Below are 144,179 nucleotides of genomic sequence, written 5' to 3'. Positions count from 1 at the left end.
AGCGCCGATCATATTATGTAGAATATAGGGCATTTATAATGTGGTCACAGAGCCTCTTTAAGTGTGACTGCTTTGCCCAGCATAGTTTGTAGTAAACTCCTCTGCCACTCTCACAAGCAGGAAACCCAGGGTAAGAAAGAGCTGTAGAGAAAAAAAAGTCAAATTTCCAGTAAAAAAAAACAACAAAAGTTTTTTTGTTTTTCTGTTTTTGCCTGGAGTTATTTGTTAATTTAATAGTATGGCTTCTGCCTATAAAAACTTTTGCAAGAAGATAACTGTTTCATCTTTTTACAAGGTGAATTATTTTTTTCCCGATTTTAATATATAAAAAAAAATAACGACATAATTTACCAGACAGAAAGGCAATGTTAGTCTTAGGTTAGTCTAGCATATTATAACATAGTGTTATTTAAAATGCTTGCATTTTCCAGCTTCCTTTTCTATACACAATGAGTGTGATTTTAACCTTGGAATTATAATCATACGTTGGCTAAATTACAGGTAGCTATTTTATAAATCTACCTTTAGAGCTTCTTCTTTTGTGAAGTAAAGACTATAATTTCGTTTGCTACTTTCATACGTTACTCTCTTTTTCATGAATAGCATTTTCTTCACCTTTGACCATGAATTTTTCCTAAATGTGACATTAAATTATGCATTCTTCCTGTCTCATGACAAGGATGCTTGCTCCTTTAACTACAGAGGGGATGAATCCCAAGTATCACATCCTACCAAGCCCAATGCTGGGAAGAGCTTCAGGACTAGCAAACCTGCAGTGTTGTAAAGCTTGGAATATCAATGAGACATTACAAGCTTTACCAGTTGCTTTCAAAAGAAATCAGCATTAGTCACCTGCACAGTGTAGGAGAGTCCAGCATGAAAATGAGAAGGAAGTAAGTGGTGGCTGTTCTGTGATAGGTTTGACTGTTGGGCAATGTAGGTACTCAAAGGGCACTATAATGTACTATTTAACTGGTCTAAGTATGGTACTCTCTGTGTACTATTTGGCTCCTTGTGGGTACAGTCTAGTGCTGTGTAGGTACTGTAAGGCTCTATATAGACAAGGCATGGCACTAACTAGAAACTATGTGAGCACTACATTGAGGGTACTGTTTGGCCCTCAGTGGGCAAAGTAAGACTCTGAACACTATGTGGGCAATGTAGGCATTAAATGGACATTATAATTCACTATATACCTGAGCAAAGTATGGCATGCTCTGTGCACTAATTTGCTCTAACACAATATGGTGCTTTGTGGGAACACTAGTGATCTATGTAATACATTTTGGCCACTTTCTGGGCAATGTTTGTCGCTATGTGAGCACTGTTTAGCACTATGTGGGGACAGTTTCACTGTATGAAAGCACAGTATGGCACTCTCTAGGCACTTTTTGACACTAGATGAGCATTATATGGCTCTATGGACAAAGAATATCTCTATTTGGGGTCTGTTTGCATTGTGTGGCCAATCTAGGCCAAGAATTGTACTGTGGACAATGTGGTCTACACTATGTATTTAAGTAATGTCTGTCACTAACTGGGCACAGTACATACTATTTGTGTATTGTATGCCCTAAGTGGGTGCTGTATGACACTGTGAGAGAACATTGTGATACTCTCTAGTCAATGTGTTCAATGTCTGTCCAGGAACAGTATTGTACTATAGCAGTATATTTATATATCAATAAGAGTGTTGAACCAAAGCGCCACTTTCCTCCCTCAGAAACTTAGATGCTAAGTGGAGGTTATGGTGAGATAGTGTGAGGGAGCACAGTGGTAAAGCAGCAGTGCCAAATGTCATAACACAGTTGTGAAAGAATTCTCTCTCTCTCTCTCTCTCTCTCTCTCTCTCTATATATATATATATATATATATATATATATATATATATATATATATATATACTGTATATATGTATATACTGAGTTGGGGTAGAAGTTATACAAAGATACGTGAAAAAAGTAAAATTAGTTGTTCTTTGCCGCAAAATTAAAAAGTTGTTTGTATTATGCATTTGATAAATTACTTAAAGACAGACTTCTGATCCTTACATCTTTTCCATCCAGGCCCAGTTTTAGCTAATGAAAGAACTCATGCAAAAAAAACTGTTAAACATTCAACATTGGTAAATGTTAAATAAATACTATTCATATATAAATCAACTTTAATTAACATATAAATGTGATTTACAAACAAATATATAACAATAATATAAGTGAAGAATATAATTTTTCATTATAGTCAGTGGTTAACCCTGCAGCCGTGAAGTAGAACAATGCTTTACATTCGCCGCTACTATTTCGACCTAGCAATCTACTGTGGTCACAGCAGTCATACGCCCACCAATCGGACATTGATCAGTGTTTGTGCCATGACAACCCCTCGTATTACAATCTTATTAACAAAAGTATAAATTAGCACTTACCGTTGGCACAGTGATTATTGTAGGCCTTGGTATGTGAGTGTGGATGGATACTAAGTCAGTGTCCAGTTCAGATCTCGATACCTTGGGGTCATCATGTGAAGTTGTCTTTAAGGTACAATTCTTTATACCATTTTTCTCTAAATGACAACATTGACTCATAATGTCGTCTGGAACACATCCCATCTTTGTGTTTTGTCCACCAGATACATTTGCACATGGCTGCTTAATGACAACAGCACCCACGTCTGACTTTTGCACCTCAAGTGCATTGTTGCCAGCTGGGTCAAACGGAACATTCTCCCTTTCATGTCCAAAACAGGTAAGAAACCCTGAACAGGGAAATGCATGCATTTTGTTTGCAAGATACCGTATCTTCACCTGAATGTGTCTGCAAGTGTCGCTGCTCACTGTACGTTAGGGGGTGGGGTATCACCATTTCATCTTCTCTCCATGTACAACAACTTCTTTCATGTTAGCATCCCGGACTAGAATTATAAGATTCCAAATGCAAGAAGAAAGCTGAGAAAGATCTACTGACTTTCTGTAATCCCAAGATCCTGAAACAAACAGCTGCTTTGTTTCTCCTTATTCACTTGCTCCAACCAAAACAGTGCTACCATTGAGGTAACTAGAGAGAAAAATACTGAGAATTCGTTTCATCGTGCTCCAAGCTCTTAGCAGCTACTAAAATATCCAGCAAAGCAGCTTGAAAATTATCTATGACTACAATTGTAGGTCAGGAAACAAGTAACTGCATATGGAGTTACCTGGCTCCATGCGAATGGGAAGTGTAGCCTGATCGTTCTAAGCATACTAGTATCCAAGTGTGTATCAGTGACATCATAACAAAAGAATAACCTTCTCCTGTTACCCCCTTAAAATATGCATGAGCAAAAATATATTGAAAATGATGTTGGTAATGAAGATCAAGATTACACGTTAAGGATCTGTCAAGGGCCTGAATTAGTAACCCATAAACTACTGGGCACAGTTATGTTTCTGCAAAGCGATAAATGGAGAGAGTATATAATAAAAATACTGTTACTGAATTTTTAGCGAAGGCTTCAACTTATTACGATGGCTCAGTGGTTAGCACTGTTGTCTTGCAGCACTGGAGTCCTGGGCTCATACAGAAACCAATGGCAACATCTGCATGGAGTTTACGTCTTCTCCCTGGGTTGTCCGGATTCCACCCACACACCCAAAACATACAGATAGGTTGATGAATACCTATATAGAACCAGACCTAACGATAAACGTTATAGTAAATGTCCACACATATCAAGGAAAAACAGACAATAAATACCTATAACTGTATGTGAAGACAATACTATTTTTTGCAAGTTACTTACTGTACTTGGTGTCATTATTTTTCCCTTTTGGGAGATTTGATTTGTCTTCACATACAGTTATAGGTATTTACATACAGATAGGTTAACTGGCTTCATATGAAATTGACCCTAGTGTGTATGTGAGAAAGAGTAAATTATATTGTGAGCCCCATTGGGGGTAGAGACTAATATGAATGGTGACAATCTCTGTAGAGTGCTATGGAATATGTTGACACTATATAAACAAGACATAAATAAAATATATAAAAAAAGATAGAGGTTAGTAAAGAGAAAGATCCAAAAGTATATGGATTGTATAACCAGTAGTTACTTCCAGTAAGACTGAATCATAACTGGGAGTCAATCATAATGGTCAACTAATGTAGGAAAGGTAAAGAGGTCAGTTCTCTATGCTTTTAACTTCCATATTATTTCACAAGATAAAGACAGAGATGTAAGACATGGTTACTGCAATTGGGTTGCAAAATAGTGAGTTACTTCATAAAGGACATGTGTCACTATGCATATTAGTTTACAAAGCCAAGCATAACACTTACACCTTGGTTTTATTCCCATCCCAATATGTAGAATTGTACTTACACATTTCTAGGGAAACTTTTAAAATAAAGTACTTCGCAAACTACAGTACATCCACTGCAATAACTAAATATACATAGTTTAATGTTATTATATACTTTTACAGGGTTTATTTTTAATAATGTTGTTGCAACTCCCTTAGTACATTCTGCAGAATGTAGTACATCAGGTTTCGTAAACAACTAGTTGATTTCCTGTGCCCATCTACATCATCCAGCCATGAAATTCTATTTACTATACTATACACTGCCTCTTCATTCTACACAGGCTTCTGTTTGTATTCTTCAACAAGAACAATTATTGTTAATAAGTCTTATTGCTATAATATATCGTGTTATATGCCAACTAGAATTATTTGAATATACATGTGAGATTTCTTAAAGGGTAACTAAACTTTTAGAAAACTTCGAACATGTTATAGTGACATATCGGAAGTGTTGATCTATGGGGGTCTGAGAGCTGAGACCCCCACCGATTGCTAAAATGAAGCAGCAGAAGCGCTCGGGTGAGCGCTGAGCCGCTTGGTTTCTGATCAGCTTTTCTGAGAAAGTCGATGTAACGGTGTACGGGCTCAATAGAAAATGTATGGTCAGTACACCAAATGCTCGGCTTTCTGAAAAAAAGCAGATCAGAAATGAAGCGGCTCAGCGCTCACATGAGCACTTCTGCCGCTTCATTTTAGCAATCGGTGGGGATCTCAGTGCTCAGACCCCCACTGATCAAAACTTCTGACATGTCACTATGACATGTCAGGAGTTTTCTGAAAGTTTAGTTACCCTTTAATATATGACAATTTTATGACAATCTTGTTGGTATTGCTTTGTATTCCTAATTGCTGAAAAAAAAAAAGACAGCTCCATCTACCAGTTACACCAATTTGCCCTGGTGGCCAGTAAAATATGATTATGGCACCTTGTAAGAAGACTGTGGCCTATATAGCAGTTATTGAGCACTTTCTAATTCTGAATTCTAAGTGACTTTGGAAACATACATTAATATGTGGCAGTGTTCATTGTTTGTGTTAGTGTTTTTATTTTGCCATGTACATATATATATATATACCGGTAGATATGTGTGTGTGTGTGTGTGTGTGTGTGTGTGTGCGTGTGTGTGCGTGTGCGTGTGCGTGTGTGTGTGTGTGTGTGTGTGTTCTCATCTCTGTGGACGCCTAGTGGCTTAACAGGCTACATTGCTAAATTGTTTTACAGCCTACAGTGAAACTGAATTTTATGACTTCATTATAACTAGTAGGCACAGGAATAAAGAAGGACTGCTATTGATTATTTTACTGCTTCAGATAAGCTACAAAAGGAAGAGTGTTAATAGCAGACAGAACAGAGAAGCCGAAGAGTTATCTGTGGAAGTTTGGTGATGTTACTGCCCACCTCAAACTCCAGACTCTTTTGACTTAAAGCGGTTGTCCGAGATTTAATGACTTTGTGTTAATGCTTGTAATTTATAAATGTAAATACATTTGTAATATACTTACATTTTCCAAAGTGGCCCCGTTTCTAGATCCTGCCGTGGGGAACTTGACGGGTGACGTCACTGTCTGCACTGGCTCTGGCCGCTTTGTTGATCTTGAATTCTTTGCTGGGTATACGACACGTCACTTGTGACGTGGTGTATATCGGCTTGTTCTGCTTCACAGCCCGTAACGCGCATTCGCTTTCACTGCGGTTGTTGCGGTCCCTGCTGTTCTCGAGATAACAGCAGTGACAGCGCATGCGCGTTACAACAGAACACGCCGATATACACCACGTCACAAGTGACGTGCCGTATACCCGGAGAAGAATTCAAGATCAACAAAGCGGCCAGAGCAGAGAGTGACGTCACCCGTCAAGTTCCCCACGGCAGGATCTGGAAACGGGGTTACTTTGGAAAATGTAAGTATATTACAAATGTATTTACATTTATAAATTACAAGCATTAACACAAAGTCATTAAATCTCGGACAACCCCTTTAAGCATCCCTCTCCTTCTGTGAAGAGGGAATGGAAGGGCAACTACATTGACAATGGTCTCCAGGAAGTATATAAAGAATAATACAAAATAAATGAATATAAAGTGATTGAACTGAAGCAAAAAAATAAATAATTAAAAATCTCCATGCACTTGGTACTTTTAAAAGTAGTCACTTTAAATTATTCTTGTGTTAAAAGTCCACTACAATTACCACAATTGTCTGATAGCTAGTCAAGAGATGCCAACAGATGAAGTGGATAGATGTGGAGAATTTTGGTTCACAATCAAAGGTCTTGGTTTAAAAAGATATTCATATGAATGTGCTACCCCAGACAATCAGATTAATTCCCAATATCCACAGTTTTAAACGTGCCCTGAAAACACATCTATTTAGACAGGCCTATAACATTCCCTGATATGACTCCTTTCCATGGCCCCCCTTTTAGATTAGTCATCAGAATAAGATTCCCTCACACTCCTTCTCTTCATGTCCGTCATACACGGATACTGGCTGGTGACCGACTCATGCAGCTTTATGTGTACCACCCATGTGTATAAAAGATGGCTGGACCACTGTACAGAACAAGCACTGTTAGGGTATGTTCACATGGCAACGCAAAATATGTCTGAAATTACGGAGCTGTTTTCAGGCGAAAACAGCTCCTGAATTTCAGACGTTTTTACAAGTGCACGCGTTTGTCGCGGCGTTAATCACAGATGTAATTGGAGCTGTTTTTCAATGGAGTCAATGAAAAACAGCTCCAATTACGTTCTAAGAAGTGTCCTGCACTTCTTTGACGCTGGCGTAATTTTACGCACCATCTTTTGACAGCGACGCATAAAATTACAGCTCGTCTGCACAGAAAATCGTAAGACCCATTGCAAGCAATGGGCAGATGTTTGCCGATGTATTGGAGCCGTCTTTTCAGGCGTAATTCGAGGCATAAAACGCCTCCATTACGGCTGAAAATAGGTCGTGTGCACATACCCTTACACTTTGTGTCTCCCTTATTTCCTCATAGATTGTAAGCTCTTGCGAGCAGGGTCCTCACTTCTCTGGTTTGAATTGTAAATTAGCCTTGTCACTATGTAATGTCTGATATTGTTTGTTTCATTTTCCCTCTAAATTGTAAAGTGCTGCGTAATATGTTGGCGCTATATAAATAAAGATTATTATTATTATTATTATTATTATTATTATTATATGTTCCTTTACCCCTTGGAGATGCAGCCAATTTTCATTTTTGTATTTTTCTTCCGCCTTCCAAAAGCCATATCTTTTTTATTTTTTCATTGACATAGCTGTATGAGGGATTGTTTTTTGTCGGGCTAGTTGTAGTTTTTCATGACATTATTTAATGTGCCAACTAAGGTACCGGGAAATGGAAAAAAATATTATTTGTGTGGTGAAATGGCCAAAAACAGCTTTTCGACCTTGGTTTTTTGGCTTTCGTATTTACATTGTACATTGTGGGTGAAAAACGACATGTTAACTTTATTCTACAGGTCGATAGCCATAATTTTTTCCGTTGATTTAGCGGTGTGATGTCTTATTTCTTGTGGGGAAAGCTGTAGTTTTTATTGGTACAATTTTGGGGTGCAGGCAACTTTTTGATCACATTTTGTTAGGAGATAAGGTAACCCCAAAACAGTAATTTGGGCATTTTTTTTTTTTTTTACAGCGTTCACTGAGCGGTCTAAATTTTATGTGCTGGGTAGAAGGGGCACCCTGAGAGGATAGGGCTCTGGGTAATAGCCCAGTTTGCCCCCCCCCCCCCACTAACGACAGACCTGCCATGAATGCCTAGAGAACACACACTTTCCCCTGGAAACATTTAAAGTCAAATTATACATATTGGGCTCCCATTTGTCCCCTTTTGACAATGCCACATCTAATATGGATGTAATCTCTGCTTTCTTCAGTTTTCACAGATTTCTGTTAGGTTCTGTTTGTGTAGTGAGTATTTTGGAGAAGAACCATAAGCTATTTGTCATAAATAGTGCTAAATATTGTGCTCAAAGTAAATCTATATACACAGAGGCGTAACTTGAAGATTCTGGGCCCCAATGCAAAATCTATAAAAGGTCCCCCCCATACTATGTATCATTTATAATACTGGTGTCTTCTCCGAGGGGCTTTTGGGCCCGCTCAGGCTCAAGGGCCCGGGTTCGACTGCTACCTCTGCACCCCCTATAGCTTCGCCCCTGCATATACAGTACCAGTTAATGGCAGGATGCATTAGAATAAAAATGGGGAACTTTGTTCTAGAATATTACAATGACAATGTAAATTAAATAAGTACACATATTAGGTATCACACATGAAAAGTTTGAGAGGATTATTTGTTGGTATGAATTTGTTTGGTTAAATTTATTACATTGAATTAATAAGAAAAAGTTGGTTAAAGTATAAAATAAAAACAAAAAATTCACCCTTAGGGCACCTTCACACTTGCAAATGAAAATACGGATTAAATATTAATGCGGAATATAAATCGGTTTTCTTAAGATTTGTTGTGTTTTTTTCTGTATTGTATCCGTTTTTATTCTGTAGTTAAAGAAGCTTTGTCACCAGATTATAAGTGCCTCCTATCTCCTACATAATCTGATCGGCGCTGTAATGTAGATAACAGCAGTGGTTTTTATTTTGAAAAACAATCATTTTTGAGCAAGTTATGAGCAATTTTAGATTTATGCTAATCAGATTCTTAATGCCAAACTGGGTGTGTTTCTACTTTTTACCAACTGGGCGTTGTACAGAGGAGTGTATGACGCTGACCAATCTGTTACCAATCAGCGTCATACAATTCTCATTGTTCCAGTACATTGTTACAGTGTGATTGTGCAGTGAAAGACGCTGGGCTGGAACAATAAGAAGTGTATGACGCTGATTGGCCACTGATTGGTCAGAGTCATACAGTCCTCTGTACATTGCCCAGTTGGTAAATAATAAAACACGCCCAGTTGGTCATTAAGAACTAATTAGCATAAATCTAAAATTGTTCATAACTTGCTCAAAAATGATCGTTGTTCAAAAATAAAAACCACTGCTGTGATCTACATTAAGGCGCCGATCAGATTATGTAGGAGATAGGGCACTTATAATCTGGTGACAGAGCCTCTTTAAGTTATCAATTTTTCCGTACATATTTGTTCAGTTTTTTTGTTAAAGTATTAATAATTTTCTTTGTTTTTGCAATTCAAAAAAATGGAACAAATATGTACTGGGGGAGAGAATTCTAGCTGGGGTGGTGGAGTATTTAAACTAGGGCTGAGGAGGGAGGTCAATGTAGAAAAAAAAAGGGGTAGCCAGGTTAGAGAGGGGTCAGACTATATTGGTGGGGGGAGAAACAGAATGTGGGGAGAGGACTAGACAACAAGATAAGGAGATCCTTTCGTTACAAAACATCAGTGTAAATAAAAAGGCCCAATTAATGTCAAATCACATTTCTGATAATAAAAGTGAAAAACTGGCAGGCAAGTTAAAGTGTATGTTCACAAATGCCAGAAGTCTAGCAAGCAAAATGGGGGAGCTGGAGGCCTTGATACTGGAAGAAAATATAGATATAGTTGGTGTTGCTGAAACATGGCTGGACTCTTCACATGACTGGGCTGTAAATCTACAGGGTTTTACACTTTTTCGGAAAGACAGGACAAATAGGAAAGGTGGTGGTGTATGTCTGTATGTGAGAAATGATATGAAGGCGAGTCTGAAAGAGACAATAGTGGGTGAATACTGTGAGGAATACAAAAAAAATGGGACATAGAATGTAATTAAAACCACAGAAAAGGCCATACTCACAGATTAGGTGGTGGGTAAAATACCCGTTCCAAACAGGACGCAACCAGGTCAGAGAATGCTGTTGATGGGAAGTGCCCAGGTGTGTTTAAATAATGATAGCCACTCCCACTTACCTTGAGGGGAGTGGTGTGTTGGGCATGGAAGTAAATGTGTAATAATAATAAATAAATAATAAAGTACTGTGTATAGTGCACATGTGAGGTATAGGGGACATGACTAAGTGTAGTGTGTAGAAATCAGGCCTGTGAGTGAAACAAAAACGTGAGTGTAGTGTGTAAAACATGGAGGCATAGTGTTTGGATAGTGAGGCACAGCATATATCGCCGAATAGCAGCCTATTTATAACGCCCATATTGTAAGAGAGCGGGCTGCCCTGCATGCAGTGCCAAACATCCGCACACCAGGCTATCCCAGCATCATAAGACCCGAGCGCGTCCTGAAAAAAAGTATGTACAATGTAAGTAACCATGAGAAAACATGGGGTATTAGTTGTTGTTTTGGCCAAAAAAACGCAAGCTCGCAATCCACGTCACGGATCCCCACACTTGCGAGTCCCTACCTAGAACTTTTCGTTCCAAAATCTAAGATATACAAAAAAAATGGGACATAGAATGTAATTAAAACCACAGAAAAGGCCATACTCACAGATTAGGTGGTGGGTAAAATACCCGTTCCAAACAGGACGCAACCAGGTCAGAGAATGCTGTTGATGGGAAGTGCCCAGGTGTGTTTAAATAATGATAGCCACTCCCACTTACCTTGAGGGGAGTGGTGTGTTGGGCATGGAAGTAAATGTGTAATAATAATAAATAAATAATAAAGTACTGTGTATAGTGCACATGTGAGGTATAGGGGACATCACTAAGTGTAGTGTGTAGAAATCAGGGTTGTGAGTGAAACAAAAACGTGAGTGTAGTGTGTAAAACATGGAGGCATAGTGTTTGGATAGTGAGGCACAGCATATATCGCCGAATAGCAGCCTATTTATAACGCCCATATTGTAAGAGAGCGGGCTGCCCTGCATGCAGTGCCAAACATCCGCACACCAGGTTATCCCAAAACAACAACTAATACCCCATGTTTTCTCATGGTTACTTACATTGTACATACTTTTTTTCAGGACACGCCCGGGTCTTATGATGCTGGGATAGCCTGGTTTGCGGATGTTTGGCACTGAGTGTAAGCTTATTAAAGGAATAAAATGTGCCATTTTGGAGAAACTATCCAATACGACCCAGTTCGTAGTACATCAGGAAGAAGGAGGAAGGTCAGTGATGAAGTCCATAGCAATGTGTTGCTAGGGAGCAACAGGCACCAGCAGAGGTTGTAGCAGACCAGCAGGTTTACAATGAGAGGACTTGTTTAGGGTACAATTAGCACAGTAGGAAACAAAGTCCTAGACATCCCTAGGTAGCGAGGGCCACCAATAATGACGAGCAATAAAGTCCCAAGTCTTGCGGTCACCAGAATGCCCAGTCAGTCTGGAATTATGCCTCGAGTGGAGAATTCTTTTCCTGCCAGCAGAACAGACAAAAATATTTCCAGGAGGAATGTCCTTGCTCTGCAGAGGATTTAGGGAATAATCCTAGAAAGATCAATAATATGTTGTGGTTTCTCTTCTGAGTCGTCAATTTCAAATGATCAAGACAAGGTATCGGCCTTAATGCTTTTGTCCACAGGGTGGAAATGAAGAAGAAAACGAAATCTGGTGAAGAACAGCGACCATCTAGCTTGATGACTATTCAGTCGCTGTGCAGATATGTAAGATTTTTGTGGTTAGTGTAGATGATAATGTGGTGAGCAGAACCTTCAAGCAGATGTCTCCATTCCTCCAAGGCTCACAAGGAGAGAAGAGTTTGGAGAAAAAATCTGCAAGATACTGCCATATCCTTGGAATTTTTGGGAAATAGGAGTGCTCCAGTACCAATGGAAGAGGCATCAACCTCCACGGAAAACTGCTGAGTAACATCTGGATGACGAAGAACAGAAGCAGACGTGAAAGCGCTCTTGAGGTTGGAGAATGCTGATTCTGCCTCAGGAGTCCAGTCCTTAGCATTCACGCTCTTTCTGGTAAGAGCTGAGATAGGAGCAGTAGGAAAGTAGAAATTTGGGATGAACGGACGATAGAAATTAGCGATTGCCAGAAATCTTTGTATCGCTCGGAGACCCTGCGGACATAGCTACTCCAAGACGGCCTTCACCTTTTTGGGGTCCATTTGAAGACTATGATTGGAGAATATAGCCCAGAAAGGGCAAGGGCTTCTTTTCAAATACACACTTCTCCAGTTTTGCGTATAATTTATTCCCCCTTAGCCGCAACAAGACTTGGCGTACATGTTTCCGATGTGTCATCAGATCGGGTGAATAGATCAAGATGTCATCCAGATATACCACCACACAGACATACAGAAGATCATGAAAGACGTCGTTCACAAACTCCTGGAGCGCTGCTGGAGCCTTACACAGTCCAAACGGCATGACAAGAAACTCGTAGTGACCGTCCTGGGTGTTGAATGCGGTTTTCCATTCGTCACCCTTGCGTATACGAATCAAGTTATAGGCCCCCGCGTAGATCCAACTTAGTGAACACTTTAGCTCCACGAATACTGTCGAAGAGCTCAGAGATAAGCGGCAAGGGGTACTTTTTTTTACCATGACTTGGTTCAATCCACAGTAATCAATGCGTGGTTGGAGTGACCCATCCTTTTTCTCCATGAAAAATAATCCAACTCCGGCTGGTGAAGTAGACTTCCTGATGAAACCTCAAACCAGGTTCTCCTTGACATATTTCGACATAGCCTGGGTTTGAGGCAAAAAAAGTGGGTAGACCCATCCACAGGGGAGTGAGACTTCAGGAAACAACTCTATAGGACTGTCATAAGGACGATGAGGAGGAAGGACCTCTGCCTCCTTCTTACTGAAGACATCAGCATAGCAGGCATACTGTGGAGGCAGTCCAGAAAGTGACTGAGGCAGTAAAGAAAGAAGGGGACGAACCTGAGGCAAGCAGCAGTGCAGACATTGAGGTCCCACTGGAGAACCTCTCCGGAATTCCAATCAAGGACTTGAGCATGTTGGTGAAGCCATGGCAATCATAGCAACATGGAGTTGATAGCTTTCTATGTCTTATCCAACGCTATCAGCTCTGAATGAAGAACTCCTATTTGTAGTCTCAGAGGTTTGGTGATAGACAGGACAGGGTCAGGCAGAGGCTGTCCATCTACAGAGGAAATGTGGCCAAGTGAAGACTTGATAGAATTTGCAGTCACTCTGGAATCCAAGTAAGCATGCACACCGTGCAATCCTTCACTTGTGATTATTGATACAGGAATAGGCAGTCTGTTAGAGAACTTCGCAGCAGGGGTATATTCACCAAGAGTTGTCTCTACAATCAACCCTAGGTGCTGGAGATTTCCCAGTTTCTGAGGACATTGACGCACAAAATAGCCTTTGTGGCCACAATACAGACACAGACCTGAAGAGTGTCTGCGCTGTTTCTCCACATCGTACAATTTGAGTCTGTCCACCTGCATGGGCTCCTCAGGTGGAACAACTGAAGAATGCAGTAGGGGTCTCTGGAACTTGGGTGCCAGTGCTACCAAGGCCTTATTATTCTAAGCCAGCTCCGCCACTAGCGTACGGAAGGAGATGGCGTACTACCCTACAGTTGACTCCCATTTTTGAGGGTCAGCAGAAAGGCAGCTGCAGAGGATGTTCGACCCGGTTCCTCGACCACTGTACGGAAAGTCTCTAGAAGCAGTGTTAGGTCAGAGAATTCCGGGCCTTCTCGTTCCAAGATGGGTTCGCCCATTCCAGGACTTTGCCAGCGAGGAGAGAAACAACAAAAGCAACCTTGGTCTCATCAGAGGGGAAGAGATGAGCATGTAACTTAAAATGAATAGTACACTGATTAATGAAACCTCTACAGGTCCTAGGATCCCTGTCGTAGCGAGGAGGTAGAGGCAATGAGACTGCAGACCCAGGACAGGCAGGAGGGATAGCAGGGAGTGGAGCAGCAGTAACAGCCAGAGGAGGGACAGAAGGACGATCTAAACAGTCAATTACGGAGTTCACCGTCTGTAGTAGTTGATCCTGGCGTGCTTAGAGGTCACGCATGTCTGCTTACATCATTTGGGCCGTACTCTTAGGTTGGCGAGCGGGATCCATGGCCTGAGCGTTCTGTCATGGTTTCGGGGTATGTGGACCCTCCGCCGTAGCGGAAGCTGACCAAACAACAGTCAATGGAAAGTCTAAGCACAAGAGTACCTGTATGAAACTCCAGACAGACACGAGATGTAGCAGATGCCTTGGTGCAGATGATTTGTGGCACCGATGATGCTTGGAATGGCAGCTGATGCTTGGTGTGGCAGATAACACTAGACGTGGCAGAGGACACAGGACGTGGCACATGACACTAGACTTTAGCTCAGTAACAAACAGTTACTGGATACAGGATACGGGTAGCAGGATACAGGAACACTGGGAACAGGATACAACTAAGGGACTATTTGCTTAACGAACATGGGAAGACTACAAAAATGCTTAGGCAAGGAGTGGAAGGGCAGAGCCCTTTTTATAGTCCAGGATGATCTGGAAATTGGCTAGGGAACTTTTTACATGTGCGCGCGCTGGCCCTTTACGGCCAGCGACAAGTGCGCGGCCCTAGTGGACACTGCAGAGCAGTACAGCCACGAGTGCTGGCGTCTCCGGAGAGGGAGATGCTGGCAAGAAGGCAGAGGTCTGCGGTCGTTGAGAGGTGAGGGAAGGCAGCGGTCCGCGACTGCGACCGTTACAGGATCCAATATACGGTAGTGTAAATAAACCCTTGGGCCTCTTTTACACATCAGTATTTTTGTCAGTATTTTGCAGCAGTATTTGTAAATCAAAAGTAGGAGTGTGTCCAAAACATGGAAGAGATTCAAATTTTCCTATTATACTTTTTCTTAGTAGTTTTCACTCCTAGTTTTGGCTTACAAATACTGAAGCAAAATACTGACTAAAATACTGCCGTGTGATAGTGGCCTTATGTTGAGTTTAGACGCTTTAGATTTTGCTACAGATTTGCCATGGATTGCATAGTGTAAAATGTGCAGTGAATATGCCACACAATATCCACTGTAAAGAATTGTACTGTAAATTTGTCGTGGATTTTCAGTGGGGCGTCCACGCTGAAAATCCACAATAAATTTGCTACGTATGATGATAGAATGTATTGTTCTTAAAGATGAATTAATGGTACATTTAGTTTCAAGTAGTGATCATTGACATGATATAGTTCTTAGCACATGCCTTTGCATTTTATACTCTGGCAGATTTTTAGCAAAATTTTTCTGACATGTAAAAAAACAACTAAGCGTGGTATTTATCAAGAACTCTATGCCAGTTTTCTGGTATTGAAAAGTTGAAATTTGCAACTTTTGTATTTTTATGTCTCCTCTGGCACTTTTCAAAGAAGTGGCCGGGGTTTAGTAGGGGATGTGTGGCCACTCGCGGCCCGACAAATTCATTCAATTTTACACCAGAAACTGGCATAAATTTCTGATGGAGACCTACCCAGCTCATAGCTGGCGTGGATTTCTCTTTCTGGTTCACGGACAGCCAGAGATGGACCCTAATTTAATAAGAGACACGCACCTCTTAATAGATAGGTGCATTTTAATCCAGTGCGCCTGAAACTCCAGTCAAAAAATTAGTCAGTAACCAAAGCACAGTGCTATAAAAGCAGTGGGTGACTTCAGCTTTTTTTGCGTTATTTAGTGTTGCATTTTGTCATTTAGTTCAGAAGTTGGGAGATTTATACAGGAGTTTTGATTCACACATATTCCAACAGATCATGAATCTCCAAAACATTCTTGTCAATTAGCAGAATAAATGTATTGTGCTTCCATTTTATTCTATCTTTTGTTTACAAGCCAGTTCTAGAGTATCATCAAATATCCTGTTCTGAGCGTACTGAAGTATTTTACATCCCAGCCTTTCCTTTAAGCTCTTCTAACTTGTCACCACAGTAAAGTTATGATGTTCCTCTTTTTTTACGAATGTAAAACACATTTCTTATCCTTTAACCAAATTCGTATGGAGAACAAAAACGCTGAGAACAAAGGTTACAACTCTAACTAGTCTGGACTTTGTGGAGGGCTGGGACTGTTTCATTTTAGAAAACATTTTTCCTGGTTTCATAGTAAAATAAAACAATAGTTGCGTCTAGAGAAAAATCTGGCTAACCTTTCATTGGTGGATCGCAACTGCACATCAAATAAAATTTACTTTGCCTATCTCACTCAACATTTGTTAGACATATGGGGGTGGCCACATTAACAAGTAACTGTTGCTAAAAGTCCTGACATGTATTCCTCTCTTGACAGCTCAGCACTATCAACATAGCATGGAGATACTAATCCATGGATCTCAGGCCAGCTTACGGACCCCCCAACATGTTCTGGAATTTCTAAATGACAGATCATAAGTAGCAAACCTTCACTTTTCTTCTTTACTTCACATCACACACAGTCAGTCAGTCAGCGGCTTCCAGAGTGTGTGGCGTCTGATGTACTATCACATTTGAGTGATGTTAGATTGTGGTTTCTGCAGCTGTGTTTTTTTACTTCAGTGCTATGGTAGATGAGTAGCAAGTTGCCACTGTTGTAGGGCACTATGACTGACTCTGTTATAGGGGAATGGTTGGTAGCTGGCACTGTTATAGATACACATTGGCTGTCTGGCTCTATGGGAGGATGACACGGTTATTGATCATTATGACTGGGATTGTTAGGAAGTCACAGGGGATCTAAAAAAGGATCAGTAGGAAACAGAGCACATCATATATAACTGTCCCTTTTTCCATCTACATAAAGAAGTATATGTGATTACAGGAGTGGTACACAAACTGAAGTTTAAAAAAAAGCAATAGATCCACTGCTATTCCATATGCTATCTTGTTGTCCAAGGTGGAGTTTCACTTTAATCTGTAAAACAACAAGAAAAGCTGTCTTTTGAATGATATATATAAGTATCTGTAAAAAAAATTGTGTTAATATTTCTGTTAATATATGAAAAATTGTATTGAAAATTTAAAATGGTCTTCTAGGGGGATGGTCCTCTCAAAAAAGAAAAAAAAAAAAAAAGACGGTTTGCATAGTATATATGATGGTACTGAATATATGTCTTTTTAAAGTGATGGTCTTTTGGAGAGGTTTCACTATATGTATCCCACCTCCATGGGTGTGGTAGAAGTAAACAAATACTGTTGCGGAGTTCAGTGATCAGAGTCTGAAATTTTACAGTGAGGATGTCACACAGTTATTTAAGCCATATTTATTTATTCCCGGAGAACCTCTTTAACTGCTTTTATCCACTGCCAAATCCGACTTTCCCATTAAATGTGAAATACTAGTATCTATTAGTAGACTAGAGTCCCAGACACTGTGCTCAAGCATGCAGTGTTATTTCTTCCTGGGACCAACTCAATAGGAAATATGTGCTTGGCAGACAGCATACAATAAGGGTTAGACATAAATCATACCAATGGCTGCATTATCATTATGATTAGTCACTTGCACAAAAAACAAATACATTGAACGCCATATGCAGATTGAAAATAGCTTCTATTTGGCAATCATATGCAATCATATGCTATGTATATTAACCCCTTAATGACCGGGCCTGTTTGTCACTTAATGGCCAAGCCAGATTTTGAAAATCTGGTATGCATGACTTTATCAGAGAATAACTCCGTAAAGGTTTTGCATTTCCAAGTAATTCTGACATTGCTTTTTTGTAAAATATTGCACTATATATCAGTGGTAAAAATAGGCCGATATGGTTTGCATTTTTTTTTTATAAAAAAAACCCACAAAATATAAAAAAAACTTTTAAAAAAAACAAAATGTCCTTTTCATATTCTAAGTATAATATTTCACAAATATATGTATATACTGTACTAATGTGTGTTGAAATTTATATTTCCATTTGTCTACTTTATTTTAACAACAATGTATTTAAAAAAATATGTAATTTTAAACATATTACAGGGCGTACAAATTTTATTTAAATTCTGAAAATTTGGAGAATTGTAAAGTACATTTTGTTTTCATGCACCAAGCAGAGTTTGCAGGGGCTCAGAGGTTCCAGAACATGAGAAACCACACAAAAATGCCCTAATTTAAAAAAACTAGACCCCTCAAGTTTTTCAACAGGGGGCGTAGTAAGCATTTTAAAGGGAATGTGTCGCTAGAAATATATATATATTTTTTCAGTTAAACAGTTAGTATATAGGTGATTAAACATTGTTTTAATTTTTTCACAAGTCAGGAAATATTATAAATTAGATTCTAATTTATAACATTTCCATGTGCTGGTCACTAGAGGGAGCAATTCCCAAAATTGCAGCATTGCAGTGTGGGAAAGCAACCTCATTGCTTTATGCTGCAAATTTGGTGTAGACACACACGCTCTAGTGTACTCACACAATCCCCCCTCCCTTATCCTGGCTAGTGGCAGGAGAAGGAGGTGGTTGAATCTTCTAATCCTCCTACACTGTGCATTCGCTCAGAAAATGGCGGCACACAGTGTAGGAGGATTAGATACAGTGGTAATTAGACAGTTTAACACGAACATAATACACACATCACATACACAAACATCACTTAGCTGCTCCTGCCGCCGCTGCTGCCGCCGCTCCTGCTCCTCGCGTCTTCCCTGCCTGGAACATATGTCCGGAAGCCGCGACCGGAAGTAGTCATCTTACTGTCCGGCCGCGGCTTCCGGTCCACATGAAAATGGCGCCGGATTTCGCACTGCTGAAGACCTTCCTTTTGGTCTGTGTGGGAGCGGCGCATGCGCCGTTCCCACACAGACGGCGTACGCTATAGTGAATGGATCGGCTCCCGTTCGCATTCTCTATGGGGATGTATGTGCCGTATTCCATCTCTGTATGTGTCGTTAATCGACACATACATAGATGAAAAAAAAAATGGCAGCCCCCATAGTGAAGTAAAAGTAAGAAAAAAGAAAAAAGTACAACACAAAAACACAAAGAAATAAAATTTATTTTAATAACATACTAAAAGCAAATTGATATAAAAAATTTTTTTTTTCGCAACACCTTCCCTTTAAGCCCACAGTTTTTTTGCAGGAATTAATGCCAAGACGGTGTAAAAAATCATTTATTTATTTATTTTCACAAATGCATACTTTATACGACATATTTTTCATACACAGTACATGAAGATGGGGAAATGCACCCCAGTATTTACTGCGCTGCTTCTACGGTTTTAAAAAATACCCCTACTTAGGACATAATTCATTGATTGGCAACATGGTGGGGTCCAAAATTAAAGGAACCCCTCTATGCTTTTCAGGACATAATTTTAGCTTGAATGACTTATAGACCCCACTCCTCGTCTGCAAGGGATTTGAGCTGGAAGAACCATGTAACAACCTCAGTAATGACCCCATTTTGAAAACTACATTCCCTAAGGTTTTCATCTAGGGGTGTAGTAAGATTTTTTTTTTTGGTGGGGGGTCTTTCCCTAATAGTGTTCATAGAGGTGTATAGTGAGAACTTTCTTTTTTCTGGAGTTTTTCTTGTATTCCCTATGTGGGCTATAGGGTAATACAAAGTTAAGTGAAAAAAAAAATCAATGAATTGGATAATAAAATGGTAAATAAAATGTCATAAAGTGCATAAAAGGGCTGAAAAAAAATATTAAATCGAGTTATTAATTTAGAGATGTATGGTACACACAGAAACATTCCCTAATGCACAGTCCTGGTTTCTCAGGGAAGGTGTCACATTGGTAACTACTTTCCCTCCGTATTCCGTTCCTAGAACATACGCAACATCTCCTTTGAGGTCGGATTTTTTTGCAGTAGGGGCACTTCAGATGGGAAATGTGTCATGGGACAATGCTGCTGGCTTGACTCGATGATGACACCACCCACCCCCCCCCCCCCGTCCCCTGGGCCTGATCTTCAAATAAACATTTTTTAATAACTTTTTCTTGATAATCAAGATAGGATTGCTGATTCCCTGCCTTTCTAAAAATGACAAATTATTTATATAGGGACACTTGGATGAGGTGAACTGCAAGTTTTTTTATACCATATACAGGATTTCCAAACAGCATTGTAGGGCTTCAGCATCTGGTCTGCAAGGTCCACCCCACCCAGAAATGTATTATAGTCGTGTATGCAAATAGGCTTACGGACAGTACTACTTGTGCCGCATACAGGAATGTCGCTGCTGCTGTCTGGGTGAATTAATGTGAGCATGAGAACATCTCGCTTGTCATGAAACATGACAAGCAACAAGTCCTCATTACAAAGTCCCCTGATTTCCCCAGCTTTTGATGTTTGGCTGACCAGGGACCTTGGCAGGCCTTTTTGATTGCAGCGTATGGTGCCACAGGCACCTGAAGAGGGTTACTCTAGAATAGAAATTATCAACAAATAAATTGTACCCCTTATCCAAAAGAGGGTGCAAAAGGTCCCAACTGCCGTTGAGTGAAGGGTGCATTGTGGAGGGACAATTTGGGAGTCTTTCCCTTCATACACTCTAAATTTTTGTGAAGCCAGAGTCACTCTCACACAATTTATACATTTTTAACCCTAATCGGGCCCTCTTGTTTGGCAAATATTGCCTGAATTGTAGTCGGCCTTTCAAAAGGACCAAATAATAGACAAAGAGGCAGCACTTCCAAAATAAAACTGGCTTTATTCACCCGTGCAACGTTTCAGTCCAGCAGGACCTTTCTCAAGCATGAGAAAGTTCCTGCTAGACTGAAACGTTGCATGGGTGAATAAAGCCATTCCAAGGGACTGTGGACCAGGTCCTTTTGAGGCGTGCAAACACACTCGGTCTAGTGCTGTGGATTCTGTCCATTTTTTTGAAAAGGTGGGATGGGCAAAGGGTATTGTCACAGTGTCAAATGAAGAAAGCGTAGTATAGTTTCAAAGTGCTGCCTTGCAGTGGCGTAGCTATAGCGGTCGCAATTACGACCGGGCCCCGAAGCCAGGAGGGCCCTCCGCCCCCCATACCACATTAATAAAAAGTTACTATAGTAACTTGGGCCGTGGGCCCCTGTTACTATAGTAACTGACAGTACTTACCCGCTTGGTTCCGGAGCGCAGCAGAGGTCCTGACGTCACAGCGCTGTGCGCAGCGCATGACGTCACAACGCTATGCGTCGCGCACAACATCCCGACCCTGGATAGTCAGGACAGGACATCCGCTGCGGCTGAAGAGGAGGGAAAGATTAATATCCCTGTCTGCTGAAGCTGATAGGTCGGGGTCCGACTCCCGGGACGCCGCCAATCAGCTGTTTTGAAGGGGCCGCAGCGCTCATATGAGAGCTGCTTCCCCTTCATTCCGGTCACTTGCTCACACTGTGAATCCGTGTCGGCGACTCACAGTGTGAGCAAGTGAGGGAAATGAAGGGGAAGCAGCTCTTGTACGAGCGCTCTGGCCCCCTCAAAACTTCTGATTGGCGGGGGTCCCGGGAGTCGGACGCCAACCCATCAGCTATTGATGGCCTATACGGAGGATAGGCCATCAATGTTTAGGGACTGGACAACCCCTTTAAGCCTATGATGTAGCAGGCTTAGAGGGCCCATGGGACAGGATCACAGATTGTGTGATGCTGTCTGCTGGGCCCTGTATCTAAGCCAATCACATGGTAGGCTTAGATAAAGGGCCCATGTGTGATCCTGTCTGATGGGCCCTGAATATAAGCCTACCACACGGTAGACTTATATACAGGGCCCCAGCAGACAGTAATCTTATACTGTATAAGATTACTGTCTGCTGGGGCCGTGTATCTAAGCATCTTACCTAACCACATGGTAAGCTTAGATACAGGGCCCATATGTGATACTGTCTGTTGGACCCTGTATCTAAGCCTACCACATGGTAGGCTTAGATACAAGGCTCCAGCAGACAGTAATCTTATACTGTATAAGATTACTGTCTGCTGGACCCTGTATCTAAGCCCACCTTGTAGTAGGCTTAGTTAGATACAGGTTCCAACAGACAGTATCACACATGGGCCCTGTATCTAAGCCTACCACATGTGTTACTAATCTTTATTTTTGTTTTATTACAGGTTCGGTCGGTGGACTATGTCAGATTCGAGGACTAATTCGATGACGTCTTTTCTTTATTATCAATAAAATGGTTAATGAGGGTTGTGTGTTTCTTTTTTATTTCAATAAAATACTTTTTCTATGTCTTTCTGTTTTTTTTTAAACTTTATTACTACCGCTCTAGTAATGGCCGCTGGCTGATTGACAGTGTCCATTACTAAGGCGGAGCTTAGTGTTAGCCGGTGCAGAGGCCAACACTAACCCCCATTATTACCCTGGTACCCACAGCCACCAGGGTTGCCGGGAAGAGCCGGGTATGATCCAGTACTTGACCATCTGTAATGATGGTCGGACACTGGGGCGGCTGCGGGCTTGTATTATCAGGCTGGGAAAGGCCAGAAACAGTGCCGCAAACCCCCCCCCCGTTAATGCTAGCCTGCTGCTGCTTTATTGTATCTGGCAGGTTATGAAAAACCCACGTCATTTTTAAAACAAATAAAAAATTATTGGAAAGAACGATGATACAACACAGCAGCAGCAGGCAGAATTACCAGGATGGGTAGGGCCACTGTTTTTGGCCTTCCCCAGCATAATACTACCAGCCTGCGGCCGCCCCAGTGCCTAAGTATCATTACAGATTGTCGGGTACTGGTTCGTACCCGGCTCTTCCCAGTACCCCTGCTGGCGGTGGGTACCGGGGTAATAATGGGGGTTAGTGACAGCCTCTGCACCGGCATAACATTAAGCCGCGCCTTAGTAATGGACACTGTCAATCAGCTGGCAGCTATTACTAAGGTAGTAATAATAAAGTTTAAAAAAATACAAGGACGAAAAATATTTTATTTAAATTTTTAAAAAAAACACAACCCTCATTAACCATTTTATTGAGAATAAAAAAAAGCTGTCATTGAAGTAGTCCTCGAGTAGTCCAACGACTGAACCTGTAAAATAACACAAACAAACACATAAAGAAGCAAAATAATTATTATTCTTACCTTTCCTGGGTCCAGCGCTGGAGCCACAATGTCAGCGAGCTGGGTCCTATATCTAATCCAATCATGTGTGATACTGTCTGCTGAACCACTGTATCTAATCCTATCCATAGTTTATAGGGTCGTAGTGCTATAGATATGCGGTCTCCTATACGCACATACAGTGAAGGAAATAAGTATTTGATCCCTTGCTGATTTTGTAAGTTTGCCCACTGTCAAAGACATGAACAGTCTAGAATTTTTAGGATAGGTTAATTTTACCAGTGAGAGATAGATTATATATTTTAAAAAAAACAGAAAATCACATAGTCAAAATTATATATATTTATTTGCATTGTGCACAGAGAAATAAGTATTTGATCCCCTACCAACCATTAAGAGTTCAGCCTCCTCCAGATCAGTTACACGCTCCAAATCAACTTGGTGCCTGCATTAAAGACAGCTGTCTTAAATGGTCACCTGTATAAAAGACTCCTGTCCACAGACTCAATTAATCCGTCTGACTCTAACCTCTACAACATGGGCAAGACCAAAGAGCTTTCTAAGGATGTCAGGGACAAGATCATAAACCTGCACAAGGCTGGAATGGGCTACAAAACCATAAGTAAGACGCTGGGTGAGAAGGAGACAACTGTTGGTGCAACATTAAGAAAATGGAAGACATACAAAATGACTATCAATCGACATCGATTCGGGGCTCCATGCAAAATCTCACCTCGTGGGGTATCCTTGATCCTGAGGAAGGTGAGAGCTCAGCCGAAAACTACACGGGGGGAACTTGTTAATGATCTCAAGGCAGCTGGGACCACAGTCACCAAGAAAACCATTGGTAACACTTTACGCTGTAATGGATTAAAATCCTGCAGTGCCCGCAAGGTCCCCCTGCTCAAGAAGGCACATGTACAGGCCCGTCTGAAGTTTGCAAATGAACATCTGGATGATTCTGAGAGTGATTGGGAGAAGGTGCTGTGGTCAGATGAGACAAAAATTGAGCTCTTTGGCATTAACTCTACTCGCCGTGTTTGGAGGAAGAGAAATGCTGCCAATGACACAAAGAACACCGTCCCCACTGTCAAGCATGGAGGTGGAAACATTATGTTTTGGGGGTGTTTCTCTGCTAAGGGCACAGGACTACTTCACCGCATCAATGGTAGAATGGATGGATCCATGATCAAATACTTATTTCTCTGTGCACGATGCAAATAAATATATATTATGGACAATGTGATTTTCTGTTTTTTTTTAATATAATCTATCTCTCACTGGTAAAATTAACCTAGCCTAAAAATTCTAGACTGTTCATGTATTTGACAGTGGGCAAACTTACAAAATCAGTAAAGGATCAAATACTTATTTCCTTCACTGTATACACACACACACACATTTTCTTGGGGGGACACATATGTATTGGGGATATTTCCCCTGATGTTTTAAGACCTTAGTGATGCCCCTGGCTGCTAGTGCTGCATTTTTGGGTCACTTAGGAGACCCAGCTATGCAACTGAAAGCTGCGGGCTGTCAGCCATGAGAAGTTTGCGGGGGGGGGGGGCCCAGTAAGAACTTTTGCATCGGGGCCCATGAGCCTTTAGCTATGCCCCTGCTGCCTTGTCATTACTTCCCTGTACATAGAGGTGTCGTACAGGACATCAGATGTCCAATAGGACCTAATCGTGGGTTTCTTTACCAAAGCCATGTTCAAAAGGAGGCCCCAAAATTTTTAAATGTCTGCCACATCTACTGGGCACCACACCCAATTTTTTATCATAATAAGATGTGAGGTGACTGGCGATAAATTGAGCAGCATATAAATTGGTCTGCTCAACCATCAGGAGTAATAATTCCTCTGAGAATATTTTTTAAAAAAGTCCTCCTCCGTAAATCCATCGATTAAATTCTGGAACACACGGGGTGTATGACTCCGTGGGCACCCAATCGGGGTCAATGTCACTAGTGCTAGGCGGACAATCGTGCCTGCAGCGCCTTGGCTGTGGCTCTTCATTCATAGTGCTCGTGGATAATGACAAAATTTAAAATCGCTCATCAGTCTCATTTGCACTTTCTGTATTCGAGCAGATACAGAATAGCCCACTTCTGCCATATACATACGCTGAGCCATTTTCTTACTAATCTTACTATAAACCTAACACTGGCCCTAATTAAATATTTCTAATTAATTGCCCCCTAACTAATGCTTACACCTAACTAACGCTACCTAATGCCCTACGCCTAACGCTATGTAACACTAATCGACCCTACCTAATGCTAACTATATACTACACAATTTTTTTTATATTTTTTTTAATATAAACGCTAAAACGTCCCTACCACACTAGCCCCATAAACCTAAGGATGATAAATGTTCCCTAACACTAGCCCTAACTAAATATTTCTAACTAATTACTCCACTAACTAACGCCCAACAACTAACACTACTACTGTTATTAATTTGAATTGAATTCACTAGGCAATGGGTAGCCAATGAAGAGAAAGGGATTGACAGAGGTGAAAGGGAGAGTTGATGGTGGATTAGAGGGGTGCCAGAGTGTTACATGGGAGGCAACAGAGAAGGATATTACAGATGTATAAGCGGAAGATGATGAAGGCATGTACTAAGATTTTTGTTGACTCAAAATTGAGACAGAGCAGATTCGAGAAATGTTTTAGGTGGAGGCGCCCTTAGGTAGTAAGGGCTTGGATGCACGGCTTGAAAGATTGCTTGGTGGGAACAGTTTGGGGTAGGTCCTTTTCTGCTCTAGCATGACTGTGCCCCAGTGCACAAAGTAAGGTCCATAAAGGCATCGCTGGGTGAATTTGGTTTTAAAGAACTTGACTGGCCCGCACAGAGCCCTGACCTCAATCTAAACGAAAACCTTTGAGCTGAACTAGAACGGAGATTGCGAGCCAGGCCCTCACATCCAACATAAGTGTCTGGCTTCACAAATGCTCAACTAGATGAATAGGCAAAATTCCCACAGACACACTCAAAAAATCTTGTGGAAGCGCCTTCCCAGAAGAGTGGAAGCTGTTTTAGTTGTAAAGGGGGGACCAACTCCATATCAATGCCTAAGGATTAAGAATGGGAGGTCATAAAAGCTTGTGTAGGTGTCCCAATACATTTTTAGATATAGTGTAGAAAACAACAATTAGTCTAGGGCTACATGCCAACTTTTGATGTGCAACTCCCAGTCACACCAAAAGTCATGCAATAACTTTGATGTGGCTTTGTCATGCATCTTTTTTATCTTTTATTTTTTCATGGCTGTTCTCTCAAGATTTCTTTCTGTGTTAGAAATGTTAAAGTTATCATACATTTTACAGGGCAGCATAGTATGGAGACAGGTCTGCTGAACTATTAGCCAAAACGCCACATTAAAAAAATATTGTGTCATTCGGCTAATAGTAGATATCAAAGAATACAACAGACTCATATTTATAAATCTACTGTGTTCATGGAGGGAGTGCTAGTCCTAGAATGAAAGTGTTCTGCTTTGGACTATTCTTTTTAGTTAAAATGGCAATAAGCTGATGATGTGACGTCCCGGTGCTGGGACCCTCAGTGATTAGCTCTAATCTGTGGGGAACCCAGCAGCAAATGTTCAATTTCTCTGCAACATCACCACAGGGAAAATTTAGCATTACACATTTCCCATTCAAATCAATGGATTGTCTGTGTATAGGACAAATGTGTTGGGTCTCCTCCTGAATGAGAGATGCTCTCCCCTTTAGCTAATAGAGACCAATAGGGGTTGTTTTTTTACAGTATCCACCTCCTCATGAAAAAAAAACTTGAAATTACACCTGCTTTCCAAATGTATTCTTTTTCAAACAAATATTCACCACGAGATCCTGTTGTGTTCCTTTTAAAAGTCAGTTTAGGTCTATTTTGTAAAATAGGAAGTAGCACATTAACAACCTTTACAATGTAACAAAGTCATTTTGAAATCTTTCTAACACACACATTTTCGCTATTAATTTCAGTAAGGGGTACCAGATCACTGTAGCCTTTACTTTTTTTTACCTCACCAATACATTTGTCCTATTTTCTCTTCTAGCCACTGTCTTTGCTTCTTCACTACATCTAATTCCAAATAAAAATGGAGATACAGTATGGGCCCATTGCAGGCTATGTCCTCTGCATTTGGGATCCGAGTAATACATCCATTATTGTATGATGGCTATAAATAGCTTTAAATGGTAGAAGTATTTAAAAATTACTATGTATTTTAACGCCTGGAAAATGTAATTGAACATCGTAACTTCAAAAAAATTGTAGTGTGTAAAGACATTACCACTTCATAATAAGCCATGTAGACAGTATGTTGCTTACAGATTCTTCTGGTATTAGGTACTGGTTTTCAAGTCTTGAATAATTCATTATGAAATATATCAAATTATTTATTGTTTTTAGCCCAAATTGTTATGTCTTTGGGTAGATTTTAATTTTATTTTTCTACTAGTAAAATTATAACCACAATCATGGCTACATCTCATTAAGGATAATTCTGAAGGAGACTGTAAAGGATTTGCCAGACACAGCTTCTGTGTCTACGCCCGTGGGCAATCAGTCTGCACCTGCTCCTATGTCTGTGAGACTGACTCCATCTTCCACCACTCAGGATGGCAGGCTTAGGAGTGGGAGAGCCTATCACAGCCTGGCCAGATGGCGCTAGCTCCTGCCCACTGTCTATTTATACCTGCCTTTCCTGTTCCTCCTTTGCCTGTGATTCTGCTCTGCTTGTTTCCTGGCCTTGCTGCTACTGCTTGTACTACTCATCCTCTGCTTGTTATAGACCTTGGCTTTCTGACCACTCTCCTGCTCAGCGTTTTGTACCTCGTTCACTCCAGATTTGACTCGGCTCGTTCACTACTCTTGTTGCTCACGGTGTCCCCGTGGGCAGCTGCCCAGTTTCCTTAGCTTCTGTGTACCCTTGTCTGTTTGTCTGTCTTGCACTTACTGAGCGTAGGGACCGTCGCCCAGTTGTACCCCGTCACCTAGGACGGGTCGTTGCAAGTAGGCAGGGACTAAGTGGCGGGTAGATTAGGGCTCACCTGTCTGTCTCCCCACCCTGTCATTACAGAGACTTAATATTTTTAAATAGCTTAGAAGTGTAAAGGAAAAATACATTTCCTAATGAATAACTCAGGCCAAGGTCTTCAATATAAATAAACAGAGACCATTACATTTTGACCAACATACCATATAAAGCTTATTACCTAGTGGTAACTAGGATATATTTAGAGCATTACCTTGAGTTAACCATATCCAGTCTTTGTTGGGTCCAAATGGTACACAAAGCCCATCTTTGGTCAGTGATGTGAACAGCATTCACTCCTGATGCCTGATAGTATGTAAGGTGCCTATTCTCCGGTGCTTAGTTGTGGATACACAGCCCAGTTCACACTAGCCACTGGTGTTTACTAGGCTCACTCCACTGCATTCACTAGTGTATAGTGTCCAATGACTGTATGCAGTTCACCTTTCTTAGAGCCTAGATTGTATACCAGCCCAGTGGCCATTAATTGTGTCAAATATGTCTGTCCTGAAAATTGTAATATCCCCCAGGTCTCAAAAAAAGACAAATACAAGTAAAATACCAGTGTGGTTTGCTTCTACATTTAATTTAAGAATAGTAGAATTTTCCAGTCCAGATCTTGTTTTCTATCGCCATATTAGCTAATGTAGGTTTCAGAGATCTGCCTTTTGGCTTTTCGCTGTATACTTTGGAATCAGTTCTTTTATAAGTTGCACATAGTCCGATTTCTCTATGCAAGCTATACATGCTTCTCCCCATCGGTCTAGTATCTTCTTCAGATCTGCTACCTTTATCTTAGCCAGGTCCACAGAATTTAAATCTAGCTCCTTCTCTGCAACATAATAGAAAAGTGTATGAAAACTTACATTAGGATTCACGGCATCTAAGATTTTATATGAAAAATCACCATTCAAATACTTCTAAACCTTAATTAGTTAGTTGGTCTATCGAATATATATATATATATATATATATATATATATATATATATATATATATATATATATATACACACACACTGTATATATAGATATATATATACACACTACCGTTCAAACGTTTGGGGTCACCCAGACAATTTTGTGTTTTCCATGAAAACTCACACTTAGGCAACTGACATTGACAAGTTAGAAATATTGATTTTTATTTGAAATAATAATTTTCTCCTTCAAACTTTGCTTTCGTCAAAGAATGCTCCATTTGCAGCAATTACAGCATTGCAGACCTTTGGCATTCTAGCTGTTAATTTGCTGAGGTAATTGGGAGAAATTTCACCCCATGCTTCCAGAAGCCCCTCCCACATGTTGGATTGGCTTGATGGGCACTTCTTGCGTACCATACGGTCAAGCTGCTCCCACAACAGCTCTATGGGGTTGAGATCTGGTGACTGCGCTGGCCACTCCATTACAGATAGAATACCAGCTGCCTGCTTCTTCCCTAAATAGTTCTTGCATAATTTGGAGGTGTGCTTTGGGTCATTGTCCTGTTGTAGGATGAAATTGGCTCCAATCATGCGCTGTCCACAGGGTATGGCATGGCGTTGCAAAATGGAGTGATAGCCTTCCTTACTCAAAATTCCTTTTACCTTGTACAAATCTCCCACTTTACCAGCACCAAAGCAACCCCAGACCATCACATTACCTCCACCATGCTTGACAGATGGCGTCAGGCACTCTTCCAGCATCTTTTCAGTTGTTCTGCGTCTCACAGATGTTCTTCTGTGTGATCCAAACACCTCAAACTTTGATTCGTCTGTCCATAACACTTTTTTCCAATCTTCCTCTGTCCAATGTCTGTGTGCTTTTGCCCATATTAATCTTTTCCTTTTATTAACCAGTTTCAGATATGGCTTTTTCTTTGCCACTCTGCACTGAAGGCCAGCATCCCGGAGTCGCCTCTTCACTGTAGACGTTGACACTGGCGTTTTGCGGGTACTATTTAATGAAGCTGCCAATTGAGGACCTGTGAGGCATCTATTTCTCAAACTAGAGACTCTAATGTACTTGTCTTGTTGCTCAGTTGTGCAGCGAGGCCTCCCACTTCTCTTTCTACTCTGGATAGAGCCTGTTTGTGCTGTCCTCTGAAGGGAGTAGTACACACTGTTGTAGGAAATCTTCAGTTTCTTGGCAATTTCTCGCATGGAATAGCCTTTATTTCTAAGAACAAGAATAGACTGTCGAGTTTCACATGAAAGCTCTCTTTTTCTAGCCATTTGGAGAGTTTAATCGAACCCACAAATGTAATGCTCCAGATTCTCAACTAGCTCAAAGGAAGGTCAGTTTTATAGCTTCTCTAAACAGCAAAACTGTTTACAGCGGTGCTAACATAATTGCACAAGGGTTTTCAAGTGTTTTCTAATCATCCATTAGCCTTCTAACACAGTTAGCAAACACAATGTACCATTAGAACACTGGAGTGATGGTTGCTGGAAATGGGCCTCTATATATGGGTGTATGTGCAGCATAGGTTCCCACCTTACAGAGGTCGCCTTGTCGTGGCGGGTGGGCTAACACTTTTTCATCAAAATGTGCACTAAGAACCTCCCTATTTGTAGGTAGATTTAGCTTTAGTGCATATCTATTTATATTTAGTGGTTTAGGTGGCATTAGTGTTGCAGGGTGCTGTCGCCATTTTTTATATCTGCTGTATATCTGCAGTCATAGGTGTTCTTGCACCTGCGTATTTTGTATCATTTAGTTGGAATGTGCTGTTCAATTTTTGTTGTGTTTATGGGATTCATAAATGTGGGGTTAGTGACTGCCTCCACTTGTTGTTCTTGCACTCCTCCCATTCTGCCCTGGGTGATTTTAATCAGTTCAATGCTGGATCCTACCATCCCCAGGTATATATGTAGGCTTAGTCCCAGTTCTGGGTGTATGTGCAGCGTAGGTTCCCACGTTACAGAGGTCGCCTTGTCGTGGCAGGTGGGCTAACACTTTTTGATCAAAATGTGCACTAAGAACCTCCCTATTTGTAGGTAGATTTAGCTTTAGTGCATATCTATTTATATTTAGTGGTTTAGGTGGCATTAGTGTTGCAGGGTGCTGTCGCCATTTTTTATATCTGCTGTATATCTGCAGTCATAGGTGTTCTTGCACCTGCGTATTTTGTATCATTTAGTTGGAATGTGCTGTTCAATTTTTGTTGTGTTTATGGGATTCATATATGTGGGGTTAGTGACTGCCTCCACTTGTTGTTCTTGCACTCCTCCCATTCTGCCCTGGGTGATTTTAATCAGTTCAATGCTGGATCCTACCATCCCCAGGTATATATGTAGGCTTAGTCCCAGTTCTGGGTGTATGTGCAGCGTAGGTTCCCACCTTACAGAGGTCGCCTTGTCGTGGCAGGTGGGCTAACACTTTTTGATCAAAATGTGCACTAAGAACCTCCCTATTTGTAGGTAGATTTAGCTTTAGTGCATATCTATTTATATTTAGTGGTTTAGGTGGCATTAGTGTTGCAGGGTGCTGTCGCCATTTTTTATATCTGCTGTATATCTGCAGTCATAGGTGTTCTTGCACCTGCGTATTTTGTATCATTTAGTTGGAATGTGCTGTTCAATTTTTGTTGTGTTTATGGGATTCATATATGTGGGGTTAGTGACTGCCTCCACTTGTTGTTCTTGCACTCCTCCCATTCTGCCCTGGGTGATTTTAATCAGTTCAATGCTGGATCCTACCATCCCCAGGTATATATGTAGGCTTAGTCCCAGTTCTGGGTGTATGTGCAGCGTAGGTTCCCACCTTACAGAGGTCGCCTTGTCGTGGCAGGTGGGCTAACACTTTTTGATCAAAATGTGCACTAAGAACCTCCCTATTTGTAGGTAGATTTAGCTGTAGTGCATATCTATTTATATTTAGTGGTTTAGGTGGCATTAGTGTCGCAGGGTGCTGTCGCCATTTTTTATATCTGCTGTATATCTGCAGTCATAGGTGTTCTTGCACCTGCGTATTTTGTATCATTTAGTTGGAATGTGCTGTTCAATTTTTGTTGTGTTTATGGGATTCATATATGTGGGGTTAGTGACTGCCTCCACTTGTTGTTCTTGCACTCCTCCCATTCTGCCCTGGGTGATTTTAATCAGTTCAATGCTGGATCCTACCATCCCCAGGTATATATGTAGGCTTAGTCCCAGTTCTGGGTGTATGTGCAGCGTAGGTTCCCACCTTACAGAGGTCGCCTTGTCGTGGCAGGTGGGCTAACACTTTTTGATCAAAATGTGCACTAAGAACCTCCCTATTTGTAGGTAGATTTAGCTTTAGTGCATATCTATTTATATTTAGTGGCTTAGGTGGCATTAGTGTTGCAGGGTGCTGTCGCCATTTTTTATATCTGCTATATATATATATATATATATATATATATATATATATATATACACTGTATATATAGATATATATACACACTACCGTTCAAAAGTTTGGGGTCACCCAGACAATTTTGTGTTTTCCATGAAAACTCACACTTAGGCAACTGACATTGACAAGGTTAGAAATATTGATTTTTATTTGAAATAATAATTTTCTCCTTCAAACTTTGCTTTCGTCAAAGAATGCTCCATTTGCAGCAATTACAGCATTGCAGACCTTTGGCATTCTAGCTGTTAATTTGCTGAGGTAATTTGGAGAAATTTCACCCCATGCTTCCAGAAGCCCCTCCCACATGTTGGATTGGCTTGATGGGCACTTCTTGCGTACCATACGGTCAAGCTGCTCCCACAACAGCTCTATGGGGTTGAGATCTGGTGACTGCGCTGGCCACTCCATTACAGATAGAATACCAGCTGCCTGCTTCTTCCCTAAATAGTTCTTGCATAATTTGGAGGTGTGCTTTGGGTCATTGTCCTGTTGTAGGATGAAATTGGCTCCAATCATGCGCTGTCCACAGGGTATGGCATGGCGTTGCAAAATGGAGTGATAGCCTTCCTTACTCAAAATTCCTTTTACCTTGTACAAATCTCCCACTTTACCAGCACCAAAGCAACCCCAGACCATCACATTACCTCCACCATGCTTGACAGATGGCGTCAGGCACTCTTCCAGCATCTTTTCAGTTGTTCTGCGTCTCACAAATGTTCTTCTGTGTGATCCAAACACCTCAAACTTTGATTCGTCTGTCCATAACACTTTTTTCCAATCTTCCTCTGTCCAATGTCTGTGTGCTTTTGCCCATATTAATCTTTTCCTTTTATTAACCAGTTTCAGATATGGCTTTTTCTTTGCCACTATGCACTGAAGGCCAGCATCCCGGAGTCGCTTCTTCACTGTAGACGTTGACACTGGCGTTTTGCGGGTACTATTTAATGAAGCTGCCAATTGAGGACCTGTGAGGCATCTATTTCTCAAACTAGAGACTCTAATGTACTTGTCTTGTTGCTCAATTGTGCAGTGAGGCCTCCCACTTCTCTTTCTACTCTGGTTAAAGCCTGTGTGTGCTGTCCTCTGAAGGGAGTAGTACACACTGTTGTAGGAAATCTTCAGTTTCTTGGCAATTTCTCGCATGGAATAGCCTTTATTTCTAAGAACAAGAATAGACTGTCGAGTTTCACATGAAAGCTCTCTTTTTCTAGCCATTTGGAGAGTTTAATCGAACCCACAAATGTAATGCTCCAGATTCTCAACTAGCTCAAAGGAAGGTCAGTTTTATAGCTTCTCTAAACAGCAAAACTGTTTACAGCGGTGCTAACATAATTGCACAAGGGTTTTCAAGTGTTTTCTAATCATCCATTAGCCTTCTAACACAATGTACCATTAGAACACTGGAGTGATGGTTGCTGGAAATGGGCCTCTATACACCTATGTAGATATTGCATTAAAAACCAGACGTTTGCAGCTAGAATAGTCATTTACCACATTAACAATGTATAGAGTGTATTTCTGATTAATTTAATGTTTTCTTCATTGAAAAAAACTGTGCTTTTCTTTCAAATATAAGGAAATTTCTAAGTGACTCTAAACTTTTGAACGGTAGTGTGTATATATATATATATATATATATATCAGTATAACGGAGTATGAGTACACATATATCACTGTGATATGCAGAGACATGCAAAGCATCAACAATGAAGTCTGTACTCAACTATATTAGCTTTATATTTTTTTAAATTGCAAGCCCACAAATCAAGCACATAGGTTGCTTCTGCTATGTGTTTAGCTACACTCTTAAATGCGTTCCATATGTTAAGTATAAAATTGGTATAGAAATATTGCAGTACTGCTAAAGTGATGCTATTTAATAATATGTCTGGCATGCAATCCGATTCCAGCTTTCATGTTTATAGAGCAGGTTAGAATATTAAAGAGGACCACCCCATTAGATATGTGGCTCCCACTCTGGTAGACCAGGTCCATCTTCATATTACATGGTTGCTGATTGCTGAGGTTTCCGAGCTGAACGCCAGGACAGCTGTTGTTACAGCACTGGTCTTCATTAGACAATTCCTTTAAAGTAATCTGCTTAGTGCTATGGGCAACTGCACGCTTTTTGTCTATGCTAGTTTTTAGGCTTGATGTTGCTCCTGTTAGCCTCACAATGTACAAGGTCACCACCACAGTGGTAAAAAAAAACATTTAAATCTCATTTACTCACCTAAAATTCCCTACTGCTGTTCTGGGACTTTTGACCATCATCAACAGGAAAGTACGGGAGGGTAAGTGGTCATGGTATTTGTCCTACCATCACTTATATAGTAAAGAAGGTGACTGCTCTGATCTGGCCTCCCAACTTTTGCATCCCCATTCGCTTTACACTTTTAAGCCCTGCTGGATTCACCAAAACATCCAGGGAACACCCACGTCTATATAAGCTCCACCACCTTGAAATGCTGCCTCCAGAACTTATTGTGGAGCTGCCTAGATAACTCTGCAGAGATTATTCATTAGAAAGTTAGGCCAGATTCACGCACAGCGTAAATATTACAAATCCGCAGCAAATGCTGTGATGAAATCTGCATGTGGTACATGTAGATTTTCTTGCACATATAGCCGTGGATTTCACTCATTGCATTGCAATTAAAGAAATTTGTGCTGAAAATCCGAGGCATTTCCGCAACAGATAGGGCATGCTGCGGATATAAAAATCTGCAGTATGTCTAGAATCCACTGCTGATTTTTTTACGCTGTAAATGAATGGGGTTTTTTAAAACCCCATTCACGTACATTGTACTGTACTTTGCTGCGGAATTTAAGTGGGAATTCCGCAACCGAAATTCCACAACACATACGCAATGTTTGAATCCAGCTTTAGGGTATGTATGGAATATATTTTGAGTTGTAGAAATTTCTGAGAAAAATCCGCTACATCTGAACCCAGATTTTATTTTTGCAGCAGGTGTATGGATATCTGCAAACCCCATTTAGATGAATGGGACAGTGGCAAAACTGTCTGCAATAAATCTACCGCTATGTGAACATACCCTAAAGGTAAGGCCAGAAAGGTGGCTATATTCCGCCTTGGATTTCACTGTAAGGGGGGATTCACACGAACGTGTATTGGCTCCGTGCGGGCCGCGTGGTTTTCACGCGCCACGCACAGACCAATACAAGTCTATGGGGCAGTACAGACAGTCCGTGCTTTTTGCGCAGCATTTGTCAGCTGCGCAAAAAGCGCGACATGCTCAATATCTCCGCGTATTTCGCGCATCACGCACCCATTGAAGTCAATGGGTGCGTGAAAACCACGCAGGTCGCACGGAAGCACTTCCGTGCGAACCGACTGAAACAGCGCACCAGCTGTCAAAAGGATGAATGTAAACAGAAAAGCACCACGTGCTTTTATGTTTCCAAACATCCAAATGGAGTGTCTTTGAGATGAGCGAACCCGGACAACCGAACCGAACTTCACGGGGTTCGGCCGAACTCGTTTTGGCCGAACCCGGCAAAAAAAATTCTGGTACGCGACGTCAGGAGAAAGTCACTGTCCAGGGTGCTGAAAGAGTTAAACTGTTTCAGCACCATGGACAGTGACTTCCGATCCCAATATACATGAACCTGTAAAAAAAAACGAAGTTCTGACTTACCGATAACTCCCGGCTTCTTCCTCCAGTCTGACCTCCCGGGATGACAATTCAGTCCAAGTGACAGCTCCAGCCAATCACAGGCCAAGCACAGGCTGCAGCGGTCACATGGACTGCCGCGTCATCCAGGGAGGTGGGGCCCGATGTCAAGAGAGGCGCGTCACCAAGGACGCGTCACCAAGGCAACGGCCAGGAGGGAAGTTCTCGGTAAGTACGAACTTTTTCTTTTTTTTTAACAGGTTTCTCGATATTGTGTTTGCCATTCACTGTCGAGGGTGCTGAAAGAGTTACTGCCGATCAGTTAGCTCTTTCAGCACCTTGGACAGTGACGGGCGTCGACTAGCCTCATCTCTATGATGGCGGCTGCGCGAAAATCACGCAGCCGCGCATCATACACGGATGACACACGCAGCTGTCAAGTGGTTTTTGCGCGCGCAAAACGCCGCGTTGTTTGCACGCGCAAAGACGCAACGTTCGTCTGAATCTGCCCTAATTCTGCAACGAATCCACAGCAAAATCCAAATTTTTTAAGCCCTCTGCACACGTAATACAAAGCAGATTTGTTGCAGATTTTCCATCCTGAATTGTGGGCGGAAAATCCGCAGTGGAAGACTGTTGCACGCAAGTGGATGACATTTACAAAAAATCTCATTCACATGTTGCTGAATATTTTCTGAAAAGAAATTATGCTGGAGGTTTTCTAATCTGCAGAATGCTCATTCTGTTTTGGATGTTTGCTGCGTATTTTACCCTTTTCAATGTAGAAGGAGTGAAATCCACAGCAAAATTAGCACATAATACAAGAGTATTTTGCTGAAGAAATGCTGTGGAAAATCTGCATCAAATCCGATACATGTGTGAGTACACTTTCAATGCAAATAACGGCAACTGGACCAGAGGATGTTAATTAATGTTGGTCCTGGACACCCTTGTGGTGCAGGAGCACTGTGATCGCCGGATTCCAGTAGCACAACAGTGTCCAGGTCTGACAGTAGCTAACATGCTCTGGCCTGGATGCTGTCATCAGGACCTGAACCAATCATGTCCCGATGAGGGCACACGGATAAGAGACTGTTAATAAATAAAATAAAATGTAAAAACATAAATAAATAAAAATTAATACAATAAGAACAAAATAATAAAACAATTAAAAACTTTACAAAAAATGAAATAAGCCCTGCTCTTTGAAAAAGCATATTTCTCTACAAACCCACATGCACAAAATTAGATATCCTGCGTGACAAACGCATTTTGCATGAGAATCAGATGTTCAGGCATTCAAACGTCACGCTCCTGTCATGCAGAATATAAGTTACTCTAAATATATAATTTCCCCCAGCCATCAATTTTTGCCTGTTCTACCTATCTGCTTTTTGCCCCTTTATAAAAAATAAAAAAATCTGAATCTGGTTGATTTAAGGGAAAAAAAATTGGGAGTGAAATTTTGTTCTGGGTATCAAAACCCAAAACAACCTTTGGTCCTGAAAGTGATAAAAAAAACATTCCAGTCCCAAAAAAAAAAATCCCAAACATGTTAATCCAATTCTAAGCGCCACAGGGACCCCAAGTATTAAAAATGTAAATTCTTAGTTATCACCATAGAAAAAAGTACAGCCGGACCTCAGTGTAATATAGACAACTCCAATGTGTGCTTACCTGTTCCAAAAAATTTAGTTTTCTTCACATGCAGCCGCCGAGTCAGGGTCTGCCCATGTATACACGCGTCTCGTAGGCACTGATGTAGCACCCACGTCTCCAAGGCTTTTTAAAGTTCTGCTTATCCGATGATCAGCCAATCAACAAAAATCCATCCACAGCTATTTGATTGGTTGATTTCTACATCCAGGTCATTTGAGCGCGCCAAGGACAAGCACTACAGTTCTGGGTTCTAAGCGTTTAAGGTAAAAATCGGCACCTCGTACCTCACACCTCCCTGATCAACTGGCTACATGAATAAATGTAGCAGAAGAGGAAGTGTTGGGCTGCTACACTACACCTCCACGGTATGGGCACCCCCCCCCCCCCCACTATATTCAGTTATTCCTACTTCACCCCCCATTAGAATTATAGTTTACAGTGAGAAGAAGCTTTATGATGCAATCTTCTCCCCCACCACAGCAGATATGAAATATTGTCGTGAGCCCTGCTGGGACAGCACCTTCATGAATTCTGGATTCTCAGGTAAAATGCTGGTTGGAATCCAATGCGTCCTCTTTGACATACAAACTATTCCACATTTTAAATGACATTTGAACAGATTACTGCGGTTGTCCATAGTGACTCTTTAAATCTATATTTATAAAGTAATAATACACTCTATACAGTGGCTCACATGGTACATACCATATTTCAGTTCACAAATCTGAAGATCGATCTTTTTTAGCTTGTCACAGATTTTGTATGTCGGAACGTGTGCACTCATAGGACGAGTAACCTCACTCACAATTTTTGTAGCTGAGTCACTTGTGGCCCCTAAATAATAACACTTACAAAACAGAGTGTTTATATTAAAAATATGAGTATTTACATAATCAAAATTCTAAACATATATATGAAATAATATGTTAACATAAATGTTTTAAAGAGCCAATAAACTCCTTACCAAGCGGAATATTCTGCCCACAAGGATGGGGATGAACAATCTTCAATACGATCATACATCCCCATGCATTGCATCATGTCTGCAGCATGATGTGCTGCCAACTAGCAACCATTTTTTTTACCAATGAAAGATCCGATCTGCAGATGAACAAGCGTTTGCATGTTCATCAACCGATAGTTGCCCTATTTTTGCAGGGCAATGATCGGGAATGAGCGTTCGTGGTTAGTGTATATCGGCACTATATGATTATAGTTATAATATTATGGCAGTATTACACACCATTTCACTCCTTTCAGAAAAATCTCAGGGAGGCCCCATATGTTTACCCAGAATTTGATCCAGCTCTGAAGATAAGGTAAGAAAGACTTTATTGATCCCAAGAGGAAATTAAAAATGCTTTATAAAAACCAACAACACATAAACATAATAATTTAACAAATACTTAAAAAGACATAAAAATACACAATAAAATACTACAGATAACTCAGTTCTTAACCGTATTAAAGAGGCTCTGTCACCAAATTATAAGTGCCCTATCTCCTACATAAGAAGATTGGCGCTATAATGTAGGTGACAGTAATGCTTTTTATTTAGAAAAACGATCTATTTTAAACCACTTTCTTAGCGATTTGTAGCTTTATGCTAATGAGTTTCTTAATGCCCAAGTGGGCGTGTTTTTACTTTCGACCAAGTGGGCGTTGTACAGAGTGTATGACGCTAACCAATCAGTGACCAGTCAGCGTCATACACTCCTCTCCATTCATTTACACAGCAGCATCGCGTTCTTACTAGAACACGATGTGCAGCCACATATACACACACATTAACGTTAATCAAGTGTCCTGATAATGTATATACATGACCTCCAGCCTGGACGTCATGTGTAGTCAGAATCCTGACACTTCTGAATCTTTTCTGTGAGATTCCAGCAAGCCACGCGTAATCTTGCGAGATTATGAGGTAAACGAGATATCGTTTCCGTTGCTGGAAATCTCTCAGAAAAGATTCAGAAGTGTCAGGATTCTGAATACACATGACGTCCAGGCTGGAGGTCATGTATATTCATTATCAGGACACTTGATTAACGTTAATGTCTGTGTATGTGGCTGCACATCGCGTTCTAGTAAGAACGCGATGCTGCTGTGTAAATGAATGGAGAGGAGTGCATGATGCTGATTGGTCAGCGTCATACACTCCTCTGTACAACGCCCACTTGGTCGAAAGTAAAAACACGCCCACTTGGGCATTAAGAAACTCATTAGCATAAACCAAAATAGCTAATAAAGTGGTAAAAATAGATCGTTTTTTAAATAAAAAGCATTACTGTCACCTACATTATAGCGCCGATCTCCTTATATAGGAGATAGGGCACTTATAATGTGGTGACAGAGCCTCTTTAAATAACGAGATAGCGATTGGCAAAAAAGACCTTTTATATCTATCCTTAGAGCACTTAACCTGGATGAAGCGCTTGCTAAACGAACTACGTTGCAAATTTACTAAATTGAAAAAAGCCAATGTTGAGGACACGCAACAATCCGGTTTAATTTTTTTCAACATTCTTTTATCCGCCACTGCTCTCACAGGAACAAGCACACAGCCAACAACACTACTTGCCTTCTGAATTAATTTAATTTAACTTGTTAACGTCCATTGCCCTGGCATTACCGTTCCAATACACGACAGCAAATAGAATAGAACTCCTGACAACAGATTCATAGAACATCTGTAACATCGTTGTACAGACATTAAAAGACCTTAGTTGTTGCAAAAAGTAAAGACGACTTGAACCCTTTTTATACAACATATCACAACTTAAATCTATTCTATTGTCAAGGTATACTTCCAAGTATATATATTTGTCAACAAGTGACACATCCTGCCCACTAACAGTCAGAGGATCAATTTCCTGCCTCCTCTTACTAAAGTCAATCTCTCGCATTTTACCAATGTTTAATACTAAATAGTTCTCCTTAGACCAGCTACAGAACCTGTCCACTAACTCCCTATACTCAAGAGCATCCCTATTAGCAATACACTCCACCACCGCGGAATCATCTGAGTACTTTTGCAAGTGACAAATAGTAGAGATATACTGAAAGTAAGTGGTGTATATCGCAAAGAGGAATGGTGCCAAAACCGTACCCTGAGTAGCATCTACTTTGCTTTGCACCGACCCCGACATACACGAACCTAGCTGGACGCACTGTGGTCTGGAAGACAAGTAATCAAACACCCAGTTCACCATCCGGCAATCGAACCTCCACCTCATGAGCTTACCTCTCAACAAGCCTGGTTGGATCGTGTTAAAAACACTGGAAAAGTCACAGAAGGTAATCCTAACAGAATTTTCCTGCCCCTCCAAATATGAAAGGGGTGATGTGAGAATTTTGCCTCAAGCAGTGCCCTTCCCAGATTACAAAAAGACAGCATTTTGGTAGACATGATGTCTATCCCATTACTAAGCCCTGAGCTGAGCAGCAAAATCAATCAGTAATAGCGCACTGCTATCATAGCTGGATGCAAAAACCATTGCTAGGCTTCTCAAACGCAATTTCCTGACATAGTTAGGTCCAGAATAATTTAGACAGTGACATATGTTTTGGCATTTTAGTTGTTTACCAAAACATATTGAATATACAGTTATATAATCAATATGGGCTTAAAATGCAGACTCAGCTTTAATTTTAGGGTATTCACATCCTAGTTTGAGGAAGGGTTTAGGAATTACAGCTCTTTAATATGTAGCTGCCTCTTTTTCAAGGGACCAAAGGTAATTGGTCAATTATCTCAAAAGCTATTTAATGGGCTGCATGGGCTATTCCCTCATTAATCCATCATCAATTAAGCAGGTAAAATGTTTGGAGTTGAATCCAGGTGTGGCATTTGCATTTGGAAGCTGATGCTGTGAACCCACAACATGAGGTCAAAGGAGCTCTCAATGCAAGTGAAACGGACCATCGTTATGCTGAAAAAAAAATGCAGAAATCCATCAGAGTGGCCAAATCAACAGTTTGGTACATTTGAAAAAAAAAAAAAAAGAGCACACTGGTGATCTCGTGAACCCCAAAAGGACTGGACGTCCACAGAAGACAACAGTGGTGGATGATCGCAGAATCCTTTCCATTGTGAAGAAAAACCCCTTCACAACATCTACCCAAGTGAAGAACACTCTTCTGGAGTAGGTGTATCAGTATCTAAGTCTACCATAAAGAGAAGATTTCATAAGAGCAAATACAGAGGGTTCACCACAAGGTGCCAACCATTAATCAGCCTCAAAAACAGAAAGGCCACATTAGACTTTGCCAAACAACATCTAAAGAAGCCACCCAGTTCTGGAACAGCATTCTTTGGACAGATGAAACTAAGATCAACCTGTACCAGAATGATGGGAGGAAGAAAGTATGAAGAAGGCTTGAAACGGCTCACGATCCCAAGAACACCACATCCTCTGTAAAACATGGTGGAGGCATTGTGATGGCATGGGCATGCATGGCTGCTAATGGCACTGGGTCACTAGTGTTTATTGATGATGTGACTGAAGACAGAATCAGCCGGATGAATTCTGAAGTTTTCAGGGATATACTTTCTGTTGAGATTCAACCAAATGCAGCAAGGTTGATTGGACATCGCTTCACAGTACAGATGGACAATGACCCAAAACATACTGCGAAAGCAACCCAGGAGCTTTTTAAGGCAAAGAAGTGGAATATTCTTAAATGGCCAAGTTAACCATGACATTGCGCTCCATGACATCGGGCGCGTTCATGAGCTGTGATAACTGCGGTTTCCGACAGCAGACTATCACAGCTCAGTGTGCAGGGACCGATCGCGGTGGTCCCCGCCGATTAACCCCTCAGAAGCCGCGTTCAATAGCGATCGCGGCTTCTTAGGGGTTAAACCGCCATCGACAGCCCGCTACATGATAGTGGGTGGCGATGGCTACTATGGCAACCAGAGTCCTAACAATGGACTCCGGCTATGCCATCTACGGAAGCCTAGTGGGTCCTGACAGAGTCCTGACTATGCTTGCTGTCAGCGAATAGCTGACAGCTCTAATTCACTGTACTACGCATGTAGTGCAGTGTATTAGAATAGCGATCAGGGCCTCCTGCCCTCAAGTTCCCTAGTGGGACAAAAAAAAGTAAAAAAGTAAAAAAAAAGTTGTGTAAAAATAAGAAAATAAAAGTTTTTAAAAGTAATAAAAGTAAAAATCCACCTTCTTCCCTTATGAGTCCTTTATTATTAAAATAAATAAATAAACAAACTATACATAATTGGTATCGCTGCGTCCATAACGGCCTGAACTACAAAATATTTTGTTATTTATCCTGCATGGTGAACACCATTAAAGAAAATAATAATAAACCATACCACTTCACCTCCCAAAATATGGAATAAAGAGTGATCAAAAAGTCGCATGTACCTCAAAATGGTTCTGATCGAAGCTACAATTTGTTACGCAAAGTCATCACAATGCGTTCTTGATGGAAAAATAAAAAAAGTTATGGCTCTTAGAATATGGCAACTCCAAAAGTAAATGATTTTTTATAAAAAGTATTTTATTGTGCAAACACCGTAAGACATAAAAAAAAAACCCCCTATAAACATATGGTATCGCAGTAATCGCATCGCCATGCAGAATAAAGTGAATATGTCATTTATAATGCACGGTCAACGCTGTAAAAAACAAGGGATAAAAAACGATAAGTAGAATAAAAACTGATCAAAAAGTCGCATGCACCCCATGAAAACTATAATGAATTCCTCAAGGGGTCTAGTTTCGAAAATGGGGTCAATTTTAAGGGTCTTCCTCTGTACTGGTACCCCAGAAACCAATCCAGCAAAATCTACATGCCAAATAGCGCTCCTGCCTTTCTGAGCTATGCCATTTGTCCAACCAGCAGTTTATGACCACATATGGGGTATTGCCGTTATCGGGAGAAATTGCTTTACAAATGTTGGGGTGCTTTTATCTGAAACATTTTATTTTCAATTGCACAGTCTAATTCCACAAAATGCAGCAAAAAACCTGTGGGTTCTAAATGCCCACTATACCCCTCGATAAGTTCCTTGAGGGGGTGCAGTTTGCCAAATAGGGTCACTTTTGGGGGCTTTCCACTGTTTTGGCACCACACAACCTCTTCAAACCGGACATGGTGCCTAATAAAAAGGAGGCCTCAAATTTCCCTAGGTACTCCTTTGCTTCTGAGGCCGGTGCTTCAGTCCATTACCACACTAGGGCCATATGTGAGATATTTCTAAAAACTGCAGAATCTGGGCAATAAATATTGAGTTGCGTTTTTCTGGTAAAACCTTCTGTTTTACAGAAAAAAATGGAATAAAAATAATTTTCTGACAAAAAATTAAATTTGTAAATTTCACCTCTACTTTGCTTTAAATTCCTGTGAAACACCTAAGGGGTTGATAAACTTTACTTTATAAATGCTGTTTTGAATACTTTGAGGGGTCTAGTTTCTAAAATGGGGTATTTTATGGGGGTTTCCAATATATAGGCCCCTCAATACCACTTCAGAACTGAACTGGTACCTAAACAAAGAGGCTTTTAAAATTTTATTCAAAATATGAGAAATTGCTGCTTATGTTCTAAGCCTTGTAACGTCCTAGAAAAATAAAAGAATGTCATATGGACATAGACATATGGGAAATGTGAACTAGTCACATTTTTTGGGTGGTATAACCCTCTGTGTTATAAGCAGATGCATTTGAATTCAGAAAAATGCGATTATTATTTATTTTTTTATTTTTTTTTAAATCTCAAAATTTTGCAATTTTTCACAAATAGACACTGAATATATAGATCAAATTTTACCACTAACATAAAGCCCAATGTCTCACGAGAAAACAATCTTAGAATCGCTTGGATAGGTGTGAGAATTCTGAAGTTATTACCACATAAAGTGAAATATGTCAGATTAAGGCCTTAAGGCTCGAACTAGGCTGCATCCTTAAGGGGTTAATCACCAGATCTCAACCCGATCGTGCATGCATTTCACTTCCTTAAGACAACTTAATGCAGAAAGACCCACAAACAAGCAACACAAAGGAGGAAACCCAGCGTTTGGCGATGTCCATGGGTTCCAGACTTCAGGCAGTCATTACCTACAAAGGATTCTCTACAAAGTATTGGAAAAAAAGATTTTATTTATGGTAATGTTAATTTGTCAAATTACTTTTGAGCCTCTGAAATGAAGAGGCTGTGTAGAATAATGGTTGCAATTCCTAAACGTTTCACAGGATATTTTTGTTCAACCCCTTGAATTAAACCTGAAAGTCTACACTTCAATTGCATCTCAGTTGTTTCATTTCAAATCCAATGTGGTGGCAGCAGAGCCCAAATCATGAAGATTGTGTCACTGTCCAAATAATTCTGGACCTAACTGTACATCTCATGTACAGCGTTACGCCTATCCCTTTTACATTTTTTTGGGGAGCTATCATTTCACTTTCCATCCTAGGAAGCAGATAGAATCATCCTTGCCAAGTATTCAAGAGGAAGTTCACCTTTGCACAACCTGTTATTAAATTTAAAAACCAAAAATGTTTGGTTGATTTTGGGATTTTCCCTGCTAGAAGCGCCACCTTAAATACCTTCCACCAAAACGAATACACTGTGTAGAGCAGGGCATGATGGAGCGGTGCATGACTTCTATCTCTGGTGTACCTTGAATCTCTAAATTGTGCATCAACCCCCCGGCCCTGCACTAGGCATAAAGATAAACAATCATCTAACCCATTAGTTCAATGCTCGAATACTTCATAAAGGCCCTTTTACACTGGTCAATTATCGGTCAGACAAGAGAACATAGAACACTCGTTGCCGAGTGGCTGAGCTAACTCCATACACAGTGGGTGACGGATGTGTTACGCAGCCGACAACTCACTGCAATGGGTGGAATCAAAGATCACTTTGAGCTCTCGTTGATCGGCGCTCATTGCACCTGCCAAAATTGACCAGTGTAATAGGGCCTTTATACTTTAAAATAAGACAAATGATAAGATATGGCAAGTGATAAGTTGTAAGGTTCTGTTAATAAGAAGCGGAAGTTCAAGTAAAACAGCATGGAGGCTTATATTGATAAAGACTGTTCTGTGTAGAACTAAATACGATAAGCACAGCACTAGAAATAGAAACCAGACACTTTACAATGTGCCAATAAAAACAGTAAGCTATAAATGAAACATAATAAAAATACAAGTCTAATTTTGTACTTATTTAAAAAATAGGTTTATCTTTATAGAAATGTATGGAAACGTTCTGAATAATGCAATTATTTTTTTCGTAAGCAAATATTTTTTGGGGTATTATGTCATTTTATTTAGATTATATAACTTATTTTTTTCAAATTTTACATAAAATATAAGGCAAAAGTACACAAGGTGAACGTGTAAACCAATTTCAACAAAAGCCAGTGGGTAACTGTCTATTATAATATGTGCTTTAACCCATTATCAGCGCTGTGTACTCTCTGAGGTAAAAGGTAGGAGCGCTCTAAGTAAATAATTTTTATTATGTTTATAGAGCAAATATATAATTAGCAGCTTTGGAAACATGGACTTCGTCTGAATATAGTATAAAACAAACACAGGAATTTAACTTTTATAAACAAATTTGTTCTTTTAATAACAATTAACACTTTTCATACACCTGAAAAGTTATGAAAATGTTTAGTTCTAGAATTCAGAAGGGAAGAAAATTATAAAATAATTTACCATTAGAAGCAATGGCATCTAGCTAGCACATGCTTTCACTTTCTGATCAGTGGGGGTCTGACTGCCAGGAGCCCTACCAAACAAACTCTAACAATAAGGGCACATTCAGACGTGGCAGAATTGCTGTTGAATTCTGCTGCGGACTAGCCGCAGTGGAACTCTGCAGCAGCAGTTTTTTTAGATTTGTTTCTATACATTTTTAGGAAACTTAGTTCAGACGTTGCAGAAAATAACTCTGCAGCATGCTCATTACATTGCGGAGAAGAAGCGGAATTTCACTGCAGATTTCAGCCTTTGCAATGCAAAAACTGAAATCAGTGGCAAGTCCGCTGTGATATCTGCAACGTCTGAATTACCTGTCAAATATGCAAATGTTGCTGCAGATTCGTTGCGTAATTGCCCCGAATCTGCACCAACATTTGCAGCGGAAAAATTCTGCCACATCTGAATGTGTCCTAAAGGAGTTGAACCGCTTTTTAAGTGCTGTAACTCTTAAACAGTTTTTCCAAGCATAATGTCACTCCCAGCCATCCACTGTGTAGGAAACGGCAACTTAGTCCCATTCACTTGCCCCTTCGTACAAGTGACTGCCTGAGGTGTCAAGGTTGGACCACAACTGATCATGAAGTGATAACATACTCTACTGTTATTCCATAATTTCTTATGATGGGAATAGCACTTTAATGCATATTAACCCCTTTAAGACAGTATTGGGCAAAGGTACTTTTTTGGCAATAATTATAACCTTGAGTCTGTGTGGGTAGGTCCATATAAGCTATTCTACAATTTTTTTTCCCAGTTCTCTTTCGAAAACTTTTCAAACTCTGTGATGCTACATGGCTACCATCAGTGAACAACATGTTCTAGGGAATCTGTCCAGGATTCTGTCCTTCTTCCAAAGAGTGCCACACCTGTCCACAGTTTTTGTGTGGTATTGTATCTCAGTCCCGTTCACTTCAGTGAGGATGAGCTGTGATAGCAGACACAACCCATGGACAGGTGTGTTACTGTTTCTGGAAAAAAAGCAGTCATGATTTTCTAATCCTGGACAACCCGTTTAAATAGACCACTATCAAAAATAATACAAAGAAAATCTAGTTCAGTTGCCGAAGAAACCATTCAGGTTCTTGCTTTTACTTTCCAAAGGTTATCGAAAATATGAGAGCTGTATTCTGATTGGTTGCTATGAGAAGTGGCAACATTTTTATACACTAGTTTAGATAAATCTCCCCAGTAAGAGAAAGAAATCCAAATAAATGAGAAAAGAAAACAGGACACACTACAAGACAGTCAACAGGGAAAAAAGAAAAATAATTGCACAATTAATTATGTTCTAAAATATTGCCACATGGCTATTACGATTAGCAGCATGACTGCTGCTAATCAATAATTTCTGTTATCTCTGTGTTTGAGCTTATATACACTTCAAGCCTGAATTACTCAGGTGCTGGTTATATTGTTTCTGGCATGTGCTAAACTCTTTCTAGATTCTAGTTAGTGACTTTGTTCTTGTCTATGTGTTTGTTTGTACTGTGGGACCTGTTGTTCCTCTGAGAAATCTAGTTTTTGTATAGTGGTTTTATGTTTATCCTGGGATCGGAAGTTCCACTGTTTGTCTGCTTTTACTGTGCATTTGGTCTGCTACCAAGCTGTTGTCTTGCCCTACTGTGGGATAGTATCCAGATAAGGTCAGTGAGTGCTGTTAATTCTTGTCCACTGTCTATTCATCTGCTAAATTCTTACATGCTATTCATCTGCCATCCACTCCATTTATGCATCGTCTACATCTTCTACTACCTTCTACTCATCCACTGATGAATTATTTGTGCCGTTTGTTATCTGTTAGTAATGATTCGTGCTTCACCCATGTGATAGCAATTGTCTAGTATTGCGGTCTTAAGCACCACCAGCGGCGTAACAATGCCTTATAAATATATGAAATGGATGGTTTCTAGAATTTGAAAGCTCTATTACATTCAGTGCAACATATAATCCATAAAAATATTAGGTACCATAATATTTAAGGTCATAGAATGTACTGATAATATTTGAATAATGTTTATTACCATTATTTATTAACATGAAAAATATACTTCCTTGTTACAGTATGAGGTAGTGCTGTTATAACTACATTGTGACGTGATTGTACCTTCTTTATGGGTAGATCTTGGAAAGCATTTTCTTTCCATTACCATATCTTTACAAGGCAGGATACCAGTTTGCATATTCCATGATCAATGTGTTTTGTACATGAGTTTTGTCACTGGGCCAAGCATGCTTTGAACTACAGCCTTTCAGATAGATGTGTTCAAATACAAACATGTTGATTCTTACCAGGCGGTTTTCTTTTCCTGTAGAATCTCTGCATGTGTTGATTAATTCTCTCTCTATGTCAGCTGGAGTAAAGTCAATATTTCTCTCTAGCAAAGTCTGGTAAAATCTGTGCAGATATTCCTTACAGACTGAAGATAGAAAAAAAGAAAGATATTTTACATTCACGAAATATATTAATGATAATCACATTCTATTATCCATGTCCTCATGTATCATTGTTTATTTCTCTATTACTAAAAGGGAATGTGTCACAAATTTTTTTTTTTAAATAGTTTTTTGGGTGTATTTTTTTTTCTTCCACGAAGTGGAAAGTATTAAAAATTAAATGATAAATTGACATGTTTTCCTATGTTGGCCACCAGAGGGAGCACTTCCAAGAATTACAGCAAGGTGAATCAGGCAGAAGCAACCTGACTCACAGCTGCTATAAATGTTGGAGGGAGACTCACCACCCCTCCCTATTTTTGGCAACAAGCCAGGAAAAGGTGTCTTCAAATTGCTAAGCAGTGTCCAGCTCCCATTTTTGAAGAGATTGTACAGCGTAGCTGGCAGAAGCTATAATACACACCAAAAGGCTGAGAATGATGAAAGTCAAGAGAGAAACCCTGTGGTGAATGACTTATCAGTTGACAGGTTCACTCAGCGTGTATTTTTTTTATTTTTTTTTGTAATTCTTTATTTTAAGAAAATTTTTCCACAGAAATTGCAAAAGGAATAAAGAAAGGAAAAAATAAACGGGAAGGGGGGTAGACACAAACAAAAATTCGTCATAACAGGATACAATTTCGCAATAATCCACAAGCATATGGATTAACAGGTGGTATGCATATACATAAAACATTGTTGTCATAACATATGAAAAATCCGGTTCTTCGCCTAAATCGGGCACACCAAGAACAAAAACAACCTGCATGAAGGCTGGTATTGAATTACTACCACTAGTAATCATGGTGCCTACTAATCAGGAAATAAAGGAGAGAGAAGGGGCAGGAATAAAATAGACGAGGTGAAAAAATAAAAGGAAAAAAGAAGAGCGATAATCCAGACAGGCGAGCAAAGGCTAATACAGATGACTGTGACCTATCCAAAGTTTTTCCCTCGCAGCCTCCAGGTCCTCGGTCACATCCCAGACCTAGGGGTTCAGGGCACAAAATGCAGGCGAATTACGAAAATCCCGCCACTTCTGCCAGATCTGAGAGTGAGATTCGTAACATTGGTGAACGAGAGCTATCGACTCCTCCATATCATGAATATGTGATATTTCCCTAACCCATTCTGAAACTGTGGGGACAGTGCTACTTTTCCAGTGTCGTGGAATCACCGTTCTGGCTGCAACCAGCATGTAGCCCAACAACGTACGGGACAAAACCTTAGTGGTACCCGGAATGATGGATAGGAGCAATACGGTTGGACAATCATCCAAAGTGATATCAAGGATGGTCTTGATCAGAGAGAGTATAGAGTCCCAGAATGGGCGAACGAGCTGACACTCCCACCATATATGGGTCATCGTTCCCCTCGCCTGTCCACTCAGCGTGTATTTTACGCGGTTTTTAGTGCATTTTATGTGCAAAAAAACGCTTGATTAAGCTTCCTATTTATATCAATAGTAAAGCGCGCTGTTAGTACATACAAATTAGCTTTTTTACGCAAGCGTTGTTAAAAAAGAGGCGTCGGATCAATTCTTTGGTGCGTAAAACGCTCCAAATGTTCCCATTGCACAAAACATGTGAAAAACGCCTGCATTTTAAAAAGGGGGAAGACAGAAGTCTGCTTTAGGTGCGTTCTTTTATTTTTCATATTACTAACTTAATTGTTTTGTTTTTTTTGCTGGTTCCGCTGGACCGTTTGGACTAAGTTGAGCTACGTTTTTTTTATAAAATGGTTTTGTGTGGGGGAGTTTTTATTTCAATAAAAAATATTTTGTAAGGGTGTATTCACACAGTGCGGTTTTGACACGGCCGAAAACCGTAATTGAAAAAATTGCCGTAAAAACGCAATCATTTTTCAATGTGCTTCTCAGCCAAGTGGGATAAATGCGGCAATCCACACGCCTTTTTTGTCCGTGGTTTTCGGTGCGGTTTTTGCCCACGTCCATTAAATCTAATGCAAGGACCACGGGCAAACAACGCCACGAAAAACGCTTGGAAACGAGCACCACAGGTTTTTTCTGCTTCCCATTAATTTCAATAGGTGAAAGCTGCACTAAGAAAGGACACGCTGCTTTTTTTTCCCGCAAGCGGCCAAATCCACCTGGGTAGAAGCCTGTGCATCACATTGAAATCTATGCGGGGCAATTTCGGGTGTTTTATGGCGCTGATTCCGACGCTGTTTCCGCATCAAAAATCTGTGTGTGAAAAGTGAGTTATGTCTCTGTTTTTTCATAATTTATTAGCAAATTAGTAATGGCAGTTGTCTGTTGATGACATCCATTACTAAGGCGGGGCTTAGTGCTAGCCAATAAAAAGACTAGCACTAACCCCCCATTATTACCCCAGTACCTACTGCCTCCAGTGGTATCGGGTAGAGCCGGGTACAATCCGGTAACCGACCATCTGTAGCAATGGTTGGGAACCGGGGCGACAGCAGGCTTGTATTACTAGGCTGGGAAGAGCCAAAAACAGTGGCCATTCCCACCCTGGTAATGCTAGCCTGCTGCTGCTATGTTATATCTGACTGGTTATGAAAATGAGGGAGACCCCACGTCATTTTCTTCAATTATTTACTGATTTAAAAAAACAAAAACACGTGGCCTACCCCCCATTTTTCATAACCAGCCAGACACAATAAAGCAGCCTAGCATTACAAGGGTGGGAAGAGTCACGGTTTTTCCCTTCCCAGCCTCATACCACCAGCCTGTGGCCGCCCCAGTGCCTAACTGCCACTACAGATGGGTACTGGATTGTATCCAGCTCTTCCTGATACCCCTGGTGGCGGTGGGTACTGGCGTAATAATGGGGGTGTTACTGCTAGCTTTTTTACTCGCTAATACTAAGCCCCGCCTTAGTAATGGACGTTATCAAACAGACAACTGCCATTACTAAGGCGCTAATAAAGTATTAAAAAAAAAAAGAGACATAAGAAAATAATTTTTTTATTGAAATAAAAACTCCCAAGACCCTCGTTAACCATTTTATTTATTTAAAGAACAAAAACGTAGATCATCGCAGTAGTTCAATGAATCTACTATGTAGTGCAATAGGTCCAGCGGAACCTTCAAAACAAAAAAGAAATAAAGTTAGTAATATGAAAAATAAAATACTTATACTCACCTACAGCAGACATCTGTCTTCTCCCCTGTGCCGTAAAAAAAACTAGCGGTCAATGAACTGGGACGGGAACTAGAGATACAGCAGAAATATGAATAGATATTAATAATTCTGGCGCATCATGGCGCTCCCCCCCCCCCACAAACCTCCCCAAACATGCAGCCCCTCCAAAAAAACAACACACCACCCACCAACGCACCGCCACACACACTTACCCCTCCAGACACACGTACCCCCCCACACACACACGTACCCCCCCACACACACATACCCCACCACACACACATACCCCACCACACACACATACCCCACCACACAGAGACGGCCTTAGGGGTATGGGACCAGTGCCCTTGCGCAGGGCGCATCACTCCATCACTCCCGGCGACTCAGCAGTCACCTTTCCGCCCGGGCGCTTCTTCACTCAGTGCCGTCGCTACCGCTGTAGCAGCCATAGCGGCTGCTAGTGGCAGCGATGGCATCTCCCTGCTCTGCTATCTACTAGCGCCACTGTAGCTCCCTGAAGGAGCGGAATCCCTGTGTGGCTGGGGATTCCGCTCCTGGAGCTCTCCGCTTCGTTTCTCTGTCCATATATGGTCAGTGACATCAGGGGAAACTCCTGAAGCGGAATCCCCGTCCACAGCGTTGCAGACGCTGTGACCAGGGATTCCACTCCAGGAGAAGCCAATGACGTTGGCAATGCTGTGGAAGGGGATTCCGCTTCAGGAGTTTCCCCTGATGTCACTGTCCATATATGGACAGAGAAATCAAGCCGAGCGCTCCAGCAGCGGAATCCCCAGCCACACGGTGATTCCGCCTCTTCAGGGAGCTACAGTGGCGCTATATACAGGAAGGGGGGTTCTGTCTACAAGGGGGCTGTGTGGCACTCCCTACCAGGGGGCTGTGTGGCACTCCCTACCAGGGGGCTGTGTGGCACTCCCTACCAGGGGGCTGTGTGGCACTCCCTACCAGGGGGCTGTGTGGCACTCCCTACCCGGGGGCTGTGTGGCACTCCCTACCTGGGGGCTGTGTGGCACTCCCTACCTGGGGGCTGTGTGGCACTCCCTACCTGGGGGCTGTGTGGCACCCTACAGGGGGCTGTGTGGCGCTCCCTACAGGGGGCTGCATGACGCTATCTACAAGGGGGCTGCGTAGCGCTATCTACAAGGGGGCTGAGCAGCGCTATCTACCAGGAGGCTGCGTGGCGCTATCTACCAGGAGGCTGTGTGGCGCTCTCTACAAGGGGGCTGTGTGGCGCTATCTACAAGGGGGCTGTGTGGCGCTATCTACAAGGGGGCTGTGTGGCGCTATCTACAAGGGGGCTGTGTGGCGCTATCTAGAAGGGGGCTGTGTGGCGCCATCTACAAGGGGGCTGTGTGGCGCTACCTACAAAGGGCTGTGTGACACTACCTACAGGGGGAATCTGTGAGTGGTGGGCTAATGGTAATTTTACTGTGAGTGGGGGGCTGATGGTCATTTTACTGTGAGTGGCAGGCTGATGGTCTTCAAGTGGTTTCCGCCTGACCTCCAATTGAAATTAATAGGAGGCAGAAAATACCTGCGGTGCTCGTTTGGAGCTTTTTTGCCTGCCTCTTTTGAATTAGCTTCAACGGCTTAAGAAGAAAAACGCAAAAAAAAAAAAGGTCAAACAATGCTATCAATACAAAATCTGCTTCAAAATTCCAGAAGGAAATTTGAGACAGATTTTTTTTGACTTACAAAAAAACTAGTATGAACATACCCTACGAGTGTAGTGCTTGTTTTTAGCCGTTTTCGGTCTGTCATGACACAAAACTATTTTTGGTAGGGGTGCCCTGAGGAAAGGTTGGGAAACTCTGTACTAGGTTACAGGATCACGCCGGCCTACGCAAGGATCCAGTCGTGGAGCAGCTCAGTTCGTCATGGGAACGGGGCCTAGGTGAGTACAATTTTGGATTTTGTTTGGGGGCACTGTCTACAAGGGGGAGGTGGGGGACTGTATGGTACGATCTACAAGGAGGAGGTGGGGGATTATGCCACTGTCTACAGGGAGGCTGTATGGTAAAATCTACAGGGGGCACTATACTGTGTGGGTGCCAGTAAGCGACATCATACTGTGTAGGGGTACTACAACGGGCATAATACTGTGGACACAGTTAGAGGACAAAATACTGTGTCCTTGAAGGGGTTGTAATATATTATATTATTAAATATTATTATTATACTGTATATGGGCACCAAAGGGGCATTATAATTTTTTTATGGGGCATTTTTGTTTTTAATGATGGGGGTGGGGCGCCAAAAGATTATTTTGTGCGGGGCGCCATCTATCCTAAGGCCGCCACACACACATACCCCCAGCCTAGAACTATACTATATATCAAGATATATATATATATATATATATATATATATATATATATATATATATATATATATATATATATGTGTGTGTGTGTGATAGATAGATAGATAGATAGATAGATAGATAGATAGATAGATAGATAGGGAAAAAAATGTTGTATTATTACTATTCTCCCTCTCCTGACAGCCTGCAAGGTGAGGGAGAAGTTACAGCAGGTCTGAGGGGGGCCCGCGACAAGGGGGGGGTGCAGCCCCCCACCACAAACATGCAAAAAAGACACACTTTCACACCTTACCTGCAGTGCGGCCGGTCTCCAAAATGGAGCTAGCTTTCCCCCTATAAACCAGCTTCTTTGCTGGTCGCTCTGAACTGCGCATTCACAGTACAAATATGTTCCTGCCACAGTTCCTCTAGATGGCAGAAGCAGAGGACATGCGAACAGGAGCCGTTCGTATGTCCTATGGCCTGTAGCTGCGATATTTTATCTGTGTATGTGTCGTGAAGAGACACATACACAGATAAAATTAAAAAAATGGCAGCCCCCAGTGAAGTAATAAAGTCTAAATTATTTATTTTTTGTCCAAAAGTTTTTTTTAAAGTAAATATATTATTTTATTGAATAAAAACACATAAATTAAATAAAAAATAAATAAAATCACCCTTGCACAACGGAGACAAACAGAAACCATTTGCACTGGATCCATCACCATTGAAATCAATCGTGATGGAAACGGAAACCTATGGTTTCCATTTCTGTCTGTCAGAGCTCCGTTCCGACAGAAAGCTCAGAGGGAACGGAGCCCTAGCGCAGATGTGAACGAAGCCTTAGAGTATGTGCACACGCAAAATAAAAAAACGTCTGAAAATAAGCCGTGTGAACATACCCTCAGGTTGACACAAGTTCAGCTTGACACTTGCAAGGTGCAACAATGGTGTGCAAACTTATTCCATGTCCAAATGGCAATTTTGCCGGTAATAAATAAATAATAATAAATTAACAAATGCAAAAAATTGCAAACCACAATGCAACCAGTGTCTGAATTTTTTCTTACAATGCTTTAAACCCTTGGGTACTGTCACAAAATGCTGAGCGTTCAGGAGCTGAAACCGCATTATACATGGTGCCGGCAGTTATATAAAGCTAACGCCCGCTATCTCCGATCCCTGCTATTTAACCCCCTCAAATTTTGCAGTCTACAGCGTCAGTAGCACTTGAACGGTTAGACAGAGGAAGGGGACTCCCTCTGTTCCCCTATCAGTCCTTCTGTGCCAGAATTGCAGGGTGCCAAATTGTTTGTCATGGCAGTCGTTGGCTTATTGAAGTACTCCAAGTCTGTCTTCTGTGTCCTACTGTTAAGCCTTGCCAGAGGTAGGGCTTAATAGTAGAGCACAGAAATAGGCAACATACTGCAAGACATGCAGTGTGTTCAATGAGTGATCTGACGATCGTGTACAAAAAAAATTAAAAAAAAATGGTTAAGAAAAAAAAAAAAAAGATTACGCTATTGTTTCTGTGAAAAAATTGAAACCTAGTGGAACGAAAACAAACCAGACCAACTGAAGAGAAAAAATACCATTGAAATCAATAGTAATGCAAACAGTAGCTATAGCTTCCATTTGGCTTTCCGTTCATCTGTTCCTCTGACGGAAAGGTTGACCGGAACAGATGATCGGAAGAAAGCGCTGATGTAAACAGGCCCATAGCCATGCAAGGAAAGAACTTTTGAGTGTGAGTTTCATTTTAATTGCTTTTATCTGAATAATTTGAGAAAGTGATTTCATGTTTTAAAAACAATGTGGACTTTTTTGTTCAAGAAATTCCATATGGCCTTTTAATCTATAGATAATTATTTGGAGGTACATAATATCTTTAAATTAAACTCATTTTGACATCTGAATTTCCTCACTGAACCGGTCACATCTTTTTTGAAAACTACGAAGTGGTTTGGAGTCTTGAGATTAGTTCAGACCAAGAGGCGATGTCACAGGGGCATGTTAGAACCCCATTTAAAATGTGGAAGTCTTAAGTTTGTGTAGGTGTGTTCCCTGCTATGCAGGAATCGCTCCATAATACATCATAGATGTAACTTTCCCACAGCTGTAAACTCTGAAGCAATTCCCATGTGATCAGCAAACTATTTTCCGATTTCCACTGTGTCACTGATTCATGCCGACTGATGTGCAAACCATTTTCACATGACAATGTGACACCACAAAAAAAAATATTTTTAAGACTTGCCTAGGAAACTATGTGGTAATCCGTGATACACATTAGATTGTAGATATACCTTTTGCAGAAAAGAGCTGGAATTGAGAGTTTAATGGACATCTGCACGAAGCAGAGCAACATATCTGTTTTACCAGCTTTGAAAACGGAGTCAAGAAACCTCTGTAAAGATCTACCCTTTATTCCATTGAGACTATTATTGTAATGATGCCGTTTATTCTACAATAAGCAATTCTACTCACAATTTTTACAGACCAGACAATGCCAGCTCTCCACTGAGTGAAGGAAATGGGTTAAACGAAATTCCGACATAAGATGATCCTTTCTACCTGTGTGAGATTATGATGTGGCTCAACTAGTTTTGTATTAAGCCTCAAGTGCTATTTTGACTATTAATGTTCTAGATAATGTGTTGCATAACGACACAATATGATTGTGAACAACGCTAAAATCAAGCAATCAGCTGTTACAGCCGCCTTAGGGCACCTGTGGATAAGTGATCAGTATGAAAAACTGCCCCATGCCTGTACAACCCCTTTAAAAAGCTGGAAGTGACACACCCAAATAAAGACTGTAGGTGCCTGATAAGCCCCTTTAAAGGGGTTATGTGGGGACCGAAAATTATTAGGAGTGTACTCACTAAAGTATGTGAGTACACTGCTAATATACATTCAGATCCACTGTACTACTGCTACTGCTTGTACATAGAGTAGAGCGGGGCCGGTCACGTGACGACAAGTCGTGTCGTCATCAAGGAAGACTGTGCCACTAGACTTCCGGTCCCCCAGGAGCGCTATAAAAATCTATTAAAATCTCATAATCAGTACGAAGGGGGAACAGAATGTATATTAGAGAGAGTACTCACATACTGCAGTCAGTACACTGCTAATACTTTTCGGTCCCCACATAACCCCTTTAATTCCATAAATACTGTCTAAATATTGCAAAACCTTCCTCATTGGCAGTTTCATGCAATAATCGGGAGATGGTTTTTCTGTATATCATTGATTCCAGTGAGAAAACTGCATATTTCCTAAATTCATTACAAAGCATATTTTCAGAGAATTGTACAAAAACTATTCAGGGTTAAACAAACTGCATTTGTTAAAAAACCCATCTGACTCTTTCGTGCAAGCAGTCATGTGTCAAGTGGTCAGCTATATAGATTTCTATTGAAACCAATGTAGAAGGAGAAGATAGTTACTTACTCCCTCAAATATATCACTGCACATAGTTACTACACATAAAGATTAAGAAACACAGTTTGTGCAGAAATGTTAAACTATCTTTATGCTATATTTATTCTGTACTGCTGTTGAAAAGGGATAATGAATTTGACATACAGACCGGAGAGGATTGTTTTATCTGTACTTATGTCTGTATTGACAATTTAATCACTTAAACTGGTTGTCCACTACTGGACAACTGATGACCTATCCACCGGATAGGTCATCAGTATATCATCATTGCGGGTCCAACACCAGGACCCTGCACCGATCAGTTGCTCCGGTGGCCTCCGGGCACCGGATGTTATGGCCCATTATGCGATGTACAGAGTCGGAAGCAGTTGGCTCCGTACATACCACAGCAGTCGTGCTGCAGAACTGCTGCTCTGCTCCTATTCACTGCTTCCGGCATGTACGTCAGGCTTAACGGTGCGGGGTCCGGGTGTCGGACTCGCACCGATGATATACTGATAACCTATCCGGTGGATGGGTCATCAGTTGTACGGTAGTGGACAACCCCTTTAACATCATTTTATACTTCATATAGAAGGAATCTACATAAACATTTCAGTAACTTTTGTAAATAATTTACATTATTTATCTTGTCTACAGGCTGCACATCTGAACTCTCCCAGCTTCTTCAGTATTTGCTGCAGGTTTAAAATATAGCAGTAAAAATGCTGCTTTATGTTTCATTTACTAACATTTACTCTGTATTCTGGACCTTCTAAAAACAGAAAGAACAAAAATGTACAAAATGCTTGTGTGAATGAACCTGTAGGCATAAAACACCCATCTGCCCATGGTGATAGCGCTTGCTTAAAGGAACAGTGTCATCACAAATTATTTTTTTTATATGTTAAAGATGTTAGTGCTTTATTAAAAACGTTTATATTCATTTGTGTGTTTGTGTTTTACTTTTTCTTATTTTTACACTTTTTCTTCCCTATGGGGGCTGCCATTTTTTGTTCCATTTCTGTCTGTGTCGATTAACGACACATACAGACATGGAATACGGCAGCCACAGTCCCATAGGGACTGCGAACGGCTCCCGTCCCATTGACTTCCGTGTACGGCGTCTGTGTGGGAACTGCGCATGCGCCGCTCCCACACAGTCCAATTCGAAATTGGCGCCGTCCGGCGCCATTTTCCTGTGGACCGGAAGTCGCGGCCGGACAGTAATATTACTACTTCCGGTCGCGGCTTCCGGATTTGTGCACTTGGACCAGCGGCAGCAAACGGAGCGGACGGGCCGGAGGGAGCCGCGGCGGCAGGAGCAGGTAAGAGATTTCAATGTATGTTCGTGTTTGTGTGTGTTTACTACTGTATGTAAACCTACTACACTGTGTGTTAGCTCAAAAAATGGCGACACACAGTGTAGGAGGTTACACCGTTCAAACCCCTCGTTTATCCCGGCACTAGCCAGGATAAAGGAGGGGGGGATGCTGAGAGCTCACTAGAGCGAGGGCTTTTAACCCAATGTTGCAATGCTGCAATTTTGGGAATAGCTCCATCTAGTGACCAAAAATGGGTAGTATTATAAATTAGAATTAATTTATAATATTTCCTGACTCGTGAAAAAAATAAAAAAAATTTGAACAATGTTTAATCACCCACACACTAAATGTTTAATTAAAAAAAAAAAAACATGTTTTTCTGGCAACACAATGCCTTTAATTCAAAGTTTTGCTAAATGTTACAGCTTTTAGGGTATGTGCACACGACAATGGCAATTACGTCTGAAATTACGGAGCTGTTTTTAGGAGAAAACAGCTCCTGAATTTCAGACGTAATTGCATGTACTCGTGTTTTTCGCGGCGTGTTTTACGGACGTAATTGGAGCTGTTTCTCATTGGAGTCAATGAAAAACGGCTCCAATTACGTCCCAAGAAGTGTCCTACACTTCTTTGACGCGGCCGTAATTTTACGCGTTGTCTTTTGACAGCGACGCATAAAATGACAGCTCGTCTGCACAGAACATCGTAAAACCCATGGCAAGCAATGGGCAGATGTTTGCCGACGTATTGGAGCCTGAAAATTGGTCGTGTGCACATACCCTTATACTCAAAAACCAATCCCGTGTCCTCACAGCACTCGAAGCATGTCTGGGATGTAAAGACACAATTACATTGATATAGGTATTTTTCATATAATAAATTATTACCAAAAATAAAGATATATAGAGGTTATAATCAACTATAAACAGAACAGCATTAATTTATAGCATGTAACACTATAGTAAACCATTATGTTAAGCAATGGTTTAATGCAACAGTGCCATCTGGGGGATAGTTTTGGTCGTGATTTCAATTGGTATGGCAGAAAAAGGAACTTACTTGTATAAAATATAATAATAATAATGGAAAATATGACTTTTTAATCATTAGTTACAGTAATTGTAACAATGTGATTTGTTACACTAAATATAAAGATTCCTTATTTTAAGTGTGTTGACCATATATTAAACATTTTAGGTTATCAAAATACCAGCAAGATATTCCATAGTGCTTCAGAACATGCTAGACATAGTAAACTATGAGCCAACAATTCTTAACATAATGAAACACAGGGAGAGGGTCTTGCCATTAGAGCTTGTTTTATACCACGGACCAGCCACATCTAAATACCAAGGGGCTTATAAATTGGCACAAGTAGAAAGTACAACAAAAGGAAGAACATGGAGCGGAGGGGGGCAGGAGATTGCAGTACAGTAGTAGAGTTTGGAACGACAAGATGTAATAGAAAAGGTCTGAAAATCAATAATACTATATCATGTTTCAGAAGATTGGTAAGCACCAGTAAAACAGTGGGGCAGATTTATTATTACTGTCTTAACCCTTTCAGGACGCAGCCATTTTTGGGGATTTTCATTTTAATTTTTTCCTCCCCACCTTCCAAAAACCGTAACTTTTTTTATTTTTCTGTCGATATGGCCATATTAGAGCTTGTTTTTTGTGGGACGAGATGTAGGTTTTTCACAGCACCATTTATTGTACCATATAATGCATTGGGAAACTGGAAAAAAATTATTTGTGGGGTGGAATAGGAAAAAAACTGATTCCTCAATCTTTTGGGGGTTTTTGTTTTTACGGCATTCACCATACGGTAAAAATGGCATGTTAATTTTATTCTACCGGCGAATACGATTATGGCGATACCAAATTTATATCGTTTTTTTTATGTTTTACTACTTTTACAAGGAAGGAACTAATTGTTAAAAATAAAATTTGTGTTTTGTCGCCACATTCTGAGAGCCATAACTTTTTATTTTTGCATTGATTGAGCGGTATGAGGGCTTATTTTTTGCAGGGCGAGCTATATTTTCTATTGATACCATGTTGGGCTACATGATACATTTCGATCACTTATTTAATTTCTTTGTGGGATATGAAGTGACCAAAAAACAGAGATCGTGGCGTTTTATATTTTTTCTTTTTACGGCGTTCACCATGTGTGTTAAATAATTATATATTGTTTAATAGTTCGGACTTTTACAGATGCAGCGATACCAATTTTGTAAATTTTTTTTACTTTTTACATTACATCAGAGTAAAAACGAGTGACGTTTTTTTTTTTTTTTTTTAACTTTTATTTTTTATTTGTTTTTACACTACTAAAAATCGTACTTAACTTTCACATTTGCCCCTAGTGACTAATGTATTGCAGTATATTGTCATTTTTAAGACTGGCAAGGCTTAACGGAAGATAAAGAAAGGCACCCCTGGTGGTTTCATTAGGCTCCTGGGCTGCATGACAACCATCGGCACCCTCCAACCGCGTCACAGATTTTGTTGCAGAACGGTCTGTGACTGAAAATCAATTCCATTCATCTGGATGGGGATGTTTCTTCTGCAGGTGCATTGATTTCTGCAAATGACTGATTTCTGCATACCATGATTTCTAGTGGTAAAATTTAGTCGATATATTCAGTGTTTATTTGTGAAAATCACCATTTAGAGAAAATGTGGAAAAATTTGCATTTTTCTTAATTTAAATGTATCTGCTTGTAAGACAGATAGTAATACCACACAAAATAGTCACTAGTTAACATTTTCCATATGTCTACTTTATTTTGGCATCGTTTTTTAAACGTCCTTTTATTTTTCTAGAACATTACAAGACATAACTTTAGCAGAAATTTCTCAAATTTTCAAGAATTCCAACACCTATTTTTTTAGGGACCAGTTCAGTTCACCACAAGTCCTTTTTATTATAATTTATTTTTGGCACCACGTCAGGTTTGAAGAGGTCTTGTGGTGCCAAAACATAGAACCCCCCCTTTAAAAGACACCATTTTGGAAACTACACCCCCAAGGAATTTAACTAGTGGTATAGTAAGCATTTTGACCCCACAGGTTTTTTGCTAAATCTATAGGAAGATTGATAATTAAAAAAAAATAATTTGCCAATAAAATGTAGAATTTTTTCATACCCATAAGGAGAAAAGGAGAAATAGCACCCTAACATTTGTAAAGCAATTTCTCCTGAGTACGGAAATACCCCATTTGTGGTGATAACCTGCTGTTTGGACAAACAGCAGGGCTCAGAAACGAAGGAGAGCAATTTGGCTTTGGGAGCTCAAATTTTGCTGGAATGGTTTTCGGGTGCCATGTTGCATTTGCAGGCCCCCTGAGGGGAAAAAAACGCAAAACAGTTGAAACACCCACCTAGGGGCATAGTGAGTATTTAGACATCTGTGTGCTGTCCGTGTTTTTCACGCACCAGTTGCTAAAGAAATGTTGAGGAAAAAAAAGAAAAAAACTCCTTTCGTTTTTTTTGCTGACATATGGATGACATACGCGCATAAAAAACGCAGACGCCCACTGTACACGGATGCCACAAGGAACTGCAACGCAATAAAAAACGCTGTGAATCAGGCCTTCGGCCGTGAAAATAAAAATCTACATTTCTTTCCACTAAAATGTAGATTTTTTTAATTTTTACAAGGAATAAAGTAGAAAAAGCACCATAACATTTGTAAAGCAATTTCTCCCGAGTACGGCAATACCCCATATGTGGTCACAAACTACTGTTTTGACAAACGGCAGGCTCAGAATGGCAGGAGCAATATTTGGCATGTGAATTTTGCTGGATTGGTTTTTGGGTGCAATTTCGTATTTGCAGAGCCCTTGAGGTACCAGTACAGTAGAAACCCCTGAGAAGTGACTCCAATTTAGAAACTCAACCCCTTGGGGCATTCATTTAGGGGTGTAGTGAGCATTTTGACCCCACAGGTTTTTCATAGATTTGATTAGAATTAGGCAGTGAAAATGAAACATTTTATTTTTTCCAAAAATATGTAGTTTTACCTCCGAATTTTTCATTTTTACAAGTAGTAGGAGAAAAACATACCCCAAATTGTGTTACTTCATATCTCCCAAGTATGTCAATAGCCCATATGTGGCCGTCAACTGCTGTTTGAGCACATGGCAGGGCTCAGAAAGGAAAGAGTGCCATTTGGCTTTTGGACCGCACATTTTGCTGGATTGGTGTTTGGGCGCCATGTCACATTTGCAAAGCCTCTGAGGTGCCAGGGTTTAGTGGAAACCCCCGAGAAGTGACCCCATTTTGGAAACTACACCCCTCAATGCATTTATCATTTGCCTGGACATATGACAGGACTATGAAGTGAAAGAGCACTATGCGCATATAAGGCCTATTTTCACAGGACCACAATTGCAGGGCTCTCAGGTCAAATAGTAAAACAAACCCCCCAAGTGACAGCATTTTGGAAACTACACCCCTCACTTGCATTACTCCATTTTTTGTGATGCAAGGTGACCAAAAAACAGCAATTCTGCTATAGTTTCTTATTCTTTATTTTTTTTCTTCAGAGTTCACCATGCGATATAAATTACATTTTTACTTTATTCTGTGGGACAATACGATTACGACAATACCATATGTTTATAGATTTCTTTTATTTTACAGTGTCTGCACAATAAAATCACTTTTTTCTTTTTTTAAGAATTTTTTGGGCCCCGTATTCTAAGGGCCATAACTTTTTTTAATTTTGCATCGATAAAGCTGTTAGATTTGCAGAGCCCCTGAGGGTCTAAATGCTCACTATATCTCTAGGTGGGGTATTTCCAAAACAGTGGAAACCCCAAACCTAGGGGTATAGTGAGAATTTAGACCACACAGGTCTTTTGCAGAATTTATTGGAGTTAGGCCTTATTCAGATGGCTTGTTTTTTACGAGACAGTCTGTAGTGTTTATTGGTACCATTTTGAGGCACATGCGACTTTATGATCACAGTCCATTTTTTGGGAGACGAGGCGACTAAAAAACAGCGATTCAGGCATTATTTTTTTATATTTTTTTTTACAGCTTTCACCGTGCGGGATAATTAACGCAATCATATTAGAGTTCAGGGTGTTACAGACGCGGCGATACCAAATATGTGTACTTTTTTAAAATGTTTTCCATTTTTTCCTATAATAAAAGACTTATTATGTTAAAAAAGGCGTTTTGTTTTTCTAATTTGAAACTTCATTTTTTTTATTTTTTATTAACTTTTATTTTTGTCCCACTAGGGGACTCGAAGGCATGAAGCCCTGATCGCTATTCTAATACGTTGCACTACCTACACTACCGTTCAAAAGTCTAGGGTCACTTAGAAATTTCCTTATTTTTGAAAGAAAAGCACAGTTTTTTTCAATGCAGATAACATTAAATTAATCAGAAATACACTCTATACATTGTTAAAGAGGCTCTGTCACCAGATTGTGCAACCCCTATCTGCTATTGCAGCAGATAGGCGCTGCAATGTAGATTACAGTAACGTTTTTATTTTTAAAAAACGAGCATTTTTGGCCAAGTTATGACCATTTTCGTATTTATGCAAATGAGGCTTGCAAAAGTACAACTGGGCGTGTTGAAAAGTAAAAGTACAACTGGGCGTGTATTATGTGCGTACATCGGGGCGTGTTTACTACTATTACTAGCTGGGCGTTGTGTATAGAAGTGTCATCCACTTCTCTTCAGAACGCCCAGCTTCTGGCAGTGCAGATCTGTGACGTCACTCACAGGTCCTGCATCGTGTCGGCACCAGAGGCTACACTTGATTCTGCAGCAGCATCAGCATTTGCAGGTAAGTAGCTACATCGACTTACCTGCAAACACCGATGCTGCTGCAGAATCATCTGAAGCCTCTGGTGCCGACACGATGCAGGACCTGTGAGTGACGTCACAGTGCTGCACTGCCAGAAGCTGGGCGTTGTGAAGAGAAGTGGATGACACTTCTATACACAACGCCCAGCTAGTAAAAGTAGTAAACACGCCCCAATGTACGCACATAATACACGCCCAGTTGTACTTTTACTTTTCAACACGCCCAGTTGTACTTTTGCAAGCCTCATTTGCATAAATATAAAAATGGTCATAACTTGGCCAAAAATGCTCGTTTTTAAAAAATAAAAACGTTACTGTAATCTACATTGCAGCGCCGATCTGCTGCAATAGCAGATAGGGGTTGCACAATCTGGTGACAGAGCCTCTTTAATATGCTAAATGACTATTCTAGCTGCAAACGTCTGGTTTTTAATGCAATATCTACATAGGTGTATAGAGGCCCATTTCCAGCAACCATCACTCCAATGTTCTAATGGTACATTGTGTTTGCTAACTGTGTTAGAAGGCTAATGGATGATTAGAAAACACTTGAAAACCCTTGTGTAATTATGTTAGCACCGCTGTAAACAGTTTTGATGTTTAGAGGAGCTATAAAACTGACCTTCCTTTGAGCTAGTTGAGAATCTGGAGCATTACATTTTTGGGTTTGATTAAACTCTCCAAATGGCTAGAAAAAGAGAGCTTTCATGTGAAACTCGACAGTCTATTCTTGTTCTTAGAAATGAAGGCTATTCCATGTGAGAAATTGCCAAGAAACTGAAGATTTCCTACAAGGGTGTGTATTACTCCCTTCAGAGGACAGCACACACAGGCTCTAACCAGAGTAGAAAGAGAAGTGGGAGGCCCCGCTGCACAACTGAGCAACAAGACAAGTACATTAGAGTCTCTAGTTTGAGAAATAGACGCCTCACAGGTCCTCAACTGGCAGCTTCATTAAATAGTACCCGCAAAACGCCACTGTCAACGTCTACAGTGAAGAGGCGACTCCGGGATGCTGGCCTTCAGGGGAGAGTGGCAAAGAAAAAGCCATATCTGAGACTGGCTATTATGCCAGAGGCATAGCCTAACAGGTGCTTGTCAGTTTGAGGGTATGTTCACACGGCCTATTTTCCGCCGTTTTTCGGGCTGTCAACGCCCCAAAAAACGGCTGAAAATACGGAGGCTGAACGCCTTCAAACATCTGCCTATTGATTTCAATTGGAAAAACTGCGTTTCGTTCCCACGGGGAGTTTTTTTTATACGGCCATTTATAAAAACAGCACGCAAAAAAACGCCCCATAAAAAAGAAGTGCATGTCACTTCTTGAGAAGTTTTTGATTGTGTCAATAGAAAAACAGCTCCAAAAACGTCCGTAAAAACGCATCAAAGAACGCCTGATGCATAGAAAACGGCTGAAAATCAGAGGCTGTTTTCCCTTGAAAACAGTTCCGTATTTTACAGCCGTTTTTTGTTTAGCGTGTGAACATTCCCTTATGCTGACAGGCAGTAGTACACTGCAATACAGAAGTATTGCAGAGTATTATAGAAACGATCAAATAATCGCACAGTCCCCTGGTGGGACTAAAAAAAAAAAGTTAAAAAAAGTTTAATAAAGTTAATAATTAATTAATAAGACAATGAAAACCCCACTTTTTCCTCTTATAAAATACTTTATTATGAAAAAACAAAAAAAAGTAAAAAAGTTATACATATTTGATATTACGTTACTTAACCCGCACGGCAAACACCGTTAAAAAAAAAATAAAAAATCAATGGCAGAATTGCTCTTTTCTGTTCATCCTGCCTTACAAAAAATGTGATATAAAGTGATCAAAAAGTCGCATGTACTCCAAAATGGTAGCAATAAAAACTACAAGTCGTCCCGCAAAGAGAAAAGCCCTCATACAGCTGCATCGGCAGAAAAATTTGACCCTGTGACCGCTCCAGCCTGTGATTGTGAAACGTCATCCCAGGCAGCCAGACTGGAGGAAGAAGCAGGGAGTTCTGGGTAAGCGTGATTTTATTTTTTCTGAGTTGCAATTTTTTGCGGCGGAATTGCTGCAATTCTGTCACAAAAGTCGCAACACTTGACTTTCTGTTGCGGGTTTTGCATCCCCATTAAATTCAATGGAGAGAACTCGCAACAGAAAAGAAACGAAAACACAGCATAAATTGACATGCCGCACATTTAAATTCCGCACCGCAGGTAAATTTATAAACGTTTTCGCTGCGTTTTTTCCCCGCAGAGTGTGTATGAGGTTTTTAAAATCTCATCCACTTTGCTGCTACTGTAAATGCTGCGGAATTTATACACAGAAATTCTGCAGCGTTTATGCTACGTGGATAACCCGGCCTTAGGCTACATGTACACGTTACGGAATTTGGTGCAGAATATCTGCATCAAAACTGCAGGTAAACACAGGTAATTCCGCAGGTAAAATATACGCCTATACCTAATAGTGAGCTTTTTTTATGCATTTTTTAGGTGCGGTTTTTACATTTTGGTGCGAAAATAGGTGCGTTTTATTCTGCAGATTTAGATTTTATTTATTTTTTTAGACTAGTCAGATACAATTTGCAAGCGGAAATGTAAGATAAATTGACATGCTGCACATGAGATTTCATGAAATCTCATTTCCTTTGCTGGTACTGTATTACGTAGCGGATTTGCCGCCTGAAAATACACGCAGCAAATCTGCACGTAATACAAATCATGTGCATGTGGTCTTATTGTTTGTAGGTTTACAGCAAGTGTTTACCAGAAAATGGTAGTGACAGGCATGTCAAACTGCTGAGATGTGAAACTAATAGGATTATTGGAACGGAGGCGCTAGGACCTTTGGGTCTGAAAGATAAGAATGAACTATCCTCTTTTCTTAAAGAGTCTCTGTCACCAGATTATAAGTGACCTATCTTCTACACAATCTGATCAGCGCTGTAATGTAGATAACATTATTTTGAAAAACTATAAATTTTATAGCAAGTTATGAGCAATTTTATATTTATGCTAATTAGTTTCTTAATGACCAACTGGGCGTGTTTTTACTTTAGACCAACTGGGCGTTGTACAGAGGAGTGTATGACGCTGACCAATCAGCGTCATATACTTCCTATTGTTCCAGCCCAGCTTCTTTCACTTAACAATCACACTGTAACAATGGGCTGGAACAATGAGAAGTGTATGACGCTGATTGGTCACCGTCATACACTCCTCTGTTCAACGCCCAGTTGGTAAAAAGTAAAAACACGCCCAGCTGGTCATTAAGAAACGAATTAGCATAAATCTAAAATTGTATGTTTGTCTAAATTGAAAAATTTTGTAATTGTTACTGCTGACGCATGGCTGGGGATTTAAGCGTCAGCATGTTTGATCCCAGAAGGCCTTGAGAAAGCATCTGGAGGACATGAAACGGCCATAGGTCAACTGCTATGTGCATGATTAAAACCTGCCTCTGAACTTGCCAATAAAGAACTGCGATTGATCTTCAAGAATGAGTGCCGTGCATCATTTCTATTTTCACATTATACTGTATACTGGAGGTGAAACTTTGCACGCACAGAGCACCGCTCATACATGCAGCAGAAGTACCACAGTGCCCAGCAGTTTATACTGCCCAGAGTAATTAACACGGAGTGGAGTATTGCCAACCACAACTTTCTCGCACTCCTAATTAATCAGATGTAAGTATACAGATGATAAATAATGACAACATGTAGACAGCACGGCACTCACCATTTGCAAAAGGGTTCTCTTTATTCCAAGATTGAGGCAGGCCTCAATCTTGGAATAAAGAGAACCCTTTTGCAAATGGTGAGTGCCGTGCTGTCTTCTTTTCTACATGTTGTCATTTGCTGAAACTAACTTCAACATGCACTGAGCACCGCCAGACAAAGGCTGTCGAACTACAGGTCCCAGGGAGCTGAAGCACAGAGTCTGTAACATTGCAAGCTAAGGCCTCATTCCCACGACAGGGTTTCCCGTCCGGGTGCCGGCCGTTCATAAATCGGCCGGCACCCGGCTGCATTAGGAATAATAGACCCCTAATGGGGCTATTCACACGACCGATTTTTTGACGGCCTGGAAAACCTTGCGCTCTATCTCCTCCTCCTCACAGCGCAGAGTGCATGTGATGAGGAGGAGTTGATGCCATTCTGACGAATGGCTGTGCGCTGTACTCTGTGCGGCAGGGCCGGGGTGTACAGCAGGTGGAAGGGAGTGCTGCGCTGGCTCCCTTCCCTTGCTTGTTTTAAAAGCGCCCTGGCCCGGCGACACCTTCGATGGCGCCGCTAGCAGCTGCTGCGGCTGCTACTACTGCAGCGACGCCACTATAGCAGAGCAGGGAGGTATCTCCCCGCTCTGCTATGTGTTAGCCGCACTTTAGCTCCTTGAAGGAGCGGAATCCCCGTGTTTTCGGGGATTCCGCTCCTGGACAGAGCGCTTGATGTCTCTGTCCATATCTGGGCAGTGACATCAGGGGAAACTCCCGAAGCGGAATCCCCGAACACATGGGGATTCCCCTTCAGGAGTTGCCGCTGATGTCACTGTCCAGATCTGCCCGGCACGGATGCAAAACTTTATGCAAACCGGCCTGGCAGAATGGCCGATTTTACCGACCGGCACTCGGGCTCGGGTGAATCCCGCCTAAGGCCTCATTCACACGACAGGGTCCGAGTGTCGGCCGGGAAAATCGGCCGTTTCTGGCCGATTGTCCCGGCCGGTTTGCATCCGTTCCGATTCCGTTCCGGGCCGTGTTGCCGTTTTTACCGGCCGATTTGCATCCGTTTTTTTCCCTGTCCATTTTAAAATCGGATGAATTTCATTTAAATTTGTTGCCACACACAGCCCTTTGTAGATAATGCCACAGCCCCCCTGGTAGGTGATGCCACACAGCCCCCTGTAGGCGATGCCACACAGCCACCTGTAGGCGATGCCACACAGCCCCCTGTAGGCGATGCCACTCGGCCCCCTGCAGGCGATGCCACCCGGCCCCCTGTAGGCGATGCCACCCTGCCCCCTGTAGGTGATGCCACCCGGCCCCCTGTAGGAATGCCACCCTGTCCCCTGTAGATGATGCCACCCTGCCCCCTGTAGGCGATGCCACACAGCCCCCTGCAGGAGATGCCACACAGCCCCCTGCAGGCGATGACACCCTGCCCCCTGTAGGCGATGCCACCCAGCCCCCTGTAGGTGATGACACCCAGCCCCCTGCAAGCGATGCCACCCAGCCCCCTGCAGGCGATGCCACCCTGCCCACTGTAGGTGATGCCACCCAGCCCCCTGTAGGTGATGCCACCCAGCCCCCTGTAGGTGATGCCACCCAGCCCCCTGCAGGCGATGCCACCCTGCCCCCTGTAGGTGATGCCACCCTGCCCCTTGTAGGTGATGCCACCTAGCCCCCTGCAGGCGATGCCACCCTGCCCTCTGTAGGTGATGCCACCCTGCCCACTGTAGGTGATGCCACCCAGCCACCTGTAGGTGATGCCACCCAGCCCCCTGCATGCGATGCCACCCTGCCCCCTGTAGGTGATGCCACCCTGCCCCCTGTAGGTGATGCCACCCAGCCCCCTGTAGGTGATGCCACACAGCCCCCTGTAGGTTGCACCCATCCCCCCCCCTTAAAGGAGAAGTCACTGACTTCAATGTCCATATATGGACAGTGTAGTCACTGACTTCTCCTGGAGAGGAATTCCCTGCCATAGGTCGGGAATTCCGCTTCAGAAGTGAGTGACGTCACTGTGTCCATATATGGACAGTGTAGTCACTCACTTCTCCTGTAGCGGAATCCCCGGCCATAGAGTCGGGGATTCCGCTGCAGAAGTGAGTGACATCGCTGTGTCCATATATAGACAGTGTAGTCACTCACTTCTCCTGTAGCGGAATCCCCGGCCATAGAGTTGAAGATTCCGCTGCAGAAGTGAGTGACTTCTCTGTGTCCATATATGGACAGTGTAGTCACTCACTTCTCCTGTAGCGGAATCCCCGGCCATAGAGTCGGGGATTCCGCTGCAGAAGTGAGTGACTTCGCTGTGTCCATATATGGACAGTGTAGTCACGCACTTCTCCTGTAGCGGAATCCCCGGCCATAGAGTCGGGGATTCCGCTGCAGAAGTGAGTGACTTCGCTGTGTCCATATATGGACAGTGTAGTCACGCACTTCTCCTGTAGCGGAATCCCCGGCCATAGAGTCGGGGATTCCGCTGCAGAAGTGAGTGACTTCGCTGTGTCCATATATGGACAGTGTAGTCACGCACTTCTCCTGTAGCGGAATCCCCAGCCATAGAGTCGGGGATTCGGCTGCAGAAGTGAGTGTCTTCGCTGTGTCCATATATGGACAGTGCAGTCACGCACTTCTCCTGTAGCGGAATCCCCAATCCCCAGCAGGGGATTGGGGATTCCGACTCCTACAGGGAGCAAAAAAAGACCCTCCTCCTCCTCCTCACATGCACTCTGCACTGTGAGGAGGAGAGAGAGTGCGCGAGCGAAGGTAGACCCGGCCATCACTCGGGACACATTCCGGTGATGGCCGTGTATTACACGGCCCCATAGACTTCTATGGGAGCCGGGCGGCCGGGTACTCGGCCGAAAATAGGGCATGTCCCATTTTTTGATGGCCGGGTTTCCCGGCCGTCAAAAAATCGGTCGTGTAAATAGCCCCATTAGGGGTCTATTGTTCCTAATGCAGCCGGGTGCCGGCCGATTTATGAACGGCCGGCACCCGGCCGGGAAACCCTGTCGTGTGAATTCCGCCTAAGGCAGTGCCAACTATTTTTCATTTCTACATGTTGCACAGATGATAAATAATGTGTTTATTCTTTCTTAAATGTTAGAGCTATTTATATTTTATTTATAAAACCTTTCCTGGGGGTGGCCATATTGGCGATTCACTACCACTGACAGGGAGGGTATAGATTTTTAGGGGGATCTCTCACTCCTTTCCTGTGTACTTTAACAATAACACTCTCACTGACAAAAAAAAAGTACTCTAAAACGGAACTTTTATTAGTTATAATTAAACAATAACAAATTAATATTAGGAATATCTTAAAAACTAAAATGAATCATCAGCAGAATGAATGGCTATGAAGTAGAAATAGGCAACTGTAATTTCACTTGAAAAAAACCTCAACACAGCTTAGGGTCATTTTATGTGTCATACATGATCGCCACCAATATGTACCAGCCCTAAAAAGGTCCTTTGTTTACAATCACCCTACCTATTCAATAGTTCACAAAAAAACCCTAGTTAGGCTGGGTACACACGACCTATTTTCAGACGTAAACGAGGCGTATTATGCCTCGTTTTACATCTGAAAATAGGGCTACAATACGTCGGCAAACATCTGCCCATTCATTTGAATGGGTTTGCCGACGTACTGTGCCGACGACCTGTAATTTATGCGTCGTCGTTTGACAGCTGTCAAACGACGACGCGTAAAAATACAGCCTCGGCAAAAGAAGTGCAGGACACTTCTTTGGACGTTTTTGCAGCCGTTTTCTCATAGACCCCAATGAAAACAGCTCCAAAAACGGACGTAAAAAACGCAGCAAAAACGCAGCGAAAAACGTGAGTTGCTCAAAAATCGTCTGAAAATCAGGGGCTGTTTTTCCGTTTTAGGTTACTACGTGTGCACATACCCTTAGGGTTGGCAAAACCTGATATGTCAATAATAGGATGACCAATTAACCCGTTCCCGCTCCGGTCATACTATTCCGTCATGCTGAGCGCACAGTGACTGAATAGTACGTCGTGGGGAAAATACATCGCCATTTTCCCCTGGCGTTTCCTCAAACTGTGATGCCTGCTGTTTCTGACAGCACGCTATCACAGCTCAGTGTGCAGGAACCAATCGTGGTGGTCCCGCCTACGTGATCGCCGGTATTGATGGTGAGACTCTTTTTTTAACCTCCTCATCCAGTGATGAAGAGGAGGGACTCCCTAGGAGACGCCCCAGGACGACTACCACAGTTGAAACCCGAGAGAAGTGACCCCGGAACAGTTGAAACCCTCAAGCGAAGTGACCCTATTTGGACTCCCACACCAGACAATTACAAGCCCCAAATGCCTGAGTACACAGTCAGCCCAGGGATAAAATATAATGCGGCAATGCTCAGTGAAATTGACTTTTTCAAGGATTAATTTATAGAGCTTATGGTGTCCCAGACAAATTTATATGCCAAACAGTATATGACCAAGGACCCCACATTACTTTATGCCCAATCCCACAGGTGGACTCCTGTAGACGCAGCAGAGTTGGGCAAGTTCTGGGGACCCCTATTAGACCATTTCAGTGCCCGGTTTGCCCAAGCATACAACCCTGATGTAAAGGGTTTGCCTGACAAAGGTTCTGTGTCGACGTCCGGGGTTAATCGGCCTTCATCAGCTCCAAGGTCTGCTAGAGTGACGTGATCTGTTTCCACTCAGGCTTGCAGGCTGAGGAGAGGGAGAACCTATCACAGCCTGGCCTGACGGTTCTAGATCCCCCCTTCGTCTATTTATACCCTCACTTGCAGCATGTTCCTTGACTGTGATTCTCCTGTTTCCTGGCTCTGCTATTCCTGCTATTTACATGATTGACCGCTGTAACCTTTTGACCCTGGCTTGCCTGACTATTCTCCTGCTCTGTTTTGCTACTACGTACTCTCCTGGTTTGATTTGACTCGTTCACCACTGGCTGTTGCGCACGGTTTTCCGTGGGCAACTGCCCTTATTCCCCTTTGCTTCTGTGTGCCCTTGTCTTGTGTTGTATGTCTTTGCACTTACTGAGTGTAGGGACCGTCGCCCAGTTGTACGTCGTCATTTAGGACGGGCCGTGCAAGTAGGCAGGGACTGAGTTGCGGGTAGATTAGGGCTCACCTGTCGTTTCCCCACCCCATACTATTACATAATCAGAGGCCCCATACCTTTTCGTACCCTGGTCCCTGACTCCACTATGGATCCCCTTGAGGCCCTGGCTCAGCAAATGCAGGGTCTCTCCCTACAGGTCCAAGACCTGGCTCAGAGGTTCAACCAGCGTGATGCTTACCAGGTAGTACCCTTCACCTCACCTCTTGAACCACACCTCAAGTTGCCTGACCGGTTCTCAGGGGACCGGAGGACTTTTTTCTCTTTTCGGGAGAGTTGTAGACTCTATTTCTGATTAAGACCCCACTCCTCAGGTTCTGAGAGCCACCGGGTGGGTATAATTAGGTCCCTGTTCCAGGACAGCCCCCAGGAATGGGCCTTCTCCTTGGCTCCTGACGCCCCTGAACTTTCTTCTGTTGACCTTTTTTTTCTGCTCTCGGGCTCATCTATGACGAGACTGACAAGACTGCCTTTGCCGAGAGAAAGCTGGTAACCTTACGTCAGGGTAAGAGACCCGTTGAGGAGTACTGTTCTGACTTTAGGAAGTGGTGTGTAGCTTCTCGGTGGAATGACCCTGCCTTGAGGTGCCAGTTTAGATTGGGTCTGTCGAACGCCCTTAAAGACCAGTTAGTTAGCTATGCCACCTCTGACTCTCTAGATCAGGCTATGGCTTTAGCGGTATGTCTTGACCGATGTCTCAGGGTACGACGACTTGAACGTTCTGGTACCTTCACCTCTGGCTCCACTATGATGGCTCCAGAGGTTCCGCTGCTTCGTTCTTTCACGGAGAACTCGGATTAACAGATGCAACTCGGGGCCTCCGTGTCTCCCCAACAACGTAGAGAATTCCACAGGAAGAATGGTCTCTGCTTCTACTGTGGGGATGACAAGCACCAATTGAACTCCTGTCCCAGGCGCAAGAATAATCAGCCGGAAGTACTTCCGCGCCTAAGTGACCATCGGGGAGTTCGCTTGGGCGCACAGGTATTTCCCGTAAACATGAAGCCTAATAAAATCTTGCTTCCCTTTCAGGTCTCTTTTGATGGAAGGTCTGCCACCGGCAGTGCCTTCGTGGATTCAGGGTCTGCTGCTAATATTATGTCTGTGGAATTTGCCATGTCTCTAGCTATGCCACTAATTGATTTGCCTAAACTTGTCCCGGTAGTGGGTATTGACTCCACTCCGCCTGCTAATGGTTATTTTATGCAGCATACCTCTGTTTTTTAATTCATTGTTGGCTCCATTCATTTGGAGCAGTGTTCTGTGTTAGTGATGCAGGGGTTATCGTCCGATTAGATTTTAGGCCTCCCTTGGTTGCAGACGCATAATCCCATTTTTAACTGGAATACTGATGATCTTACTAAATGGGGTAAGGAAAGTATGACGTCATGTTTTTCTATTAACTTGGTTTCTCTCGCTGAGGAGGTGATCACTCTACCTGAGTTTATTCAGGAATTCGCGGATGTCTTTTCTAAAAAAGCCTCCGAAGAGTTACCTCCTCATAGAGAGTACGATTGCGCTATCGACTTGGTACCAGGAGCTAAGTTCCCTAAAGGAAGGATATTTAATCTCTCTTGTCCTGAACGTGAAGCCATGAGAGAATATATCCAGGGAAGCTTGGCCCAGGGTTACATTCGCCCCTTTACTTCTCCGGTAGGTGCTAGCTTTTTCTTCGTGGGGAAGAAGGATGGTAGTCTCAGGCCGTGCATCTATTACCGAAGTTTAAATAAAATCACTGTAAGGAACATGTAAAGGATTTACCAGACACAGCTTCTGTGTCGACGCCCGTGATTAATCAGTCTGCATCTGCTCCTAGGTCTGATAGAGTGACTCGATCTGCTACCACTCAGGCTGGTAGGCTGAGGAGTGGGAGAACCTATCACAGCCTGGCCAGACGGAGTTAGCTCCCGCCCTCGGTCTATTTATACCTTCATTTCCTGCTTTTCCTTTGCCTGTGATTCTGTCTGGTTTCCTGGCTCTGCTGCTCCTGCTAGTACTATTGACCTCTGCTACAATTTGACCCTGGCTTTACTGACTACTCTCCTGCTCTGTGTTTGGTACCTCGTACACTCCTGGTTTGACTCGGCTCATTCACTACTCTTGTTGCTCACGGTGTTGCCGTGGGCAACTGCCCCATTTGCCTTAGCTTCTGTGTACCCTCATCTGTTTGTCTGTCGTGCACTTATTGAGCGTAGGGACCGTCGCCCAGTTGTAAGCCGTCGCCTAGGATGGGCCGTGCAAGTAGGAAGGGACTGAGTGGCAGGTAGATTAGGGCTCACCTGTCTGTCTCCCTACCCCGACATTACAGAACCAATATCCCCTTCATTTGATTCCTGATCTCTTCAATCAGGTTCAGGGGGCACAATGGTTCTCTAAGTTCGATCTGCAGGGGGCTTATAACCTTATCCGGATCAGAGAGGGGGATGAGTGGAAGACTGCGTTTAATACACCCGAAGGTCATTTTGAATATCTAGTCATGCCCTTTGGGTTGTGTAATGCTCCCGCGGTCTTCCAGAATTTCATAAATGAGATTTGGGGTGCAGGAGATACCATTTTTGGGTCAGATCCTCACTCCTAACGAATTTCCGCATGGACCCTGCCAAGGTTCAGGCTGTGGCAGAATGGGTCCGCCCTGCCTCCCTGAAGGCCTTACAGTGCTTCCTGGGGTTTGCTAATTATTACAGGAGATTTATTGCTAACTTCTCGGTCATCGCTGATCTCCTCCACTGGCCTCCGGAGGCGGTTCAGGCTTTTGAGATCCTTAAGAGGTGCTTTGTATCTGCCCCAGTAATGATTCAGCCTAACCAAAGGGAGCCATTCATCGTGGAGGTTGACGCTTCCGAGATGGGAGTGGGTGCTGTCTTGTCCCAGGGTACTAGGTCTCTCACCCATCCCTGTGCCTACTTCTCCAGGAAGTTCTCCTCCACTGAGAGAAACTATGACGTTGGCAACCGCGAACTCTTAGCCATTAAATGGGCATTTGAAGAGTGGTGCCACTTCCTGGAGGGGGCTAGGCACCAGGTAGCGGTTCTTACTGACCACAAGAATCTGGTGTTCCAAGAATCTGCCCGGAGGCTAAACCCGAGACAAGCTCGATGGTCATTGTTTTTTTACGAGATTCAACTTTGTGGTTACCTATAGGGCTGGGTCAAAAATTATCAAAGCTGATGCTCTGTCGCGTAGCTTCATGGCCAGCCCTCTCCTGAGGAGGATCCCACTTGTATTTTGCCCCCAGGTATAATCATATCCTCTGTGGATTCAGACTTAGCCTCCGAAATTGCGGCTGATCAAGGTTCTGCTCCCGAGAACCTTCCTGAGAACAAGCTGTTGGTTCCCCTGCAATTCCGACTAAGGTTGCTCAGGGAGAATCATGACTCCGCACTATCTGGCCATCCAGGCATCCTGGGTAACAAGCACCTCATTTCCAGAACCTATTGGTGGCCTGGGTTGCTTAAAGACGTTAAGGCCTACGTCGCCGCTTGTGAAATTTGTGGTAGGTCCAAGACTCCCAGGTCCCGACCAGCAGGCTTACTATGTTCTTTGCCCATTCCCCAGAGACCCTGGACCCATATCGCCATGGATTTTATCACCGATCTGCCTCCATCCCAAGGCAAGTCGGTGGTGTGGGTTGTAGTAGACCGCTTCAGTAAGATGTGCCACTTTGTACCCCTCAAGAAACTACCCAATGCCAAGACGTTAGCTACCTTGTTCGTCAAACACATCCTGCGTCTCCATGGGGTTCCGGTCAATATTGTTTCCGACAGAGGGGTACAATTTGTTTCATTGTTTTGGAGAGCTTTCTGTAAGAAGCTGGAGATTGATCTGTCCTTTTCCTCGGCCTTCCATCCTGAAACTAATGGCCAAACGGAGAGGACTAAACAGTCTCTAGAACAATACTTAAGGTGTTTTATCTCAGACTGTCAAAATGATTGGGTCTCCTTCATTCCCCTCGCTGAATTTTCTCTTAATAACCGGGTCAGTAGCTCGTTGGGGGTCTCCCGCTTCTTCTGGAATTTTGGGTTTAGTCCACGGTTCTCCTCCGTTACACCTGGTGGTTCCAACAATCCCGAGGTAGATGTCGTTCATCAGGAACTGTGCACAGTCTGGGCCCAGGTTCAGAAGAACCTTGAGGCGTCCCAGATCATCCAAAAGACTCAGGCAGATAAAAGACGTTCAACTAACCCCCTATTTGTGGTCGGGGATCCGATGTGGCTGTCTTCTAAAAATTTGCGCCTTAAAGTTCCGTCCAAGAAATTTACTCCCCGGTATATAGGGCCGTACAAGATCATTGAGGTCCTCAACCCTGTCTCCTTCCGGCTGGAGTTACCCCATCTTTTCAGATACACGTGTTCCATGCCTCCCTCTTGAAAGGCTGCTCCCCGTCCTTGGCTACATCAAGGAAACCTCCGGTCCATGTTCTCACTCCTGATGGGGTAGAATTTGAGGTAGCCGACAGCAGGATGGTCCAAGGCTCCCTCCAGTACCTGGTCCATTGGAGAGGATACGGGCCTGAGGAGAGGACTTGGGTACCCGCCCGGTATATTCACGCCGGTATATTGCTCAGGAAGTTCCATCTTCGGTTCCCCAACAAGCCAGGCCCACCTAGGAAGGGTCCAGTGGCCCCTCATAAAAGGGGGGTTACTGTAAAGGGTTTGCCTGACACAGGTTCTGTGTCGACGCCCGGGGTTAATCAGCCTTCATCAGCTCCAAGGTCTGCTAGAGTAACGTGATCTGTTTCCACTTAGGCTTGCAGGCTGAGGAGAGGGAGAACCTATCACAGCCTGGCCTGACGGCTCTAGCTCCCGCCCTTGGTCTATTTATACCCTCACTTGCAGCATGTTCCTTGCCTGTGATTCTCCTGTTTCCTGGCTCTGCTATTTACCGGATTGACCGCTGTAACCTTTTGACCCTTGCTTGCCTGACTATTCTCCTGCTCTGTTTTGCTACTACGTACTCTCCTGGTTTGATTTGGCTCGTTCACCACTGACTGATGCTCACGGTTTTCCGTGGGCAACTGCCCTTATTCCCCTTTGCTTCTGTGTGCCCTTGTCTTGTGTTGTCTGTCTTTGCACTTACGACGTAGGTAGTGAAATGTGTTCCAGCAGCGATCAGAGCTGCAAGTCTAAGTGTCCCCTAGAGGGACAAGTAAAAAAAGATCATAAAAATGTTTTATAAAAGTTTAAAGATCGTGCACCATTTAGCAGTGCTACACTGAGCACATATCTGCAGATTATTTATTTACTCCATTATTATACTTTTATTATACCCCTGATGTACTCCGCACAGCTTACACATGCCCCCACATTATAAAATGAAATACCAGCAAAACGCCAAACAGAACTATTACCAAGCAAAATCGGAGCTCCAAAACCCAAATGCCGCCCCCTCCTTTCTGAGCCCTGCAGCGTGCCCAAACAGAAGTTTACACCGACAGATCTGGCATCACCATACCCGAGAGAACCCGATTAATATTTTATGAGGTATTTGTCTTCAGTGACACAAACTGGGCACAACATATTGTGCACTCAAATGGCATATCAGTGGAAAATGTTAATTTTCACTCCACACCACCCGTTGCGCATTAACCCCTTCGTGCACCACGACTTAGCATGTCGTGGTGTGCGGGGGGGGGGAATGTATGGAGCGGGCTCACGCGCTGAGCCTGTGCCATACGTTGCGGGTGTCAGCTGTGTACAGGCTCAGCGCTGTTACAGGAGCTTGTAAAAATGTCAATATACTGCAATACATTAGTATTGCAGTGTATTTTACCAGTGATCTAATGATCGCTGGTTCAAGTCCCCTAGGGGGTCTAATAAAATGTGTAAAAAAAAAAAAAAGGAAATAAAGATATTCGTGAAAAAAATTAAAGAAATATTTAAAGTCCAAAAGAAAACTCTTTTCCCAATTCTTTCACTAAAGTAATGTAAAAAAAAAAAAAAATAATAAAATTGCTATCGCTGCTTCCGTAAGTCTGAACTATTACAATATACCATTGTTTAACTCACACGGTGAACGCTGTAAATAATAAAGAATTTAGCACCAAAATTGCTGTTTTTTGGTCACCTCAGCTCTAAAAAAAAATTTTATAAAAAGTGCTCAAAAAGTTGTACGTAAAAAAAATGGTACCAATAAAAACTACAGTAGGTCCCGCAATAAATGAGTCTTCACACCACTTTATTAATGGAAAATAAAGACGTTATGGCTCTTTGAATGCGGGGAGTGAAAATCAAAAAATGGATCAGACCAGAAAGGGTTAATTAATTTCTAATAAAAAAGCTGTAATGACGGGGGTGGGGAGACAGACAAGTGAGCCCTAATCTACCCGCCACTCAGTCCCTGCCTACTTGCAACGACCCGCCCTAGGCGACGGGGTACAACTGGGCGACGGTCCCTACGCTCAATAAGTGCACGACAGACAAACAGACAAGGGTACACAGAGCTAGGGGGAAAAAGGGGCAGTTGCCCACGGCAACACCGTGAGCAACAAGAGAAGTGAACAAGTCGAGTCAAACCAGGAGAGTACGAGGTACCAAACGCAGAGCAGGAGAGTAGTCAGCAAGCCGGGGTCAATATGAAGCAAGGCCAATAGTACAAGAAGCTGCAGCAGGGCCAGGAAACCAAACGAGAAGAATCACAAGCAAAGGAGGAACAGGAAAGGCAGGTATAAATAGACAGAGGGCGGGAGCTAGCTCCGTCTGGCCAGACTGTGATAGGTTCTCCCACTTCTAAGCCTGCCACCCTGAGTGGTGGAAGATGGAGTCAGTTTCACAGACATAGAAGCAGGTGCAGACTGATTATCTATGGGCGTTAACCCCGAAGCTGTGCCTGGCAGATCCTTTACAAAAGCATTTATGACCACATGTGGGGTATAGCCGTACTCGGGAAAAATTGCTTTACAAATGTTGGGGTGCTTTTTCCGCATTTATTCTTTGTGAAAATTTAAAACTTTAGTGGGAACAATGTTGATATTCATTTTCACGGCCTAATTGTAATAAATTCTGAAAAAGACCTGTGGGGTCTAAATGCTAACTTTACCCCTAGATAAATTCCTTAAATGGTGCAGTTTGCCAATGGGGGTATTTTCACTGTTTTGGTCTCTCAGGGTTTTGCAAATGCGACATGACACTCAAAAACCATTTCAGCTAAATCTTAGCTCCGAAAGCCAAAAAGCGCTTCTTCACTTCTGAGCCCCGCTGTGGGTTCAAACAACAGTTTATTACATATGAGGTATTTTCGTAATCGGGAGAAATTGCTTTACAAATGCTGGGGTGTTTTTTCTCCTTTATTCCTTGTAAAAATTCAAAATTTCTACGTTTTTTTCAGAAGAAAAGTGGATTCTCATCTTCACAGACGAATTCAAATACATTTAGCATAAAAACTGTGGGGTCAAAATGCTAACTATGCCCCTAGATAAATTCAGTGAGGGGTGTCGTTTTCAAAATGGGGTTACTTTTGGGTGGTTTCCACTGTTTTGGTCCCTCCAGCTCATTGCAAACATGACACGGCTCTGAAAACTAATCCAGCAAAACCAGCGCTCCAAAATCTAAATGACGCTCCTTCTCTTCTGAGCCCTGCTGTGGGTCCAAACAGCAGTTTATTACCACATTTAGGGTATTGCCGTAATCGGGAGAAATTGCTTTACAAATGCTGGGGTGTTACTTCTCCTTTATGCCTTGTGAAAATGAAAAATTTTATATTTTTTTCAGAAAAAAAACTGAGTTTTCATCTTCACAGACTACTTCAAATACATTTAGCATAAAAACTGTGGGGTCAAAATGCTAACTATACCCCTAGATAAATTCATTGAGGGGTGTTTCCAAAATGGGGTCACTTATTTATTTATTTTTTACAGTTTTGGCACAAGACCTCTTCAAACTGGACATGGTGTTTAAAATATATTCAAAAAAAAAAAAAAGTCGGCCCCAAAATCCTCTAGGCGCTCCTTTGCGTCTGAGGCCGGTGCTTCAGTCCATAAGCACACTAGGGCCACATGTGGGATATTTCTAAAAACTGCACAATCTAGGCAATATATATTGAGTTGCATTTCTCGTGTAAAACCTTCTGTGTTACAGAAAAAAATTGTATTACAAATGAATTTTGGCAAAAAGAAATAAAATTTGTAAATTTCACCTCTACTTTGCTTTAATTCCTGAGAAACGCCTATGGGGTTATAACATTTTCTGAATGCTGTTTTGGATACTTTGAGGGGTGCAGTTTTCAAAATTGGGTGAGTTATGGGGTCTTTCTAATGCCCTCACAGCCGCTTCAGAACTGAACCGGTCCCTGAAAAAATGGGCTTTTTAAATTTTCTTGAAAATATGAGAAATTGCTGCTAAAGTTCTAAGCCTTGTAACGTCCTAGAAAAATAAAAGAATGTTCAAAAAACTATGCAAATATAAAGTAGACATATGGACTATATGAAATAGTAACTATTTTGTGTGGTATTACTGTCTGTCTTACAAGCAGATACATTTAATTTTAGAAAAATGCAAATTTTTGCACATTTTCTCAAAATGTTGGTGTTTTTCACACAAATATTACATTTAAATCGACCAAATTTTTTTACTAACAAAGTACAATATGTCACGAGAAGACAATCTCAGAATCACTTGGATAGGTAAAAGCATTCCCGAGTTATTACTACATAAGGTAACACGTCAGATTTGAGAAAATCGGCTTAGTCCCCAAGGCCAAAATAGGCTCAGTCCTGAAGGGGTTAAGGGGCTAAGTAAAATAAAAATCCAGGCAGGTGTACTAGGGCAAAAAAAGGGCAACAACAGGTATAGCCGAGAAGTCACACTGTACTAAAAGAAGCAGATGGAGTCTATGTTTAAATTTAGATCGCTACCCAGTGTACCAGCCCTGAAAAGGGCCTTTGTTTACGATCACCCTCTCTATACAAAGACCTGCCTAGTGTCCTGGCCCTAAAATATAACAAGTAGTGTGCCTCTATGCGTTTTAACATGAGATTAGCCTGTAAGGATTCATCAGGGGAAATTCAATTCATTTTAGAGATTTCTGCAAGTGGTGTGATCACAGCATGGCTAGGAGTGTGCTCACATTGTCTGCTGTATAAGGGGATGGTGCCTCCCCCCTAACAGGGCGAGCACACTCCTCCCGACCAATGGCTTTGGATTCTCAGTCTAGGTATGCTAAGTCACATGACCACAACTTCTACCAATGAAGAGTAGGCACCGCCTGTTGCTAAGCAACACTAAGCCAGCATTGCAGAGGCAGGATATTGGAGATACACACTTCCTTCCTGTATAGACAGTGCAGCAAGGGTGTATATGCTTTATGGAATCTTAAATGAATAGGAGGTAATTGACAGAAACATATAGGATTATTACAGTCTTCAGGAAGTAATGGAACACAGCCCCCTCGACCAAGGAGTAACCACCCTCTAATAATAATGAGATGACATGGGGTTTTGCATTTTAATAACACAAATTATATTTATTAATTGATAATTAAAGAGAGCACGTCACAGCTCCGCCCCCCCCCCCCATCCTCCACACCGATAACACCTCTAGATAGGAGTAAAGGAGACAAGTTTTATCGTGCCTATGTAGCGGTGTGAGCCAAAAGTGGTGAAAGACTGTCTAACACAAGCAGGCAATATACTTCATATCCGAAAAACACATGCACACGTACATAAATTATATTTTATTAGTTTAAAACAAACTAGAATACATAACGTGGAGAATAAAAAATCTGCTATCAGACTACTTTGACGGTGCCTCTGCTTGAAATTACAGGCCCAAAGCCAGAGGCTGCACAACGGTGAACTTATAATGACATGTCGCCGGGTGCAGCATTGTCATAGACAACAGGCTCCACAATTTTAACGGGTGATGTGTAATGCTTCAAATAAACACTTGCTGGTTGCATCCTCTGGTACAGCATGGGCCCATATCATTCTGTGGTTGTCCTAATTTAGCAGTGTGAATGAGGCCCATAAGATGCAGTTGGATGTCTGACGCCTGTACAAGTCTATACACTCTCCTCTAAGCTCTAGTTCGCCAACACAAACACTAAGGGTATGTTCACACACAAACTCAAGAACGTCTGAAAATACAAAGCTGTTTTCAAGGGAAAACAGCTCCTGAATTTCAGAAGTTTTTTTTAAGGCACTCGCGATTTTCACGACGTTTTTTTATGGCCGTTTTTGGAGCTGTTTTCAATAGAGTCTATGAAAAATGGCTCCAAAAATGTCCCAAGAAGTGACCTGCACTTCTTTTCCGCGGTCGTTTTTCAAAACGGCCGCCCGAAAAAACGGCCCATCGGAACAGAACACCGTTTTTCCCATTGCAATCCACGGGCAGATGTTTGAAGCCGTTCTGCTTCCAATTTTTAAACGACTATAAATGGGCCCTTGTGAACATACCCTAATTGTTTTACCTATAAATAACTGTAAAATGTCACATAGGTGGTATATAAAATCCACAACACTGGTGCAGTAAAGGTAAATAGAGTTTTTCTGAACCCTAATCACATACTGCGGAGAGAGCACAGACTTCAGGGTATGCGGTTGGTTTTAAAAAAAAATAAAAAAATTGTAGATCTGTTGAAGCCATACATTTATCTCTATTTGTGTTGCAATTGGTGAAATCCTTGGAAAACCCACTGCAATATCAGCATGTAACAGAAGAATTTTACAGGAAAGTTCACCTCTGGCCTGAATATCGACGCAGCACATACGCATTGTATAATGCCATCTGTATGATGTGCACGGACAGCTTCTTATACCACACCGCATGTAGCTGTAGGGCTTCAGGATTTGATCTGACATGTACCTATTATAGTCCAGGATGCAGTCTGGTTTGGGGGTCTCTGTACTGGTACCTCGTACAGGTACATGGGTACTGGTGCGGCCATGTATTGTTGTCAATACAAGGACATCTCTCTTGTGCTTGACACACAATATGTTGCTGCTAGAATGTGCCCTGCTCTCACCCCTTCTGAGTGTTTGCCCAAGCAGTGTCTTAGGGAGGCCTCTCAGATTTCTTCTAGCAGTGCCGCATGCCGCAGGACTTCTGGAAGCGAGGCAGTTGAAGAGTGGGACGCTGGTATAAAAATTATCCAGGTAGAGGTGGTAACCCTGGTCCAGCAGTGGGTGCACCAAATCCCCCACAATTTTTGCATTAACTCCCAGTAAGAGGGGGGGGGGGCATTCTGGGGGCTGAACACTGGTGTCCTTCCCTTCATATATCCTAAATTTGTAGTCCTTACTCATCACCACACTATTGTATTTTAATTGTATGTCATTTTAGGTCTTGATGGCCTATCTGTTTTTATTATATATTCAATAAAGTATTTGTATTTTGCATGGTACATATTTTGTACTGTGTATTATTATATTTTCCTGGATATGTCCTCACATACATTTACAGGTATTGATTTTCTACGCTTTGATATGTGCCTATGCTTATTGAGACGTTTGTCTGTGGTCTAGATCAGTATAGGTATGTACAAGAATAGGACATGTTCTATATATGGCGAATCATTTCTACAGCCCAGACACACATCTCTAAATATACGGAAAGATGTCCGTGGCCAATAGAAATGAATAGGTCCGCAATTTCATCCGTAATTACCTGATGAAAACCAGGGTGGTGTGCATGGGGCCTTAATGAGGATTTCAGACAAATGTAAGACCTTCTTAAATCAGGGTTTTTCTCTACATTATAAAACGCATTTAAAAACGCCAGCAATTGTGTAACATGCTTTTTTTAAATATATTTAGTGTCATTTTGGACATGCTTTTTGTCCTGGCGCTGTTTAAAGAGGCTCTGTCACCACATTATAAGTGTCCTATCTTCTACATAATGTGAGGATTGTGAATAGATATCGCGTCGTGGCTGGTAGTGATGTCTATTCACTCTCAAGACAGTTCAGTAAAGTTAATGTGTGAGTAAGTGAAAGCACAGCGTGATCTCGCAAGATCACTATGTGCGGAGTACATGAATGGAGAGAAGTGTATGACGCAGATTGGTCACTGGTCAGCGTCATACACTCCTCTTTACAACGCCCACTTGGTCAAAAGTTAAAAAACACCCAGTTGGGCATTAAGAAAGTAATTAGCATAAATCTAAAATAGGTCAAAACTCTGTCAAAATTGATAGTTTATCTAAATAAAAACACTGCTATTATGTACATTACAGCGCCGATCATATTATGTAGAAGATAGGCCACTTATAATCTGGTGACAGAGCCTCTTTAGGCCCTGTTCACACGGAGTTTTATGACACGTTTTTTGACGCGGAAAACGCGTCGGAAAACGCGCCAAAAACTACCCAAAATGACTCCCATTGATTTCAATGGGAGACGAAGGCGTTTTTTTACCGCGAGTAAAAAAAACGCCTCGCGGCAAAAAGAAGGGACATGACCCTTCTTGATGCGGTTTCCGCGTCCAAAACCGCATTGAAAGCAATGGGGACACGTCAAAAAACACCTCGAACTAGTGAGGTGTTTTCTGACGAGTATATTGCCGAGTGTTTTGGAGGAGTTTCTTGCAGGAGTCGTCTCCTGCTGCTAGTCCAGCCCAGCAAGGGGCTGTCATTTCCTGTCTGCTCGTGGAGCCTGAAAAACATCGTGGACAGAACTCAGGGATACAGAAAACCGAAGTCCTGCATCCAAATCGAATACAAGTAAGTGCAATTGCTCCTATGTTCCATACATGCTATACATGTATGGAGATGTGCATTTTTTTTTTAGATTTTTTTTTTAGATTTTTTAATTTTGTTATGCAGTTGTTCATGTATGTCATCTCTTTTTTATTTTTTTTTAACATTTCAGGAACAGAAATGACGACAGCAGAGGTGTACCACCGAATGGACATTGATGTTGGGAAATTGATTCAAGAAGTATACTTTTTTTTTTTTAATGTGGGCCTGTTCACATCAGCGTGGTTTCCGCTGAGGGGTTCCGTCGGTGCTTTCAGTCAGGGGAACCCCTCAACGGAAAGGCAAGTGTGAAGTGGTGACAGATCCGTTGCTAATGGTTTCTGTTTGTCCCCGTTGTGCAAAGGGTTCTGTCGTTTCGACTGAACCAATACGGCAGTGTAGGGAATCCCATTAGCAACGGATCCATCAGCATTGAAGTCAATGATGATGCAAACAGAAAACAATGTTTTTTTTAATGTGGGCCTGTTCACATCAGCGTGGTTTCTGCTGAGGGGTTCCGTCGGTGCTTTCAGTCAGGGGAACCCCTCAACGGAAAGGCAAGTGTGAAGTAAGTTCCGTTTGCATCACCATTCATTTCAATGGTGACAGATCCGTTGACAGAAGGATGTCAGGCCTCATGCACACGACCGTAAAAACTCCCGTTATTACGGGTCGTAATTACGACCCCTAATAACGGGCTCATAGACTTCTATTGGCGACGGGTGCCTTCCCGTTTTCTCACGGGAAGGTGCCCGTGCCGTTGAAAAAGATAGAACATGTCCTATTTCAGGCCGTAATAACGGCACGGACAGTCCATAGAAGTCATTACGGCAGCGTTGCTAAGCGACGTCAGTAAATAGTCACTGTCCAGGGAGCTGAAAGAGTTAACTGATCGGCAGTAACTGTTTCAGCACCCTGGACAGTGACTACCGATCAGTATAAACCTGTAAAAAATAAAAATAAAAGACGTTCATAATTACCGACAACTTCCTGCTTCCTATAGTCCGGTCTCCCGCCCGTTGCCTTGGTGACGCGTCTCTCTCGACATCCGGCCCGACGTCCTGGATGACGTTTCAGGCCATGTGACCGCTGCAGCCAATCACAGGTCAATCACAGGCTGCAGCGGTCACATGGACTGCAGCGTCATCCAGGGATGTCGGGCTGGATGTGAAGAGAGGGACGCGTCACCAAGACAACGGCCGGGTAAGTATGAATTTCTTTAACTTTTATTACAGAAAAGGCTGTCCCTTCTCTCTATCCTGCACTGATAGAGAGAAGGGGCTGCCGATTAGTGCAGTGCTATTTTGCCGCCAAAAACGTGCTCGTAAATACGGGTGGAATACGTGTGACACCGGACCCATATTTACGAGCACGGGTTCGTAAATACTGGTGCAAAACGGGTGGAATACGTGTGACACCGGACCCGTATTTACGCCAGTATTTACGGGTGGGAAAAAATACGGTCGTGTGCATGAGGCCTCAGGCTGGGTTCACACGACCATGTTACGTCCGTAATGTACGGAACGTATTTCAGCCGGAAAGACCCGGACCGAAGACAGTGCAGGGAGCCGGGCTCCTAGCATCATAGTGATGTACGACGCTAGGAGTCCCTGCCTCGCTGCAGGACAACTGTCCCGTACTGTAATCATGATTACAGTACGGGACAGTAGTTCCACGCAGAGGCAGGGACTCCTAGTGTCGTACATCACTATGATGCTAGGAGCACGGCTCCCTGCACTGTCTTCGGTCCGGGTCTTCCGGCCGAAATACGTTCCGTACATTATGGACGTAACATGGTTGTGTGAACCCAGCCTCATGCGTGTGAAAACCTCGGCAAAAACAGCCTGAAAAACCGCCTGGAAAACCGCCTCAAAAACCACGTCAAAAACCACGTCAAAAATGAAAACCTCCAGGGTCAGTTTTTACAGGAGGAATTTTCCTCCAGCAAAAAACTCCGTGTGAACAGGGCCTTAAACCATACACACAGTTTTTTGCAGGAGGAAAATTCCTCCTGCAAAAACTGCTCCAGACGGTTTTTGCACAGTGGTTTGACAAAAACTCGTCAAAACACTCGTCGAGCCGTTTTTTTCCTCTTTCTGACTTATTGAAATGGGGTTTTGGAGGCGGAAACCGCCTCAAGATGGGTCATGACGCTTCTTTTTTCCCCGACGCGTTTTTTTTACTCGCGGTAAAAAACTCGTCCAACTCGCATTGAAATCAATGGGAGGCATTTTCGGGCAGTTTTTGAGGAGTTTTGCGGTGCGGTTTCCGCGTAAAAAAACTCAGTGTGAACAGGGCCTTAGGGATAGACACTAGAAAACTCCATACCTAATGTATGCTGCGTTTTGAAAAGAAGACACTGACCCCCAAAAACACTACAAAACGCTGTGTACCTAGGCTCTCATCTTTTACCATAGACTTTAAAGTAACATCTGACCACAGTAATTTTTTATTTGAGGGGGGGTACAGTCTAATACGGGTGCATTGTACATTGAGAAGGGGCATCTGCATGACATTAAATTGGTGTTCATTCACACAAGCAGGTCACACGTCCATATTTGGAGAACCTGGAACATGAAGCTAATGTTAGCCAGTGAAGCTATTTACAGGACTGTAGTTCAATCTGTCGTGTAAAATATAGGCACTAGTTTCTAGCGTATTTCTTCTATATCTAGCCTTCATTTCTAATACACAGCCTGTTCTAGCTGATGCCATATTCTTACCGTGCAAGTCAATACGGTCTATAGACAGAAACAGGAACCTATACGGACGAAAATAGAGCTAAAATAATTCGTATTTTGCGTCTGTATCCACTTCCGTATGTGAACGAGACCAAATGGATCTCGAATATGACCAGGCCATGAAGCCCTACGGCAATATACTGAGGGGCAGCTAGAACCATGCACATGCTGCCAGCACTACACACAGCACTCGGGTCAGCAGGCCATGCAGCAGAGAGCACACCTGCCTCACCTTCACATTCAGCCTGAGGAGCTGCTCTTACTGACAAAGCCCAAAATAGGCCCAGCCCAAGCCATTTCATCGCAGTCCTCCCTGTCAGCAGTTCTACACGTATCATATTGGCAGCCACAGCCGCCTGTTCTTCTTCCGGTTCAGAGCCCACTACAAGCCCCGCGCAGCGCTACCACACAGCTAAATGACGTAACGCCGGATATAACGTCAAGTACGGAGGTTTAGCCCCTCCCATCCTATACTGTCTCACCGTGATTGGTTGGGTGCTAGAGAAGTGAGCGGCAACGTGAGGTCTCCTCTGCTCTTCTATTGGTTGCTGCTACTCAAAGTTTTGTGTCCGCATTGGCCAGACAAGATTGACTATTGCCAGACACCGGCATGGCGGCGATCGGTGTACATTTGGGCTGCACGTGTGCGTGTGTTGGCGTATATAAGGTGAGATGGTGATGGGCTGGAGTATTGCATTCTGACTTCTATCTTACAATAAGAAAATCGAAATACAAGTATATGAATATTAGCTCGATATATCTTCTTCATCAGTACCGGTCGTTGAAATAGAGCCTGTGGTACATTCCATTCAATCTTTTAACGTGCCCTCCACTAAGAATCCCTTTATATGGGTGGTTTGCTTTTATTATTTTAGAAAACCCGCATAGACGAGGGATTTCCTGGCCCATGATGCAAAATCTGTAACGGGCCCCCCGCCCCCTCCTCACTGTCATGTGTCGTTTATAATACCGGCGCTCCTTATGTGGGAGTATTGGGCCCCACATGCACCAGAGCCCCAGTGCAGCTGATAGTGATGCACCCCTATAGTTCTATATGCATTGCTGTGTCTTTCCTTCATTGCATACAGACTGTAGTTCTCCACTTTCCATTTCTATTGACTAGGTGACGTTTTGAAGACAAATTCACAAAGTTAAATGAGTTGCTCGTAGCCATTAGTTCATTGAAGCTGTTCATGGATAGTGAGTGGTCCCCGAGTTCAGACCTCCACAAGTCATTAACCCCCTAGTGACCTGCCTATTTTAGGCCCTAATGTCCAAGCTATTTATTTATTTATTTTTTTCGTTTTTCCATAGTCTCATTCAAAGAGCTAAAACTTTTGTATTCTTCCTTCGACATAGCTGTATAAGGTCTTGTTTTTTGCGGGATTAGTTGTACTTTTTAATGGCACCATTTTGGGGTAAATATCATTTTTCGATTAACTTTTTTTTGGGAGGGAATAGAGAAAACAAACCCTGAAATTCCGCCGCCGTTCTATGCGTTTTAAATTGACTCTGTTCACTGTGCGACGTGAATAACGCGTTACTTTTATTCTATGGGTCGGTACGATTACGACGATACCACATATGTAGAGGTTTTTTATGTTTTACCGCTTTTGTACAATATAAACACTTGAACTAAAACTAATTGTTTTTGCATCGTCGCTTTCCAAGAGTCGTAATTCTTTTACTTTTCCGTCAACGTATTGATTTTTTTGGGCTTGTTTTTTGCGGGACGAGATGTACGTGGGACTTAGCAATTTCGCCATTGTTTTTTTTACGGTGTTCACCTTGCGGTTTAAATTACATATTAACTTTTTATTGTTTGGGTCATTACGGTTGCGGTGACTATATATGTGTAGTTTTATTTATTTTTTTACACTTTTCCCATAAAAAGTGGATTTAGTAAATTATTTTTTATTAACTGTAATTTTTATTAATCTTTCACATTTATTACTTATTTTATTAGTCCCACTAGGGGACTTTATTATGCGATCTGCTTTGGTATACTTAACTACTTAACCCCTTAATGACCAGCCTATTTTAGACCTTAAAGGGAATGTGTTGCCAGCAAAACATGTTTTTTTTTTTAAATTAAACATTTTGTGTGTAGGTTATTAAACATTGTTCAAATTTTTTTTATTTTTTTCACGAGTCAGGAAATATTATAAATTAGATTCTAATTTATAATATTTCCCAGTGCTGGTCACTAGATGGAGCTATTCCCAAAATTGCAGCATTGCAAAATTGGGAAAACACTCGCTCTAGTGAGCTCTGAGAATCCCCCCCTCCTTTATCCTGGCTAGTGCCGGGATAAACGAGGGGTTTGAACGGTCTAACCTCCTACACTGTGTGTCGCCATTTTTTTGAGCTAACACACAGTGTAGTAGGTTTACATACAGTAGTAAACACACACAAACACGAACATACATAGAAATCTCTTACCTGCTCCTGCCGCCGCGGCTCCCTCCGGCCCGTCCGCTCCGTCTGCTGCCGCTGGTCCAAGTGCACAAGTCCGGAAGCCGAGACCGGAAGTAGTAATCTTACTGTCCGGCCACGACTTCCGGTCCACAGGAAAATGGCGCCGAACGGCGCGCATTTCAAATTGGACTGTGTGGGAGCGGCGCATGCGCAGTTCCCACACAGACGGCGTACACAGAAGTGGATGGGACGGGACCCGTTCGCAGTCCCTATGGGACTGGAGCTGCCGTATTCCATGTCTGTAGGTGTCGTTAATCGACACATACAGAAATGGGAAAAAAAATGGCAGCCCCCATAGGGAAAAAAAAATGTAAAAATAAGAAAAAGTAAAACACAAACACAGAAATAAATATAAACGTTTTTAATAAAGCACTAACATCTTTAACATATTTTTAAAAAAAATTGTGATGACACTGTTCCTTTAATGACCAATCCATTTTATACGTTTTTTTCCATCATCTCATTCAAGAGCTATAACCTTTTTATTTTTGCGTCGACATAGCTGTATAAGGTCTTGTTTTTTGCGGGACAAGTTTTAATTTTTAATAGCACCATTTTGGGGTACATAGAATTTATTGATAAACTTTTGTTAACTTTTTTTGGGGGGGGATAGAAAAAAAACAGCAATTTCGCCACACTTTTTTGCGTTTTAAATTGACGCCGTTTACCGTGTGGTATAAATAACACTAACTTTTTTCAGTGTTGTTGCGATTGCAACAATACCGAATTTGTATAGGTTTTGTATGTTTTACTACTTTTAGGGCTTATTCAGACGAACGTGATATACGTCCGTGCAACGCGCGTGATTTTCACGCGTGTCGCACGGACCTATATTAGTCTATGGGGCAGTGCAGACAGTCCGTGATTTTTACGCAGCGTGAGTCCGCTGCGTTAAACTCACGACATGTCCATTCTTTGTGCGTATTTCGCGCACCAAACGGAAGCACTTCCGTCGGACGCGCGTGATTCGCGCAACAGCAGTGAAAAGTATGAATGAAAACAGAAAAGCTTTTCTGTTTACAAACATACAAACGGAGTGTCATAATGATGCCGGCTGCGCGAAAAGCACGCAGCCGCGCACCATATGATCATGACACACGGAGCTGTTAAGTGCCTTTTGCGCACACAAAACGCAGCGTTTTTTGCGTGCGCAAAACGCACACGCTCGTGTGAATCCGGCCTTTCACAGTGAAAACACTTTATTTTCAAAATTATTTGTTTTTGTGTCTCCTATATTTGAGGAGCCGTAACGTTTTTATTTTTTCGCTGATGCGGTTGTATGAGGGCTTTTTCTTTGCGGGACGACATGTAGTTTTTATTGGTACCATTTTGGAGTAGATGCGACTTTTTAATCACTTTTTATTAAAAAAAATGTAAGGCTGGATTCAAAGAAAACAGCAATTTTTGCACGTTTTTTTTTACGACGTTCACCGTGCGGGTTAAATTATGTAAGAAGTTTATAGTCGGGGTCGTTACGGACGCGGCGATACCAAATATGTGTAACTTTTTTACTTTATTTTGTTTGTTAATAATAAAGCAGTTTGTAAGGGGGAAAAGTGGGTTTTTCATTTTTTATTTTTTTTTTACTTTTTTACTAGTCCCACTAGGGGACTTCACTATGCGATTATCCGATCGCATTTATAATACACTGCAATACTTCTGTATTGCCGTGTATTATGCCTGTTGCCTCGGGTATGACCTAGCAGGCATTTAATACAGGCAGACCTGGGGGCCTTTATTAGGCCCCCGGCTGCCATCGGAGACACAGACACTCGGTGATCGTATCGCCGGGTGTCAGTTGGATGAGCGGGACCTCCGACCCTTTCTCCAAAACCACTCAGATGCAGCACACACAATTGAGCGCCGCATCTGAGGGGTTAATCGGGTGAGATCGATACTAATATTGATCTCACACGTTCAAGCAGGGACGCACCCAGCCCTCTGCTACATCTGGCAGGTGAGAGCAGGGAGATTTGACAGCTCCCTGCTCTGTTTACTCATTCCGATGCAGCGACGTAAAAAGTCTATTGCATCAGAATAAAGCCCACTAATGACCGCCGTGAAAACACTGGGGCAGTCACTAACGGGTTAAGAGGCTCTGTCACCACATTAGTGGCCTATCTTGTACATAATGTGATTGGTTTTTTTTATTTAGAAAAACAATCATTTTTGACAGTTATGACCTATATTAGCTTTATTCTAATGAGTTTCTTAATGGACAACTGGGCATGTTTTACTTTTTGGCCAAGTAGGCGTTGTACAGAGGAGTGTATGACGCTGACCAATCAGCGTCATACACTTCTCCCCATTCATTTACACTGCAGATAGCGATATAGCTACAACGCTATGTGCAGACACATAAACACACTGTAACGTTACTGCAGTGTCCTGACAATGAATATACATTACCTCCAGCCAGGACGTGATCTCTATTCACAATCCTTACACTTCGCTAACACAATTCCTACACTACAGCAAAGCAAATGTAATCTCGCGAGATTACGCTGTAAACTGTCATTTAAAACGAGATTACGCTTGCTGTGCTGTAGTGTCGGGATTGTGTTAAAGTGTAAGGATTCTGAATAGACATCCCATCCTGGCTGGAGGTAATGTATATTCATTGTCAGGACACTGCAGTAACGTTATAGTGTGTTTATGTGGCTGCACATAGCGATATAGCTATATCACTATGTGCTGTATAAATGAATGGAGAGAAGTGTATGACGCGGATTGGTCAGTGTCATACACTCCTCTCCAACGCCGACTTGGTCAAAAAGTAAAACACGCCCAGTTGTCCATTAACCCTTTAATGACAAGCCTATTTTAGCCGTTAATGACCGAGCCATTTTTTACGTTTTTCCATCGTCTTATTCAAAGAGCTAAATACTTTTTATATTTTTGCAATCGACATAGCTGTATAAGGTCTTATTTTTTGCGGGACAAGTTGTAATTTTTAATAGCACCATTTTGGGGTACATAGAATTAATTGATGAACTTTTATTAACTTTTTTTGGGGGGAAATAGAAAAAAAACTGCAATTTCGCCACACTTTTTTGCGTCCTAAATTTACGCCGTTTACCGTGTGGTATATATAACATAATAACTTTATTCAGTGTGTTGTTGCGATTGCAACGATAACAAATTTGTATCGTTTTTGTATGTTTTACTACTTTTACACAGTGAAAACACTTTTTTTTTTTCAAAATTATTTGTTTTTGTGTCTCCATATTTGAAGAGCCGTAACGTTTTAATTTTTTGACCAATGCAATTGTAGGAGGGCTTTTTTTTTGCGAGACAACTTGTAGTTTTTATCGGTACCATTTTGGAGTAGATGCAACTTTTTGATCACTTTTTATCACATTTTTTTTTAAGACTGGATTCAAAGAAAACCGCAATTTTTGCATAGTTTTTTTATTTTATTTTTTACGACGTTCACCGTGTGGGTTAAATGATGTAATAAGTTTATAGTTGGGGTCGTTACGGACGCGGCGATACCAAATATGTTTAACTTTTTTACTTTTATTTTACAAATATTTGTTAATAATAAAGCAGTTTGTAAGGGGGAAAATGTCCCGCTAGGGGACTTCACTATGCGATTATCCGATCGCATTTATAATACACTGCGATACTTCTGTATTTCAGTGTATTATGGCTATCCGTGTAAAACGGACAGGCATCTGCTGGGTCATGCCAGAGGCCTGATCTAGCACGCATTCACGACAGGCAGACCTGGGGGCCTTTATTAGGCCCCCGGCTGCCATCGGAGACACAGACACTCGGTTATCTTATCGCCGGGTGTCAGTTGGATGAGAGGGAGCTCCCTCCCTCTCCAAAAGCACTCAGATGCGGTGCACGCTATTGAGCACCACATCTTAAGGGTTAAACGAGTGAGATCGATACTAATATCGATCTCACACGTTCAAGCAGGGACGCCCCCAGCCCTCAGCTAGATCTGGCAGCTGAGAGCAGGGAGATTTGTCAGTTCCCTGCTCTGTTTACTTATTCCGATGCAGCGACGTAAAAAGTCTATTGCATCGGAATAAGGCCCGTTAGTGACCGACGTAGAAACACTATGGGCCGGTCACTAACGGGTTAAGAAAGTCATTAGCATAAAGCTAATACAGGTCATAACTCCATAAAAAATGATCGTTTTTCTAAATAAAAAAACACTGCTATAATCTACATTACAGCGCCGATCACTTCATGTACAAGATAGGCCACTTATAATGTGGTGACAGAGCCTCTTTAATATACTAAAGCATTATTGCCTATCAGTGTAACTCTGACAGGCAATCTATTAGGACGAGCCTCTTGCGCAGACAGTCGAGTAGGGCTTAGACTGGGCCGCCGTGAAAAGGCGTATTGGTGGTCACTAAGGGGTTAAAATGAGCCCGCTGGGCACATGCACAATACTGTCCAGTGGACGTTAAATAAAAATATTCACCTATCCTCAGGATAGGTGATAAGTGTCTGGTCGCTGGACCCCCACCGATCACTAGATTTGGTGTCCCAAATCTCCCACTTCTCCTCACTGCTCGACTGCAGTGACGAGGACTTTGAATAGAGTGGCGGTCGAGCATGCACCCTGCCGCTCTATTAAAATTCTATGGGAATGACGGAAACATCCGGGTACAGCAGTTGGCTGTTTCTGTCAGCCCCATAGATGTCGAATGTAGTGGCACCGACAAATGTCACCTGTAATAAAACTATCAATTAGGCTTCGTTCACATCTGCGTTGGGTTCCTGTTCTGACGTTGCGTCGGAGGTTTCCGTCAGAACGGGACCCTGAGCATACACAAACTGACACCGACAGAAACCAGAGGTTTCCGTTTCCATCACAATAGATTTCTATGGTAACGAGCCGTTGCCTGTGGTTTCCGTTTCTCTTTTGTGCACCGGACCCGTAGTTTTGCCAAAAGCAATAGCGTCGTCGACTACGCTATTGCTTCCGGCAAAACGACGGGTTCGGTGCACAACAGAGACAAACTGAAACCACGGGCACCGGATCAGTCACCATTGAAATAAATGGTGATGGAAACGTAAACCTCTGTTTTCCGTTCTTGTCAGTTTGTCTGTTCAGGGTCCCGTTCTGACGGAAACCTCAGACAGAATGTCAGAATGGGACCCCAACGCAGATGTGAACGAAACTTCGAATAAGAGCAGGTTGTGTGTTTTTAAATCTTGAGAGGTGGTGTTTGTCCTTGAAAACTATGTTGTTTGCTGCTCAGAAGCGTCTTTTATTCACCACTGCAGAAGGATCATTAGAAAAGGCACATTCACAGCTCTCGTGCATTGTAAATACCCTATTACGGTTCCCTGCAGCTTGTTAGTCATTGCTGAAACTAAGTAGGTTATTGGGCAGCCCAATTATATTGGCTTCAACCCAAACAATTATTGATCTTGTGATGAATTTTCATTCTGTCAGACAAAAATTGGTTGATCATCATCTCAGCCTCTGCATATTCACTGCCAAGCTTTTTAGCAACTCTGCCTGGTGCTGCACGTGTTTGCCACTTGGGAATCTTGAACCGCCTAAAGTATAAATTCTATAAGACTAGCTAATATTTCTGAAGGTCGTAAAAACTGGAGATACGTTATCTGGCCAGAAATATGTGGACGCCTGACATATATGAGCTTGTTGGACATCCTATTCAAAAACCATGGTCATTAATATGGAGTTGACCCCCTTTATGGCTATAACCGCTTCCACTCTTCTGGGAAGGCTTTCTATAAGACTGGCGTGTGTCTGTGGGTGTTTTTGCCCATTCAGCCAAAACAGCATTTGTGAGGTCATACACTGATGTTGGACAAGAAGGTTCCACTTTGAGTTGCCATTCCAATTCATCCTAAAGGTGTTTGATGGGCTTGAGGCCATGCCAAACTTTTCACACCACGCGTTTTATGGACCTTGCTTTGTGCATGGCGGAGCAGGCATTCTGGAACAGGAAAAAGACTTCCATACGGTTGGAAGCATACAACTATCAAAACTGCCTTTGTATGCTGAAGCATTAACATTACCCTTAACTGGCAATAAGGGGCCTAACTCAAACACTGAAGAATGGCCCGGACCGTTCTCTCCCCTACCAAATGTTACTGCAAGCTTTATGCATTCCAGTAGGTAATGTTCTCCTGGCATTCCCACCCCTTCCAAACCCAGACTTTTCACACAACTGTACTATGACATTGTCTATAAGCCATATACTGTAAAACGAGGGGCCATTAGGGGAATGTGTGGAAACCTTTCCCCAAAAATCTTTGGGGATACCATCGCATTTTTTGCTCTAAATATACAGTCACGTGAAGCTGTATACTGCAGTGTGAATAAACCTGATTGTAGCTTCTCATATTCAGTAACCGTATATTTAACACAAAGCTATTGCTTTTCTTTTTATAATGCATATGTGAATTAAAGTTTTTGTTTCCTTCCAGGATGGCCGTGCTGACGTGGTGGCCAATGATGCAGGTGACCGAGTTACACCTGCAGTTGTTGGGTACTTGGAAAATGAAGTGGTAAGGTTTCACTCACGGTTTATTTTTTTTCCTGCTCTTTTAGCGTATGTTCACACGGAGTTTTTTGCAGGTAGAAAAGTCAGATTTTGACCTGCCTGCGCTTTCTTTGCTGCGTTTTTGCGGACAAAAAAACGCAGCGAAAACCGCTTTCTCTGCCTCCTATTCATGTCAGAGACAGAAACTCGGGAAGAAAGAGCATGACACTTTTTTTTTTTTCACAAGCGTTTTTTTCCCGCTCGTGGGGGAAATAAAGGCCTCCCCCGCCCATTGAAATCAATTGGAGGTGATTTTGCATGGTTTTTGGCTGAAAAACGGTGTGAACTAGCCCACAAACAGTGTTTATGTTTATCTGTCTTGTTTGATGTCATTTTTCGTATTTTTACAGATTGTTGGTCTGACAGCAAAACAAACCAGAGTTAGAAATGCAACAAATACTGTGGTGAAAGTAAAACAAATATTAGGACGGAGGTAAGAAAGCGGATGTCTGAAAATAAGCTTTTCCTAAACAATGTTCTAGGTCCTTTTCACACAGTAGTATTTTGGTCAGTATTTTGCTACAGTATTTGGAAGCCAAAACCAGGAGTGAAGCCTACACAGAGAAAAAGTGTAATGGGAAGACTTGTACCTCTTCTGTGTTTTGGACCCACTCTGGGTTTTGGAATATAAATGCAGATGCAAAATACTACCGTGTGAAAGAGGCCTTAAAATGTATGTCCACCTTTTGAACACTATTTTATAATTTATATAAAGTTTTAGCTACATAAAAAATAAGGGAGCTTTGTAAATATACTGCATTACTTGTCTTGTACAGATCCTGAGTTTCAACCTCTATTATAGTCCAGATCTGCATTCAGTTGTACTGCTTTTAATTGGAAAATGTTGTCAACCTTAATACAGCCCTTAAGTTGACCATACACCTAAGATAAATTTTAAAATGGCCAATTTTGACTACTTCTGCTGACCATCGGTTTAAAATTATATGCAAGCAATCGTTTCTGATGTCGAACTGCCAAGAGTGATTTGTGATGTTGGATTTTTTTTTTTCGTCTTCGGCAGAAACTTGCCATGTATGGCATGATCAGTCAATTAGAACTGATCATTTGCTACTTTGCACAAGCACGTTCTGTTGGAGTTACTTTTAGGTGACTTTTCAGAAGGCTTTATCACTATACGCCCTTTTACACGGGCCAATGATCGATGAAACGAGCATTCATATGTGCATATTCGGCCACTCATAATAGATTTTCTGTCAGTGTTAGGCTTCGTTCACATCTGCATCAGGGCTCCGTTCATGGGTTCCGTCTGAGCTTTCAGTTGAAAGAACCCATGAACGGAATCCAAACGGAAACCACAGGTTTCCGTTTGCATCACCATTGATTTCAATGGGGATGGATCCGGTGCAAATGGTTTCTGTTTGTCACAGTTGTGCCAGGGTTCTGTCGTTTTGACGGAATCAGTACTGTAGTCTACTGCGTTATTCATTCCGTCAAAACTACGGAACTCTTAAACAACGGTGACAAACAGAAACCATTTGCACCGGATCCGTCACCATTGAAATCAATGGTGATGCAATCCGTTTGGATTTCGTTCATGCTTTCCCCTGACTGAAAGCGCCGATGTAAACCCATGAACGGAGTCCCGACGCGGATGTAAACGAAGCCTAACACTGGCCAGCCTACTACATTGCCTATTCACAAATTGAGATTTTTGCATAAACTGCAATATGGCCACAATGTCTGTTTTAAGCCCTTAATCAATGGGTTATATGTACACCAAAATGTTTCCAATTGAAAAATATAACTGGTCCCACCAAGTCATCCTAAAGCTACATCGACCGAAAAATAAAGTTCTGGCTCTTGGAAATTTGGTGCATAAACATTTTTTTTCCTATAAGTGCTTTTATTGTGCAAAAGTAGTAAAACATAAAGAAACAACTTTACATATGTGGTATCTGCATAATTTTACTGACCCGTATGTTAAAGAGGTTGTCCCACAAAACACATGTATCTATCCATAGGATAGGGGATACATGTGTGATCGCTGGGGCCCCCAGCGATGAGCAGAACAGGGATCTGAAAGTCCCCTGAAGTGCTCCATGAGAAGCCTGGGACTTCTGAGGTCTGTGTCCGGCAGCTCCATAGAAATGAATGGAGCGCCGGTCACGTATGCGCACAAGCGGGGATACAAGTGTTTGGAAATATAAAAAATGGCTGCGTCCTGAATATCCATATTATGCAAATATTTAAGGTGAACATCTGGTTAGATTAAAGTACAATTGGCCGATTAATGAAAGGCTGGGGCAGAAGTTAAATAGGTGAACTGTGTGTAAGGATCATTACCTGGTAATATGGACGGTAAAGTTACAAGCTTTAAAAATTCTAGATTACACTCAACTACTTCAAGGTTGTTGTTTGTTTTATGCCACTAGGTGCATTACCGGATAGGTGATAAATTAATGATGGCTGAACACCCCACCACTGGTACTCCCACTGATTATTAGAAAAGAGCTCTCAACCCCCGTTCCTTATCGCAGGGAGGAGGATTTTGAATAGAGCGGCAGTCGTGCATGTGCGCTGCCGCTCTATTCAACAGTAGAGTGCAGCGCTCGATTGGCCTCCTAGAAATTTAATGTAGCGGCAGCGCATATACGCGAACGCCACTCCATTCAAAATCCTCACTGCGATTGTGCAGTGAGAAGCAGCGGGGGTCAGGACACTCGTTCTATTAAACTGGGGGGGTCTCAGTGGTGGTGCCCCCAGCGATCATACATTTATCACCTATACGGTGAAAGAACACCTTTGAGTAGACTCATACATATTGTTATGGGTTTTGTGATGGCTGTGGAGAATTTGTAGCTTTGCTCGCTTGTATGACTGACATTTTTATATCATGACAGCTCTGACGACCCACATGCCCAGAAACACATCTCTGAAAGCAAATGTTCAGTAAGTAGATGCCTTTTATTGTTTTCCATACTAATAGAACATGCCGATTCCAGTATCTCTAGTGATTTTACTTTACCATAAACAGGTCTCAAAAGTTGCGTTAAAGCGGACCTTCACCTTTAAACATGTGACGTATCTATGAGCGGAGACCCTACCATGTGCAGTGGAGCCTCCTCATAACTCCATAACTAAAACATTCCATATCTCCAAGTTAAGAGATAGGACTGGCAGTAAAATTATATTGACCGTAAAGCATGTACAGGTTAAACTGTGACTGCAATTTCACCTGGGCTGCACAGTGGCTTAGTTGGACTGATGTGAGTAATGACTGTATGGCACTGCAGAATATCTTGGTGCTATATAAGCAACAAGAAAAAAGTGAAGGGGGAGCTCACCAATCACAAAGGGAGAAGGATTTTGTAATACAAGTAAATTAAAGGGGTTTATTACCACCATCCATAAGATAGCTGGTTGTCTGATCCCTGGGGTGCCCAATGCTGGGAGCCCCACCGATCCAAGAATGAGGGTCCTGAACCCCCTATTCCTTCTCACTGCAATACCCGCAGGGAGAAGGAGCTTGAATGGAGCGGCGGTCGAGCCTGCAACAGCCACTCTATTTATTTAAAGGGGTTTTCCAGTCCCTAAAAATTGATGGCTTATCCTCAGGACAGGCCATCAATAGCTGATCTCTCGGGTACAGCTGATTTGAAGGGGCCGCAGCGCTCGTACGAGCGCTGCTTCCCCTTCATTCCGGTCACTGCTTGTACTGTGAATCGCCAACACAGCAGTAGCAGCGGTTCACAATATTACAGCCTTCTCCCATTCACTTCAATGGGAGAAGGCTGTAATACTGTGAACCACCCATACTGCTGTCGGCGATTCACGATACGAGCAGTGACCGGAATAAAGGGGAAGCCTGTCTGCGGCCCCTTCAAAACAGCTTATCGGCGGGGGTCCCGGCAGTCGGACCCTGAGCGATCAGCTAGTGATGGCATATCCTGAGGATAGGCCTTCAATTTTTATGGACTTTAATACCCAGTCAAGCAGTGAGGCAGAAAAGGGAGTTAAGGACGCTCGTTCTCGTGATCGGTGGAGCCCACAGTGATTAGACAATTATTTCATATCCTGTGGATAGGTGGTGAGTACCCCTTTATAAGTTAAGAGTTGGTACTTTTCTAATAAATGATGGTGTGAAAAAATGCTTTATCTTATGTTTGTTTTTCTTAAGATCTATAACAGGCCCTGCAGGATGGGGGCACATGTAAAGACTTGCGCCATCAGTCATTGAGGTGGTCATGTGATTTATCACGTAACCGCTGCATCCTTGGCTTCCCTTCTTTGTGCATGCACATGTAGAAATGCTAGTTGAGTCATTATATATAATATATTCGTGTGTGCATGCAAACCTTACTGCTGCTGCCAGATCTTGAGAGGATTAAGAAGACCTAGCAGTAGCAAGTGTTATAACTTCTTATTTTATTTCTGATAGCCATTTATTAGAAACTGGCCAACTCCTTTCATTTATTTGTACTAAAATACCCACTTATGGCCAATGCTAGAAAAAAATGACTATCCCTTTTTAATGGGCTTTGAATTTGTGGAGTTTGACACATTTATTTACTCTGGCAGTATAACATTTTAAATTGAACATTAATATTTTACAATTTTAGGTGGTTGAAAAAGGAGGGAAACTCAAATATGAAATTGACACAGGGGACACTGTGAAACTTGTGAGTCCAGAAGATGTTGCTAAACTGATCTTCAGTAAAATGAAAGGTACCCATGCACCATTATCACTGCGATGTCCTTATTATCTGTATCACACTGACCAAACTTTTGTATCGCTGCTTAGAGACTGCCCAGTCTGCTTTGGGATCTGATGTGAACGATGTGGTTATCACCGTACCTTTTGATTTTGGGGAAAATCAGAAAAAAGCTCTTGGGTAAGGATGTTTTCAGTGTAAACTAGGTTAAATAGAGTGACTGGAGCTAAAGTGGACCTCCAACCAAATATCAACCATACCTGTGATTCATTTAGTCCTCTACTCTCTTTCTGGACAGTATTTTAATTGTTGGACTATCGGTTTGTACTTCAGTACTGATCATCCTTATGTTACTGTGCACAGGTAATTACAGTTCTTTTTGAGCCTCTAATGAACTATCTGTTGTCACGCAGCCATACGTGCTACATACACAGCCTTCCTTCTCTCCAGCCCACATGCAACTTGGTAGCTAAAAATACAAAGTCCATTTTTTAGGATCTCTATTAGTTACTATGGAAGATGTGGCCTGCCAGAATACAGCTATGCAAGAATGTAAAATATGAGATTTTAAATAAAGTCTTTTACCTATTAATAAAAAGCCTAGAGGCACAACTGTGCAAAAAAACAAACCTTACGAAACAACAACAACCTTGTTATACGCTTTATCCCTTTTATCTGCCAGGAAGATTTTCACACGTTTCACAAAGAAATATAACCTTAATTATAAAATATAAAAATCATATTCTACCTCCATACCCATATATTTTCTGAAAGTAGACACCTGGCACATTGTGAAAATGCCACCTGTAGCACTTTAAAATCATGGCGCCTTTATGCAGTTTGCATCAAATTGTATCGTATTATAACAATGTTCCTGTATCGAGCTGTCATTTGTCTTTATGCTGTCACTTGAGGCTTCCCCTCTTACACAGATGTAAAACCAAGAAGTAAAACGTTCCCTGCTGCTCCACAAATATTGCACCTAGTCTTTAGATTCTAGCCACAGCAATCGTTTAAAGTACTTGGTAGTTAACGAGGCTCTGTCACCAGTTTAATGCTTCTCTATCTCCTACCTAACCTAATAAATGCTTTGTTGTAGGTAACTACTGGTTTTTATTTTTTAGGTTTTTTTTAAATGTGGATTAATGACCGTTTTGATAATTTTTAGATTATGCAAATTTTTTCTAAATGCCCAACTGGGTGCTTTTTTGTTTCACCAAGTGGGCGTTGAAAAGAAAAGTGTATGATGCTGACCAATCAGCGCAATACACTACTCTTAATCCATGCCCAGCTTTATTCACAGCACAGCGTGATCTTGCAAGATCACGCTGTGATGTCGCTTACACCTGCAGTTCCTTCACCGGATCGACGGGGGACTGACCAGACCTCGTCTCCAGCCGTGCCAAGACTGCTGCTGAGGAGGATAATCGTCCTGGCACGGCTGGAGGCGATGTCTGCTCATTCCCCCGTCGCTCCGGTGAAGGAACTGCAGGAGTAAGTGACGTCACAGCGAGATCATGCTGTGCTATGAATAAAGCTGGGCATGAATGGAGAGAAGTGTATGACGCTGATTGATCAGCGTCATACACTTCTTTACAACGCCCACTTGGTGAAACTAAAAAAAAAAAAAAAAGCACCCAGTTGGGCATTTAGAAAAAATGTGCATAAATCTAAAATGATCATTACTTTGTCACTAATAAACAACTTTCAAAAAAACAGTTGGCAACACAGCGTTTATTAGAATAGGTAGGAGATAGGGAAGTATTAAAGTGGTGACAGAGCATCTTTAAAGGAAACTCTCACATTAAATATGCTGTCTGATCTGCAAGCAGCATGTTAGAGAGCAGGAGGAGCTGAGCAGATTGATATGTAGTTTTGTGGGAAAAGGTTCAGTATAACGTATTTTATTCATTTAAATCCCTGCTCCTTCTGGGCCAGAGAGTCCAGTGTGCGGTCCTACTCAGTGATTGAAAGCCTTCCATGTATAACTGCATACACAAATATCTGTCAATCGCTGAGTAGGACTGCCCACTGGACTCTTTAGCCCCATATGATTTAAATGAATAAATATATTCATGTGCTCAGCGTTCCCTGCTCTATAACATGCTGTCTGCAAATTGGACAGCATGTTCGATGTGAAAAGGTTCCCTTTAAGGTTGTATTTTCAACAACAGAAAACCATTACTACTATTGACCAGTGAATTATAAAAAAAAAGTCTGTTGCATATATTTTGCTGTAAATTATCGGCAATAGTGTAAATGTTCTAACTTTTAATTTGAAGTTGTTGTTTTGTGTTTTAATCCAGGGAAGCAGCAGCCTCTGCTGGGTTTAATATATTGCGTATGGTTCATGAACCATCTGCTGCTCTCTTGGCTTATGGAATTGGACAAGATTCACCCACGGGTAGAAGGTACACCGGCTTGCCCCATATTGTGCTGTTAATGTGATAATTTATGTTCTGTCTTTGTCACACGCTGTTTTAATAGAGCATAGTTCTCATTAGCAAGGGTTTTGTTTTCCTTCACATGTCTTTGTGGGATTTGGTTACTCATTGCTAAATGGAATCCCATTTTCCCCACCAAGAACCTGATGACTAGTTTATAGAAACAAGATTTTCTTACTACTTAATTCGTAGAACACACTCATGTTAGTAGTTGGAACCGCAATGTCAGTGTTTGCCTGTAGATTCCAGTGCTTGTCAATTTTCAGACACATAGTGGAGATATCTGCGGGCAGGCAGCTTTGGACAGTTTATTCTTCCTGTACAGACTCCAGGTGGAGCATTACCGTTTACAGTCTAGCACGGTGGAGATCCATGTTATGATATGCCTTTAGTTAGGGTGGTTTTACACTGGCAGATTTTTCTGTCCGGTAACGAGTGCCAATCAACAATAACAGCAGGTCGATTGGCACTCGTTTGCTCCATTTATATGGAGCAATGATGTCCCCACACGTTTTGCATCTTGTCAGCAGCACATCACTTGTTTACACAAGAAGATACTCTGCCTACACACGATACATTTTTTTGGGGCCACACAAACCAGTGTTTTCTTGTTTGTTGGCTAAGGGCTGGACACAGGCCAACGACAAGGACCAAGCATTCATACGAGCACCCGTTCAGCCCATCAGATTCTATTGTTAACAGGGGCGGACTGTAGAATGTGTAAAAGCTAACTGTCCATTTGTCATTGTTCTGGGTTAATTTGATTCACAGTATTCAATTTTTTTTTTATACAGCAATGTTTTGGTGTATAAACTGGGAGGTATATCCCTTTCTGTTACTATGATAGAAGTTAACAGCGGAATATATAGAGTTCTTGCAACAAAGACTTATAATAATATTGGAGGAGTATGCTTTACAGAAGCTTTAGCCCAGCATCTTGCATCTGAATTTCAGAGGTAAGTTGTAATATTTGCTTAACTTTTTAACAAACTTTGCATAAATTAATAGTTCAAGAAAATATAAGAAATACTGTAATATATCTTAAGTGAAAAAGGGACATTTTTCTCCCATAATGGGCTACTTTCCTCACCCCCTCCCCCTCAGAACTTTTCACTCACTTCGCAAAAAAAAATTTTTAAACTGCTATTATGTCCCTCTGTGACTTCATTACTCCTAGCAATTTTTTTCACTTCAAAGTACCTTTTTTGCAGCTTTTTTTCTTGTGAAACCACATCTATTTTCTCACACTTCCTGATTCTGGCAGTTGCTAGGGGCGTTTCTTACTGAGTGTGATGTTTGCCAGTACTGTATGCAATATTCAATCTGCCCATAGTTCCCATCATGCACCTAAACAGCCAGCCAATCTTGAAAACCAAAGGTCCTTTTGCAGCACAGTTGTCTTTTGCATCTGACATTCTTCCGTAGCAGAAGTGCAGGTCTGGCGAGGGAGCCGCCGCTAGACCTGCGCTTCTGCTACAGAAGCGCCACTCACACATTTCATAGACCGGACAGTAGCAGAGCTGTCATTCTCTCCCCTGCGCTCTGCTACCGCCGGTTACAGTACAGTGCACAGGGGGACGAGGGGACAGGGAGGGGGTGCCAGACCTGCGCTTCTGCTACAGAAGCGCCACTCACACACACTATAGTCTGGACAGTAGCAGAGCTCCTCAGTCTCTTCCATTTGCTCTGCTGATGCAGGTTACACTAAAGAGAACTGTGTAGTGTATAGAGGCAGAGAGACCTCCCTGACGTCAGGATGGGGCCACCACCCACCCGTACTTGTAGGCAGCAGAATCCGTGCACCGATACATTCACACAGTGTACGGATTTCTGCTAGCAACAGGAGAAATACAAGAAATAAAATGTGGTAGAAAAGTGTCAGTGGCCATTTAAAACACATATAACACAAAAAGGAGCCCAAATTCATTAATAAAGTATATTACAAAATATATTTATATTAAACATGCTACTAGAAAATAAAAAGTTGATAGAACGTTTAGTTACGCTTTAAGGCGAGATGGACTAAAGGCCCTTTTTACATTGGCCGGTGCAGAGAGCGCCGATCAACGAGACATCGTTTGCTCCTGTCACACGGAGCTATGGATGGGGACGAGCGATCGTTACTCAAAACGCTCGTCCCCATACGTTCTAATCCTGTCGGCAGGACAGGGAGATGTGCTGTCGACAATGATAATATTTAACTTTTTTAAAACGATACGACCAGCAGATAACCGAGCGTATTCGATTGCTCCGTACACTGTATAGCGGCCGTACTGCAGCTCTGCTCCTACTCTCTTGAATAGGAGTAGAGCTACAGTACAGGAACACGGCCGCTATACTGTGACCGGAACCATCTGCTTCTGTCATAGACTGCCTCCGGGCACTGGATGTCCATCATCTGATCGGTGCGGGGTCCAGGTGTCGGACCCCCACTGATCATATACTGATCACCTATCTGTTGCATAGGTCATAAGTATGATAAACCTCCTCGTGCCCGGACAACCACTTTAAAACCTTTTCAACAACATGTTATTGGAATTCAATGTGGATATTCTTGAATATCTGCCTCCATTCCTCCTTCTAAATACATCCTGATTGGTGCTTTGTCAGTTCACATAACAGGATTAGGAATATTGTTTATCACCCATAAAGGTTAATTGTGCTCTAAAGCTTTGGCGTGTACTTCCAGTTATAAATAAAAGATAATATTGATCAGTACTTGCATTATGTAGCCTGAGTGCAATATATTTCTTCAGTCATTTCTTCAAATATTGTAGAGATTCAGCACCATTAACTTTCATTGCTGCACACTGCGGAAAATGACGTAAAAGGGAATATACTGTCACCCAGGTTTCCATATACAGTAGGTTGCTTGTGCTTTAATTCTCCTTTTTGTTTCTAATGGGTGCAGCACAACAAGGATTTGTACCGCATGAAAAACCTGGGGGACAGTGCAGGTGCCCCATTTCTTACTGTGCTTTTCTGCCATTAAAGGGGTTTGCCCACAAAGCTAATAGTTAAATGTATAGGCAGTGTAAAGTAAAATTTTTCGTCAATAGGAAGCAATTAGAAAACGTGTGGCGTTTGCAAAGTACCTACTTCCTGTCAGGAGTCTAATTAGCTTTCTGTTGCCCTCGGCCTAGAAGCGTGTTTCTATCTACGGTTGTGCATGTATAGAGGGTTTTTTTTTTTGTTGAGGCCATAGATCTGTTGGTAGCTGAACCCCTCGTGAACACTCATTCATCGCAAGCAGAGTTTCCCTGCCTTCTGCAGCCCATCAGAAGGGCTGCTTGTGCACAGTAGTAGAAAGCAGGAGATGGATAGATACACGCCCCCTGCGGAATTCTGGCGGACTAATTCATATTCCCACTGAATCTCACGTGTGTGTGTGTGTGTGTGTGTGTGTGTGTATATATATATGTGTGTATATATATATATATATATCTATCACATACCGACTATAGGACACACTGGACCATAAGACGCACCCATAAATTGTAGCATAAAAGATGAGGAAAAAAAAGGTTTTGCCTTTTAACTTCATTTCCTGGGTAATATTAGGACAATAGTGCCCCATAACAATGCCAGCCATAGTGCTGACAGCTATAGTGTACTCACCCTCCCCTGAACTCACCAGACCTCAAAGGTGTGGAGAGACAGGGGTTAATGGTGTTGAATCTGCTCTTCTTGCTCTCTGCATAGGAGGGGGTGTGGCTAGAAGGTGCTTGCAGATCAGTACCTGCAGATTTACTGTGCTGCGTGTACTAATGTCTGTTTGCTCACTGAACAGTCAGATTTGACGTGACGGAATTCTGTGTGTAAGGGCCTGTTCACATCACCGTTCATTTCCGTTCCTGGGTTCCGTCGGAGGTTTCCGTCGGGTGAACCCCGCAACGGAAAGTGAAAGCACAGCTTCCGTTTCAGTCACCATTGATCTCAATGGTGACGGAAACATCGATACGGCTTTCCGTTCGTCACCATTCCGTCAGGTTTTCAGACGGAATCAATAGCGACATCGACTGCGCTATTGATTCAGTCGGGAAACCTGCCGGAATGGTGACGAACGGAAAACATTAGCGATGTTTCCGTCACCATTGAGATCAATGGTGACTGAAACGGAAGCTGTGCTTTCACTTTCCGTTGCGGGGTTCACCCGACGGAAACCTCAGACGGAAAGCGAACGGTGATGTGAACAGGCCCTAAGATGTGACTGTTCAGTGAGCAGATAAAACCGATCTTTTACACACAGCACAGGACATGCTGCTTCCATTACGCTGCACTGCAAGGACCTTTTGGATCGGACCTTCAGTCTGGGCTTTTCCACTCACTGGCAGCTGTTTGCTTTCAGGTGATAAGACGCAGCAGGAGATTACAGCTCAGATTCTAAGATTAAAACTGCTCTTCTAGTCCCAAAAAAAAAATACGGTACATACAGTCATGGACAAAATTGTTGCTACCATTCTGTTAAAGAAAGGAAAACCCACAATGTTCACTGAAATAACTTGAAACTGACAAAAGTACTAATACGTTTTAATTTCCTGAAAATCACCTGATGTAAATCCGATATTGCTTTTGAATTGTAGTTCAACAGAATTTTAAAAAAAACGAATGACACCGGTGCTGGACAAAAATGATAGTACTCTTAACTTAATATTTTGTTGCACCACATTTTGAGGCACTCACTGCAAACAAACGATTTCTGTAACTCTCAATGAGACTTGTGCACCTGTCCACAGGTATCTTGTCCCACTCCCCGTGAGCAAACTGCTCCAGCTGTCTCCGGTTTGGGGGCTGCCTTCTCCAGACTGCAGGTTTCAGGTCCTTCCACGGATGTTCAGTAGTGTTTAGATCAGGGCTCATAGAAGGCCACTGCAGAGTAGTCCAATGCTTTGCTGTTAGCCATTCTTGGATGTTTTTAGCTGTGTGTTTTGGGTCATTATCCTGTTGGAGGACCTGCGACTGAGACCAAGCTTTCTGACACTGGCACATTTCGCTCCAGAATGCCAAAACATAACCAAGATGGATAATACGAATGGTAACCAAAGAGCCCTGAACAACTTCCAAAGAGATTAGAGGAGAACTCCATGGTTAAGGTACGTCGGTGTCAGATCGCACCATCCGTTGCAGTCTTTGCCAAAGTGGACTTAAAAAGAACCTTTCATCTGCCCATAGATGTGCAGCGTGTAATGGGCAGGGCTTCACAAACCCTGTCTCACTTGAAATATTTTTTCGAACTTCCTCCGTTATTTACATATCGGTGCATATTGACAAGCCACAAAGCTTCTGGGGGAATTTCCTTTGGGCAGATGAGACAAAACTGGAGCTTTTTGGCAAGTCAAATCAGCTCTATGTTCACAGACGCAAAAATGAAGCATACAAAGAAAATAACGTTGTACCTACTGTGATACGTGGAGGAGGCTCTGTTATGTTTTGGGGCTGCATCTGGCACAGGGTGTCTTGAATCTGTGCAGGGTCAATTTAAATCTCAGGAATATCAAGGCATTCTGAAGCGAAATGTGCTTCCCAGTGTCAGAAATCTTGGTCTGAGTTGCAGGTCATAGGTGTGTGACGCAAAACACACAGCTAAAAACCATCCTAGAATGGCTAAGAGCAAAGCATTGGTCTATTCTGAAGTGACCTTCTGAGCCCTGATCTAAACCCTATTGAACATCTGTGGAAGGAGCTGAAGCCTGCAAGTCTGGAGAAGGCAGCCCTCAAACCTGAGACAGCTGGAGCAGTGTCCTCACAAGGAGTGGGACAAAATACCTGTGGACAGGTGCAGAAGTCGAATTACAGAATTAATTTGTTTGCAGTGAGTGCAACAAAATATTAAGTTAAGGGTACCGTCATTTTTGTCCAGGCCAGTTTCACTAATTTAAAAAAATATTCTGTTGAACCACAATTCAAAAGCAATATCTGATTTTACATTAGTTGACTTTCAGGAAATTAAAATTTATCATTACTTTTGTCATTTTCAAGTTATTTCAGTGACCATTGTGGGTTTTCCTTTGTTTAATGGAAGGGTACCAACAATTTTGTCCACGACTGTATAGACACACACATACGAGAGATGCTTAAGAAATATGAATAATGAATAGTAATCAGCCTCATTTGCGTGGGAAGAATTGGATTTGCATTAATGTTACTATAATTATTATACTGCATAGAAAGCGCTAAAAAGGGAGCAGCAGCAGTCAGATGAATTTCTAACAAAAAAATGATATACCATTTCAATGTGGGGGGCAGGATTCGGCATACTGCACTAGGCTGATTACAGGCAGAGCTCAGGAGTGTGCTCTGCAGACAGAAGAATTCTGGGAGATGTAATCTGTAGAGCATTTCTGCAGAGCCTGCACACAGAACGGTGATTTAAAGGGAGAAAGGGCGGAAGCACATGAGGCTGGACAGAGGCCACCAGAGATAGAATATGCAAAGTAAGTCACTAAAAAATGATAGATCCCATCTTATAAATGTATGGAGAATAGTCTCTTTGAAAACCTTTAATGATGGAACATAAATAAAATACGTATTCGCCAGAAGTTATGAAATATATTCGCTTTAAATATCTTTTACGTTAAGATATGGCTGGACAGTCTGGCCGCCTACATTGAATTCAGTTTCTGGCGGAGAGCTTCCAGTTAACTGGGGCCTGGCCAAGGAGCTGTTTTGCTCAGTACTGGTATATAGCAGAATTTATAGTGGGTAATGTTTAAATGATTTACAGTGCTTTTAAATTGGTTCATCTTGTAATTCCCTGTACGTTCAGGTTCAAACAGTGCAGTTTTAGTGCACTCTTCTTACATTGCATAAAGTTTCAAAATGTGAACACCGCTTAAAACTGCACTGCATGTACCTGTCCTACGATTTTACTTTAGTTAAATTTGCATTTATTGAATAAAATATATGGGGACTTTTTATGGAAAATGTCTTTCTGAATAGATCATACAAACAAGACATCAAAGAAAATGCCCGAGCAATGATGAAACTAATGAATAGTGCTGATGGGGCCAAGCATTCTTTGTCTACCTTGGGAAGTGCCAATTGTTTTGTGGATTCATTGTATGACGGCATTGATTTTGACTGCAATGTTTCTAGGTAAGTCTGTTTTTTCTCTGTTGTGGGATGTGGTTGTGCACATTGGAGTGGACCTCCCATCTCCACTGTGCAGCCCAGAGACTGTGACCTGTAGGAGTCTCATATTATGTTTTTTTTTTCCCCTGTGGGTTATTGTTAACAGACCAAAAGATAAGTGCATACATAGTGGAAATGCTGCAGATTTGCGTATTACAGTACCAACCATTTTTTTAAATCTCATCTTCATGCTGTGAAATTAATCCGCAATGCAGATTTTAAAATCAACAGCATTTCAATTTTTGTTGCAGATTTTACCCCTTTCTATGTAGAGGAAAAATCCATGGAGAAATCTGCAGCAGTAACCCACGCAGATTTTACTGCAGATCTGCGGCAAAACAGCATTTCTGCCGCGTGTTTATCTACCCAAAAAACTTAGAGCTCAGAAAATAACTCCTGCACACCCCTGTATTATCAGACTCAGCACACACGAGAACAGCGATGTGTTTGGTAAATCTACAAGGAGCTGCAGAGCTGTGCAGGTATTGCAACACGGGCCCATTCACTTTACTGGGACTGTGTGGTGATTCTCCACACGTCGCTGGGTTGGGAGCGGCAATGTGCAGAGAGCGTGCCAAAGGGCCTTCTAACCTTTTAATCTACGAATGACTGTTGAATCCTCCACTAATTTATGAAATGTTGTCATATGCTAGTAATATGCTATTCATATTGTTGGCATGCCCCTTTTTAAAGGGGTTGTCCAGGTACTGAAATGTGTTTGCTAATGGCAGAAAATGAGATTGATTAACAAAAGAATCAGTTCTTGCCTATCCTTTCCCCTAACGATGTAGCGTTGACGCTCCGGCGGCACTCCCGGTGATGGTTTACATGTACGTAGCATGACCACTGCAGCCAATTTAAAGGCTCTGCGTTGACTAATCGTACTTCTGGCATAATGCCAGGGGGGTGGATAGATGAGCACTGCTTCTTTTGGTAATTCATCTCCATTTCAGCCATTGGCAAAAAAAAAAAATTCAGCATGAGGATAACCCCTTTTTTAAAAAGTGCATGCAGACTATATAAATGGCATATTACTAGCATATGTGAACATTTCATAAATTGGAGGTTCCAACGGTCATCCCTAGATTGAAAGGGTGGCGACCGTCTCTGCACATCGCCACTCCTGACTTGGTGACTTGCTGAGAACCGCTACACAGTCCCTGCACAGCTCTGCAGCTCCTTGGAGTTTTACGAAACTGCCCTTTAATTATGCACCAGAATCCTTATTACTTGACGTTCATATGCTGTTTTTGTGATCTTATAAGACCCTGATCATCATCCTAATGTCAGTGATCTTTCTTGCAGGGCTCGTTTTGAGCTTATCTGTTCTTCTCTGTTCAATCAATGCATTGATCCAATCAAAATTCTGCTGGAACAAGTTGGTGTTAAAGCGACTGACGTGAATCAGGTTTGAACCGTAAACTATAAACCAGTTGAAAGATCTAGTCACGGTGCTGTCAAATCATGGTTTATTGCTGCGATTACCGCAAAACTGTGGTAAAAAGCTGCGAGTTTCGCAAAACCACAGCATTTTCTGTAATAGTGGCAAAAAAATTATTTCTCTGCATTCTGTGAATAGACGCTTAGGCTGGGTTCACACGTTGCAGTGGTGCACTCGTTTTATTGCGAATTGCCACGGTTTCATGATGCGGCAACTAGTTGTGCATTTTTTACAGATAAAACATCATCTTGACCTGTTTCACCTGTATAAATCATGGAGATAATAGCCACATTACAAAGAACGTGTTTAGGTTTGCCGCGCAGAACACTGCCGCAAGTGTGAGCCCAGCATTATTTTATGCATTTAGTCAGTAATATTTAAATATTTTAGGATACTTGCTGAGGACTAGGGGTTCTTATTCCTCGTTTTAGGTTAGACATCTGGCTGTGCTTGTGCTACCAGTCTTAAGAATATGTTCATACCCGGCAGATTTTTTTGCACAACTTTTTGTGTTTAGTTAATCTGAATAGGGTTTCTGAAGACCCCATTTACGTCAATGGGACAGTTGTCAAACAGTTGGGATAAATGTCTGCAACATATCTACTGCATGTGAAATTACCCTGATAGGCCTGAACAGGAGCATGCTCTAAATTTTACTCCTCTCCCATTCTTCCTAATTGTTGTGATAACAATGAAATCTATCCAATTCCTGCAAAACTTCTTTGAAGAAATGTTCTGCTTGGTGACAGCTGCACATCTTGGAATGTAAAATACAGCGACTGCAAAAATAATGCCTCGGCACAGGGGCCAGCTGTCTGTTGGAGTCCTGGGAGGAAGACCTATTAGGAGAGGAAATTAAGCAAGTGTAAGGGAATGTGGGGAATAAAAATCGCCCCTTGGAAAATGGTCCATAGGGCTGGCCTACTAGGCCCTTTGTGCTTTGTCCTACTGTATGAGGAGGCTGGGAGTCCAGAAGAGATGTCCTGAGTATGGCGCTGAAGTAAGTGACACCGCAGAATGGAGAACCTCCCCTCAGAAGCCTGTGCTCAGAAAGGAATGCCCATAGGAGAAGCCCACGCTTGAAACCAGGGTCTGCCCCCACAGGCAGCCAACTGGCTGCTCTGAGCGTCCACTAGAACAGACTAACTTAATTGATATGGCCTAGGCTGCCAAAAACCTGGGGGCTAAATTTAAGAGGGCCAGCCAGTGGCTTAATGGTTATGAGCGTTGCAGCACGCCAATGAAGTGAAAGAAAATAAAACCCTGCACAATTTCCTGGAAAGCTGCTGGTGCAGAGGAGTATCCCAGAGGCAGTAAGTGACTGATAAAAAAATGACCTAAGAAGTTAGAAGGCCCCTATGTGGGAGGGGGGGATTTAGTGGATAGGCTTATACTCACCAGTCTGAATTCTTATGCGGTTCTTTGGTAGTCTTTCATATGGTAGGGTTACCGACATGCCACTTGTGGCATCAGAGGAAAGGTTTGGCGGTGGGGGAAGTGCAGTTCAGAGGACTGCCTGGTTTCCCAGCACCTACAGGGGGTTGTCTAAACTGGAGAACCAGGTTGACAACCACACTGCAGCGAAAAAAAAACAAAGAAATAAAACTAAAATAAAAAAGGGCAGCAGACCTGAGAAGCAGCTCATGTTTGCCTCCTACGAACACTAGGCTAAAACTGAACCATGAAAGCCACAAAGAATTATTACAGAAAGAACATATTACACAATATTGAAAAATTGTATAACTTTTAATAGTACAAAACATTTGGCGAAATCGGACAACCCCTTTTAATATTTGGAAGATGTATAACTTTTCATTACACAATGATTACAAGTTTTAGCCCAATTGTCATATCTGGAATATTGGAGGATTAGCTGCTCATTCTATCTTTACTTTAATGGAAATCCTGCTCTCAATGTGCTGATTTCCTGGTGGGCTTGTGTTTTATGCAGAGGAGCAATGTAAATCAGTCAACACTAAAGAAAATAGCAGTTTATTACCCAAAGAAAGAGGTGTAAAATCTATTCATTTCAATAAATTGCATGATTTGTTCTATTGTTCAGAGGCATTCCTTGTCTTTGTTATTGATGATATTTTTGTTTTGTAGGTAGTTTTGTGTGGTGGGTCGGCTCGAATCCCCAAACTGCATCAGTTAATTCGGGATTTATTTTCTGATGTGGAACTGCTCAGTAGCATACCACCAGATGAGGTGATTCCCATTGGGGCTGCTATACAAGCTGGAATTCTGCTGGGCAAAGAAAATCCATCTATGGAATTAGACACCATTACTATTGAGTGCTGTGCCAGTGACATATTGGTCAAGGTTTGTATTTCAGGAAATTTAAATCGAAGCTTGCAGGGAGAAATGTCTATAGCATATCTGGGAAATAAAACCAATGGCTTGACTCCGATTTTACATGACACCATATCCTGTTTTTAGATGTCCTACTTGTCCAGGCATGTGTTTATAAACCTACAAGGATAGATTCTCCTACATCCCATTTTTGTCCTAATGTATTACTTAGTGGATACAGAGACAGCTGTAAGTACCTCCCAGTGTGAGGCTGTCCATACACATTGGACTAATGTAGGTGGATATCGCCAATATTAGCGGGATCTGCCAACAATCTAATGTACACAACTAAAATGTACAGAAGCAGGAAGACTCCTTACAAATGTTGGGACAAAGTGTACACCTCCTATAGTCGTCGAGTCATCAAGTAAACGGTGCACTGACTAAACCTATAGATCACTTACACAACAAATGTCAGCAATAGCACACAACTTCTTTATTTAACATTTATAATGTAATAAAGGAATAAAAAAAGAGTCCTGCGATGATGACAACTGGTGTCTGCCTGTGGAGAAAAACAGTGATATCGATAAGTGTATGAGCAAATATTAAAGCATGGAGCTGGTACAAAGCCATGCAATAAAAGTGGTAAGGTAGATTGAATAACGAAAAAACATACTTGTGATAAGGTTCCTCCACAGGATGACGCCACCCTGATGCGTGTTTCGGCAATGCCTTCGTCTGGGAGATAAGGCAACAGCTTATATGCCTTGTTGTGCTGCAGGGCTCTCATACTCAAAACAAACGCCCTGGATATAGAATGTGTGTTCTGTGAAGTGGGTTTTGTTTTTTCTGTGGTGGGGGAATTTATTAAGCAATTTACACCAGTTCATTGGTGTAAAATGTCACTATTTGTTTTGCGCAAAACTTTGCCACATTTTTTTTCAAAGGCGATGTAAAACTTTTGAAAGTGCTATATATTTTTTTTTTTATAAAAATGTTGGTGTGTTTTATTTAAAATAATTTTTACTCTTTGAGATACAGCTGCTTAGTATCCTGTACACAGAGTAGCTGTAGCTTTCACTAAGACCTGAATCCGTCGGGTACACGGGACTGACTGGTTCAGTGACAGCGGGTCCTCTGTGTCTGACACGCAGGATCGAGCTGCTATCTATCACATCTAAGTTCATAACTTAGATGTGATAGATTACAGGTGGATCCTGCGTGTCAGAAACACACAGGATCAGCTGACCATGAAACAATCAGTCTCGCATTCCAGACGGATTCAGGTCTTAACGAAAGATACAGCTGCTCTGTGTACAGGCTATAATGCAACTGTATCTCAAAGTTAAAAATGTTCAATAAAAACTAATTTTGAAAGTTGCACCAAACACACTGCTTGTTTTTTGTAATAAAAATTACAAACCACACTTTTGAATGTGTAGATAGCCTTTAAAAGTGGGTGGTGTTTTAGCAGCAGGAGCAGGGCTATATGCAGCCCGACACATTTACTATAATTTACACCAGAACCTGGCGTAAATTATAATTGAAATCTGGGCCAGCTCGTTACTCGCGTAGACTTCCCTTTCTGGCGCAAGGTCAGACGAAGATGCGACAACTTACCCCTTTTAATAAATTTATTGCATCTTACTCCAGCGTCTGTCTTCCTTAGACTGAGTATACCTCTTCTTTTTTTGAGTTTGTAAAGTGCAACGTGGACCACAAGAGGTCCTTGCTACAGTATCGGTCCAACAAAGCAAAATCTACTAATTAAATATATTGGGAAAATAAAAAGCTATGTATGTCTTTATTTTACAGAATAACTGTGACTTCCTAACCGTAGTATTCACTATCCATTCCATTTGTATCTTTACAGGAAGCTGATGAGTCAGGAGCGGAAACGTTTGCCGTTTTACTTCCATCAGGGACACCACTTCCTGCCCGTAGACAACACTCATTACAAGCACCTGGAAGTTCTACCTCGGTTTGCCTAGAACTGTATGAGTCGGTTCAAAAATCAACTATATCAGAAAACTCGAAATTTGCACAAGTAAGACATGAAAATTAGATATAACTCGACCAAAAGAATATATATATTTATTTATTTATTACTCTGGTCCATGTACATAGGCAGTGAGCTGGAAGGTGGCATTTTAGGGATGAGAATTAGAGATCGAAATCAAAAGAACAGTAACTTGACTTTGGAATCCTTCTTATTTTTATTTTTTTTCTTCTCCCATATTCACATGAACACAATTCTGTACTGAAACCAGCCTGGGAAAATATTGCAAATGGTGGCTGCAAAAGACAAAACCTCTAACTTAGTTATAAAATACTGATCTGCTTTTATTTATTATTATTTTTTTTAAACCATTTTTATTGCACATTCAGATATAGAAAACAAACATTTGTGTCGCTGAGCACTGACCAAAGCATTTAGAGTGCATCATTTGACATTTTTAACAAGTAAGTATAAGCAACTTTCCCCTTAAACCTCAGGGGGACTCCTACTCCCACCACAATTATTTGGCACTTCACTTTTTTCTGACATGTTACTTTCTCAAATCAACCTTCAGATATAATCCGCAAACATCGGACCAAGCACATATAAGGTGTTAACATGACAACAATCGGCTATAGCTTTGAAATCGCCTATACCCATATATGCTGTCTAACTTATTCGTATGACCCCACTGTCTCATTATGACATCCATACCAATTAAGCATAACCGAATGGACTATGATCCATCTTTACCCACTACCCGTGTTCAGAGTAGAAAAGATCGCTCACAAAGTACATGTCTCATCCTCAGGTATGTTGCTTCACAGATCGCGGCGTCTGCGGTAGTCGTTTTGTCTTTCGGTAGTTGACCCCTCAACAGAGCGGTACTCTGTTGCAAATCCTTGTCAAGACTTTGTCCGGTGTTGGCCTGTAAAGCACCCTCTTTAAGCAGGTCTCTGAACACCGCCTCTGCTTCCTGATGGTCAGAATAAGTTTGCATAGTGCCACTTGGAGTAGTGACTTTTAAAATCGCGGGATATTGTAACTGGAACTTCAAACCGCTTTTATGAAACGCAGTACAGATTCTGCTGAACAAATTGCGTTTTTTTTGAGACTTCTGCCAAATAATCTCCAAACAACATAACTGATGCTCCATTTAGCGTCGTTGGACCCCTTCGGGTCTTGTAGGATCGAAGTAAAGCTGCTTTGTCAGTATAGTCCAGATAATGCACTATAACCTGCCTGGCTCTATTAGTGAAGCCTGGAGGTGTCTGCAAATGTTGACGGTCTGGTCCCACTCTGTGCTCCTTCCACTTTACAAGGCCCATCCATATTCAGCGCCTTTGGCAGGTCATATTCACATATGCGTTTTAAGTGTAGGGCAGGTATATTCTCTGGAAGACCCACTATTCGGATATTATTGTCTTGACCTATTTTCTAGATTATCAATTTTAGTTAACATCCGTTGCTTCTCACTTAAGAGTTCCTGAAGTTTCCCGTACGTATCCGCTACATCATCCTTCAACATGGAGATGCGCTGTTCCGCCTCATCTATGCGTGTTCCATGCTGGATAATGTCATTTTGGATTAGTTGCAATGAGGCCGATATAGTAGTCGCTAAAGTGTCCTGTATGTCTGGAGTGATCCGTTTGGCTACTTCTATAGCTAGTTTTTTATAGTTTATCATTGTCGCCAAACCATGAATGGCTCCATGCTATCATCAGATGGTCTTCGTGATCTGAGGAGGAACGGCTTACTGCCTGCTTCTCCTTTCTTGTCACTGGCGGAATAGTGGGCTTACAGACGAGACTCTCCAAAGCCCCCACAGAGAATGTACCTTAGGCAGCCCAGATATGCGGGACTCCACAACAAAAGACCGGATTAGTGCATTGTGGATCAAATCACTGCCGCTAGCCAGAATACATGTGGCTTTTGGCACCAAAGAATCCGGGCCGATTCTTTATATAAAAGAAGCGATTTACCTCCCTTGCAAGACGATAGCCGCTCCGATACGTCTCTCACAACAGCGATTCAGCAACTGAGCCACGACCACACCAGGGTTCTCCGAGCACCAACGTCGGCGTCAGGCACAATGTGGTACGTATGGCAGATTGAAAGTCGATATTTAAACCGACATTTACATCACGCAAGACCAAGCAGACACTTTGGATTTTTTCCCCCTGATCTCTGGCAGAGCACCAGTGTGGTGCTCTGCCAGAGATCAGGGGGAAAAAATCCAAAGTGTCTGCTTGGTCTTGCGTGATGCAAATGTCGGTTTGTGAGAAGGTAGGTCTGGAGAACTCCTTTCACCTTCCTCACATGTCGGCACCGGAAGTCTGCTTTTCTACTGAGTAGATTATTTATGGACCCTGGACCCTGCACTCTCCAAGGTGCCCCCCCCCCCCCATTCTCTTGATGGGTCTTATGGATATGACAAATGTTTAAGATCGGAATACATGTTCAGTTTTAACTTGTCTATCAGTAATGAATGAATATAAAGCAGAAGTACAAATGCTATGTTATCGATTAACTTATGAAATCGTTTTGTTTACAGATTGTACTTAAAGATCTAAAGAAGAAAGATAATGGCGTCCATGACATAGTAACTGTACTTACAATGAAAAGGTAACATTCCTATACTAAATGCTTCAACTTATTCATACACTCTGACAATGATGGTTGTATAGTTACTTATCCATGAAATGTAGCGTTTATGGGGTGAAATAGCTGCTTTTGATAAGGATATACATCAAGATCGCCTGCTGTAGGTTTGTTTTAAAGGGGTTTTCCGAGATCTAATATATATCTTAATTTATTGTCGAATGCTTTATTTTCCCACACATAAACCCCACTAAATACCTTTTTTATTACTTTTCCAGTAATTTCAGTGTTTTAACCCCTTTTGTGACCAGCCTATTTTAGGCCCTAATGACAAAGCTATTTTTTTATGGTTTTCCATCGCATTCAAAGAGCTATAAGTTTAAAGCTATAACTTTTTTTTTTTATTTTTTGCATCTACATAGCTGTATAAAGTCTTGTTTTTTGCAGGACAAGTTGTATTTTTTTAATAGCACCATTTTGGCATACATATAAATTGCTTAACTTTTTTTTTGGGGGGGGGGGGGGGAACAAACCGCAAGTTTGCCACACTTTTTTGCGTCCTAAATTTACGCTGTTTACTGTGTTGTATAAATAACACTAACTTTATTTAGCGGGTTGTTACGATTGCAACGATACCAAAGTTATATCGTTTTCTTGTTTTACTATGTTTACACAGTAAAAACACTTTTTTTTTTTTTTTTTTTTTGCGGGTGACAAAATATTTTTTATTTTATTTTTTCAAAGAATCTGTAGGTGTAGCTAAGTGTTTTTTTTTTTTTTTCTTCCATTTCCACTAAGACTAAAAGAGAAAAAGCACCACAACATTTGTAAAGCAATTTCTCCTGAGTAAAACAATACCCCATATGTGGTAGGGCTCAGAAGGGAAAGAGCTCCATTTGGCTTTTGGAGCTCAAATTTAGCAGGAATGATATGCGGAGGACATGTCGCATTTGCACAGCCACTGAGGGGTCAAAACAGGGGGAACCCTCTACAAGTGACCCTATTTTGGAAACTACACCACGTGAGGGTGTTTGCAGAAATAATCTTTTTTTTTTTCATTGTTGTACATGTTGTTACGGCCATGCCAATACCGAATATGTATGTATTGAGACTTATTTTAATGTTTATTGTAAAAAAGGTGTGTGTGTTTTTTTTAATTTAATATTACTTTTTTACTTTATTTTTAAACTTTAATGTACTGGCCTATATCTATATTGATTTTGTCTACAAGTCTGGCATCAAGCATTAAAGACCTTGTAAGGGCAGAAGTTAAAAATTCCCTTAAGTCCCTAAGAAAAAACAAAGATCAACCATCCACTTATAGTCAGTTGAATTTATCTGATTCTTCTGCTGAAGAAGGTTTTCAGTTAGAGGACGAAGGAGAGCTGAGCTCTTCAGATAGTACCTCGGATGGGGGAGGAAAGAATTTGTTCCTAGCAGAAGATATCAATCGGCTCCTTTAAAACTGTAAGCGCAACAATGAATATCTAGGACCCAAAAGTACCCTGTTCTGTATAGGACATTATGTTTGAAGGCTTAGGGCCCAAAAAGCAGAGAACCTTTCGCCTCTATAAGAACATAACAAGCCTCATCAAGAGGGAATGGAAGAACACAGATAGAAAGATTGGTATTTCGAAGTTCCTTAAAAGGAAATATCCATTTGATGATTTGGTCTGCAGAGATTGGCATAATTCCCCTAGACTTGACGCCCCAGTTGCAAAAAGATCTCTTCCCTTTGAGGATCTAGGTTCCTTATCTGATCCCATGGATAGGAAGGCAGATTATTACCTCAAAAAGGCCTGGGGTGCGTCTGTGGGGGCTTTTAAACCAGCCATTTCAGCCACTTGTGCAGCTAGGTCTCTAAAAATATGGCTGGTACAATTAGAGCTTCATATTAGAGACAAGACTCCTAGGGATCCAGTATTGTCTAAGGCAGCAGATATTCTGGATGATGCCTCAGTAGATTCTGTGCGTGCCTCTGCCCGATAAGCTGCCCTCTCAAACTCCGCTAGAACGGCTATCTTGCTAAAATCCTGGAAGGGGGACAATGGTTCCAAAGGGAAATTATGTGCAATTCCCTGCTCTGGAGATTTTCTATTTGTGCCCCCTCCTAGATGACCTATTAGAGAAAGCGTCTGATAGAAAAAGGGGGTTCCCTACACAAGTGAAGCCAGCGGACTCCGTTCCTCCCAAAAGGTTTAATCTAAAAAAACTAAACCCGGTGGACAGGAATTCAGGGCCTCGAAGTTCCCCAATAAGAACAAGGCCTTCCTTTTCAGGCCTCAAAACGACCCCAAGAACAGAGACCACCATCAATGACGCCAGAAGATCCCTGGTGGAGGGTCGTCTATCCCTATTTTACAAAAATTGGCAAAAAACAAAAAGCCCTACAGTCTGAAATTCTATCACTTTTATAAGAAAAGTGTTGTTGATTCAGGTCCTAAGTACAGAAACCGGCAAAGGCTTTTATTCCCCTTTCTTCCTTATGAAGAAACCGGAAGGGAGTTACAGGGTCGTAATTAATAAAAAAAAAAAAACTAAACTCTTGACCTACAAAATGTTTTGCAATCGTGTACTTATCGGCGGGACGGAATATAAGCTCTCTGCATTTGCGGATGATTTACTGGTTTATCTCACAAACCCGCATGTGTCTCTTCCCTCGTTGATGTCCGAGCTGTCCCGGTTTGGGTCATGGTCAGATTTTAAGATCAACCTCTCTAAGTCAGAGGCTCTAAATGTATCCCTTTCGTCCTCAACAGTATCACTGCTCAAGAGTAATTTCCCCTTTTCATGGCCCTCTAGGGGCATAACGTATCTAGGCACGCGTATAAGTAATGACCTTTCACAACTTTGTCAATAATTTAATTCCCCTACTGGTCAAATTTCGTACGGATCTTGATTCCTGGAATAAAAAAAGAATTATCTTGGTTTGGCCCTATTAATATTATAAAAATGTCACTCCTCCCCAGACTGTTGTACCTCCTGCAGACGATCCTCCATCCCATCCTCTTTTTTTGGTTACGTATCCAGCAATTCTTTGGATAATTCATCTGGCCCAGAGATGCAGGTGGGGTTTGTTTGCCGGACTGTTGTCTCTATTACCTGGCGTCAACGCGCGCTCGTGTGCTTGACTTTTTTCACAACCATGACTCAAAAGTTTGGGTTCGTTTAGCCCAACAACTATGCACCCGTACCCTGTCCACCATACCGTGGACCCGGTCTGGGAGCAGATCGACTCAAGCCTCATTTGTTGTTTCCCAGACTCTCCTGGCGTTACGTTCTTCTGGGGTGGGTGGTTCACTCATAGACCCCCGTTACGGACAACCCAGCATTTCCTGCAGGTGAGGCTCCACTCTTATTCTTAGGCAGGACATCCACTAATCCCATGTTCTTTACTCAAGTCCTTTCCAATTCCTCTCTACTCCCGTTACACACAATCTCTCCAACTGATGCGCCCTCAACACGCTACATGTTTGAATATGCCCAACTACAACATTTTTATAGTATAACCAACCGTCATGCCCACCTCCATCGCACGCTAACTGAATTTGAACGCCTATGTGTCTCCACCCTACACGCACTATCTCTGCATTATACAAACTACTGCTCTCCCAACGATGTGAACACCTTCCACCATTCTGCAAGGCTTTGGAAAGGGACTTGGACAAAACGTTCACTGATGTACAATGGAAACTGTGTTTTCTCCTCTCCGAAAAAGCCTCTATAACCACACGGGCTCAGGAAACTAGTTAAAAAATAGTATCAAGGTGGTATCGGGTCCCTACTGCCCTTCATAACTGGTACCCATCGGTGCCAGACAATTGTTGGCGCTATCATATGAGAAGTCACCGGGGTCTTGGTCCCTAATTTTCCTGAGGCGGCTCTACTATTCATGTTCCCTATGCCGCTACCCGTTTATAAACTATCTAACTAGACACCTCCTTCAGGCTGTAAAATCGGTTAACCCACGCAAGTGGAAAACGCTGCCCCCCCCCCCCAACGCTGGACTAGTGGTTCCAGGAGATTGCTCTAATGCAGAGAATGGAACATCTGCTGGCACATTCTCCAGCTGCTTCTACATGGTGTCATTGGGTTACATTCCTGTCTTCTCCTACATATTTGAACGTTATGACCTGAAATCTAATTCCCCCTCCCCTGCCTATGTGCTTTCACCTGTGGTAGCACTTGAGGCTCAGTGTGGTTTTTGCGCTCTCCAACCATTTCTCTACCAGGTGAATAGCTGCTTCTTTCTCATAATAGTCCGGAGATTAAGTCCAGGCTCGCCATGACTTGAGCCTTACCATATCCCTACTTTGCCCCTGTTTGTCTCCCTTCTATCTCTCCCTTCTCTTGTCTGTGTGGGGTGCCTCGCTCCCTGTGATAACGCTTATAGGATGCAGTTATACTTTATGTTGGTGACCGAAATGTTCTGTCTCCTATTGATGCAATGCTCCTGTTAACAATGTTTACACTTGCTGCTGATGTCTACTGTTAACCATGGGATGGGATGTCCACCCTCTCGTTTGGGCTTTGCCCTTATTTTATTTTAATTTTCACTGTGTGGAGGCCCTCCCTCCAAATGTGTTTTCTACTTGTTTGTTTCAAAACCAATAAAAACTTTGAATATGAAAAAAAAAAAAAATGTTTTGCATGGAGAGCATTTCCTCAACCATAAATCTCTTGTCCAAGGACTGTGTGATGGCATCACTACATCTGGAGGATGCATATTATCATGTACCAATATGCAGCTCTCACCAAAAATATCTAAGGGTAGCAGTGACAGAGTCCTCCCCTTTTGGCACTGCAAAAGCCCCGAGGGTTTTTCCAAAATTAATAGCAGAAATGACGTCTTACATCAGGACGAGACCTCCTCCTGATTCCATACCTTGACTATTTCCGAATAGTGGCGGAAACAACTCAGACCCTGGTTCGGCAGATAGAGGTAATTTGTTCTATCCTGTTGAACCTGGGATGGAACATAAATCGAACTTGATCCCCTCAAACAGATGTGTCTTTCTGGGAATTCTTCTAGACTCCCCCAGGCAGATGTCCTTCCTTCCAGAGGGGAAGATCAATCCCTTGATAGACCAGGTCTCTGAGCTATATTTAAACCATACGACATCTTTCAGGAAAGCTATGTCTGTTCTAGGCCTCATGACCTCGTGCATCTCCGCAGTATTGTGGGCTCCATTTCAGGTCCAAGGCTTTACAATGGTACATTGTAGATCAGTGGGACAGGAGCAGTCTCTCCCTAGAGCAACCCCTCCACATTTCATCTGCAGCCAGGCTGTTTTTCCGATGGTGGTACCTCAGGCGGGGCATTCCATGAGTAAGACCTACTCTCAACATAACCACGGATACAAGTCCCCTGGGGTTGGGGAGCTCATTACGACTTCTTTGTTCTTCTTGGTCAGTGTGCACAAAGGTCTTCTAACTTCAGAGAGCTGGCAGTGTTTTTTCAAACAATGAAAAACTTTTATACCGGCAATTTCAGGTCCGAATGTGAAGACAACACGACAGTGGTGCTTATAAATCATCAGGGTTGACGAGATCATTCCCACTGATGGATTTATCTTCCCAAATATTCTTTTTGGCAGAGCGCCACCTGTTGACCCTCTCAGCTGTCCACCTAAAAGGAAGGGACAACCAGGTCGCGGACTTCCTAAGCCGGAAGAGGTTACGCCAGTCCGAATGGTCTCTGAATACAAAAATATTTCAGAAGATAGTTTTCAAATAGGGAGTTCTTTCAATAGACCCGTTTTGTATCCAGAGAGAACAGAAAGGTCAAAAGATTCTTCTCCCTGGATCCCGCAGATGCATTTTGCCAGTGTTGGTTAGGAGAGGGTTATGCCTCCACCCGCCCCCCCATGTCTTCTCCCAAGAGTGATAAGAAAGAAAAGGGAAGACAGGGCTTCAATAATACTAGTAGCACCTTCTGGCCGAAGAGACCATGGTTCACATGGTTAAGGAGAATGTCCTCCAATCGTCCTTGGATTCTCCTGACAATACCAGATCTCCTATACCAGGGCCCAGTAATGCACCCAGAAATACAAACCCTTAATTTGACAGCCTGGAAACTGAAAGGGAAATCCTTAGACAGAGGGGGTTCTCAGAGTCTGTTCTTTCCACTCTGCTAGCAAGCAGGAAACCGGTTGCCTCAGGGATATATCTCCGAGCCTGGAAGGCATTTATACATTTTGCGGGAATAAACCGATCCCATAGCCAAACCAGATATCCCCTTGATACTAGATTTTCTCCAAGCAGTATTAAGTAAAAATCTCAAACCAAACACCTTAAGAGTTCAGATCTCTGCACTATGCTCCCCTTTTTTCTTTTTTTTTTTTTTAAATTTAGATTGGCAGAACACCCCTCGGTCAGGACATTTCTGACAGCCTCTTCTAGGCTTAAACCCCAGATTAGGTCCTCTGTTCCTCCATGGGACTTAAATATTCTCCAGGCTATGACCAATTCACAGTCTACTGGCTGCCGAACCTTTGTTAGGACCCAGAACTTGTTTATACAGTTCCAGAGGTTCGTAAATCCTTAGTGATATTTAGATACTGGACCAGGCATCTCCTTACGTCCAGGTCAGTTAAAACTGCTGCCCCCTTGGATTTTTAGGGGAATTACAGAAGGTGGGGAGAATAATTTCTTGGTCTAAATGAAATGGAGAGAGACTACTTTAGGAAGGAACCCTGGTAAAGTTTTCAAAATGACTATCTTCGAATAGTAGGGTATATGGAGGAAAGGCAGATAGTGCCTTATCTCGCGTACTCTACGTGCCGACGTGATGGCTAACATAAATGTAATTTTGAGTGTCAGCATTTTTAGGGTTATGGAGTCTAGTGGTTCGAACTGTGAATTGGTCATAGCCTGGAGAATATTTGACACTCAAAATTACATTTATGTTAGCCATCACGTCGGCACGTAGAGTACGCGAGATAAGGCACTATCTGCCTTTCCTCCATATACCCTACTATTCGAAGATAGTCATTTTGAAAACTTTACCAGGGTTCCTTCCTAAAGTAGTCTCTCTCCATTTCATTTAGACCAAGAAATTATTCTCCCCACCTTCTGTAATTCCCCTAAAAATCCAAGGGGGCAGCAGTTTTAACTGACCTGGACGTAAGGAGATGCCTGGTCCAGTATCTAAATATCACTAAGGATTTACGAACCTCTGGAACTGTATAAACAAGTTCTGGGTCCTAACAAAGGTTCGGCAGCCAGTAGATCGACTACAGCAAGATGGATTAAACAAGCCATATATTTAGCTTCTGTAAATCAGAATCTCCTGCCTCAGGAGTTCTTCAGGGCTCACTCCACCAGGGCTGTGTTCACTTCATGGGCCGAGAGAGGAGAAGCATCACTAGATCAGATATGCAAGGCTGCTACATGGAGTTCCCCTCACACCTTCCTCAAGCATTACCGATTACAACTGCATACAGCCTCTGACTTGGCTTTTGGTAGAAAGGTACTACAAGCTGTGATCCCACCCTAAATTTTGATTTCTATTGTACAACTCCAGGGGTGCTGTCATAGGTGAAAGGGTAAAAGATTGATTACTTAACGGTAATCGGTTTTTCAAGAACCTATGACCGCACCCCTCTGTTACACTCCCTATTCTTGTAGCATATATAATTCTCATAATGAGGAAAAATTCTCAATAGGAATCCAGTGGGATTCCTTGTAGATATTGTACATATTTGGAGGTGTGAGGTAACTTCACTTGGGTGGCGCAAAAGAAATTAAAAAAAATACATATGAACTAAACTAGTTCTCATCCCGAGTTCTTCCTAAAACTGGGCATGTGGAGAGGGGTGTCCTTTTTCTTTTTATATAATCAGGCTTCCTGTCTAGCGAATGGGATGTCTCTCCAGGGGTGCTGTCATAGCTTCTTGAAAAACTGATTACCGGTAAGTAATCAATCTTTTCTGTGCGGTCAGCCTAACCCACGATGCTCGGTGTCTGAATCTAAGACCCCAGGACTGCGCACCCTCACGGAATGTAGCCCTCTCTGATTGGGTAAAATCCTATTCCCAGCCCTTAAGGGCCCTTTCAAGGCTCTCACAAATTGTGGTTGAGTCCTTGGAAGACATCCATCCCAGATAGCGGTCCAGATCAACGCTTCCATGGAATCTCCTCCAGGTTCATCACACTCTCTCTTCCCTGTGGTAGACCATGAAAAAGGCCCAGAGATCACGTTCTTCACTGGCGTCCCCTGTTAGGGTTATAATCAGGGATGTCGTCTCTTTGCGGCATCAGTCGCTCTCCACTGAGCAATCCTCTGACTCCTAAAGAGACCAAAACCCAAAGTTAACCGCTGCTATGCAAGAATTGTTACGTGCTGTCAAGCGGTTACGTGGTTCGAATGACTTCCCCACCTATTCCTGGGGTGAGGTGCCTCTTTGCTGTCACCGCCGCCTGCATCCTTTCCCAAACCACAGCGAGTTTTAGAAAATCCTTTCCAAGGGACAAAAGCACCCTGACAGGCACTAGTACATCTCTAAATAGAAGAATCTGCTGTTTCTTTTCCAGCAAGGCTTCGTTTCCAAATGGACTTTTTCTCCTTCAGTGGATCCACCAGTATTGCAGCTGTACAAATGTACCACTGTTCCATTTTAAGATAAGGCAATACTTTTCTTGACCAGGTCTGCGTTTGTGGTGGCAGGGTCTAGCCTGTACCCAGCATTCGCCTCTACCTCGGTTAGCAAACCCTGTTCTGTCTGGGCTAAGCAACATCACTGTGATCTTTCAGACGGGTTTTCGCAGTAGGGTCTGACTGACCTAGTCTACCGACTTTTATACATGCCTCCAAGCATTTGTGAGGTCTCCCTTGCATCCACCCATTTTGCTGCCAGAGCGACCGCCAATTCGGTGGGCTTTTGATGCTTATTCTGGCTTAAATCTTGGATGGTGGACTCAAAAGTCCCTCGCGATCCTTCCCTTCACTGGGGGCAGACTATTTGGCAAGCATCTGGATTTAATTTATCTCTGAGCCTCCAGATCACCGTAGACACCTGGTCTTTCCTGCCTCTCCACATGCTTGTGATCTTCACGGATGTCACCCCCCCCCCCCCTCCAGTTGGGAAGGCAGTGTTTTGTCTCCTCACAGTTCAGTGCACTTGGTTGACAGGAGAAGCATGGCTACAGATCAATCTGCTGGAATTGAGGTCCATCTTCCTGGCCTTCTCCCATTTTGGACTTTTTTTTCCTTCCAGGGTCGTGTAGTTGGGGACCAGATCAAAAACTCAATGGCAGTCGCCTGCCTTAACCATTAAGGCGGCAGCACAGGATCTAGGTGCAATGTGTGATGTGAGTCTCCTCGGATCCTCCACTATGCAGAGAGCTACGTTTCAGCTCTGTTCGCAGTCCACATGCTGCTAGGGGAAAAGGGCTGAGGATTTTCAAATTTAAGGGATGCTGGATCTGAGAGAGTGGTCACTCCATATGGAGATTTTTCTCCTGAGTTCCCCACTTCTGATAGATCAGAAGTGGTGACCCTCTTAGCATCTTGTCTCAATCACAAATTCCAGTGCACGTGTCTAGGGCTCAAGATCCCGGGGCTGTCTACTCTCTAGTCACTCTGTGGGACAGAGTCTCCCTTCTGTACCTCTTGCCCTCCCCCTGTTTTTCAGAGTCTTCAAGCGTTTCAAGGCAGAGGGCATTTCAGTCTTCCTGCTGGCCCCAGATTATCCTCGCCAGGTCTGGTGCGCTGTCTCAATCTGATTGCACTGTGGCAACTTCCACTTCGTCACAGCTGCCTTTCCCAAGGTCCACTATTTCACTCCTCTTTTTAGCGAAGCTTCGTTTTGTGGTGTGGCTGTTGAAGCTGAGGTTTTGAGGACCCCGTCGCTCGTACCAACAGAAATAGTAACAGAGCTTTCATGCCCTGGTGTGTTCTATTTCCAGGTTTCTTTCCTTTTTAACTTGTAGTTTGGTTTGGATCAGGGCCTTGGCCTAACTTCCCTTAAAGACCAGATCTCTGCTCGCTCTCCCTTTCCGTTTCTAAAGCACATTGACTTTTCGTCCCCTGGTCAAGACGTTTCTTGCAGGTTGTAGCTCATGCAGTCCCTCCATTTTGCCATCCTACCTCATGCATAACCTGAAATAATGCCACATTCTGTTTTTTAGAGCCAACTTTTTTTCTCAAACCAGATTGTCCCTTGTGTGGCATTGGGCATGTTGTACAATGCTTTAACATAATTGGCACGGTGTAACTGTCCAGTAACGGCCATAGGCATTGGACACCTTTTTTGGTTGACCGCCATCGTTCTTTGCTACATCTTATACAAAAGATATGTAGATGCAAGATTAGTCTTCTTATTTTTAGGGGAGACTAGATAAATGGGCATGTAGTAATAATGTAACCTGCCCAACTTTGTTTCTCCATATGACGGATATCGAATGACTGGTAGCACCCATAGACAATAGACCACAATAGATTTTTGGCAGATCCTGTAGATATTGACAGGATCCACTGCCAGAAATCTAACATCTATGGCCAGCTGTACCGTCACATTTTAAGACTGTTTGAAAATCTTTGTCCTCTACAGGGTCACTGTAATTGTAGGCTCTGGAGAAAGCTGTTCAGCCTTTTATAAATGGGGAAGACTGGGGTGATTTTCAGTGGGATTTTCAGACTTGAGGGCAGCCTCTATGTTTAAAAAAACTGACCTGAAGGTCAGTGTCGAATTGTCCCTCATAAAGCTCTGTCTAAATATCCCAGCGTATGTGGCGAATGTGAAGCCTCATAGCCTGCTGTACAGTGGTATACACTGCATGTAGGATCCATAGGGTTAAAATAAAATTATTTGGTTGGCCAGTTTTATCATAATTTTTTGTCTTTTTTTTCTTTTCTACAGGGATGGCTCATTACATGTAACTTGCACTGACAAAGACACTGGACAGTCAGAAATGATCACCGTTGAAGATTCATCTTAGTGCTCTTTAACAAGGATTAGTTCTGCCACATTAATATGAGGCAAAGGACAGTTTAAAAAGAAACCAGTGGCAATGTTCTGTACACTCTTATTAGTCTAATCTTAATATCATAATATGCTTCTTAATGGAGCCTTCAATTTGTTCCTTTAGTTGCTTGTACATACAACATTGTCCACAACATTTCATATGGTTAAGATATCAACTATGATTCCTGTTCTGTTTTTTTATTAGAGAAACTGCAGTTCATCCAAAAGGATATTAACTAATGTTTCAGTATTCAGTTCTTCATGTAAAACATTAATCTGTACTTCTTTCAGCACCCGTATTTACAGCGAGAGAGAGATAGCTATAATGCATTTCATGAATATATTGATTATGCTCGTATGTGTCCCACATTTTGCTCGTAGAGAACGTTTGACATGTAAGATGGCATTATAGTAAGGAATATGTATCAATACTGTTGCAAAGAACAAGTGGAGGAGTTGCCCATAGCAACCAGTCTGGTTACTGCCTTAATTTTACAAAGAGCTTTAGAAAAATAAGAACTGGAATTTGGTTACTACGGGCAACTTCTAACGTTTCCCATGCACTAGTTTTAAGACCTCTACACCATTGTCCCCTGAGGACCCTTTCCATTGGCTCTGTAAATATATATATTTCGGTTTATTGTAATACCCTTTTACTATTGTAAAGCAAACTGACAAATCAACATTATAAGTAATTGACTCTTTTGACATACTATTTTTCGTCATTATTATTTTTTATTTTTGTCTTACAAGGCTGTATGTGTCTGTTTTAACTTGTAATAAGTAAAGTTTAAAAAAAAAGGTAACCCAGCCAAAATATCCAAATTATATGGTCTGGTTATTTTCTGAAAACTGTGTAAAAAGTTGTGCACAAATTGTATAATGAGGTCCCTTTATAAACCTTTTTAGCCCCTTAAGGACGCAGCCTAGTTTGGGCCTTAAGGCTCAGAGCCCATTTTTCAATTCTGACATATTTCACTTTATGTGGTAATAACGTTGGAATGCTTAAACCTATCCAAGCGATTCTGAGATTGTTTTCTCGTGAGACATTGTGCTTTATGTTAGTGGTGAAATTTGGACCATATATTCAGTGTTTATTGGTGAAAAATTGCAAAATTTAGAGAAAATTTATAAAAAATAGCATTTTTCAGATTTTAAATGCATCTGCTTGTAAAACAGATGGTTATACCACCCAAAATGGTTACTAGTTCAAATTTCCCATATGTCTACTTTTAGATTGGCATAGTTTTTTTTTTGAACATTCTTTTATTTTTCTTGGACGTTACAAGGCTTAGAACGTAAACAGCAATTTCTCATATTTTTAAGTATTTCAAAAGCCTTTTTTTTTTTAAGGTACCCGTTCGGTTCAGAAGTGGCTTTGAGGGGCCTATGTATTAGAAACCCCCATAAAACACCCCATTTTGAAAACTAGACCCCTCAAAGTATTCAAAACAGCATTTAGAAAGTTTGTTTAACCCTTTAGGCATTTCACAGGAATTAAAGCAAAGTGGACGTGAAATTAGCACATTAAATTTTTCTTGCTGAATTTCAATTGTATTAATTTTTTTTTCTGTAACACAGAAGGTTTTACCAGAGAAACACTACTAAATATGTATTGTCCAGATTCTGCAGTTTTTAGAAATGTCTCACATGTGTCTAGTGCGCTCCTGGACTAAAACACAAGCCCCAGAGGCAAAGAAGCACCTAGTGCATTTTGAGGCCTCTTTATTAGAGTATCTTTTAGGCAGCATGCCAGGTTTGAAGAGGTGTTGAGGTGAGTAAACAGTAGGAATCCCCCAAAAGTGACCCCATTTCGGAAACTACACCCCTCAAGGAATTAATGTATGGTTGTTGTTACCATTTTGACCCCGCAGTTTTTACACGGCACGTGTTTTGAATTGGGCTGTGAAATTTAAAAACTAACATTTTTTCCAATAAAATGTCATTTTTCATCAAAATGTCTTATTTTCAAAGGGAACAAAATACCCCATTTTGTTGCCCAATTTGTCCTGAGTGCAGCAATACCCCATTTGTGGTGATAAACTGCCGTTTGGGCCCATGGGAGGGCTCAGAAGGAAAGGACCACCATTTGGCCTACTGGGGATTTTTTGGTGCGAAGTCATGTATGCAGAAGCCCCCGAGGTACCAGTACAGTTGAAACCCCCGAGAAGTGACCCCGTTTTAAAACTACACCCCTTAAGGCATTTATCTAGAGGTGTAGTGAGCATTTTGACCGGAGACATACACCCCATAAACTGTAATATGGGTTCTCGCGGGTATGGCAATACCCTACATGTGGCTGTTATCAGCTGCCTGAGCACACAGCAGGGCTCAGAAGGGAAAGATGAGGGGGATAAGCTGTGCGAAGTACATCACTGTAAGTAAAACTGGGGTAGATTAAAAATCAAAGGATGTATGATACATTTTAAAACACTTTCATACAGAGCCTTCGTTTTTCAGGAAATGTGTCACATTGATATTTTGTGTCCTCCCTTATCCCCCTCTTATAGAAGACTTTGCTGCTCTTTTGACTTTTTCCCTTCTTGCCAGTTTGGGGAACTTCTCCTGGAAAGTGTTGCCCTGGTGCAAGGCGTGTTGCCTCGCTTCCAGAAGTACTGGGAGCCCCCCCCCCCCCCCTTCCTGGTCCCTAAAAATTAGTTTCTTGATAACCACCTCTTGAAATTCCAGGAAAGTTCACCTCTGCCCTGTACATCGACGTAGCACGTACGCATTGTATAATGCCATCTGTATGATGTGCACGGCCAGCTTCTTGTACCACACCTCATGGCGCTGAAGGGCTTCAGGACTTGATCTGACAAGTCCACCCCTCCCATGTACCTATTGTAGTCCAGGATGCAGTCTGGTTTGGGGATCTCTGTACTGGTACCTCGTACAGGTACATGGGTATTGGTGTGGGCATGTATTGTTGTCAATAAAAGGACATCTCTCTTGTCTTGTACTTGACACACAATATGTTGCTGCTAGATTGTGCCCTGCTCTCACCCCTTCTGGGTGTTTGCCCAAGCAGAGTCTTAGGGAGACCTCTCAGATTTCTTCTAGCACTGCCGCATGCCGCAGTACTTCTGGAAGCGAATTATCCAGGTAGAGGTAGTAACCCTGGTCCTGCAGTGGGTGCACCAAATTCAAAACAATCTTTGCATTGACTCCCAGTAAGGGGGGGGCATTCTGGGGGCTGAATACTGGTGTCCTTTCCTTCATATATCCTAAATTTGTAGGTATACCCTGATGCACCCTCGCACAGCTTATACATCTTCACACCATACCTTGCCCTCTTACCCGGCAGGTACTGGCGGAATTGAAGCCTCCCTTTAAAATGTACCAAAGACACATCAATAGAAATACGGAGAAAAAGCACTATGCACACCAAAGTGGAAATTCTTTTGCAGATAAATAATTTATTATATTTATAGCCAATGACAGTGTAGTGCGACGTTTCGGTCAATACCATGACCTTCCTCAGGCACTTAGTCAATGTACGATCCTGTACGGATGGCGCATTAGTATGGCGGCTGACCGCTGTGACCCGCTCTATGTACTATCATGGCATTACAAATTGGCTGCTACCAGGCTATATAGGCTGTGCCTCATGATTTACGCATTAGCCCTCCATGTTTTATACACTGCACCCACACTTCATGCATCACTCACGTTCCTGACCCTTTTAGTACTGCCCCCTATATTTTACACTTTATTCACCACTCACTATACTCAGTACTGCCCCCTATATTTCACACATTATTACCACTTGCACATTATACACTATTCATTTACTTTTAACTACATATCCCATGCACCATACGCCACTCCCCTCAAAGCTAGTGGGAGTGGCTATTATTTAAACGCACCTGTGCACCTTCCTTGAGCAGCATTTCTGACCTGTCTGCGTCCTGTTGGGATTATACCTGCCCAATTTGTGAGTATGGCCAGTTTTTAATCCTATTCTGTGTCCCACTTTTTTCTGTGGTGTACACTGCACTACATGCGTAGTGCAGTGTATTAGAGCTGTCAGCTACTCACTGACAGCAGGACCCACTAGGCTTCTGCCGATGGCATAGCCGGACGCCATTGTTAGGTGTCCGGTTGCCATAGTCACCATCGCCGGCCGCTATCGTGTAGCAGGCCGGCGATGGTAGCTTAACCCCTAAAAAGCTGCGTTCGGTATTGAACGCGGCTTTTAGGGGGTTAATCAGCGGGGACACAGCGATCGGTCACCGCTATAGGAGCTGCGACAACTGCTGTACGAGACAGCATCTGTCACAGCTCCTGCATGTGTCGGGAAGACAGCCGAAATGGCCGTTACTCCCGCGACGTAATATTCCTTCGCTGATCGCGAACGGGATGGTCAGTACGTCGGAATATTACGTCGCTGAGCGTTAAGGGTTTTTCCCATGAAGGACATTGAAGACATAGCCAAAGGATATGTCATAAATATCAGATAGATGCGGGTCCTGACTAATTACACTAAAATAAACATGCACTATATCAATTTATGTTAAACAATGCCGATCACAAATAAAAGGTCTATTTTAGGATAAAACTATATTACCAGAAGAAAAATTGGCTGAAAAGTTAAAAAAAAAAAAAAAAAAAAAAACCTTTTTTTTTCACTATCATTTTTAAACTAGAAGCCTAAAAAATGTAAAATGGCAAAGCAGATGTGTATAAAAATTATGAAACAAGAGACCTGCGTTGTCTACAAAAGAAGGCCTAAAAATCACGTCGCTAGCCCAACAAATGGAAAAAAAAAGTTATAGCAGTTTAACGCGTGCTAACAATTCCTAAACTGTCTGGTCATGAAGGCTCAAAATAGCCCAGTCCTGAACCGGTTAAATGATAGTGGTGTAATCCACAAGAAATTCTGCAGCAGCATCCAGATTTTGCCATGGATTTGTTGGGCTACGTGTAGCCTAAATGTCGCTCCTTTGCAGGAGTACAGAATCTTTTCAGGTCGGAGGAACACATTGTTAGATTGTGGCCCTTGGAAATGGTACAATCTGACAATCTCCCCTTTTGTGGGCCATTAATGCATATTGTCAGTATATGCCATAAATGTCCAACTATTTTGAATAGTACGTCTGCACTACTATGTTATGCCAAGTGCAGAGCCTACAGAGATCGGTGCATGACGCACGGATTCAAAGAGCTTGAAAGTGAGAATACCAGTCATGCACTGCCCTTTCAGGCTTGCACTAGGCATAACACCGTAAGGGCTTGTCCACACGTAACTGAATTGCTGCAGAAAATTTCTGCGGCATTTCCGCTAAAACTAGCAGACAGTGCGTTTTTTGCACAGCGTAATATTTCCAAGTTTTTGACTGCAGAAAATGGTGCGGATTTTGCTGCAGTTTTTTCAAGTCTGTGAGATTGCTACATCTCCCGAAAAACGCAGCAATTCGGTCCACTTTCCGCAGCAGGAATTGACATGCTGCAGAACGAAAAATGCACCGCAAGTACATTTCTGCACGGAAATTTTACGCAGCGTGTGGATCAGATTTAGGCTATGTTCACATGCTTGGCAAAAACCGTCTGAAAATACGGAGCAGTTTTGAAGGGAAATCAGCCCCTGATTTTCAGCCGTTTTGTAAGCAACTAGTGTTTTTTATAGCCGTTTTTGGAGCTGTTTTTCTATTGTCAATGAAAAACGGCTTAAGAAGTGATATGCACTTTTTACGAGGCATTTTTTTACGCGGCAGTTATTAAAACACTCTGAGAATGGAACGCTGTTTTTCATATTGAAATCAATGTTCAGATTTTTGGAGGCGTTCATCCCCTGCATTTTTAGCAATTTTCCAGGGCATTTACAGCCCGAAAAACAGCTAAAAATAGCCCATGTGAACATACCCTTAAGTCTCACCCACTTTGCTGCTACTATATGCCGCTGCATATTTTCCGTCCGCAAAATACCCAGCAATTCCGTTACATGGGGACAAGCCCTAAGAACTTTGCCAGGTTTGCTCTTTTAAGTTGCTTTAATTTCCCGGTTATGACAGAAGTATGGGTTAAATGTCGGGAAGGGGTTAATTTTGGCCGTGGATGCATATAAATGTGGCGCATCGGTACATGTGGGTCACTCCCCCAGAACACTTGCCTAATTAATGCTGCATATGTCCATTTGTGAGCATTTCGGAGGAGAAGCAAAATGGATGACTGAAAACACACATTAGAGTCACAATTAGAGACTAACACAATCTAAACTAACAAAACAATTAATTGTACTGTACATGTCTTTATTGAGCACATTGAATAAACATCCACAGTGCTGGGTCCTCTTCAAATCATGCCACAGCACCTCGATAAGATTAACTGCTATGAAAACATTTTGGTGACAATATTGTTTTGTTTCATTGGATTGTATGCATATGTTTATTAGCATGTTTCTAAACTACATTTATTAAAAATGTTGCACTATTTCAGTGCTGCAGCTTCTATGTATTCACTTTACATAGAAGCTGCAGAAAGCTGAATCCCTCATTAAGCTGGACTGACGTCCTGTGCCTCTTACACACGATCTAACCCGAATGCTGATCAAATCTAAGTTGTGCTACGAAGTTCCACTTCAGTCTCATCTATCCATATAACATTTCCCCAGAAGCATTGTGGAATATCCAGATGTTCTTTTTGAGAAGCAGTGGCTTTCTTTGTAGTGTCCTTCCATGCATGCCATTCGAGTCAAGTATTCTAATTGTGGACACATGAGCAGAGGTTTCTGCGGTCTGCAGTTGGTCTTTTGCGATTAAAGGGAACCTGTCACCAGCATTTCACCTATTAAACCAGCAATACCTGGTGGTCGTGGGTGAAAAATCATTTCTATATAACCTATAATTGTCGGCTCTGTAGCTTTAGTATTCAGTTTTTTAGTGTTCCCACACCGTATGCTAATGAGCATAAAAGAGTCAGATCTTCATTTGAAAAGAGTCAAATCTTCATTTGAAAAGAGTCATATTTTCATTCCTCAAGTCTTTCCGAGTTCACCCCGCTTCCTTACTTTTGATTGACAGCTCCTCACCTTCCCCCAGCACACAAAATCCTGCAGTTGTGCATTGATGTCGTCTTCTGGTGTGTGCACACAAAGGGACACCGGATTATTACGATAAAAGGCGCAAAATGTTTGCAGACCGTTATTTACAGTCGGTGGAGGAGTTTAGGAGAGGGGATAACGGCAATGAACTTTTGATAGCAGCGGCCAGTGAGGGATATGTAAAGCTCAATAGGTGAAATGCTGGTGACAGGTTCCCTTTAAGCTTTGGTTTCTTTTTTACCTCTTTCAGGATTGCCATTGTGATCCTAACAGGACGCCCACTCCTAGGTAGATTAGCAACAGTCCAGAATTTTCACTATTTGTCAACAATCTGCTTTTGCAGCCTTTTCCAGCATTATGCTTCTCTAGAACACCTCTTCTGAGAGTTGTTTGCCCCGTGGCAAGGTACACACTGACCAAACTTTATTGAGGAAAACAGACTCGTCAAAAACCAGGTTTTGTGTTCTTTTCATTTAATGGACAACGCATTGTAATGCCTATGGCCACGGGCCGTCAGGTTCACTCACCTCCTGAACTGTGAGCGCTGGTCCACATCTCAGAAGACGCCAGTGCTCACTTCTGCTCTTAAAGGGCCAGCGCGCGCACCTGAAATTAGTACTAAATTAGCCCATGAGCACCCTGGACTATAAGGGCCCAGCCTGTTCCTGCAATGCCTGAGCATTGTTGTCGTACCCAAAGTTTGTCTAAGCAAATGGTCTCCTAGTGTTTTCCAGTTCCCAGTGTTCCCCGGCCCTGTACCCGTGTCCCGTGCTAGCCGAGCCTGTCTTTCTAATGTCTGAGCTGCCACAGGTACACTATACGACTATAGACTGTGACCTGCGTCCTGTTGGCCAGCTGCCATACCGTCAAGGCGGTACGGCTCAGTGGGTCCACGTACCCAACGTGACAGTACGCTCAGGCCATGGACCACGCTGTTCGATCCAAGACCAAGATGATGTCACAAGAGATGCGGGCAGATATGCTAGACCTCCGGGCTTGACAGGACCAACTCCTCCAGGCCTTGAACATTATCGCATGTCGGCAGGAGGTGCAAGCGGCCGTTCCTCCTACTACACCTCCTGGCAGTGTTGATCCCCGAGTTTATTTGCCACTTCCTGACCGCTATGATGGAGACGCAGGGACCTGTCCTGGATTTTTGAACCAGTGCCAGATCCACTTGAGCTTGTATGCAAGGGCATTCTCGTCTGGTATCGCAAGGGTCGCTTTCATCATCTCTCTCCTCACTGGCAGAGCCCTTGCATGGGCGAATCCTATCTGGGAGAGACAATGACCAGAGACCCATGACTTCCAGGAGTTCCTCTGGACATTTTGCACGATGTTTGAGGAGCCTGGAAGAGTCTCGTCTGCAGCCACCTCCTTGCTGATCCTACGCCAAGGAGACCCCTCCATGGGTGAGTACGCCATCCACTTCCGCACCCTGGCAGGAGAACTGTTGTGGAACGATGAGGCCTTGGTGGCTGCATTTTGGCAGGGACTGTCTCCTAAGATTAAGGACGAGCTTGCCGCCCGAGATCTACCGTCTGCCCTGGATGACCTCATCCTTCTGGCCGCCCCGATTTGATATAAGGATCCGAGCACGGCTCCAAGAAGCTCGTTGGGAGAAAGGACTCCCTAGTCCGGTCCCTACTTTGCAGCAAACCCTGCTGTCCTCAGATGCCGTTCCTCCTAAGGAGTCGATGAGGACAGACCAGTTTAAGCTATCTACCCAGGAGAGACAATGCAGACGCATCTCGGGACTCTGTCTATATTGGGGCCTCCGAGGCCATCTTGTGCGTCTGTGTCCCCAAAAGACCCAGAGCCTAGGGTTGGTGGGAGAGACAATCTTGGGTAAAGAAGGACTCTCGTCTAAATTGTCCATTCCCGTGACCATAGTGTCCGGCGAGAAAACGCATCGGGTCTCTGCGTATCTGGATTCGATCCGCTGCTAAGTTAATTCGTAGAGACCTGGTGGATCTTCTCCACTTGCCTCTGGAGAGGCCGTTGATGGTTGCATCTGGAAATGGACCTCTGCCAGACCCATTTGTAGCTGTGACCAAGCCGCTGAGGCTCCAAGTGGGAGCCCTCCACTCCGAGCTCCTCTCGTTCTTTGTCCTGCCCAAGGCCATCAACCCTGTGCTGCTGGGTCTGCCTTGGCTCCGACTACATGCCCCAGTCCTAGACTGTTGATGAGAAGAAGCAAAAATGACCTGATGAAGATGCCGGTACGGCATTGAAACGCGTAGTCATACTATCAATAAATTCCATTCATTCTTATACTTATATATAATTCTTATATATTATCAACAATCCGAACCTTCAAAGCATTTTGGTTCCATTGAAGTGCAGCAGCGCCCGCGGTGACTCCTTTTCCTGCTAACCCAGCCCAGTCCTAGACTGGAATTCTGGAGAGGTTCTCCAGTGGGGCTTCAAGTGTCTCAATCATTGCCTGGTACAGATTAGTTTGGCTCAACCTCCTCTGCCTCGGTCCTTGGCAAGATTGCCTGGTCGTTGTTCTGCATTTTCGGACATCTTCAGCAAGAAAGAGGCGGAGACGCTGCCACCACACCGGGCGTATGACTGTCCTATCGACCTAGTTCCTGGTGCTTCCCTTCCCTGTGGTAGGGTATATCCTCTCTCCTTGCCGGAGACTCTGTCCATGTCCGCCTATGTTAAAGAGAACTTGGAGAGGGGCTTCATACGGAAGTGTTCCTCCCCGGCAGGAGCCAGGTTCTTCTTAGTCAATAAAAACTATGGTTCTCTGCGTCCTTGCATCGACTACCGGGGTCTCAACCAGATCACGGTGAAAAATAAGTATCCATTGCCATTGATCTCTGAACTGTTTGATCGTATACGTGGTGCCAAGATTTTTTCTAAACTAGACCTGCGTGGGACTTACAACCTAATCTGGATTCGCCAGGGTGACAAATGGAAGACTGCATTTAACACCCGTGACGGACACTATGAATATCTAGTAATGCCCTTCGGCCTGTGTAATGCTCCCGCGGTCTTCCAGGAGTTTGTTAATGACATCATCTGCGACCTCCTCTGTTTGTGTTGTGGTCTATCTTGATGACATCTTGATTTTTTTTGTTTCTCTAGATCCAATGACTCATCGCAGACATGTCCGTAAAGTTTTGCTGCGGTTAAGGGAGAATCGCCTGTATGTCAAGTTGGAGAAGTGCGTATTTGAGAAAGATCCTCTACCCTTCCTGGGCTACATCATCTCGAATCAAGGTCTCAAGATGGATCCTGAAAAGGTAAAGTCTGTCCTGGAATGGCCACGCCCTCAAGGCTTGAGGGCCATACAGCGCTTCCTGGGATTCGCCAATTTCTACAGGCAGTTCACTCCAAACTTCTCCTCACTGAAATTTCCTATCTAACATCACCAAAAAAGGCATGAACGCCAAGGTGTGGACTCTAGAAGCAGAGTCTGCATTTAATAGTCTGAAGAGTGCCTTCACGTCAGCCTCTCTCCTCCATCCAGATGTTTCTCGACAGTTATCGTTGGAGGTGGGCGCCTCATCTGTCGGTGCTGGTGCACTCCTGTTCCAGAGAGGTTCCAAGTCAATGGTATGTGGCTATTACTCTAAGCTCTTCTCTTCCGCAGAACGCAACTACTCGAATGGGGATCGGGAGTTACTGGCCATCAAATTTGGCTCTGGAGGAGTGGAGACATCTATTAGAGGGCGCAGTTCATCCCATCTTCATATTTACGGACCACAAGAACCTCATTTATCTCCAAACGGCCCAACGACTGAATCCTCGTCAGGCCAGGTGGTCGCTGTTCTTTGCTCGGTTCTAGTTTGAGCTCCACTACCGTCTGGCCGACAAGAATGTGAGGGCCGATGCCTTGTCCAGACAGAGGACACTATGGAGTCCCCACAAAGTATCATTAACCCATCCTGCATCATCCCTGTCAACACTCTGCAAGTTAGAGACATTCCCCCGGGGAGGACTTTTGTGCTTCTGGCGGACAAAAGAAGAATCCGACGTGGGGACGCAGTTCCAAATTGGCAGGTCACACGGGTGTCCGTAAGTTCCGAGACCTGATCGTTCGTCAGTTTTGGTGGCCCACGCTGCCCAAAGACATCACAGACTTTGTCTCCTCTTGCACGGCGTGCACAGCAAATAAGGTTGCCCACTCCAAACCGGCGGGCCTGCTCCAGCCGTTGCCTGTGCCCGATGCCCCCTGGCAACATATTGCTATGGACTTTGTCACAGACCTGCCTCTCTCAGCTGGTTGCATTACGGTCTGGGTGGTGATGGACCGATTCTTCAAAATGGCTCATTTCGTTCCACTGACCGGCCTACCGTCTGCTTCCCGACTGGCCAATCTCTTCATCCAACACATCTTCCATCTGCACGGCTTGCCTCTACATATTGTGTCGGATTGGGGGGTTCCCTTCACCTCTAAGTTTTGCGTACTCCTCGGTGAGAATTTGGACTTTTTCCTCTTCCTACCATCCCCAGTCTAATGGTCAAGTCGAGAGAATAAACCAGATTATGGAGAACTATCTACGACACTTTATCTCCAAACAGCATGATGACTGGGTGCAGCTGCTTCCCTGGGCTGAGTTCTCCTAAATCAACCATACTAGTGAGTCCACCGCTAAGAGACCATTCTTCATTGTCTATGGCCAACACTCTCGTATACCTCTTCCTGTTTCCACTACGTCCCAGGTGCCTGCAGCTGACTCTGCATTAAGGGACTTTCTACAGATCTGGCAGAAGACTCGATCTTCTATACTTCTGGCGGTTGACCGCATGAAGAGAAAGGCAGACACTAGAAGACGAGAGCCTCCACAGTTCCTTCCAGTTACCAAGGTCTGGCTGTCCTCTAGGAATATCCGGCTGAGGGTGCCATCATACAAGTTTGCTCCCAGGTTCCTTGGACCCTTCGAGATTTTGCAACAAATCAACCCTGTTTCCTACAAGCTTCGGCTGCCTCCTACACTCAAGATCCCAAACTCCTTCCATGTCTCCCTGCTAAAGCCGGTGGTCTTGAACCGCTACTCCAAGACTTCCACTCCTGCAGTGGCTCCCAGCAGTTCATCAGAGACTTTTGAGGTAAAGGAGATCCTGGACACCAAGAGAGTGGGTGGACGAAGCTTTTATTTGGTGGATTGGAAGGGGTTTGGTCCTGAAGGGAGGTCCTGGGAGCCAGAAGAGAACCTCAATGCCCCTAACCACCTGAAGAAGTTTCTGTCTCGTTTTGGCCCCAAGAGGAG

At 42.4% G+C, this 144,179-nt stretch overlaps 2 protein-coding genes across 2 annotated transcripts; one reads left to right on the top strand and one right to left on the bottom strand.

Moving 5' to 3' along the window:
- Positions 1-28,791: 28,791 nt before the first annotated feature.
- Positions 28,792-89,738, bottom strand: CDNF (cerebral dopamine neurotrophic factor). The gene is made up of 4 exons (XM_075855076.1): positions 89,571-89,738; positions 48,914-49,041; positions 38,587-38,728; positions 28,792-29,058 (listed from the first exon to the last, which is right to left on the bottom strand). Exons 1-4 carry the CDS (start codon positions 89,674-89,676, stop codon positions 28,880-28,882), a joined length of 555 nt encoding a protein of 184 aa, XP_075711191.1. The 5' UTR covers positions 89,677-89,738; the 3' UTR covers positions 28,792-28,879.
- Positions 89,739-89,832: 94 nt separating this feature from the next.
- Positions 89,833-132,737, top strand: HSPA14 (heat shock protein family A (Hsp70) member 14). Its single transcript, XM_075857387.1, has 14 exons — positions 89,833-90,005; positions 98,246-98,326; positions 98,712-98,794; positions 101,223-101,271; positions 102,942-103,047; positions 103,124-103,214; positions 105,341-105,445; positions 106,273-106,434; positions 112,418-112,573; positions 113,915-114,017; positions 116,157-116,372; positions 118,219-118,392; positions 120,899-120,969; positions 131,808-132,737. Exons 1-14 carry the CDS (start codon positions 89,949-89,951, stop codon positions 131,884-131,886), a joined length of 1,533 nt encoding a protein of 510 aa, XP_075713502.1. The 5' UTR covers positions 89,833-89,948; the 3' UTR covers positions 131,887-132,737.
- Positions 132,738-144,179: the final 11,442 nt, after the last annotated feature.

Source organism: Rhinoderma darwinii, chromosome 3, assembly GCF_050947455.1.
Source record: "Rhinoderma darwinii isolate aRhiDar2 chromosome 3, aRhiDar2.hap1, whole genome shotgun sequence".
Taxonomy (NCBI): Eukaryota; Metazoa; Chordata; class Amphibia; order Anura; family Rhinodermatidae; genus Rhinoderma; species Rhinoderma darwinii.
This window is presented reverse-complemented; position numbering and strand designations above follow the sequence as displayed.

Bases quoted from the DNA above. Each gene is read 5' to 3' on its own strand.
- CDNF (XM_075855076.1), bottom strand. From the start codon at position 89,676: ATGATACGTGTAGAACTGCTGACAGGGAGGACTGCGATGAAATGGCTT. The intron at 49,042-89,570 runs GTGAGGCAGGTG...TTCTATCTTCAG, and splicing joins TCCTCAGGCTGAATGTGAAG to TCTGTAAGGAATATCTGCAC. The intron at 29,059-38,586 runs GTATGTACCATG...ATTATGTTGCAG, and splicing joins GATTTGTGAACTGAAATATG to AGAAGGAGCTAGATTTAAAT.
- HSPA14 (XM_075857387.1), top strand. From the start codon at position 89,949: ATGGCGGCGATCGGTGTACATTTGGGCTGCACGTGTGCGTGTGTTGGC. The intron at 98,327-98,711 runs GTAAGGTTTCAC...GTATTTTTACAG, and splicing joins GGTACTTGGAAAATGAAGTG to ATTGTTGGTCTGACAGCAAA. The intron at 98,795-101,222 runs GTAAGAAAGCGG...ATATCATGACAG, and splicing joins AAACAAATATTAGGACGGAG to CTCTGACGACCCACATGCCC.